The sequence below is a fragment of the Pezoporus flaviventris genome, unplaced genomic scaffold (assembly GCF_033815535.1).
Source record: "Pezoporus flaviventris isolate CSIRO_AGI_PZ_B2104156 unplaced genomic scaffold, CSIRO_AGI_Pfla_v1 ptg000015l, whole genome shotgun sequence".
Classification (NCBI taxonomy): Eukaryota; Metazoa; Chordata; class Aves; order Psittaciformes; family Psittacidae; genus Pezoporus; species Pezoporus flaviventris.
The window spans coordinates 9,877,515-10,021,693 of NW_026892563.1; the positions used below are offsets into that span (position 1 = coordinate 9,877,515).

A 144,179-nucleotide genomic window follows, 5' to 3' on the forward strand; every position below is an offset into this window, starting at 1 on the left:
TCTCTCAAATTGGGCACTACAAGATGGAATTACCTCAAATCACATGCTTATGTCAAAAAATGTGAGTCTTTGTCAAAATCAGAATAGCCACACATGCTTCCTGTTGGTTGGATATTTAAATTCTGGTTGATACCACATTTTGTTTCATACTTAATTAAAAACACCTGAAGGGGAGGGGAGGTAAAACCACTGCTACTGAAATAAATAGTTACTGTCCTGTTACTGGCTTGTGGCAGCAGCATTTCTCTTTTCTACAGCTCATATGTGAGGGGCAGGAATGGAAGGCTCTCCTGCTCTTGCCTAGCTATTTTCTGTCAAATTCCTACTGTAACTTTTGTACAATAGATATTTATAACTGCTGTTAGTGCCAACATCATTTTTGCAGTTACTGCACTTATTTACATTTTAATAGCCAAGTCAATAAAGATTTATCCACCTGCCATCTGAATTTTCCACAAAAGTGGTGAATGCTTAAAAAAGCCAGTACCACCTACAGAATACTCTCCCTCCAAGCATCCTTTAAATGCCTTTATCGTTTTGGGAAACAGTGGGCTATCCATTCAAATAACCAATTCTTACAGTTGTAAGTCAAACCCAGCAGAACCTTGCGGCAATCTTCATGACAAAACTTTTGCATATTACAAAAGCACTTGCTCAGGGACCATTTTTTCTCTTTGTGTTATTAAATGCTGTCCCTTGAATGGCAAAGCCTGGTTTATCACTTTGATATGTCTCAGCTGCACAAACTACATTGTTTCTGTAGCTTGAGGAGATAATTGACGTTGTTTCAATTTCAATGAAGTAAAAGGTATAGTTGGGAGCACTGTATTATATAGGGGTGGTGGTGCAGGGAGGGACACGCTGTGCTCCAGTGTTTGTCCCTGTGCACACATACCTTCCTCCAAAACATGAGCTTCAGAAAGCAAACCCTGAGGGTACTCCCTCCATGCCTGCCCGTGGTCTTGGCACAGCAGTTCAGGCTGCCAAGGTACATGTGCACACTCATTCTGGCCATGCTTTCTCTGAAGGCAGCCACCCCACAAGCCTTTTATCCCCACTCTGAGGAGGCTGGTGAGACCCACCACTTGCTGCCAGGGCTCCACAGGATCAGCTCCCTTTCTATTCCAAGACTAATAGTTATTTCCCTGCTGTCCATCCCTCAGTGGATTATGTGGTGGGCTGGTAGATGCAGTGGCGATAACAAGGAGCAGGCTGTCTCTGCAGCTCTGTGCTCTCACCAAGGTGTGCTGCCATCAAGGCCAATCCGGGCCTGGCAGAGATGAGCCAGGTATGTTCCAGATGAAGCTCAGGGGTCTCAAAGTCATATAGAAGTACAAGGTTTCTGATAACTTTAGGCTGGGTTCAGTGCCCAGATTAGTTTTAGGATGGAGCTCAGATCTGAGGCTGAGGTGAAGACAAGGTTAGGAACCAGGCTCCAGCAGCATCCCAGCTTTGTGACCTGCTCCTGTAAGGTAACATCCAAAAATCCTACTGCCTCAACGCAACCAGTAGGGCTGCCAAAGGGAGGCATGGCAGAGATGTGAAGGGGGAGGCCGAGACTCCCAAATGGATTCAGTGCAGAGCTCTGGCTCTTAGACACAGCCTGCCTCACTCGTATGATCTGGCTGCAATCAAAGCACCGTTAAACCTACATTTCTCGCACTTGCCACGGTCTCCACAGCCTTACAGCTTCAACACAAACAGATTTTCACCATGACACTGAATGACGTTTCCTCCCATACTGGCAATTCCCCATCCAGCTCCCACTCGCTGAGCAGGTCAAGGAACGCCTGCGAGCATCTCCACAAGAAAACGGGGCTGCTGGTGGGGGTGTATTTCACTGCATCCCTCAGAACCTCAAGCTTTTCCCCACTCCTTGAACCACTTCAGCAAACCTCGGCCGCCCAACATTCCGCACCCCTCAAGGCTCCCCCCCAAACCCCTCAGCGGCGCCCCGAGGGCAGCGCCCCCTGGCAGCAGGCGCAGCGGGCCGAGCCGATCCCAGCGCTGAGCTCACCGCCCTCCGCCCGCCTCCCCCCGCCCCTCCTCCCTGTTCCCTCCCTCCTCCTCCTCCTCCGGCGCCCAGCCCGCAGCCGGGATCTCAGTATTATGGCATCGAGGAGAATGGAGACCAAACCCGTGATAACGTGTCTGAAAACCCTCCTCATCATCTACTCCTTCGTCTTCTGGGTGAGTGCGGCGCGGCGCGGCGCGGCCACACATCCACCCACCGACCCACCGGCAGGGCCCGGCACCCCCGGGGCGGGCTGCGGGGGCTCCGCCGCGGTGTCACCGGTGTGCTGTACGGGGACGTAGCTCTGATGAGGTCGGAATATGTATGTGTATGCACACACATATGTATATATATGCACATACACGCATATGTATATAAATCAATTTTTCTGCCTCTTCTGGGGACGAGCAAATACTCCCCGCGGGGGAAAGTTGCGGGGGTCTCCCCGGCTGCCGCCGTGGTCGCCCTCCTCTCTGCCGCCTCTCAGGCCGGCTGGACCGGGAGCGCGGGTCCCCCGCATCCCCGTCGCGCCGCGGGGCCTCCCTCCCGGTCCCCCGAGGCTCGGTCCGGTCTCACCTGGGTGCTGGCTGCCGCCCGCTGTGTCCGCCGCGCTGCGTTTCGTAACCCGGCCCAGGCTCCCGTAACCCATGTTTATGACCCAGATGCATTAATTGAGTTGCAGCGCTTGATGGAGGGGGAGCCGGGGGATTTCAGGAGACCCCCGAGGCTGGGGGATTCTGCAACGACCTGGTTACTCAGCAGATCCCGGGCACGAGCAGCGTCTGGTGGCGGCGGTCTGCAGCCTGGGGAGCTTTTCGTGGTACATGGTAACAGCGGCCGATAATGGCCCCACCGTGTACTGATAGAGACCATCATCTGCACATCATCGATAAAACGCGCTGGAGCGGATTTGGCACTTCTAGCAAGCGATGCTGATTGTGCGTTACTGTTTTAATAGCTTGCCGTGAAAAGTGTCAGTGAAAGGAAGTTAACTCACATTTTCATCACTCTGCTTAAAAAAGCATTCTGAACACAGAATTGCTTATTCATGGCAATAATGTTTTACATCTTAACAGCTAACACAGGACTTTAACTGTTTCAACTGTAATTTCCTAAGCTTTTTCTTTTTAAAGCAGCGTAACCAAAAGTCATTTTGCTAATCCAGACTTATGGCAGTACCTTTACGTTATCAACCCTCCCAACATTGAACATATCCCCCCTTCTTTTTTAACGATTTTGATGGTAACTGCAGCAGATGTGTCTGATGACTGAAATGAATATGAAGCCGGAATCATCTGTTGGGGTTTTTTGCTGGCAAGTAGATCATTTATGCTAGTCTCGAGGTAGGCTGCTAGGTTTATACACTTACCACAATTCCAGTATTTACCCTTTCCAGCCCTCTGTTCTCAACAGATCTATAAGAAACCTCTCTTCTTCCTGTGATTGATGAGCAACTGCAGGAGCTCTGGTGAATTCACGCAATCTTTTCAAATGGCGTCTTTTTAGAAAGTGACCGCTGTATCCTCTGCAGCCTGACTAAACAGAGGACTTAAATCAGCATGCCCGTCGAGCTAGCACATTGCACGAACACTAATCTCATTAAAAAAGAGAGAATTGTATGTGGAGCCAAGCAGCTGGCTAAGGGCATCTGCGCTGTAGGTTGTCATGATGCCAGGCCAGGTTGACAGCTGGGACCTCATAGGGTAAATAACACAGCTGAGCTCCAGTCTGGGCGACAGTGATACATCTGCGCTGCCGGGATGCTCTACTGCAAATTCTTTTCCTCTGAACTGTCTGTCAGGCTCCCCTGCATCCCAGTCTTCTCCAAGGGCATGGCCCAGTTAATGTGGCTCTTCCAGTTACTTAACACCTGACAGCAGTTAGGGTGTTTGTCTGTCCTCTTCATTGAGCCTGGAAAAGGAGGAAGAAATAAATATTTGGAGACAGAATCCTGCAACCATGCAAAAGAGAACAAATTTCTTTTAAATCATTCTTGCTGTTGCATCTGGTTTCCCAAGGCCCCAACCTAGGAAAACCTAGGCAGATCTCATTAGGAGAACACAACAGAGAGCTTGGTAAAGGTCCAGAGTAGTGGACAGCAGACCCTACATCTTCATCAGTGGGTCTTCCTTTCAGCATAGAAGAACAGAATCTATTTTCCATTTTCAGTCCCTTTCTGGGCTTTGAATCAACCCATTTCATATAAATTGGAGCAAGCTGCCCTGAGTAGAGTAGAAACATGGTGTGCCCTGGCCGTATCCTCATTTTCGTTATACAGGCAAGTTTGAGAGCTGAGGGATGCACAGAGTTGTCTCTTACTTCCTTTCCCACCTTCCTCCCATTATTTTCTGGGGTACTCTTTGTACCCTTACAAGCTGCTGGCTCTGGAGTCACTGTAATTCAGATTGGGTCCCCATGAATCCGCAGAGCTGAAAATATGGGAAGGATTCAATAGGAGGAACTATTACATGCACCCATCTGAATACCAGGAGGAAACCATGCCAGTGCCACAACTGGCTGGTTTGTAGAATTTTATTCTGATGGCTTCCCATGTGTTTTGGAGAGGTTGTAAGCTGATTTCTGAAGGAGAAAACCCTGCATTGTTCAGCTGCAGTTTGTACGGGTTTTCTTCTAGCTGTGGGGAAGGAGTTACGGTATAACCCAGGGAGGAAAGCCATCCTGTGACAGGGAGGTATGTGGTAGAAATCTTTCAGATATATCTGGCCAGGTGGTTATGGATTGTGATGTGAAGGGACAGGGGGAGAAGACGCTTCTTTGAATCCAGTGGGCTGTTTTGAAACATCCAGAAGGACTTCTCTGTGTTTACTCTGTTTATTAAAGAGATAAAAGAAGACAATACAGACTGATTCTGTCATGTGTGATTATTTGTCAGGGTTAAATATGAATTGCATTTGTGTCAATGAGTGAGATGTATGTAGATGAAGGCTTTTAGTAGAAGCATTAAATGAGACTCCACTGACTACATGGGAGCTGCAGGGCAGTAATGAAGAGACATGGTTCATTCAAATTTGATACTGTGTAGCCTGTTCTTTTCCAAATAGGTTTTGTTTAACGGTATTTGTTATTTTGATAGCTTCCTCTCCTCCCCTTCACCATGCTTCCTGACTTCTTTCCGTAAATGTATCAACACGGTAAAAAAATTCCATAAACTGAGATAACAAGCTTTTTATGTGCTCATATGTATTGTTATTCATAGTACACATTAAATGCCTAGGGTTACCACTTTTGGTCCTTAAGGGACATAGTAATAAAAATTCTACAGCCATTTTTTCCCTAATCAGAATTCTGTACTGAATGCATCTGGTTTGTAACTAGTAGATTAAAAAAGGCAATAAAAAGCACTGCTTGGCTGTTAGGTATTTTTATTTTTTTTTTTTTGGGCATCATAAATTGCTTGCATAGAAAATCAAGATATAATCTGTCTTGCTTTTAAGGGAAGATGAATTTTGGATTAGGATTCAAAGTGAATTTTTTGTAGAGGACTAAAACCTTTAAGCACCCTCAGTATCTTACATTTACCTATTTCTTAAGTGAACTTATGTCTTAAAATGTATGTATACTTAACATTTCACTGTAGGCTTTAAAATATATTTTGTTGTCACATTAACAGCCTATCTCAATGTGTTTTGGAGGAGAGCTTTAAGAATGCATGCAGTGGTCCTTAGAGTTATGGGGCTGCAGAAAGTGTGTTTCAACTTCCATGCGAAGCTTGTTGCCCCAAACAGGCACTGTAGCAAAGTGAGTAGCTTCTGATTTTAGGCGCTGTGGGACACTTGGCTCTCAAATAAATGCTTTGTGTGTGCTGTCCTGCTGGTATGGGTGTTTCTTGCTGTTAATTAATGTAATAAAAGCATATGAGTAGAATTTCCATTCAGATATATTTCAAAGGCAGGTTACTGATCTGAAGAATATCTTCCGACCAAGATCAATGTTTTGGATGCTGAATTAGGTTCTTAGAACTTGGCTTGGTTTTTGCTATGTGATATAAACAGAACTAAGATACCTATTTGCAAGAGTAATAGTTTAGTTTGCCAAGGTTTTATGGCTTGGAAAATGCACCTGTGCATTCTGGTATGACCCCATGGAGGTGAGCAGGTGGCAGGAGAGCCATGGAGTAGAGTGCGGTGGAAGCACCACTTGGTTGTGAGGCCTCAGCCAGCACAGTTCTAAAACAGCTTGAAACTGCATGTTTCCATAGCATTGTTCTTTCAGCTATTTTCTCTGGTGGCTGCATGAATGTGGGTGTGTGGAGGGCAGGGTGGTCAGAAGATGGTCCCATGAAGAACGACGGACTCAGGCCCCCCTCTGGTCAGTAGGCACGGGCAGAGCTGGCGTTCGATTTGGAGGAGCATCTCCCCCATCTCCCTCTTTTCTCAGGCTTCCTCAAGCAGGACGTCACTGGTGGGGGACAGGCAGCTGCATTGCTCAAGCTGCAGCCGTACAGTAGAGGTGGCATTCACCCACCATTTCAGGAGCTCATAAAGCCATTTTCTGGGAAATGCCTGAGACAAAGAGCAGTCACAGTGGTCTGCTCTGTAACAGAAATTTATGGCTGAACTGCTGACCCATCTTCACATGCAGCCGTTTGAGCCGTATATTTTAATACAAGATTCAATTTTCGTGTCCCTTTGAGTTACTGGTGCCATTAGTTATCTTCATTATGGATGTCCAGCTGGGTTGCTGAAATTACTGTTTTTCTCCCCAGAACTTCTTTCCAGTGCTTCTGCACTGGTTTCAGCATGTGTCTGGTCTTTTTAATAACTTTTGCCATGCTTAAGTTCTTTCTTTTATTTTTCTTAAATATCTGATAGCAGATGGTTTTAAAGGAAGTATTTTGGAAATGGTTTAGCTCTCCCATGTGGCTTAGATTGCTTAATATTCTGGTAGTTCCATTGACTGCAAAGTCATCATTGCTATATTTTTAGAAATAAGTTTTACCATTTGCACATAGTTACCTGGAATCCAGAAATATTACACTCTCAAAAATGAACAATATCCTCATTATGCTGGATTTGGAGTGCTCTGTTGTTTAGGCACAAACTTCATGCAGTTGCCTCCTTAAGTCAGTTGTTTTCTGTTCTGTTTTTCATAATGACATACAAGGAAGATTAAAGATAACTGTGTTTTCTTGTGAGCGTAGCCCCAGGTGAATTCTGTTGGGTAATAAATAACTGGATTAAAAGGGGGAAAAAAAAAAAGAAGGCTAGATGATGTTTAAAATCACAGCTCCAGATTAAGCTTTCCCTTTTGGGGTACTTACCCAACTTGGCTTACTTTTGTGGGTTTTTTTATCTCATCTGTGATATAAACCCCCTTAATAATAGTCCTGATAGCAGAGAGCCATGCCACCATGCCAGCTCTGCTAAGTGCAAGTAAAGGAAGAAGGTAAAGCTGTGATTTTCCTATACTGTGAAAATCTTCCCTGTGAGGGTGTTGAGGCACTGGCACAGGTTGCCCAGAGAAGCTGTGGCTGCCCCATCCCTGGCAGTGTTCAAGGCCAGGTTGGGCGGTGCTTTGAGCAACCTGGTCTAGTGGAAGGTGTCCCTGCCCATGGCAGGGGTTGGATCTAGGTGAGCTTGAAGTTCCCTTCCAAACCAAACCATTCTACGATTCTGTGATATAAAGCAGTAATAGACTTTGCTGTTGCTCCTTCTTTTCTTGCTGTTTGTGTAACTATGCTTACATCTTGACAAGGTACCTGCTACACTTTGACCTTGGAATTTGTGTCTGGACAGTTCTCTAGTTTGGGGATGGAATCTTTTTCACCTAACAGATCAGTTTGGACTGGTGAAGAGGGATAGTAGATGACTTGAAGTTATGTTTGGGAAGATGTAGGATGCATTCAGAAACAAGCAATGGCAGAAGTCCTTGCTTTTTCGCGAGTGATGGGATAGGGCTGTGGAGGAGTACTGAGGTGTGCATAGAAAACACTTCGGCTGTTCAGCCTTCACTCCTGCTCTCAGCAACCAGTTGTGTGGCCTAAACAGTGTAGCTACAAATTCTAGGGAAGGGTTAGTACTTTTCCATGGGAAAGGCAGTAAAGCCCTTTTTCTTAGGTGCTGGTTCATGCCAGCCTTGCTTGTCAAGGAAATGGAGGCAATTATTGTAGGTAAACCAAGGGAATTTAAAGTGGCTCCAAGAATCTGATTTCATCTCTGATTATGTGACTATTTATCAATTCCCTGTTCTGTCAGGGTGGTAAATTAGGCTGCCTAAATTAGTTGTCTCCATCTCTGGATTTTTCTCATCATTTCTTTGGTTGTTGCAACTGTCCTACAAATTTATGTGCCAGTGAGTTAATAGATGAATATCCAGAAAGGTTCTTTGTGCATGTGAGCTTGCAGAAACATCCTCAATCTTTCTCATCCTTTTAAAGTGCAGTGATACTTGTTACAGAAATGCTAGCTTTAAACTGCAATACCAAGTCTGTTCTACATCCACCAAATTGTGGATGAAAATCCTTTTGACCTCAATGTCTTCCAAACCTAGGGGACTGAATCTTCAGAATAAAACACAAGACTCCAGAGGTGACTACAAGGAGGAGATGACAGTTACTCTAATGCCAGTTTTATTTACGTGATGTTATTTCTTTAAGCTCATCGTAGTTAATTAGCATTTAATCATTTATTGGAGAATAGATCCTTCACATCAGTAGAGCAGGCCTCTTTCCATCTTAGATCTCTTTCACTATGGTGGGCAGATGGCTTACATGTTCTGTCTTTATAACAGTTCTGGGTTATGAGAGGGAAACATTTAAATTTCTCTCGTACTAGAGGGACTCTGAAGCATGGCATGCTCATGTCTTACAGGATTAACGTTATTTCATAGCTGAGCTGGTTCTTTGAGCTCGGGAGTAGGCCACAGGATTTTTAAGAGTGTAATAAAAGAATGGAAGCGATGCTGTTAATTTTGCTGTAATTTCCATGTGGTGCTTTGCAAGATATTTTCCAGATGTTCTTTTTTCATCTATAAGATTCTGGGGACAGTGCTAAAATCCTTCAAAGAAGGAGGCAGCTCTTATTCCCTCTCAATTTCTCACTTTTCCCATCTCTGGGAATTGCCATGCTGAGTTCAGGTTGTGGCTGGTTACTGTGCAGTGCCCAAGGAGACCCCCGTCTGGAAACTAGGCTGGGTTCACCAGAAGGCAGCAGGACCTGCAGAGCTTCCTGGGCTGGGCAGAAGGCTGAAATTGTGTCTTGTGAACGTTTATTTCTCAGAGTTATTTGCTGTGAACTTTGAGAAAAGGTTGGATTTGGTTTGGGCTGTATGAGGATTTGGATGGATCAGGTTGAAATGTTCTTTTTTAGGTTTTTAGCAGACTTTTAAAGAGTTTATTTGCTAGGATAATGTGATGGTGTTAATAATGATGTAGTGGACTTAATCTGCAAGTCTATGGGCCTTGAGGCTAGACCTAAGGAAAAGGTTGGCATGCTTATATGGTGCAGCAGAGAGGAAGGAGAGAAGAGGAATGGATTAAACCCTGGAAATATCATAGGAAGAAGACCACTTACATTTCCCTAAAACTGGGAAGTGATAGAAGCCCTGCTGTATGGCCCTTGCAACCACTGAGTGCTTTAATGACTTTAGATAGAAATGAGTGGCTCAGGTCTGCAGATACCATATGACTGAAATTATCAATGAAACCAACAAGATCTTCAGTCTTGTTCCTGACCAAGTTACATGTGCTGCTTCAGAGAATACAGTATATGGGAACACAAATTACACTGACCACCACCAGCAAAGTACATTTACAACTCACCCACAAGAAATTTCTAGCCCACAAGGAATTATTCGTTTTACGAGGACCTAAGCATATTCCCTGCAACTGAAGTTTCAGCTAGACCAGCGTGATTTCATCCTTTGGTAAGTTTTAAAAACATTTATCTTTAGAATGGAGTTTCCAATGGGTTGGCCTCCATCTGGCAACAACTTCAAAGTGCTTAGAATAAATTACTTAGCATTTTTGGCAACAGAATGTGAAAAAGTGCTCATTTTGTATGTTTCTAAAAATAAATAGGAGCTATATCAAAATCTGAAGTTTTGGTAGTTTTCTTAGGGATGGAAACTGTTAGTGATTTGGGAAATCCTAAAAAAATGAAGTTTTCGAAGAAACAAGGATTTCCTGATTATGCCAGGTAATGACTTTTTTGTAGGTAGACTTGAAACTTAGGCGAGTTTATGCCATCATGGGTTGTGTCATGGCATATGTTGAATCAGTCCAATTAGGCGGAACCAAGGCTTGCCCTTCTGGAGATCTACGAAGTGTGTTGGCTTCAAAGTCATATCTGGGGCTTGTGGCCCACACAGAGTCGAAAGCCTGTAACAGAGGTAGGGAACCTTGGGTCTGGGGCTCATGCAGTCTGCAAGGATGTATGCCTGGGCTGGTCTTTTTATCCATGTTATAAGATAATGCAAAGGTGAGTGACTGCCTGGGGCTCTCCAAATGCTCTGCTCTGACCTCACCAAAGAAAACGTGAAGGACATTGTATACAGTTTATAGAAATGCATGCAGATTAATTCCAAAAGCTATCTGAGGTGGAAGGATTGCTGCAAATTTCCTCCGGTGAAGGGAAGAGGGCAAGATAACATTATTTCTATTGTGCTCCTTAATAGTCTGCTGGCCAAAGAATTTTCATTACAACTTGCAATTGCCACCACTGTGTCAAAAGACAATCAAAACACCAGAAATCTATCAGGAAAGCTGTGGCTTTTATTCTTGTAAGAGTAGGTTAAGATAAAGGAGAAGACACTTTCCAGGTATGTATTAAGAGAAGAAAGGATGGAAACTCAATCCTCCGCTATACGGTACACTTCAATAGTGCTTAACATCTGACTGGCTTTAATAAGGCTTGTAATGATAACATAATTAAGTGCATGTCACTTCTGTTTCTCCTTGAAAACAAAGAGGAAACAAAAATACAGATAGGTTGTTTACCCGCAGTGCTTCAATACTGATGGCTGCATCTCATCATTGGGATCATTTTTACTGCTGCAGCTCCCCTGTGCTGGATGTAGGATGTGCGCACTGATTGCATATAGAGCGTGATTCAAATTGCCTGCAAAATAATGTTTTATAGGAAACCAGAAGCGGATACTATTGCATGTTTAGAGACTTCTTTTTTTTTTTTAACTTCCTCTTGGTTTCCAGGTCATTGATACTATGTTAGAAATTATTTTTTGTGCAGCTGCATCTTTGTGTCAGTTGAAGCAGGCCCAGATTGCAGTTGCTAGTTAATACTGAGATCAGTGTATGCATTATCTGGGACTGAGTTTCTCTTTCCGGTAGACTGCTGAGTTAAATTATGCAGGTCAAATGACCTAGAGGCTTAAATTAATTTCTCTTGTCCCAGAGCAACTTGCAGGCCATCTATGCATCACCTGTGGACTTTAGGGGTCTTTTTGTATTCAAGCACAGTTTAAAAGGTCCTGAAGAAAGAACCAGGATCTCAAGATGTCAGGGAGCTGGCTGTCAGGAGTATTTCAATGTTCCTTCCTGGAACACAGAAGTCATGCCCTAGTGTATTCCTTGCCGTCTGTTCTCATAAAACAGGGGATGGTGCGAAGGGATGGAGTCAGGACTTACTAATGGAAAGTCACACCTTTAAGACATCAAAGAAGAAGTAGTTTATGAGGATGGCATTATGGGTTTATTTTTGTCATGGCAGTAGGATTGGGGAAGCATACAGCCTTTCTAGGAGGCAGCAAGACCTTGCTGTATCTACTATGTGCAGGATCTTTCTGCAGCTTTCAGAGTGCTGGTGCAGAACTCTCACTGTCAGGATGGGGCAGCTTTTCTCTTTGCCCATGGCCTTGTAGACAACTACCTTCTTTCTTAATTTATGGAAAATTACTCCATTTTTTTTATTTTTCCCCTTTGGTCTCCCTGCTTCAAAGCAGTGTTTTTTGCTGAGCATCGTTCCAGCATGGAGAAATTGGATGAGGCTTTGAGCTACCTCGTCTAATGGAAGGTGTTCCTGCCCATGGGAGGAGGGTTTGAACTAGATGACCTTTAAGCTTCCTTCCAACCCAACCCATTGTATGGTTCTATGAAAGGACCACCCAGTGCCTTCTGTTCACTCACAGTCCTGAGCTCACCTACTCTTGGCCATGTTTACCAGCACACTCACTGGAAAGGCATGCCAGACAGGACCACTGGTCCTTGCTCCATCCAAGGTGGACCCTGCCATAGCCAGGGACCAGCCCTGGGGCAGCTGTGGGGTGGGAAGTCCCATGGAGCTCACCAGCCCACGAAATTACAAGCTGCAGGAGATGTGCTGGACCAAGCAGTGCGGTAAATAAACCAAGTGTTTCACCCAGCAATTGCATTATTTTCAACTGAAACCAGAAACAAAAATAAACCCTCCCACTTCCAGGAGGGCTGTGTTTTGTAAGCAATGGCTAGTTGCTTTCTGATGTGAAAGATGGCTGTACTTAAAATAGGTACCTCTGTGGGAGAGAGAATTTTCATCTAGTGAAATTGTGCAGAACAATATGGAAAAGTTGCCTCAGTTTCTGTGAGCTGGCAAGACACACATGGGATACTTATGCAGAGAAACAGAGAAATACAAAACAAACCCGGTCCCTGTAGGGAAACCTGAGCATGCTGCACCATAGCTATTTTTTAACAGAAGTATCAGATTTAAAGTGTTCCCTCCCCCCTCACTTGCTGGCCTCAGAGGGCCAGGGGACCAGACAGGATTAATCCGTGTACCCTGAAGAATATCCAGTATTAAAAGCAAGGAGCTGGGCTGTTTTGTACAACAGAGCAATCTCTTCAAGATGAAGGATATAACCAAGCCCCAACCACTTAGTTGATTTATTCTTTTAATTTCATGAGGTGCTTGGCTTTGCAGTTTCATGTTGGTGTTAAACCAAAATGACTTCCTATTTTTTCCAGCACCATCAAATATGTAAAGTACATAAGATGGCAGACCTCTAAATCTGAAGGACATCAAGAAGAATTTCATGCTAAGTCTTTGCTCTTAGGCAATCTATCATATATAATGATATAAAAATGAGAGCCACCTCATTAGTGAGAAACATTTAACCAGTTTTTCTTCTAGTACCATTCACCAGTTGATCAGTTGTGCACCCAAGTCCAAGTCTACGTGGCAGTAACATTAGCCTTTGGAAAGCATATTTTCTCTATATTGTATGTTAGTGCTACACTGGTGAGAAAAATGATATGATATAAAAAAGACATTTTAAGATTAATTAAATCAGCTGAGGTTGATGAGTATATATGGGTGGACTGAGTTTGCTCTGCTTAAAATCAGTGAGAATCATAGATGACCAGACTGTTTTATGCAGTCAGCTCATTGTTTTTTAAACTCACCTGTGCTTAATATTCAGGTTCAGTGAAACAGAAGGTTGTTCTGGTTTGGAGCCCACAGAATTCCCATAGAGTTGTGATTGAGAAGGTCTGTCACTCATTCTTGTGCTGGCTATCTCGGAAGAATAAACTTTTTTTCCCTTTCTCTGTCAAGACAAATAACTTGTTAAGTTCTGCCTCCTATCTCTGTACTTGCTTTGGTTGCCCTTCTGATTTTGCAGCGCAACATCATTTCACAAGAAGATGGCTGCTCCTCCATGGTGGTGGTTCCATTACTCCAAAAGAGGTAGAATTACCTTTAAAATTTTGCAGCTGCTATAGACACAAAGCCTAAACTAAAGAACATGAGAGCAAAAGACCCACTATGTAGATGTGATTATGAGGTAGTGTGCTGTGGGATCACACGTGAGTCAGCTGGTGGATGAATGAATGCTGAGTATTATGGCCAGAATCAGAAGGCATGTCAGAGTGCACGTTGTTTGGATTAAATTCTGGAAAAAAATGGGGCCTGGCTGTTTCCTGTATGTTAATATGGTGAGGTTTTTACATCGACAGTTGTGTATTGTGTTTTTTCTGTTCTTTAAATGCTGTTGTCCTTAAGAAGCATTGTGTAAATACTCATGGGGAAAAAAAGATGTTTGGATTTATTTAACAGTGATAGTCCTTCAAAAGTAATAGTTGTCATGCCCATTTTATCGACAGGCACTGTTGTAAGTCAAGCAATATGTCTAAGGAACAGCTGTGTCAAATTTGGCACAGCTGTCAATCAGTTATTTTAAGTCCCTGACTGTAATAACTACTACATTGTAGCACTCACATAGACATCTTACTTCAATTGCAGAAACAGCAAGCTGAAATAAAAATTGCATTTTACCTGCTGTTAAGGTAGCTTGTAGAGTATGGGAGTATTTCTGTGAAGTCTAATGAATACTGCTGTTGGAAGGAGCAGCTGGCTTTATCTGAACCATGAAATTAGTAGACCATCATGTTCTTTATTCTGGAGTTGCATGCAGAATGCACTGGGAAAAGCATTTCAGGTTGCCCAATATGTTGCAAGAGGGATCAGAGCTACCAGTGCATGACAGCTGGCCCCCAGGTGAGTGGGCTTTCACAGCTGGGAATGATCCAGGCAACTTTCCTGACTTCATAGATCAGGCAAGCCCTTTTGTGGGGGAAAAAATAACCCAAATCCCCTCATGCAGAGTATAAGAGGGCATAGGTTTCCTTCAAGGAAGTAGGTGCACATTTCTGTAGGTGGATATCCACCTCTGTTTTGAAAGATCATTTGGCTTGGGAGCAAGCATGTTGGCCTCAAAGGAGGGAAACTCAATGTGCCTGCTTAAGAATGTCTTCCTCATCCTCTTTGTGCTGTCAGTGATTTGTTATCTCCATAGTATATACCAAATGTGGCAGGCAAGACCGAGTTTAAATGCTGACCTCTAGAACAAGCTAGTTTTCTTACTTTTACTGTGCTTTGTGGTATGGAGACGGATGTTGGTAACATGGAGCTCTGGTTAAACACTAGTATGCAGAATTTTGTGATTAGTGGATTCTGCCACATTTTCTAACTGAGGTTGTCAAGTGATCCTAGCAATTAGACTGACCTCTTAGCTAAAGAAGGATTTCTCTCTAATTTATTCGTGCAGTGGATTCTGTGACAGCTGCAAAGAATTATTAGCAGTTTTCTTTGCTAAATTTTAATTGGACAGCTACAAAGTACAGTCTATGTGGGGATGGCAGCTCTCAGAAGTCTCTTTTAGCACAGGAAAAGTACACTAACATCTACCAGGGTGAGGCTGAGTTGTGCTGGAAAGAACAGAGTGGGCTTCCCAAGCTGCCATTTAAGGCTAGAATAAGTTGTGAGGATTTCAAGTCACTTAATAGAGGAAGCATCTAGTCTGGGGACTTCTTCAAGAAGAAGGGGCTTTGTTCATGCTGACAGCCTACGCTGTAGCCCATAGTGTAGGTCTTTGCTCTCTATACACAGCCCAGTGAGGCCCTTCTGGAAGAAGTTAATGCTGCCTACCCTTGGCTTTGTGTCAGTTAAATTAAGGGTTTTTACTAGCCATAGATTAAGCTGGTGTTGTTTGGTGGGTGTAGGTGGGGACAGCTCACGGGGAAAGAAGTGACCATTCACCAGCATCTTGAGTCTGAGTGGCTTTAAGTGAATGACAGACTGGTTTTCTTCTGATGGTCCCTGTGCAGTTTTATCCTAACTCTTGCAATGGCTATTACTCAGCTGATCAGGCTGCGAGCAGAGCAGAGGAATTTAGAGCAGTCACTGTTTTGTTCTTATCCTCTTGCATGATCTGATGAACAAGAGGGGAAAGGGCTCATCAGGGACTCAGCAAAATGTCATTAATTTCTCTGCCATTCCTGGACATTGCTACCTCAATAAAAGAGAATTTTCAGGTAAGCTACAGCATGATTTCTGTTTCCCACTTCTTCTCCATATGTGGTATCATGCAGAGACAGAGACTGGCCTGTGTGGCTCAGCTCATGTTTTGGTATCTTTTATCACCTTATATGGCGCCGTTTAAATTACACTTTTCAAATGGTAAATTACAAGTTCCTTAGGAAAGACTCCTTAATGCAATTTTGCTGGCAGTTCATTTCATCCTTTTAGTGTAAGTAGTATCAGTCTAGTAGCTAGTGGGGCTGCCTGCTAAGTAGTAACAGATGGCCCATGCTAGCTAGGACAGGAAAGATCATAGGGGTGGGAGCCAGTGTTATCTACGTATGTATTTTGGATTGCATTGTGAGTATTTCCCAGGAGGGAGCACAGCTGGCACTGGAATTGTGGAAACCCGATTTTTGGCATTCTTTATTCCAAGTCTTGGCATACTTGAAAATCAACATATGTGGTTCATGTTGGGATATATCAATGATATTGAAATTATACATCTTCTTGGATAAAATTGCTGCGCTTGCTGGTTTTCTGCCCTTTTTTGACTTATCCTCTAATCAAAAGCACTGTGTGAGAAAGTACACAGAAGACAACAGCCCATTTCATGATGTAATCTTTCTTCGTTTACACTTTAACACAGAATAGCTTTAAAATGTAGTAACTAATGCAAAACTGAAGAAAGAAAACCAGAATTAGTTGTAGACATTTCAGACCTGCTAGCTTTGCTCCTGCACTAAAATGTTTAGGTACCTTGATGGGCAGAAGGCTGAAGAGAAGAGTATACGTCAGAAAATGGCTGCTTTGCAGAGTTCCTCTTCTAGAGCCATCTCTTATTAATGCTGGGCTGGCAGCATCCTCTGTACTCTGCCTTGGTGTTCATTTGTAGTAGTAGGCACATCTCTAAGAGGGAGGGAAAAAGCATGGATGAAGAAAGCTGTGATCTTAAACATAGTCTGTGGAGGTAAATCTTTGATTCTGGTAAGGTGGTTAAGGCTTAGGCACAACCACTGAAGTTAGAATTTGCTTTGTGTACTGCATTATGTTGTTTGTTTGTCAAGGTGGCAGCAGGCAAAGGCCAAGAGATCCTAGATGCAGCTGTGTGATTGTGATTTGGTAGATCGGGCCTTTCAGAGGGCTCTTAATATATAGATTATGATCTGTCCCCTCTTCGCACTAAGAAAACACATATCTGGGAGGCAGGAAACTGTCCCTTTTCACATTAATAAAAATGTGAAAAACTTCAAATTCCCTGTCAGACATGGGAAAATCTTTGTTTTGTGGTTTGTTGGGTTGTTTTGTTTATTTGTTTGGGGTTGGTTTGGGTTTTGTTGTGGTTTGGTTTTTTTATTATTTTGTTTTGTTGTGGGGTTTTTTTGTATTTTTTGTATATGTTTTGTTTGTTTGTTTGTTTTTCTGTTGTTGTCCTAGGAGCGTGCAGTTTAGAAGATAACATTTCATTCAGTTCTCCCCCTGGCACAGTTTGAACTTAAATCCTTTACCTTCCCCCTGGATGGACAGACACTAAGCTGTCTTTGCTTCATGTAAGGTAACTAGAGCTTATGTGAACCATGGGACAATGTAAAATGTTTTGACTTCTTTTCTCAACAGTAGGGTGATAACCTGTAGTAGATAAAACACATTACAAGTGCCCAGAGAATGATGTGGAAGATTAACTAAGGTGATCTTGTCGGGCTGAGACTTTATCCTTGGGCATCTGAGCAAGGAGAAAACACTTCTCCTCAGCCTGACCTGGAAGCATTTGTCTCACAACTTGGCTTATTAAAGTTGCACTTTCCTAGGGCTGCATCACTGCAGTGACAGTAGTTTCTGCCGTCTTAACATCTGTCTTTTGAGCATAAGCAGAAAAAGTGGCAATGCGTTATGAAAAGATCCATGAGGCTGCCTCTGAATTGCTCTGGGAGAGAAGAGGAAATCAAGTAAGGCAGTGGAAACTGCTCCTCTCCCCTTGCTCCACATACACAGACACTTGAATCTAGAGTAAAGCCAAATTCTGCATGGGCTTACTTAGAAGCTTTTCTGGTCATACAAGAAATAGGGATAAATATCTCTTGCCAAATTAACATGGGACTTCTTATTTTGGAAACTGCCTTCCCTACATTTAAAGCATCTATTGCCTCATTTGGTATTAAAGTAAAATCATTGTTCCATTATGTGTTTGTGAACTCATTTTCTTCTGTAGAAAGTAATCTTCCTTAAAGCAGTCACTTCAGCTTAGAGAACTGAATAGCTTTCATGACTCTAGTGACCATACTGTCTTCTGCTGAGTTTCCAAGGAATGCTGAGATACTTCAGAAATTTCTCTTCCTTCTGTATCTCCCCTCTTTCAGTTTAAAGTCATTACCTTGTCCTCTCACTACCTCCCGTTTTAAAGAAGTCCCTCTTCAGTTTTTTTGTAGGCCCCCTTTAGGTACAGGAAGGCAGCTATAACATGTCCCCAGGGCCTTCTCTTCTCCAGGCTGAACAAGTCCAAGTTTCTCAGCCTGAATTCGTAGGAGAGATGCTCCAGCACTATATATATATCTACTGATATACCTATTTTTCATCCTCAGGAGCAAATTATTCTATAATTTAACTAATAAATCAGAGGATTTTAAAAGCTTGTATGAGTTTTTGGTTTGCTTTGAGGTTTTTTTCCAGTTTGTTCAGAATCCCTCAACTGGTGTTTGACTGCAGAGTTCTTACTGGGAGTTCGATTTTCCTTTTCAATTGACCAGGTTTAGAACTCATATGAGTTTGTCCCTCCTGTAGGAGCTAGAATTGATGCAGGATATTTTCAGAGCATTGAACTTAGGTGATCGCTCCAGTCCTATGCCCTGCTTTTTACCAGTGATCTCATTTGTGGAGACACGACTAGAAATGCATTTTTGGTCTTTCAGGGGAAGAAAAGTTTGACTTTATCCCCTCTTTCACCAGAGGCCACAGAATACATGGCTGTGCAAAATGTTCAAATGCACTTAAACGGACATGCTGTCCATCTGGCTCTCCTGTTCTCTGTTAGCTCTGTGATGGAGTGCTGTGGCATACTTTATGGAGAATGACAAAGGACGTACTCTCTGCTTTTGTACCTAAGCTGTTGAAGGGATCAAAATATTTAATGTTAACTCTCCCTTGCATTTCCCTCCTTAAGCTCTGCTCTTAAGAAATAGCTCATTAATTTGTTAGAGGCCTGGTGGGAAGGAGGGGGTGGAAAGCCACCAGCAAATGAATTTGTTCTGGGTCGGGTCTTCTCACAGCAGTCAGAAGCCTGTTCTGAGCCTGCTCTTTCCCTCCTTGTTCTGTTGGGGAGATTAGGAGCTGGATGATAAGGAAGTTGTTATTACACAACAAGTTACTGTTGTGTAATATACTAGCTTGGGGGCTGCTCACACGCTGGCTGCTATATATAAAATCTCATCTTGATAGACATGAGAAGTTACCGAAGAAATTATGGTAAGGGCTGCATAGCTTACATAGATTCCAAATTTAACGACCTCCTTCTTCCCAAAACAAGAGTTTAAATGTAGTTCCTTTCTTTCCTTTTCAAAGATCTGTGGATAGATCACAAGTTGACAGACAAAAAAAAATATTATTCTTTGACCTCATAATTCAGCCTTGCTGCTAGATAGTAATTGGCAGGTTCCCTTTGTGCGGGCTTGGCAAGCACTGCTAGAGGAAAAGACATTTCATTACCTGCTTAGGAAGGAGAATATTGGTGTCATAACACTATCCATTGCTGGCCTTTTCTCTGGCTCACTTGTGAGGGCTCTTACAATGAACCATGAACATTTTATGACTTTGAAACTGGCAAGAGAATCACAGGATGACTGTGAAGTGTAAAGGTTTGCATTTGGTTCCTGCGGTAAGAAGGGACTGTGGATTTTTACATTACCGATACATATTTCAAATTGGCAGAGGAAGTGAGGATGAGCCTTTGAGGCTTCCAGCTTCAGGAATAGAAAGATAAATGGTAAACAGTTTGTCCTGAAATGCCTAATGATAAAATGGTATTTGTATGGAAACCTAACCTAAGTAGTAGTAATAATAATAATAATAATAATAATAATAAACATCCTGGAAGTAATCCTGAAGTTCAAACTTTCCTCTGCTTCTGATGGTTTTAGCTTATGTTCTAGTAGAATAAGGAAGCAAAACATATATCCCATTCTTAATACTTCTTTATGGCTAACTAGAAGGTTCTCTCTGTCCCATCAGGTAGTCCCTTCCCAAACAGCTGCCACGAAGCTTCGCCAGGACTCAGCCCTGGTGTCAGCGGGGCACAAGAGATGGACCTGTAGCATTTGTCTTTTGATGTAAGGATAGCCACAAAGGTTCATACGTCAGACTGCTCCTTCATTGTGACAGCTTACTTTGGGTTTTTCTGATGCCTCCTCTGGCAGTTACTATTTGCCTTGCACTTCTAGATGTGTATGTTTAAACAATCTTGCCACATCCCACAAATGTATCACCTTTGCAGCTGCTTGTTCTCTTTAGTTTTCTTTCATACTGGCTCCCATGATTTGGGATCCTTATGGAGAATGGCAGTGGATTTCTTTGGCTTTTATAATGACTATTTCTACTTTTGGTCATCACATGGCTAAGGCAGTGCTATTTCCCCACTTATATAATCCAGTTTCTCTTTCCTAGGTAATACATAGCTTGTTTTTAAAGAATCCCCATTACTACCTCCCTTTAACCAAGTTCCTGATGTGGGTAGTGTGTTGGCATCTTCATTTAAAACCAAACACTTCATCCTCCCCCGGTTTAGTCTTCATCATGCATTTTAGACTTCCACCATCTTATGTACGAGTATATATATTTGTTCTAGTTCCCTATTTTCCCTTGTCTTTTTTAAATGGGGCAATTCATTCAGACTTTATCCCCTCTGCATTTTGCCAGCACCTGTACTGTCCCCAGCTTGAGGCTGCAGAGATTTTATGACCTGGTCCACAGGGAATACATCATCCGTGCTTTTGCACTTCCCTGTTGCCTTTCATTTAAAAACTCCTGGTGAAATCATATTCCTCTCTCTCATTTTATTATTTCTCCCCCCACCCAGTTTAAAGGTTTAACATATGTTTTTGGTTTGGTTTAGATGAACCTGCCTTCCCCTTTCTGGGCTCCCTCTATCTGAAACTCTACCCAGCTTGTCAGTAGCCCAAATGCTGCTGGGGCTTTTGGACTGTGGTACAGTTTGGAAGTCCCAGCACTCACTGCAGGCTGTTTTCCCTGTGATTTTACCCTTGTTCATCAGTTTTGGAGAGTAATGTGTTTGGAGGGGATCTGCCTCTTTGGCGCTGCTAACACATGGAGGGGGCAACTGCACTACAGTGCCAGCGGTTGCAGCCATGGGGCAAGAGGGAGTTTATGCCAGTGCTGAATAGTATAACCACACTAAATCCGTCCTGTGCCAGCTGTATCTTGGATTTGCAATGCAGTGAGGCTGTGGTTATTTAGTGTGCATGCTCAGTACAGCCGCCTGCCCTGCCCTTGGCACCTGCGCCCTGAGTGGCATTGCTTGCGCTCTCACTCAGGTCCTCTTCTGCCCTTGAGATGCATTGGTTTGGGTATTTTTCCTACATTCAGCAGCATACAGGGGGAACAAAAAAAGGCTGCACTGCATTAAAAAAAGGAGGGGAGGAGTGAGGTGAGGTGAAAAAATGGAAAATAAAGGTGTGAAGGGGACTGCAAAAGCATAAGCTTTGGTGCAGTGTGTGCTGACGCACTGCATAGCATCAGATGAGGCACCGGCATGCGCAGAGGTGTCAGGAGTGCAAACTGGGCTGTGAGTCCTACAGAGGTTTCTTGCCATCTCATTCACAGCTAACCCTCCTGGACAGTATGGTCTCTCCAAACAAATGGGTGAATCCTTACCTGCTGTGTGGCTATCGGCAGCACCATCCAGGTATTCCCCAGAGGTGGTGTTGCAGGCAGGCTGCCTGTGGTGTTTGCAGTGATCAAGTGTTTCCCCCCATGCCTAGGCAAGGCAAAGCTCGTTTTGAAAACAAATAAGTCAAGCCCAGTGCTGCATTGTGTTGTGCTCATGCATTATCCTCCAGTGGCAGGCAGGAATGCTGCAGGTCTCAGGGTGTCAGGCGGCTGCCAGGAAGCAGCAGCTTACCCTTCCCTATGGGGTGGGAGCAAGGAGACTGGCTGCACTGGGCGTCCCTGCCCTTCACTCTTTAAGACCGTGATAGCATGCCTTTGGGGCAGGGGCTGTTCTTTCTTTCCTCTGGGCTTTTCTTCCTTCACACAGCTTCCTCCACCCACCAGGAATGAGTGTGGTTGTTAGTGCTGCTGGCTGCCTGTTTCTAGCTGTGTGAAATGTAGACACCAACAACTGACAGAATTTGGTGTGCAGGCAAAGATATAAAAGCAGAAATAGTGGGCTGATGGAAAGAGAGGAGGGGACATATGGAGGAGGAAGGTAAAAGTTAATGGAGAAGAGAAGAGCAAAGGGAAACTGATGCTTGAGGCAACCAACCAGTCAATTGATGGCTGGTAATATAAGTGAATGGCTAGGTAGAATAAATCAGGCAGATGGAAGAGGAGATGAGGCTGGCAGGGCATGTTGTTTTATTGCTCTCTGCATTTGCTTTCTGGTACATTTCACTTTTGCTAAAGATGCCTATGTCAGTAGCAGTGTGCCTATGTGGGTGCAATGATGGGCGGTATGTTGGCATGACGGGAGTAGAGCTGTTCTGCATGTATGAAACACCAGATAACTCTAAAAGGCTGTAGGATTTGGTTTGTAGCCTTCATTGTGGAGCCAATTTCATACCTCTCTCTGCTCCCCCTTCAGTTCCCCATCCCTTGGGATGAGAAGATTCTGCCCAGCTGCCGCGGCTAATTTTTTGGGGGAGGGGGGCGTTGGTGAGGAGAGATATGGGATTGGGGACAGGCTGGTCTGTGGGATCAGTGGGTCTCAGAGGGATGCGTTGGGATAGAAGCAGCCCTGGGAATAAGTAGGGGAAGACATCCCTGTGCTGCCTTACATCATGCCATCATGGTATAAAACCCCTTTGTCTGCAGGTCAGTCTGTGCAGCAGAATCATAGAATCATACAATAATTAGGGTTGGAAAGGACCTTAAGATCATCTAGTTCCCACCCCCTGCCATGGGCAAGGACACCTCCCACTAAACTGTGTCACCCAAGGCTCAATCCAACCTGGCCTTGAGCACTGCCAGAGATGGAGCATTCACAGCTTCATTGGGCAACCCATTCCAGGGCCTTACCACCCTTACAGTAAAGAATTTCTTCCTTATGTCTAATCTAAACTTCCCCTGTTTAAGTTTAAACCTTGTCCTATCACTACAGTCCCTAATGAAGAGTCCATCTCCAGCATCCTTATAGGCCCCCTTCAGATACTGGAAGGCTGCTATGAGGTCTCCACGCAGCCTTCTCTTCTCCAGGCTGAACAGCCCCAACTTTCTCAGCCTGTCTTCATACAGGAGGTGCTCCAGTCCCCTGATCATCCTCGTGGCCTCCTCTGGACTTGTTCCATCAGTTCCATGTCCTTTTTATGTTGAGGACACCAGAACTGCACACAATACTCCAAGTGAGGTCTCACGAGAGCAGAGTAGAGGGGCAGGATCACCTCCTTCGACCTGCTGGTCACACTCCTTTTGATGCAGCCTAGGATACAGTTGGCTTTCTGGGCTGCAAGCACACACTGAAGCCGGCTCATGTTCATTTTCTCATCGACCAACACCCCCAAGTCCTTCTCCCTAGGGCTGCTCTGAATCTCTTCTCTGCCCAACCTGTAGCTGTGCCTGGGATTGCTCCGACCCAGATGTAGGACCTTGCACTTGGCATGGTTAAACTTGATGAGGTTGGCATCAGCCCCCCTCACAAGCGTGTCAAGGTCCCTCTGGATGGCATTCCTTCCCTCCAGCGTATCAACCGAACCACACAGCTCGGTGTCATCGGCAAACTTGCTGAGGGCACACTCAATCCCACTGTCCATGTCAGCGACAAAGATGTTGAACAAGACCGGTCCCAGCACTGATCCCTGAGGGACACAACTCGTTACTGGTCTCCAGCTGGACATTGAGCCGTTGACCACAACTCTTTGTGTGCGGCCGTCCAGCCAGTTCTTTATCCACCGAGTGGTCCATCCATCAAATTGATGTCTCTCCATTTTAGAGACAAGGATGTCGTGTGGGACAGTGTCAAATGCTTTACACAAGTCCAAGTAGATGATGTCAGCTGTTCTACCCCTGTCCATCAGTTCCATAGCCCCATCATAGAAGGCCAGCAAATTGGTCAGGCAGGATTTCCCCTTAGTGAAGCCATGCTGGCTGTCACCAAGCACCTTGTTGTTTTTCATGTGCCTTAGCATGCCTTCCAGGAGCATCTGCTCCAAGATTTTGCCAGGCACAGAGGTGAGACTGACTGGTCTGTAGTTCCCTGGGTCTTCCATTTTCCCCTTCTTGAAAATGGGGGTTTTGTTTCCCTTCTTCCAGTCATCAGGAAAAATCAGGGAAGAATCAGGGAGCTGATGGGGAGGGAGGGAAGCAGCAGGCTGTGGAGGGTGGGGGAGGGAAACCTCTGGTCAGGGTGTTACAAAACTCCAGTCAGCCCCTTTCCTAAATAGCTTTGTAATGTTGTGGCTCTTGGAGGCATCGAGATTCATGGTGCTACAACCAAAAGCTATGGTGCCAATAGCATTGGCCAGTAGCAGTGTAAATGTGCAGGCAGAGCCCACTACAATGGCACCTGTGCCTGGAATCAAGCCCTGCACCTTTGGACTGTATTTTAAAGCTGCATTTTGTATCTTGGCTGTTAGGAAAAGGGAGCACATATCAAGGATACTGAGAAAACATCTCTGGCTGCAAAGACTTGTGTCACCTTCTGGGGGACTTGTCACAACGCCAGCTACAGCAACATCTTTGTCCGTCAGTCATGTTTCTGTTAGTAAGTCTAAACACTGAAACCCCAAGTGTGCCAGGAGGCACATTTAATATGCTTCTGGGCAGGGGGACACACACGACAGTGTCTCTTGTTTACAGGAGCAAATGATTAGATCTTTGCCAGACCATGCCCATTGCAGAGTTGCTTAAACAGATGTTTCTGGTGACAGTAAGGGACAGAATATGTTGAGGACGCCCAATAATAGTGAAGCTGGGCTTATGGTGGGCCAGCCTGTACTGACAGCAGAGGACTGCTTCAGAACATTTGTACTAATAAACTTTCTTTGTGCTATGCTTGTCTATCTGCTTTGTTCCCTTAAATGATGGCACATTTGTGGATAATTTCCTCTGCTGGTAAGCTACCCCCATCAAGTTGAAAGTTGTCTATTTTTAAAATGCCAGCTGCCTCTCACATAAAAAAGCCACTTCTGATGTACCGTTGCTTGCAATGCATTATTCAAAGTCCTTTTTAGACTCTCTCAGATAAAGAGCTTCATTAATATTTCAGCAGTCGCTGTGATTCTCTCCAAGGGGGCTCCATTCCTTTTCTCACTTGACACCCCTGTATTTTTGGTTGTAGCCAAGATGCTTGGATTTTGAGTTACCTTTGGTAGAGTGAGCTCATCATTTTCTGGAGGAAGTGAATCTTAAGAGAAAATTTGACCTTGAAATTGGTGCTAAGCAGATACCTGGAATACCCAGCCTCTTACACAGCCCTGGGAAACTGGAGCGGTTTGGGCTGGAGGGGCTACTTTTGTACAGTGAATGTCAACTGTTGTGCTCTGTCCATCACAGGGACTGATCTTTCTAGCTGGCTCTGCTAGCTTAGAGGGGAAACAAGAAAGGAGATTGGAAAAGGAGAATCAGAACAGGTTGGATTTTTTTGCTATAAGTAAAGATTTACTTAATAAGGTTTTCTTATTTAAATATTAGCTGCATTTGCATTGATTTCCAAACCATGCTGAGGGCTGTTTTCTTCCTTCTGTTAGGTACAAAATCTGTGATAAGGCTGGGTTTGTGCAAATGTGTATAGTGATTTCCTCACTTGGGGTGGTGGTGGAAAATCAGTACCAGGCAGGTCTGGAAAAATTGCTTTTGGTTCTAAAGAAGAAAGGCTGAGACAAGAAGCACCAACCATTCTGCACTTGCTGCATAACAGCGGTTTTCTCAATTCATAGGGATTCTACTCCTTTCCATGCGATGCCACGATAAAAGATTCCATTGGCTTGATTGTGCGTGACAGGTTTTGATGCTGGGAGATGGAGATCTAGTGATAGAGAGCTACATAATAATTTTAAAAGGTAGTTTCTTAATACATCAAGCAATTAAGTGTTTGAAGGGAAGACAAGCGTTCAAAGCTGTTGCTCAGCCATGAAACCAGAGCAAGAGTGATGATGCTTGCTAAAAATCAGTGCTGCAGTCCCCTGGGTGCACCAGAGCCATGGGCTGGAGTCTCCCCTGCAAATGGAGGCAGCACAGGGAGGGATGATGAAGAGATTGATCTAAGTAGAGTAGGGACCAGCAGCTGGTAAATAAAGCAACCACAAGCATCAAGGGGATTCAGGCAGTGGGTAACTGGACACTGTGTTGCCTGCCCATGGAGTGCCTGGTTTGCATGTGGGGCACTTCTTGCCCTGTAAGGCCTCCTGTCGGGACAGAGTGTAAGTGGAAGTCTGTGGCTTTGCTTGCAAAATGCTGGACGTGCTGTGAGCTGCAGTGGTTGAGCACCCAGAAACATGAATTCTTCTTTGCTGTTGAAGAAAATGATTCTGACCAGACTTGTTAAGGATAGTTTAATATTTCTCTTCTAAGTCAGCAGTAAAGTGATATTCTGGGCAAGAAATAAGTTTTAGGTTTTGAGGGTTTTGGTGTTTTTTTTTCTGTCGCTGCTGCTGTGCTTAAACCATAGTTCATATTTGGTTATTCTATTGAGGGTGAAATTAAATTAACTTTTAGTTTTGTGAAGTAAATAATAATTTTAAAAAGTCCTGAACCTGCTCTCCAAAAATGTGCGGGGGGGGGGGCGCGGAGTGAGTGTTATTCCCTCAGGAGGGAAATAACAGCTGCTGCTCTCAGGAAACAAAGATTTCCCCCTCACCACCACCTTCACTGTAATCATTCATGACTTTCCCAGTGTAATTTGTTTAACATTTGGAAAAGGAGCCTAGCTTACAAGCTGTTCAGAAGGTACAGGAGAGAATGCTGCATGGTGCTGGGGAGATGGATGGGATACCAAAGCAACTCTGACCATAATACCGTGTCTTGGTGGGAAAGGTGGTGGGGTTGGCAGCAGACAATTCCATCAGCCTGTGTAGGTCATGCAGACCCTGTGGGCTTGTGCTGCACAGTTGAGCATCTGAGCTGCAGGATGCTGGGTGGAGGGGTGCAAGCTTCAGTATTGATGTGTTGTTAATGGCACACAGGGTGCACCCCTGCAGGCAGCTCCTGAAGAGCGACCCCAGCATGTGGTAGCTGCACAGAGGCTGGCTGGCACAGCAGCTATCTGTGGGTACAGAGCTGGAGAAGGATGTGTGCCGCCTCTCCATCACAGCCCCTTTGGCGCCTGCAGGAGATTATCATGTCACGCGCTTACAGGCTGACCTTAATCTTCCTAATACGAGATCGCCCTCCCTGAGAGGGACAATGAACAGCCCAGATTTTCCTGCTGATGATAATGCAGTGAGCAAACCCATAGCTTCAGGGAGGAAGTGTTCACAGGGTGCTGAGATGGTACTGAGATGTGGAGGATGGAAAGAGTGCCCTGGGGAAAACAGAGGAGAGGCGGGACTGTTTCCTACTTTCCTTGATGAGTGTCCACCAGGGCATTTGGGGTTAGCATTGTCTGATGAGAAGTTCCACCTTCTCAGGTTGATTTTCCTGGCCAAGAAACCTTTTCCCTATTACACTAGGACTCCCCAAGGCACTTCAGCTGGCTGCAGCTTGCTTTTTCAAATCACTGGAGTTCTCTGCTTTTTGTTCCATGTCCCAGGAGAGAGAGGAAGTGTCTCCTTCCTTTGTGTTCTGGCCTTGCTGCTGCTGCCTTTCCTTCAGCAAACTGGTAATTACAATTAAATGTCTGTTACCAGTTCCTGCTGTAAGTGTGTAATAAGTGGCTTGCTTTTGCAATGGCTACAGAAGGGTCCCGGCCCAAGGGATCTGTCTGACCAGTGTTTGGAGCTGTTGCTCTCATCTGAAGTTAACACTCATTATTTTACCTGACTAGTGGCTGCTGGAGAAATTGGGGCCATTGTTTCTGAGGACCAGCAGGTGTAAGAGCAGATGCTCAAACAAAATAGATGGGTGCTTGGGTCCATCCGATCTTGCAAATGGCTTAGCTTGGAAAACATGAGTGAAACTTGTTGTAAAAGCTCTTAAAATTTGCTATTAGTAAGTCTTTTTTTCAACATAGGAGGCGAGAGCTGTGTGCAGGAGAGGGGGGAAAGACAATCACTAAAAAGCAGAACATGAGTTCAAAGCATCTCGAGAGATGTTTGATCTAGTGCCTTAGTGGATCAGGTTAGCACATGAAGAAGCCTTTTCGTAGCTTTAGCCACTTCTTCTCAAAGTTGTGTGTTTTCTGGAAATGTCCTTCAACAGTCAGTATTGGTGCTGGTTAACTCCACACAGATTTGGAAGTTTTAGATTTTTATAAAGGGACAAAGGTGTTAAGACTCTTGTGGTGAGATACATGGATCTCTTATTCCTGTCCATTTTCCTTTCCTTCTTCCAAGTTAGTTCTGAAGAAAGTCTCCAAGATTCTGTTGCTCAGTCCCTCTCCTAATGGGAGGAAGACTTTCTACAAGCCTCCCGACTCTTATTTGCTCAGAAAGGGACCAGGAGATGTACAGAAAAGCTGGTTTGGTTGGTGGACAGCCAACAGACGCTCACACAAATTGGTGCTACTAATAGAGTGAGCCACTGCTAGAAGTGACTCAGAGGAGTTGGCTAATGCATCCTGCAGCCACAAAGAAGCGTACAGAGCAAAATGTTGTTGTCAGCAGAACATCCGATGGTGCAGTAGGTAAACTTGTTTTTAATGGAAACTGGTAAGTGAGGCTTGGAAAAGTGTCAGGCGTAGCCATCTAGGTAGAAATTGAATGCAGTATTCTTGGACTCTTGTAAGACTGTAATGCTTATTTAAGAGAGTAGAAAGTTAATTTGTTAATTAAATGTTCTGTCAGCTTGCTTCTCAGTGCCAGCTTGTCTGAGTCACCACTTATCAGCCCAGCCCTCCTTCCTACAAGTGTCACAAGCTTAAATTTTTACCACAGCCTAATCTACATGTACTGGAAACTGAACTCTGCTCATTTAAACCTATGCAAATGAAACTGTTGCCTGTAGCATACCCAGTGTGGTTAAAATTACCTCTTTTGTGGGAAGCATCTCAGAATTGTTGAGTTTGCTTGGATTTTCTTCTGGGAACAGGCATTGTACTGCTGGTGGTACTGCATAAATGCTGTTGGGTTGTATCAGTGGACAGGCAGATAAGGAGAGTAACGTAGAATCATAGAATAGTTAGGGTTGGAAAGGACCTTAAGATCATCTAGTTCCAACTCCCCTGCCATGGGCAGGGACACCACTAGTGTCCCAAGACACTAGACCATATCTATCCTAAACTTCCCCTGTTTATGTTTTAACCCGTTACCCCTTGTCCTATCACTAAAGTCCCTAATGATGAGTCCCTCTCCAGTACCTTATAGGCCCCCTTCAGATACTGGAAGGCTGCTATGAGGTCTCTACACAGCCTTCTCCAGGATGAACACCATGGTTTGGCGTGTCTGTAGGAGCACTAAGGAACTGAACCACTGCTGTGCAAAGTGGAGAGATAGCACACTGCAAGTGCCTATAGCACAGTGTCTACATTTGCTGCTGGGTTATTGTGTCCTTGCCCTGGAGCTGGGGGTTTTGTCAGACATCAGTGCAGTTCAGTGCAGCTGCAGCCTCTTCACAGCCAAGTGTTTGGTGGAGGTCCCAGCAGGGCAGGCTTAAGGGAGACTCAAGAATGTACTTCAGAGCAATGAGAAAAACCATGAAGCACCTGTTGTGCTGCCTCCTGCCTGGACAAATGTCTGCTCTTAAATCTCGCTCTTTGGGAGGCTGCCACTTTGGATCTGAGCTCTCCCAGCTCCAGGATACCTGTGAGAGGGAGCTTTTGCTCAGAGTGCTGCCATTGCTCCTTGCTTGTGCAGGGGATAAAGAGGGAGGCCTTTTGATTCTGAAGCTGCACAAGGCGAGAGGCTTTTGCAGAAGGATGCTGAGAAGACCCTTCCCTTCTGACGCTCATCCTGGTGGGAACTGGGAGGCTTAGTGCCATCCAGAGGTGTCAGCACTGCTGCAGGCAGGACCTTGTCTACTGCTCTTGCCAGCTCTTGGACTCTTGCAGAAGCGAAGCCCTGCTCATTTGCCTTTTTGATAGCAGGTGAGGTGCTAAGCAAGTATGTGCGCTGCTGATTTACAGCCCTTACAAGAGCATCTGCAAAAAACTGCACATAATTTTGTTAAACTCTTCATAGTTGCCTCGATAAAAGAGTCAACTGTTGCAAGGTTCTTCAAAACAAGAAAGTGAGGCTTTCCGGCTGGCTTTTCAGCAATGCCTTAAAGGGCATATTTCACCAGTGCAGCACAAAATGGCTCTTTCTGGCTAAGTACAGTGACAGTGCTATTACTACATAGTAAATAAGGTCTTGGGCCTGAAATTAGCTATTTGGGCTCTTTAACACTATTAATAGGAGAGATTCAAAGGCTCCTTTCCCCTTTTTCTGCTTTTTATCTCCCTCACTCTCCCTTTCTTGCTTTTAGATCTGAAATGATTTAAAATTGCCCCAGATGGACATTCTGGGCACAATTATCTGAAACTGCCTAAACCTGGGCAGCATAAAGAATATCTCCTTGTGCTTCTGCTCATTTGTCTAGTGGGAGTGAAGAGTGAAATTCTTGGCCAGGCTTTGCCAACGTTGTCCTATGTCTGTTTATTTTGTGTCTTGTGGAATCTTCACCTTCAACATGTGCCTTGTGCTCATCAGGGGACAGCTCACCATCCTGGCTGAGCTGAGGTCTCGTACTGAGATGGGCTGGGAAAGCGAGTTCACCTGTCGCTATACCAAGGACTCTGCAAGCTGGTCGGCTGTGCAGAGATCTTGAATGAACTGCCTTGTACCTTCTCTCAGCAGCACCTCTCAGCCTACAATGGCCAGAAAGAGCTGGCTGTGACACTGTGCAGGGCAAGGATCATTTTCCGTGGCTGTATCAGATGTTGGGTTTTATGGTCTTTTTTTGGCTCCTGCCCTCCTCTGGATGCTCAACTGAGAGCAGTGTTTGCTTGGGGGCGTGTTCTGTATCTGTTTCTCACCTTCTTCTATAACAAGTTTCTTCATTTTGCGAGCGATGTGTTGCTCGTTAGCAATTCCAGTTAACCTAGAGAGCCTCGGACACTGATTGTGCAACTGCTGATGTCTCTGTGTTTTGCTGGTTCTCCGGAGAACCACTAATTGCAGTGGATGATTTTCTCAAGGCATTGAGCTCATCTGTTGGGATGACGGCAGTGCCACTGTACAGGCTCCTGCCTACAGCACTTTGCATCACATGCCTTTTGGAAAATATGGTTCCTTGATTGTGGTGGTAGGGGACTGACTGCCTTCGAAAGCTGCATGAATGTCTAGCTGGAAAGTACAATTTACCCTCAGTGCTCTTTTCTGCAAAACCATACTCCCTAGAATAATTTGTCCTCATATGACTAGTGCCATTAACTTTAATGGCTTGCATAATCAAACTGTCACATTATCCTGTCCCTCACTGTATTTTACTTTGCTTCTTGTTCTCATCCAAGCCTCCAAGGAACAGTTTGTGCTGTTTTGGCTGAGGACAGACCCGTGCTGGTTGACGCTGAAATGCACAGGCACCACTCCTCCTGGCCATTTGGCCACCTTGGAAGCAAAGATAGTGGGTTTATTAATTTGCCCTAAACATGTTTTACATTATAAATAACGTCAGAGTTTGTATTTCTGTTTCAGGCACTGTCAGTGTCAGTAAGAAATAAGGATTGAGACCAGTAAAGGATTTGCAATGCGCACCCAGCACTGGGGAATAACGTGAGCGCTGGCCTTAGTCCAGGAGAAATGTGACCCAGTAAACTTCTTAAGAGACTGTTCAATCGCTCTCTTTATTATGCAGGAGCATGCAGGCTGTATACAGGATGAACAGCATTTTCTCAACTGCTGCCAAAGGAAACATTTTCTATGCTGTGTATAGTCATTTTCTCCACTTTGGTGTCTTGACTGGCAGCAGAAGAGAGCTGCTTCTCACCTTTTCATGGAGGTTATTTGTAATGGTGCAGCTTAACTGAAGTGAGGCACAGAGGACCCCTTCACAAGCGGTTTGCTTCCTTCAAACCTAAGCACAACTCAGTTGGTCCATGTATTTGCTGAGGAATCCACCACCTTGCTATTGCCATAAAGATCAGGAGCAAAATAATACAGGAAAAAGTTATTTTGGAAGAAAAGCACCATAGACAGTGGGTAGCTGGATGGGAACAACAGCATGGTTGCTTGGCTGTGGGTGAAGTGAGATGGCCTGGCACCCGGGGGCTGTGGCCTTCTCTTGTAGCTGTGGGCTGTAGCGTGCAACTCTTGCAGGCTCCCTCACCAATGCTCCTTGGCTCCCGCCACCTCCTGGGTGACAGGGGCAGCACTCAGACACCCCTGATGCATACTTTACCTCCACTTGTGACTTACCCACCCTTACCATCCCCTGCCAGCATGCAACAGCAGGAGGAGGAGGAGACCTTCCTCTGTTTCCCCAGACACTCAGGCTGCTTACAGAAGGATGTGAGGCTTCCTCCTCCACAGCAGCACGGTGGTGACCAAGCACAGGTCTTGAGCCGCTGGACATGAGCAGCCTGCAGCGAGTCAAGCCATTGCACAGGGCTGTAGGATGTGTGGGGTCGTGTTTCCCACTATGCGCTGGCACACTCATTAAGTAATTCCTTTCACTCCCTTTCATTGCAGTTGCTCTACAGCAGATGATCCAGCGTTGGCTGCTATGTGTGAAAAGTGCTGTCTCTGAGAATCAGTGTTACTGCTTGACACCTGCAATGATGAAGCAACCAAACAAAAATCCTCAGTAATGTCAGGAATAGCGCAGTGTCTCCAGGTGTTTTTTTTTAATGCCTCTAGGCTTTTCGCTAGCTTTTGCCCTTCCCAGTGGTTTATTACTTTCCCAAAATAGGTTTCCTAGGAAAAAAAATTTCCATTAGATTCATTCTGAAGCCAGAGTGACAGGCTGTTTATTTATTTAATTGGTTTTATGTTCCAACCAACACATTAATCTTCTCTGTGTTTGATTTTTGAGCAAGCAAAGCTAAGAGAAGGGGGAATGAATACCAGAGATGTGGGGGTTTCTTTTTCATGTTTTATCAGTGCTTTCTTTAAATAACAAGCATAATTAAGCATACCTTTCTCATTGCAGCCTCTATAAATGTGGTGCCTAAAGAGCATGAATTGGGCATGAGCGTAGTTTACTGTCCCTGTGCAGCCCATCATTTGCTTTAGAAAAATAATTCTCACGTTTACTTATTTTTTATCTCAATATATTTATCTTTTGCAACTTAGCACATTGACTCTTAGTGATTTTCCTGGCATTCTGACAGCCTGAGCTTCCCCACTATTTGAACTGTATTTTTCTGCGAAGCTTCTAAAACTGCATTAGAGGTTTTTTCTTACTTTTTAAATCTAAATTTATTTTTTATGCTTCGTAGGCCACAGTGTTCACAGTTGTATGTACACCCCATCTGCACACAAAATGAGAATGAAATATGCAGGGTTCATTAGTCAGATGTGGTGAATGGCTTGAAATGTTTAATTAAAGAGAAAACACAAAAGGCCCAGTGAATCAGATGTTCACAGAGTAATAGAGGTGGGGGGAAAAGCTTTATGAGTAGTAATGCTGTTTGAAATGTGGGCTCCCTTTTTTGCTCACAGTTAGTTCCCACTCACGTCTTTCTGTAAGAATGATCAGCCAATAAAACGTATGACATCCCCAACTTTTTATTTCTCATGGAAATTCTGCTGTGTTGATTCTCTTGCCTTGATGGTAAACTTTTGGTCCTCAGTCTGTTTTTGTAGAGTCCAGGCATTTCTGGACTCTACAATGTACCTTTGTTTAGGAGTGAAATGCCCAAATCTTTCCCAGCAATGGCAAGGCCCTTTTGTTTTAGAACTGAAGCTTTGAAAAGTCTACTCTCCCTTAGGAAAAGTCTATTCCCACTTAGTTTTTATGAACTAGCTTTCATAGCCAAACTTGCGATACCCTTGCTAGTCAGCACTTGCAAGATCAAAACAAGTACAGAGATAGAAAGTGCTTTATTTCTCTTGCTGTTGCTGTAAAATGTTGGTGTATTTTTAAACCTTTCCTGACGATTCATGCTTCTTTGTGAGCTTCTCATCAGTAAAGAAGCTGAACAGAATAGAGGTTATTTCAGCTAATTACAGGGTGACATTATGGCTTGAAATGAAGGATAAGGAATGAACAAGCACTTTTGAGTGCTCTGCCCGTATTCCATTTTGTGCAGGCATGCTAATAGCTGTATCGGTTAGTATATTTTTAAGGCTGTGTTCAGTCTTAATAGGGTGATGTTTGTCTGTGGGCCTCCCTCTTATTCTGTTTGCAGCCAGTGTATTTCTGACAATGCCTGCACTGTCTCTGTGCCGTGAGTCAAATGGACGACTTGTAAAGGGAACTGAGATGTTATACTGGCTTGTCACTGATGCTCTTCATTTGTATGCTACTCAGGGGGCCAAGCCACTGAGGAAGAGACGTGCCAGAATGCTTTCCTTACAGGAGTCTCTGCCCTCTTTAATTTTCCCTTGCACTACTTAACCTCATGATCCATTCTTTTTCAAGGTGTAGCTGTTTCTGCATCACAGAGCTTGGCTTTAGATGATGAAATAGATACGATGCACAGTACCTATAAACCAGTCAGTTGTTTTGAGCTGTTTTATTTTCTGCTGTGAAACACAGCATTAGGAAACAGAAAACTGCATTGAGAACATCTGGCGCCTGCCCTCTTCCTGGCTGCGCAGGGGGATTCATGTGTGCAGAGGAATGAGAAGTATAATGTGGGTGCATATAATGGCCTGTGCAGAGCTGCTTCTGAGCAGCTTCAGCTTTTCAGGGAATGGCACATGCTTTTGGAAACTCATGAATGAAAAGGTCCCAAACTGCTGTTCTTCTAAATTAAAAGAGTTAATTTTGCTCTGAATCCAAGTGGCTGCATATTTGAAACTTGTTTTGCTAGTACAGTATGTTTCTCCTAAAATGATGCAGTGATGCGTTCTCAGTGGTGATGAGGTAATGTGTAGATCAAGTGCGGAGTCCTTGCCTGCTCTGCTGCTTACAATAGTGGCAGCCTACAGGGCAAAGGAAAGACATTTTAACAATATGATGTTATTTTGCTTCTGAATTCTTGAGTACCTGCTTGTGAAAAGTCTTCTGGCTTTGTTCTGTGGTTTCCTGGAAAGTGAAGGGTACTTTTTTACGTGCTGTCATCGTAGCTTTAACTGCAGCAGTTTCAAAGTCTGTTACGTGATGCTCCCGTTTTTGGGACTGCTGGTGCAGTATACAGCCATTGTGGGAGAGACTAGCCACCCTTAGGTAATACCTTTGTGGAGCAGGGGCCAGGCAACCACACTGGCAGGGGCCAGGCAACTGCTGCTGATCTCCCAGCAGCCTGTGATTAGTGTAAAGTTTAATGACACCAACTTTCTGCAATGCAAGTCATCCCCACTGGTGAGAGAAAGGTCTGACTGCTCCAGTCTTACCTCCAGCCTGTGCTGCTGTCCACATGCTGGTGTGATTTTTCTCTCCTCTGTCCTTCCTGCAGCTCCCTTTGTGCCCCCTGCCCTTGAAGACTCCTGTGTAAAAGCCAGATCAAACAGACACCCTGGAAGGAAAATGCAGAGCAGAGGAAAGGCAATTTTGGTGAGGGTTGCAGGTCACACGTCAGGTCAAATCAGTCCCCAGTGGAGACAGCAAAAAAAATGTAACGTTGCAAAAGTGCAGTTTGCTGAGGCAAGGTCCATGGTTGGTTTTGATTGCTTCTGGGTCATCTGCATGGCTACCTGCAAACCCTCTCTGCACTTAAACTCATCTGGTGCCAAACTCTTTCAAGTGAGGAGAATGAAGATTAGGAGCAGGTTGCTGGACATTGGCCAGGGCAGTATCTGAATGTTTGTGTGAGCCACGTTGGGAACAGTACAAAGTTGCTCCTACCTTGGTATCCCAGGGAACGCCATGACGAGAATGAAGATGCCCATTTCTTGTACTGTACTATTAATTTTCTTTGAGGCTCTCGTTGTCTGCCTTCCTGTTCTGGAAGGTGTAGATCTAATTCTAGACTTAGACAATCACAGGTCAAGTCAAGGTCAGTAAAAATTCCTAAGTATATTCCTAAAAAACCCTGTTTTTACAGTCCCACTTCCCTGGTCCTTTCAATGTGTAACTGGGAGCATTCTTCCAGAGTCTCACCAGCTTTTGATATACTGGGTGCTTCAGGGTACTGATTATGTTGCTGCCAGTATTAGGAAGAGAGAAATTTCTTCTTGAAATGCATTTTGGACGAAAACTCTGTAACCAAAATAAAGTTCAAACAAATGCAGCAAACAAATGTATCCCATACCCACACTGAACAGACACGTGTGGAGGCCCATATCTTCCCAGGCTGTGAATGAATATAAGTGGTTCCTAATTTCAAAACAAAGGTGGCTATAAGGGGAAAAATAAATGCTGTTACAATTAGAAAACTATTCATTTATTGTATCCTAGCAGGGATGCAGATCCTATGTGCAAATCTTGAATAATGATGCAATATTCTCACCAACTACTACCCTGTAACTTTCATTGCCTCTTTGCATCATGACAATAAGCGAAATCCTGTTGCTCTTTTCCTTCATCAGTGATGGATGCAGGGAAGGAAACTTAAAGGAAGCCACATCAATGCAGGTGGGCAAGGTAAAAATAGTGGGTGTCTTTGGTCCTGATTCATTTGGAACTGAGTATCAGAAAGAGATGTCACAGCATCCTCAAAACAGAGTAGGGTGATCTGTTGAGGTCCCAAAACACTGTTGTTTACACGCACTATAAATTTATTCTTGTACTGAAAGTCACCGTGTCAGTGGAATTTTCTTACATAGTTAGGAGGAAGATCATCACCTTCAACCCTGAGAGAAGATTAATTTCTTCAGCAGCAATTCCCGTTTTTGTGTGCACTGCATACCAAGGGGATGAGGAATATTCATGGATTTTATGTGCCTAAGCAGAACACAGTCTGCAACTGGAAATGTCACTTCTTGTAAAGTAATTTTATGTGCTGGTGGTTTGATGTTTTTCATTATAAATTTTCATTTGAAATTAAATTCTTCTTGGCCCCTCTGCTTATTGGGATTTGGGTTGATGGGCAATTTCTCGCAAATCTGTGCATCATCTCTGTTATGCGTCTTCCTTTTCTGCTTCTCCCAACATGCAAATTAATGGTGAGAAGAGAGCATGACTCAAATTGTTATTTGTTAGGCCTTCTGGTTTTCTGTCATAGGAATTTTGCTATTTCAAAGCTAAATCTTTCAACCACAACTAAGCATGTGCAAAACTGATAAACAGGTAAAGCAATCACACTGCTTCATGAGTCCCAGTAATAGACCAACAGATGTGGTCTGTGGTAGTGGCTAAGCAAAGTCTGTGAATTAACTACATTTCAGTCCTGTGAATTAACTACATTTCAGTCAAGTGAAGCGTAGCTTGGGGTTGCTCTGAGACAAATGTTTGAGTAAAAGGTCAGCTCTGTTCTGCAACATTTTCAGCAGGCTTGGAAGACATGTTGGAACTAAATAGGCAGCTTTCCCCAGAATGCTCTCCTGAACTGCAAGTTTTCAAGACCCTTAAAGGTGATCTCACCGCTTCTTTCTAGTACTTCGACTTCTGACTAGACTGAGCCTCTGATGCGGATGTCAGCATGTTCATAATTACTATGGCAATGTCCTTGAGTGCAACATCTCCAGTCAGATAAATCTGTACAGTTGAGTATAGCAAAGTGCTGTTTCGACCCTACTATGGGTTTCTTCCAGCTGATTTAACATTTGTTCCCAAAGTCAATTCCAGTACAGTAATTTTTTTCCCTTTTTTTCTTCTTTTTTTTTTCCCTTTCTCTATTCCTCTCTCCTGAAGCCATTTCAGGGAAGAAAAGTCACATAAATTGTATTAGGATCTGAAAGACACAGCTGAATATTCAGTTATTTTCCAGTTGATACTCTGTGTTATTTTTGGCAGAAATCTTTTCCACAGCCTTACCTATGGCAGGAGAAGAGATACCTGAATTCACTTTGTTTGGGATGTTTGCATTTAAAAGTTTGCCTTTCTTCCCCTCTAGAGCTAGCTGAGCTGTCTGCCTGGCTACAGAAATCCTGCTCTAATATATCTGTTGGCGTTATTACACTGAAACCCAGGAAAGTGTCTTTGTGTTTTTGTGATAATGTTCTTCTGTTATGAAGAAATTTTGCCAGAGTCAACCCATCTTCTATTGCCATATGAAGTTTCAGAATAATAACATCTGCTGACTTCCAAATATTTGGACTTCTCTAAGTAGAAGAAATTATCTCTGTGCTCCACAGTAGGGGGATTGTGTATGCCTTCCTCACCCTCCTGGCCCTAAGGGGGCTGGAATGAATGCTGCGGTATAAGAAAGCAACTGCTGATCTCTTGTACCATGTGAAAGACCCATGAGCTGTGGGACTGCACTGCCCTGGCTTTGTAATGTTTTCCAGAGAGGCCATGCCCCACCAGGAGAAAATGCAGTGAAAATGAGCAGACCCCAAACCTGAAACGTAATCTGACACATTATGTTTTTCTTACTTGCAAGAAGCTAGGCCTGATGGTTCAGTGAGGATATAACATGAACTGTAACTCCTTCGCTCGTACCCTAAGTTATGTTTTGGGGGCTGGGGGAAAGGCGCTAGAGCTAGGGCTAAAGGCGTAACTCTAAAAATATGCTGACATCCCATACGAACTAACAGCAGTAATAACTCCGAAGCATATTGGGATGCTGTGCTCCATTATGTAGTAAAAGGTGTAGCCAAAATCTTTTGATAAGGCTAAAATCCATCTAAGACATCAGGTACCAGTGCTGTAGAGCATCTTCTCTTTGTGGCTGGCTGCAGTTATCAGGGAATAACTAGTATAAGCCTGGGTTTCTGGGTAAGGTGCAGTGTACACAAGTAGATATTGTGGTGCATACATACGGTTCTTACTGCACTATTTGTACAATAAATGTGGTGATTCCAGCCAGGCCCTGAGATAACCTTGGGCCCAGCCAGCACAGAGTACATGCCTATCACAGTTTGCCTTATCCCAAAGTAGGCTCTGACCATAAGCATTTCTTTCCGTTGACTCTACTGGGGGATGAGAGTGCTATGTGGCTGAAATTTCTCTTGTTCTGCTAAACGTCTGTCAGTTGAATCCTGTCCTTAGTAAAAGGCATTTCCCTCTCATGATGTTGACTAGATAGCACAGACCATTTGGGTTTTTTTCCTTAAATTTTGGTATTCATGAGGTACTAGATGCATGTAAACTTCACTGGGGTTTGTTGTAGCTCTTACAGTTATAGTGTTATTGTAGCTCCTAGTGCTTACAGTTGTAAAGCTAAGATTCATGGAAAACTAGGAAAAAAATGGGTTGGAGGGGGAATGCCAGGAGGTTATCAAGTTCTTATCCCTGCTCCTGGCTATGATCAGCAATACTTCAGTCATTCATCACTGGCATTAATCTACCCTGTGTTTGGAGAACTCTGCACAAAAGCTATTACTGTGCTTTATTGTCTTTATATTTAGTTTTTATAATGTTTGAACTGAGTCATTCTTGCTCCAGTTTCAGCCCATTATTCCTTATCTGCCGTGGTTATGGAGAACAGATTATTCTATTTACTTTAGTAGCATGTTTCTATGTACATAGAAATCCATTATCACCGTGCCCATAGCATTTTCTTCTCTAGATGAAAACAACACAGTTTTCTTTAACCTCTCCTGACAAGTTGTATTTTCTAGATATCATTCTTGTTCTTTGACCTCTCTTCGTCTGGTCCCCATATGGTTTTTTTTTTAAATCACTTGATGCAGGAGATAGTAGTGGGGCACTATGAAGCAGAGCAGGGCAGAAGGATGACCTACATTGTAGGTGATGTATGCTCCTGTTTATACATCCCAGTGTGTTCAGTTTTTGTAACAGTATGACTTCACTGAGTCACTCACCTTACACTCTGCTCTGTTCCAAATCTTCCTCTGAAGAGCTGTTGTCAGAACACTTTTCCCCAACCTCTATTTGTACAGTTGGTTGTTTCTGGGTATGTGAAATAATGGTACTCTTAGCCATGTTGAATTTCAAAGCATGTCTTCAAATGATGAAATAATCTCATATAATCTTGTCTTCAGACATAATTGCTTTCCCTCCAGACTTGTGTGCTGCAAATTTTAATAAGCATGTCCTTTACTTATTCCTCTCCTTTACTAATGTCAGTGTGGACTAGAACCAAGAGCAAGAGAAAAAGGGGTAACTTGACATGTCTTTTTGATTTTACAGTAGCCCATTAATGACACTTGTATGAGTCCTCCATTTGTTGCGTTAAGACTGTTCTTCCTTGATTGCTTACAAGAACGTCTGTGGATTCAGCATCCAAAGAAGTGTGGCTTTAGGGGTAAAAAAAAAAAAAAAAGGCAAAAATATTTTTGTACAGAGGGATTTGGAGCTTTCCTGTGGAAGTGAAAACTCATGGGATGCTGATGTACTAGCTTTCTCTTCAGTCTGACTACAGTCAAGTTGCAGCAGCGAATGGCTGTGCAAAATGATGTTGACGTAAGTACAGGCTCCTCACTTGAAAATCTTAATTTCACATAAAAATCGTGCAGTGAAACATAAATTAATCATAAATGTAAGCATTTTGGAAGCTGCTAAATAGCAAATGCTGGTATGGTTACAATCCTGGCTCTGAATGTTCACGAACATGCAACTAGATGCTGACATTTGGGAACATTTTTCAGCCAGGTTGGATGGAGCTTTGAGCAACCTGGTCTAGTGGAAGGTGGGGGCCCCCCATGGCAGGGAGCTGGAACTAGATGATCTTTAAGGTCCCTTCCAACCATAACCATTCTGCAATTGTATCGTTCAATGAACATTGGCATTGCAAGTGCCCATATTAAATGTCCCCATAGACTTGAAAGCTGATACATTTCATAGACTGAAGGTAAATGTAGGTTCAAATACTATATATCCCCAAATCCCTTGCCAATGCGTGGGGTTTACAGGAAGTACTTTTCGTAGTGGTTTTGCACTTCTTTATGCATGTCTTAGATGCGACAGCTGGTGAGAATGGAGATAGCGTGTATGGCACTGACAAATGCTCAAGCTGAAATAATCCTGAAAAAGAGAGTCCTTGTGCCACTTTGTCTTTGGGTTTCTGATGATAATAGCAGATGTCTGCAGGGATGGAAGATGCAGGCTCCTGCTGTGAAAGACTGTAATAATGAGAAGCATTTGATGAGCTCACTCTGTTTCATTCATACTAATGAGTTGATACTTTAAGGATACAAGTAATTACAGCAACTTTGATCAGATTTAGTTTAGGTGCAACTGGAACTGATTCCAAGAGAGGCAGCTTGTGTGGACTGAAAAGTAACTAAGATGTGATACAGCTGGGAGCATAATCTTCCTGTCTTTATTTCTCATTCCTTCTCCATCTCTGTTTCCCCATCTACTTAGCACTGATTTTATGTGAAGTATCTCCTTAGAATTTACTTGCTCTGCAGTCTTTAAATTTTAAGGTTGTATGGCATCATTTTGGCTGCATGATTATCCGAAGTATAGGGAAAGCAGTTCGGTTGTCATGGATGAGTCTCACACTGTTGTTCTGGCAGAGTTGAACTGAAAAACCACCTGCTTATTGCTTCAAACTGTGTGTGCCTGATTGCCTGTTTCTGGCTGCTCTGGAAGAAACATGGGTGTCCTGTACAGGATGAGAAATGCAGTGGCTGGGGCTATTGCTGTGTTCACAACAGTTGTTTGGGGCTGGTGGACTGGAACACTTCCAGGGAAAGGGTACTGATACCAAAGTATCTTCACACATTGCTGCTAATCATGGGAAGGAAAGTGCCTGAGGGAAGGACAAAACTGTGTAAACAACTCTGAGATGGAAAGACATACAGCAGCCCTTTTGGTTGCTTTGACCAAGGGTAGACCAGCAGGAGGTCTGTAGCCGTTGCTTCCTCCAGGTCAAGGAAAATATTTTAGGAGCGAACTCCCCTTGCTTTATTTTGCTTTTCATTCTTGTGAAACATTGGGGATTGAAGAATAAAATGGGCAGCAGTTATTGTTTTATGGCCAGTGCCCCTAGGAAGTGGGTGCAGCCTGGTAGCTGTGCTTGTTGCCGTCCTATGGAAACTGCAGGCAAGGGAACGCTGCAGGCAGAAGGTGCCCTGCCATCTCCGAACTCTGGCTCCACTTTCTGTGAATGATCCCCCACATCTGTAGTGAGTTGACATAAACATCCCTTTCCCCTGCTGTAAGATCTTGCCATGAGTTTTCTTCATCAAGGACTGGGTATCACTGTGCTACCTGCTGTCAGCCAAGCATGACTGCTGGGACAGGAGGCTGGAGGAGCAGAAATGGGCCACTGCTTGGGTAGGGCAGACCGGTCCTTGCATGCCAGTCAGCAATTAAATGGTCGCTGTGAAATGGAGGCGGGCAGGAGTAGGTCATTTTTGGAGAGCTGCTGGTGAATGTGTCAGGGAGCTGTGTACCTTCACACTGCCCTGGCAGCAGCGGCAGCCCTGGCGTGAGAACCGTGCTATAATTAGCTGGTGGCAATCAGCAGCAGCTTGCTTCTGTCACAGGGGTTCAGACCATCTGAAGCAGTAAATAGGCAGAGCTGTGGGGATTTTCCTTTAATGACTGTAAGTATTTTCCCAGTGCCAAAACCAGCTGGCTTTATTTACCTGGATTTCAGACTAGTTTGTGGCTTTATTTTTGTAATTCAGCAGTAGATTGGTCTTTGCTTTCCCTGCGTAAATTGCAGGAGATGTGTTGAAGCATTAAGAGGCCTTATTGACGTTTCAGTGCAGCCCCTTCAATTTATGGTAATCTTTCAGCTAATTAAAAGACTTCACTGATTGGAATATATGCAGATCCATTTCTGAAGATGGTCTCAGTGCATTCCTTTAACCCATGCCTTACCGTGTTAGTCTGCTCTGCTTGAACCACTTGGGAATCATAGAATGGTTTGGTTGGAAGGGACCTTCAAGCTCACCTAGTTCCAACTGCCCTGCCATGGGCAGGGACACCTTCCACTAGACCAGGTTGCTCAAAGCCCTGTCCAGCCTGGCCTTGAACACTTCCAGGGATGGGGCAGCCACAGCTTCTCTGGGCAACCTGTGCCAGTGCCTTAACACCCTCACAGGGAAGAATTTTTTCCTAGTATAGGAACCCGTACGAGGCTGGAAGCTCCTTTTTCACTGAAGGCATTTTCTTTATGTAATAAGATCCTGAGTCATTTTGAGCTAAGATTTTTTTCAGCACTGGTGGATGGGCAAAACTGTGTACCCACCAACTCTTTGACTTGCACCATTTACCTGAGCCCGTTTTCTGGAGAAGAGATCATGACAGTGTACGCCACCAAATGTTTTTGCAGGAGCTAAAGCTAGGGGAGGAGTATACTGCATCCTGTTCACTCTTTATTTACAACATGACAGTCCAGCACATCAGAATTTGTACCCCAAAGGCATGGGTCTTTGTGGGTGCAGTTAACTTGGATGGTTTGGTACCTGCCTGTCATGGTTTAAGCCCAGCCAGCAGCTATGTACCACACAGCCAGTCTCTCACTCCTTCCTGGAGGAGAATCAGAAAAAAAGTAAAATTCAGAGGTTGAGATAAGAACAGTTTAATTAAATTATGACAATAATGATGAAAAGAAAAAAAGAACAATAAAGCCCAATAAACACAAGTGACACACAATACAATTGCTCATCACCCACTGACTGATGCCCATCCCATCCCTGGGCAGCTGCCTGACAAGTCCCCCCAGTTTCTATACTGCATGTGACATTCTATGGTACAGAGTATCCCTTTGGCCAGTTTGGGTCAGCTGTCCTGGCTGTGCATCCTCCCAGCTTCTTGTGCCCCTCCTCACTGGCAGAGCATGGGACAGTAAGAAGTCCTTGATTTAGAGTAAGAACTACTTAGCAACACCTAAGACATTAGTGTGTTATCAACATTATTCTCAGACTAAATCTGTAACCAGTTACTAGGAAGAAAATTAACTCTATCCCAGCTGAAACTAGGACATTGCCTCATCTGACAGGTTTTCCATTTCCACTATTTTGTCCTGCGGTGGTAGGAAATCTGCTTCCCCTCCCTGGAAATGTTCATCACACTTAACGGTTGTGGGTTTTTTGTTGCTGGCATGTCATCCATGTCATCCTACAGCTCTAGCACTTCTCTGGCAGTTTTAAACAACATGACTCTGGGAAAGAAAATGAGGTCTCACATCTTCTTGGTGAGCAGGGTAGGATCCAGAAGTCTGCATCATATCAGATGGAGCAAGACTGATTTCGACCCAATTCTATCAAACTCAAATGCTGACAGCAAGAGCCTGAAACATGAACTCCTTTTGCAGTCTGCAGTTGCAGGGTGCGATTGGCTTGCCCTGCATTTGGTTATAGAGCTGGACAAAGAGCATCTGGAGGTTTACGGGGTACTACTGAACTCTGGGGGCTTTTATTTCAGGGTAAATTTTTTCAGTCTGTCAAAGTGCTCAGGTTTGCTTTTCACCAAATTTGGGTTGTTCCCGATGGCCCTCCTTTGTGGCTGTCACCAGCCCTTAGTGCACAGCTGTCCAGGCTTTGCCTTTAATTCCAGTTATTGGTCTGCATGGAGTTTCATCTAATGGCTGCGTGTTTCGTACAGCCTCCAACATTCTTACACAAGGGTAAGGCCATTTATATGAAAAAGCACAGAGAGGGCTCAGCAGGCCGGTGCCTGGATCTCTGTGGTGGGACTCTGAACCATTAATCTCTCCTGTGCTTGCTGATGTGTGTCTGGAAGCCTGAAATGGCATCATGAGGCTTCAAAGCCGATGATGTCAGATAACTTACCAGTCTTATCTTTCGAAGTCAAATGTTTTTTCTTCAAATCCTTACATATGTTATAATCCTGAACACCCTGTTTGTTCCCATCTCTTCCCTTTGTCTGCTCTCTTTCATGAATTATTCCCAGTTCATAAATAAATAAGGGCACAAGTACATTTTGGGAGATTTTGCAAGTGCCGTTTAGAGAATAAATTTGTTCAGTACAAAAAATAGCTCTAAAAAACATTTGCCATCAGATAACAACACTGTAATCCTAAGCACCTGCATCATACCCAGGTTGCTGTAACCCAAAGGAATTTTTAGGAGGAAGTACTGCTTGCAGTGTATGATACTAGAAGTGTCTGCTGCCTGGCATATTGTGGAACTAAACGTACAACCTTAGTGGCTGTATTTATAGCATTCAACAGCCAGATACACCACAGCAAGCAGAACTGCTCTTTAGTGTCGTGGGAATTCCCTAGTGTTATGGCTCAACAGAAGGATGGAGCCTTCTTCTCACTGAGACATTCGGTACTCAGACTCTCTGAAGCAATTTTCATTAGACTGTACCATGTGCCTCGTGTAAGGAGTGTTTTATGCTGAGGCTGGCACAAACCAATTTGTTGATGCTCTGTTTATCATGTACTCCATACCACGCTGTGTTCAGATAGCAAAGGAAAGCATTGCTGCTCTCATCACCTGGGAGGGGGATTAGGAGGGGAAGGAGAGCATCCACTGTAGCTGGAACTGTTGCCCATGTATCTGCTGCTCCCATAACCAATAATCTCCTATGTTCAGCGGGAAGCATCTGGAACAAAGTGTTATCCACACGGTTCCCCTGCTGACATCCAGTGTTCCAGTTTCCATCTGCTCACAGGTTTCTAGGGCATTAGCTGTGTACCCAGCTGCTGGTCCTCTCACATATGTTTCAGGTCCAGGGTTGGGCTTCATAAGGAGTTGCCCAGTATCTCCATCCTAAGGGCTGGCAAATGACCCTTTCAAAATGCAGCTTCTTAGATTTTTGCACTTGGATGCAGATGTGTATTCATAGTAGGTTCATCTTGTGCAATGTATAAAATGATACATGTGGAATTTCTAGAAAAATAATTATTTTGCTTTTCCAGGCTTCTGTCTCCTCAGCTGATGTGCATTCCCAGCCCTGTTTCAGTCCTTGAATGTCTTCAAGTGTTAGACATGTTTTTCAGTCATTCAACCTGCCATAGAATTTTTTTCTCTTCTGGACTTCCAAATTTCTCTGCTTGAAGCCAGTCAAAGGTGCCATATAAACAGCCACAGCTTTAATCACATCCTTAGGCTGCTCCTGAACAAGGTTTGCAGTGCAAGAGAAGAGGGAATTTTCCTTTCCCCTGGGACTTGTAGCACTTCCAGCTTAACTTGGAAAGGACACAAGATAGACATTTTTAACATTCTTACTCTCTCTTTACAAGAAAGTGCAAGTATTTTACATCCTGTATGAGACTTCAGCATCCCCCAAGCCTTGTAACCATCATATTGAAATGATAAAAAAAAAGTTGTAGTAGGACTTGGAAAGCCACCTGATGTGTTTCTAGCAAGGTGACATATGGAGTATGCAGGGCAGTGGAGTGTAAGGTAGCTTATTTTTAGCATTTCTGCCTTGCCAATCAAACCCAATTGCGGCTTTACCACCTGTCTACAATCCATGGTTTCAGACTCATACTGCAATTACCTTGTATGCCCTCCTTCCCCATCACATATTGCAATTCATATCCTCAGACTCTGCTGCAGAGTGACTTAAAGGCAAACTTCAAATTTGGCAGGAAGAATGTGACTTCTATAAGAGTCTCTAATGCATCCTTCTGTATTATATTCATCACTGACAGGGGATTGGAGAGGGTGGGGATCTGAATAAATTGTGTAAAATTTGCTGCCAACAGCATCATAATTAAAAAAGAGGAGATAACAGTATATGTAATAATATTGTTACATGTGCACAAAGCAGGGCTGATCTTAATGTTCGAAGTTGGATATTTCTAAACCGTGTGCCTTTAAGACCTACATAAAGCTGTTACATTACCTTAGGGTTTTTCTTTTGAATTTCCAGCTTCAGAAAACCCAAGCTTGCTTTATTTTTTTTTTTTTTCCTTCCCTTCCTTCCAGACAGCACTCTCAAAACCTGGGGGTGTTTATTGGAAAGAAGACTCAGTGCATATAAGATATGACTGTGTGATAAGACATGCTGCAGTAAATAGGGGCAGATTCATGTGGACATCACTGTCACAGAGGTGGCACGGTTGAGCTGACTTTGTTACCTCCTCTTTGTGGTGCCAGGTTTTTTATTTTAGGACAGTTACAGCTACTTTTTCTCTATTGGTCTCTGACATCTGGTGGCAGCACCAGGTAATGCAGTTAATTTGCTTAAAATCCTGCCAAGAGGGTAGCTCAGACGTTAGCTTTTGAAGCTTCAGTAACTTTGCTGGAAAAAAAAACTAACTTAGCTCTTGGTAATGTATTTTGGTGTGCTTTTAACCTGGGTAGGAATTGCTTAAGTCTAGGGATGGGCTTCATGAGGAGCTGTCCAGTAGAAGCAGTCTTCTGAAGGATGGGATTTGAGCAGTCCAGACACTCCCAATAAATTGTGTTAATATGTCAATTATAGAATAGTTTGGGTTGGAAGGGATCTTAAAGGTCACCTAGTTCCAACCTCTGCCACGGGCAGAGATGCCTTCCATTAAATCAGGTTGCTCAAAGCCCTGCTGAACCTGGCCTTGACCACTGCCAGCGATGGGGCAGCCACAGTTTCTCCGGGCAACCTGTGCCATTGTCTCACCACCCTCACAATTAAGAATTTATTCCTAATATCTAATCTAAATCTACCCTCTTTCAGCTTAAAGCCCTTCCCCCTTGTCCTGTCACTACCTGCCTTTGTAAAAAGTCCCTCTCCATCTTTCTTGTAGGCCCCTTCAGGTACCCTTCAGGTACAACATCTCTCCTGAGCCTTCTTTTCCAGGCTGAGCTAACCCCAACTTTCTCAGCCTGTCTTCATAGGAGAAGTTCTCCATATACATATATATAATTTTAAACTAAATGGTAAGCTTCCATTAACATGGTGCATTTTGATTAAAATGTTACCAGTAAAATTCCACTAAGAACTGTTTTGATACTTGAGAGCATAAGGTTGATGATGGCAGTACTGCAAAAGGGGTGAAAGGCACTGGCTGGCTCTTTGGTATTTTCTTGCTCCAACAATTAATTCCCCAAATGAGTTTGAGTTTGCTGGTTAGCTCCAAGAAAATAGCCAAGTCTAGAAACAAGATTACACTGTCATTCTTAGCTAGAAAGTAACATATTTTTGCTTTTGCTAGAAATGACTGAGTGCTCCCCTTCTTTCCCTTTCCCTCTACTCTCCTCTACCCCTTCCTTCTTTCCCCTTTTGCCCCTTTCCCCTTTCTCCTTTTCCCCCTTTGTCTTTCTTTTTCCTTTTCTCTTTTCCTTTCCTCCCCTTCTTAAGTGCTGAGTAGAGACAAAAATGAGGATAAAACCAGCAAAATGGGCAGTAGATGCACATACGTGTGTGGCAGGTTCTGCAATATACAATCTCACTGCAGTTCCAGCACAGGGACTTGAGGTTTGTGTCTGGCTGCCAAGAGGGTGTCAGTGAACCTCCCCCTGATACTTGCACGCTGTGTCACTAACAAATAATGTGGTTTCAGTGTGAAGAATAGCTGCCGGTATAGGTGGGTAAAAAGTTGTTAATAGGAAGGGCAGCTTCCTTGGTAATGCTTTGTTTTCTGTTAACAGGTTCCCCTTTTAATACTTGTTTCTTCCTTCTTGCCGGGTGAGAATAGTGTGACCTCTCAGTGGGGATGGTGCCCCTAGACTAAGCATCTCATCTTGAATGGCAGCTGCATGTTGCCTCTCTTGCTCTGGCTGGTGGAGCCAGGCTGTGACCAAAAGGACTCAGAGCTCCAGAGAAAGATGTCAGGGTATAAAAAGCAAGTAATATCAAGATACCTTGAGCTTATCGTCCCCATCCTTTGTGGTTAGCTTTGAAAAGTTTTAACAGGACTTACACCACAGAAAGGGGCCCAAATTAGTACTTCCTGCTTTGTCCTATCACTGGTAAGACCATGAATTTAATCCATTATTTTAGAAGTATTTCACACAGGAACTTTGGTGATAACATCCATAGAGCCTTTTTCTAGCTAGATTGTTACAGAGGTATTTCATCCTTGTTCATAGTTTCAGTATGCCGTCTCATGTTGTAGGAAAAAAAGCCCCTAAAAATTAAAACCTGCGTTTTAGAAGCATGCTTAGTAGAGTTATACCCAAGTCCATTATAACTTAATTGGTAAATTATCTACCATATGTGTTTTCCCATTGTGAAAGACAGCTAGACCTGATTAGATGTTTAAATGCTCGGATGTTTTGAATGAGGAATCGAGAAGAAGCTCCTGGTTGGCAGCCGAGGCAGCAAAAAGGATAATATGAGCCTGTGAACTGCCGCTAAATCTCCCCAGCAGTAAACTGCAGGCTGCAATCTCTTGCATTCAAGGTGACTTAAACTTAACCTACATAGCAGTAATTTTCTGCTCACCAGTGAATAAGTGATCATATGAAAGTCTTTGTGGGGAAGGAGCAAGTGCATAGATTTTGGGGTTTCACTGACCCCAAAGGAGTCTTGGCGTACCTCCTGCCTTGAAGAGTGGTGTCCCCTTCATATCAACTACTATCTCCTCTGTGTAGCAAAGAGTAGTTTCTGATCTCCTTCCTGTCAGCTGGAATTTGTGTGATTGTGAAATAAACTTGGTGCGCTGAAATGTTGGGTTTCATGTAGTGCATGGTCTCAAAATTCTTCTGCAGTGAAGCCCGCACCTGATCAAAGGGGTTGTTCCAGGGAACTTCAGTGTTGTGTAGTGCCCCTGGAGTGTTTTCACCTCTCGTTTCTATACAAAAATGCTGGTTTCTTGTACTTTAGCTACATTTGCTGCAGTTTAGCAATTGGGTCGAAGTAGTGACAGGACAGCTTTAGGCTGTCATACACAGCTTATGAGTTGGGAGCCAGTAGCATGACCTATTTGTAAAAACGTTCCAGCTTGCTTTTAGCATCTCTCTGGGGAAAATGAGCTCAGGAGCCTGCCACCACTGAGCCAGGAGGGGTTTGCAGTTGCTTCCTTTTGTAGAGAAAATTTCTCTTCATTGAAAGATAAAATTTTGATTTAAAACCTTCATTTAACATTTGGGAAAGATTTCCTCCTGTCGAGTTATAATTGTTCAAACAGGTCAAGGTTGAGATCCAGATGATCGTGAATCACTTCCCCTTTAAAGGCAAATATTTTCCTCCGTGGCCTGAGGGTCTGAAATCAAGTCTGACAAGGCAGGCAGACCAGCATTTGGCTCTTCCACACTGCCTCCGTCACACTTTTCTCCACCTGGAGAGCAGTGCTTACCTTGCACTGCAGTTGTGGGGTTAATTAATCCCTCTATTTGCACAGTGTTCTGAACATGCCCCAACAAAATGCTGTTACTTTTATTGCCTGGAGGCTCTGTGCAGCCTTCTGTGACAACAGGGCCTGGGAGCCCAATGGATGGGCAGAGAGAGGCCCCTCTACCTGACAAGCAGTCAGGGCCACCCGACATGGTGCCTCCTGAGGTCTGCCTTCCTCACCTCCCAGCCACCCCAAAGGGAGGGAAGCACCATCCCTGCCACAGGAGGTACCCGATCAGTGAGTTGGACACAGGCTTACCAGGGCTTATGGTACTTCTGGGCTGTTTTCTGTGCCCCGTGGCTGGAGCAGACTGATGGAGGAGCAGCCTGCTCTGGTGATGAGGCTGCCATGGGAAAGTCTTCAACAAGACTGGCTTGCAGGTTGCTGTGCATCTAGCACTGACTGCTAGAAATTTGGACCTTAATGTAAGAGCCAAATGGTTGTATTATCTCTTGGTGTTTGGAACACAAGAGGGGATTTGGCCTTTGCTTAGAAAATGTCAGACCACCACAGGATGATATCCTACATCATATGCAAATGTCTGAGGACAGAATGGTCACTTAGCCATCTTAAAGGTGGATTATTAACTTTATCTGTAATCCCCTAGGCATTTAAGGTCATAAACCAAATGACTGGTGTTGTCTTTAGAGGGCAACAGGGTTTCTGTACCTTTTTGGCGAAGGGCTGTCTCATGTACTTGACATACAGCCAAGCTCACCAAGACTATGGGCCACTGGCTTTGAGCAGCATTGTCTAGTGGAAGGTGTCCATGTCCATATCCAACCCAAGGGGACTGGAACTGGATGATCTTACAACACAAACCTTGAATTTTCTTTGTTAAATAGATGACTGTATTGTTTTAGAGGGTAGTGTTGGTTCACAGTAGAACAGGGGCCAGTTAAAGGTGCAACAAGGATATTGACCAGTTGTAGTTACAGAAATAAGCATTTGCATACAGTGATTGATTTTCTTTATCTCTCTTCTTCCAAAATAGATGCACTAGTAAACCATATAGGGTTTCACAGATGGGCTGCAAAATATCAATAGAAACATTGTGGTGGTGTTGCTGTTTCATTTCCTTCCGTCTCTTAATTTGCTGCCTTACTTTATTGCTCCTCTTTTTTTTGTCTTCTCAGTTTCTTATTTCCTCTATTCCTTGTTGGCAAAGTTATTTCCAAGTGGAACTGGCTGCCAGCATGGTGATGCATATGCAGTATAGAATCATAGAATGCTTTGGGTTGTAAGGGGCCTTAAAGATCATCTAGTTCCAACCCCCTTGGGATGGACATGGACATGGGCACCTTACACTAGAAGATTGTTCAAAGCCAGTGGCCCATAGTCTTGGTGAGCTTGGCTATATGGAAGCTGCAGAAAATGCAGTCCACCCAATAGACAAGGGATAAGGTAAGGGATAAGGGATAAGGTAAGGGATAAGGGATAAGGACAAGGTAAGACAGAAGACAGATTTTAGTGTGCTGTCATCATGGCAGTGGATCCTTTTCCAGAGATATATTCAGGACACTTGGATGCCAGTGGGAGGAAGCAGAGTATAAGAGAACACAGAGAGGAAAAGGCCTCCAGAAAAACATTTGAGTTACTAATCATGTGTCAGGAAAGGATGACAATGCTGCATGGACAGTGGTGGCTGTGGTGACCTGCTGGAGGCTTTTCCTTGCAAGGAGGAGGAGGACTATGAAAAGGGCACCTTTCTTAAGTTATCTAAGCTGAAAAGCTGTTGCAGAGGTGTAGCTTTGAGAAAATTCAGCTCAGGCATGAGAAAGGAGCTGCGGGAAAGGTTTGAATTACTCCTAAGAAGAAGAAAAGCAGCACATGATCAGAGCTATAATAATCCGTCCAGGAATACCACATTGCACTGGCATGTTTCTGGTGTGAATGCCAGTCTGCTCTCGAATACGCTTACTACACATTTTCTGAAAAGATGTATTTCGAGCCTATCAGAACTGCATCTCACCCATCTTTATTTTGTCAAGTCTATGCTGTATTAAGTATTGCTGGTAAATGGAGGATTTATTGGTGACTTACAGCCATGGGAACTGTGGTGTGAGACCAGTATGTTTACTGGAAAATCAGTGCTTGGAGCTGACAGGCTCGGCCCAAATCTCACATTGAAGAGATGTCAGTATGGTGTGAAGTACAGATCACTGTCATTTCCATCTTTCTCCACGGGCTTTGTCATAATGTAAAAGGCTTATAGATGGCATTTGATATAAAGCAGCATATGTAAGAGGGTGAAGGATAATGACTGATTACCAGCACAACTAACTGCCTATGTATGTGTCACTTCAACATATACCGACCTGCCTCCTTAATTTAAAGCTTTTTGCCCTTTGCTTTCCTCCTGCCATGGGCTACGTTACACAGAATAACCCAAAGCTTTCCTGAGGGCACTCCCTTAGTCATCAGGTTCCTCTTGGCCACCCCTGGAGTTATATTATACCTTCTTGACAGTATCCCTCCTGCTAGTTACTCTGGCATGAGCTCCTCCTCCATAAAAAATGAACACAATTACCTTGGGTCATGTTCATTCTGCTAATGTGCTTTGCTGCAATACGAAGAATGATTGTCACTTGAGATAGCTGGAGAAGGAAATGAGGAATTTATTCATTTATTCAGCACAGTAGAAATCATATTGCTTTCTCTTCCAGGGAGCCAGCAGGTACTAGTTGTTGGTGTGAGGCTAAGGAGTGCATGGTATCGGAGACATGCCTGTGATCCACATGCATGCTGTGCCCTCATCATTCATTGCATGCTCCTGCCTCCCTCTTTCTCCCAAAAGTGAGAAAATAGAGGCCGTTGTTTCTTGTTCTCTGGCTGATGGAAGAACAACCTTAACACTCCTCTTCCTATGCATTGTGTCCTCACTGGTAAAAACTGATGTAGGGCCTTTCTTCTTCCCTAATCCTCTAATCCTCTGTGGACAGTGGGTTACCTTTCCCCTGGCTTTCTCTTTAACATGCTGCTTTTCCTTGGCTTCTTTGGCATATCTGCCCATGCAGTTTGTGTTGTGGGAGCAATACTCAGCCAAGCGGTGGTGGCACTGAATCCTTGCCATGGAACACTAGCCCTCCGTGACCCAAGCAAGGCTGCAACCCCAGCTTCCTACCGTCAGCCATCCAGTGTAGTTCCATACCTACAGAGTTTATCATGTGCTCGCTGGACCCACCAAGGCCTGATTTAAGTCCCTGGTTTCCAGGATGCGAGGCCTTGATCAGATCTGTTCGGCCTGGGGACTGTATATGACCTGAAGAAGGCAACTCCTTGCAAGAGAAGCAGCCCAACTGCAGCTCCACAGTGTCCAGCATGGTGGCCCTGGTCGTTTTGGCCCTCACCTGGGTCTCATCTGTCTGTGCTTTGTTTTGTTTCTGGTGGCCATCAGTGTTGGAGATAACGAGATGTACTGGAGTAGTAGGTACACACTCTTGTAGGTGTTGCCTGGCATAGCTGCAACCTCTCTCCTGCTGCCCTATTTCTGCCTGCCTCCTCGTCAAACAAGACAGACTGTCAAGAAACAAGGCTTGTGCGGTTAGCAAATGTGCTGCTTTTGTCTTGTTTTCTTCTTCCCAGGAGGGCAGGGGGGAGAGGAGAGGGAAGAGGCAGAGAGTGGAGAAAGCAAACTGATAGGCTATCTGTGGTGCTACCAGCAGGATGGGCAATTTTTGGTGGGAACATTTTCTCCCACTACCCCTGTGCCACCCAGAGGTGCTTGTGGGGAAAAATCACAATTCCCTTAGAAGCTGGCCTGGGAACAGAGGATGGGAAACATACCTTAGTTTACAGATCAGGGTCCAGAACCAAGGCAGGAGCTTAAGCCACTTGAAGACTCATCTGGGGTTTCACAGGATACAAAGCGTTTCAGCGAAATGTACGAGGTTTAGTATGGGGTGAAGGGAGCATCTTTGTGTTTAGTTTTGATCAGATTATTTTTAGAAGCAGGTGCTCAATTACATAGAGTATCCCTGAGTGTTAATTGCCCTGCTACATGAAGCCAGTCATTAGAAATGTTTGGGTTTTGTTGTCTTTCACCTCTAAATCAAAATAAAAAGAATAAATTTCATCAGAACTTCCACTCAACATTTACTGCTCTCTCTCAGGACCTCTCAAACTCTTAAAGTTGATTCAGAACTGAGTATTAATAATTGCATTGTATTAATTTATTTTTAACTTGACTCTAAGCCTGAAAGCAACCAAGCATAAAAAGTATTTAATAGCTGAGAAACTTAGAGGAGCAGAACACAGAGCCCAGTGCTGTCAACGTCCTTTAGCAAAAAAGATTAAGTGCTGCTGTCGTCATTTAAGCTTGAGGTGGGGGAGAGAGTAGGAGGGAACAGGAGAAGGGAGAGGGGACATGTCTGATCCACTTAATGTAAAGTAGAAATTGATGTCATTTTAATATTCTTCTCATAAGATTTACCACTTCACATGTAAATACCAGGCAGCAATGTGGCTATGTTGGATTTTCTATTCATATGAAGAATGTGTTCATCTACTGGAACTTAACTGATCACACTGAGTTAAAGGGAGGATAATAAAAAGCTATGGAGTGAATAATGGAAGGATTTAAAAATGAGGCATGGGGGGCAGAAGATAGAATACATCATAATTTTGGAAGTAAAAATACAGTTGAGATTAACAGTGTATTTTCTGGACATCTGGCTGATCTAAAGTCTGTCTGACAATTATCTTGTAATTGTTAAACCTGCCGCCTTTATGTATGGGGTTAGGTCTGTTAAAATATGTATGTAAAAAGCAGAATGGTTATTGATTCTGTGCAGCATAATTTGTGTGGGTCTCTGTTCAGAGTCAAATGGGTTATATTTCTACCTTAGTTCATGTGCTTTTGGTTCTTGGTCTGCTTTTTCTCAAAAATAATGTCAAAAGAGAGCATCTGTGAGAAGCTTGGTGATAGGAAAGAGTTTAATATTAAAAAGTTACCATTTTTAGAGGAACCGATTTAGAAGGGAAAAATGGATGACTTATTAGTTACTAAAAATGCATCTTCTGAGCAATTGTATGAAAATTAGCATCTAATAATGCTGCATCTGTATTTAGTCCTTTTTACTATTACAGATTTTTAATTACAGACTCTTTTGTCTTCACGCCAATTAATTTGCAATCCTAATCTCTGTTCTTAAAAATGGTTTGCAGGAGCATTGCTGACATCCTCACTACTATTTGTAAAGAAAGAAAACTACCAGGGAAAACACAATATCAGCTCCCATAGAAACACTCAAGCATTTCATTAGCAGTTGTAAGCTGGAGAGACAATAAGGAAGGCTTTATTAGGCAAGAGGTGGTAAATGGAAAATTGGCAGCAGAAAATTAAAGGTTAATCATGAATAGCCCCTCACAACTGCGACATCATCGTGTTGTTCATGTGTTTGCATTTCCATCATGCCCTGATCACAAGTGTAGAATGCCACATAATAAATAAATAAATAAATAAATAAATAACCCAACCTTCAGGAGCAAGAACAAACAATACAATGGCTCCACACCAACAAAAACTGTTTGGAAGCCATCTGCTCAGCATCAGCCCAGCACCAGCCAGTGCACTGTGAGCAGGAAGTACAGTTCATTCCTCAAGGCTTGATGGTCAAAATGTCACTGATTTTATGTTCTTTGCAGACTGTACTTAATGTGATCTTTTCCTTACAGGAACTGTCTCTGCTGGTGTTTCTAGTTACACATCTATATTAAAAATCCACTCTATATATATTGTGTCTATATGAAAATGCTGATGGTAGGGAACTGAGATACCAAATATTTTTGCATGTTATTCTAAGATGGAGTAAATGAAAAAAAGGAACATATGTCAAGGGATGTAGGAAAAGAGACAATGCAGGCAAGAGAGTGTTCAGAAAATGTGATGTTTGCATAAAGACAAGTTTCTAACGGTGTTTAGTTTCATAAAGGTGCAGATGAGTTCTGGGATTTTCAGATGGTCTGGTTGGTGGGCTGCTGTGCAGTCTGGAAATTGGGTGCCTATTTTCTACTGCATTATCCCTTGTAAATATCTTGGTGTGTATGAAAATGTCCCTATTTACATGCTGGGCTTCTTACAACTTCTGGTAATCTGGTTTATAGTACTTGCAAAAGCTGCTCTCTCTCTATTTTATCCTTTGTCCTGTGATGATGCCCATTCTTAGGCTCGGTCTTCGTGGTTTAGCAGTGTTGACAGCCAAGTGTCAACGCTGGGGTTTGGACTGAGAGATTGATGAAGGCAATAGAGGATGTGGGAGCTCATGTTCTATGATAGCTCTGGTTTAGTGCGTAGTTACTTAAAATCTGTTAAAGTAAGCGGCCTGTAGTCTACCAAGTGCCTCTGTGGATGGAGACTTCTGAGCCTTTATTTTAGTGTTTCTGCAGTGTCAGCCAGGCATTATTTTGTAGGTGTGGGTGTACTTGTGCTTGGAGCAGCTAAACACTTGCTTAGATGTAAAAAAGGAAAAGTGAGATCTGAAAACTCTGTTAAAGTATCATAGAATCATAGAATGCTCTGGATTGGAAAGGACCTTAAAAATCAGAGTTCCAACCTCACTGCCACAGAGAGGGACAGCTTCCACTAGGCCAGGTTGCCCCATCCAACTTGGCACTGAACACTTCAAGGGACGGAAGTAATGCTGGGTGGATTTAGACAGAACCCAGATGCTTGATGTTTCAGAGCAGGGGGCTGAAATTTTAGCAAGCTTTGTTAAGTTGGAAGATAAAATGTATAAACCAGAGTGAGATCTTTCCCACAAAAACACCCATGCTTTTCATTCCAGCCAGCTCTAATGTAAACTGGCTGTTTAGCCAGTTTTATGCATGATCCACATAGTCACATGGGTCATGCATTTGAAGAGTTAAGAGCATGACTGGAAACTCTCTTGTACTTTCACTGTTGTGTGACTCACGCTGCTGCTGGAGGAACCCATGGGGCAGCTGGGGAAACTGTGGTTTTCTGCAGCAGTCATGATGTTTGTGGAGGCTCCCTGCAGGCACCAGTGATGCTGGTGTGGAGTCACACACTGGGGTTTGAGAAGCTTCAGTATCCTGATGAAGATGTTAAAGAAGAAATATGAAGACCTTGCTTTTTCACACCACCTTTGTTCCCTTTCTAGGTTTTGCTGCCAGGAAATGCAAATGTTAGACTTATTGTCCAAGTAGTGTTGTGGGCATTCGCTGCTGTCCGTCTTGAAAACAGGATTACCAGGGGCTCCTAGGCAGCACGGACCACTTCAAGCTTCAGACCACTTCTCAGCTGAGGTTCTTCTTTGTGCTGAGTGCAGGTCAGCCAGAGCAGAAGTCTCTTGCAGAGAGATGGGATCTGGGGGCAGCTGGCCAGGTTAAAAGACTCATTATTGGTATGTTTGAACACTGAAAAAGATCTGACATGAATATGGATTCTGTGGTACGTAGGTATTTTTGTAACTGTAGAAATGTGGGATGGAAAGCACCTCCTGGAGGAAAGAACCTGACTCTGCTACCAGTAGATGCTACATTGTCTGATGCCTTCGTGTATTGACCAAACTCTCTCTCAGAGCTAGCTGGCTGCTGTCTCCAAAAGTCCTGTTGAAAGGTTATTCAGAAACTCATTTTTAGGAAGGGTTAAGCCACCTCATTTTATCCTTAGACAATATGGACGTGCTTTCGTAACCATGCAGTTGCTGGGAGAAAAAGGGAAGCAAGCTGAGCCAAAAGACAGTTGGACTTGTTCTCAGGTATTGGTGTGTTCAGCAGAGCAAATCACATTCTTCTGTTCTTTCATCATGCAGTAGGCTTATCAGAGGTGGAAAAACTGAGCATTTATTCTCTAGATCTTCCATGTTATCATTATGCCATACTTGAACAGGGAAAGCCAGAAACACACTCTACTCCAGAGGAGATTTCATCAATACTGGAATACCCTATTTCCATGCGCCTACTGGAAGTACCTCATTTGCACAACCATTTTTCACACCTGCATTGCATTGGCTTCTGAGCAGTTGGTGCAGGTCTGTCATCTGTAATTCCCAATGACTCAGACCAGCATATGGCAGAGAGCCCTATTCATATGCTGAGGATATTACAAATGGAATCGTGTTCCTTCTGGTTTTGTGTGAAACGCCTTCATTTCCTCCAGTGTCCTCTGTGTGACAGTGTTGGCCAGTTTCATCACCAATAAACTTTCCTTAGGATATCCCTAATTTTTTGTGACACTTAAGTCAGCTCCAATGCTTCCAGAATTCCTCTAATAACTCCTATTGGCAAAGGTTATGGCAGCTTCCCCTTTGTTTCCATCTCCTTTATCATCAGACTGTTTCTGTACAGCTTTTTTTTATGTTTTCTGCATTGATGCTCTGTCAGCAGGTTTGCTGAAGGGAACTTAGATGGTTCCAGCAGTATGGTTGTATAAAAAGTGAGTCAGCTTTTCAGAAGGAGTTATTTGGGTTAATTTACAATAATTAAAGTTACTGTAACATCAGTAACTTCAGTGAGACATACTGCATGGCTTTATCCCACTTCCCACTTACCTCTGTGCCTTCATTTGATAGAGCAAGTGAGGCAAGATAGGAAAAAAAAAAAAAAAGTTAAAAAAGGACATCTGTTAAATTAATAAACCATTTTTTTTCCTCATTTAGCAGCAGTAGAGCAGGGAGTGCTGCTGAAGATGTGCACTACTGATCTTGATTTGAAAATTAATGCTGGTTTTAAGTTTTGAAAGCAACATTTTTGTAATGTTCTTGCATTTTAATGGGGCATTAGGAGTCAAGACAACACCTTGCTGATAGCTTGCTACCCAGTGCCAGCCATTTCCAAAGGAGGAGGCAATGGCTCACACCCAGTGGTGTGTCTGATCATAGATGCTTCAAGAATTTGGTTCTTTTCAGCAGGTGAGGCTTGGGTTTCCATATCTGTAGGCACTTGGATGGTGAAAACAATAATCAGCATTTTCGAATAGATTTTATTTCTTCTTACATTTCCTTTCTTAAACAGTGCAATTCCTGTAATGATGCAGCAGGGGCATATTGTGTTGAAGTTAAAATATCCATTTGAATGAGAAAATGTTTTCTTCAATGTATCTTCACTGTCTAAATGTGTTCGATGTGTAAATATCTGTAAATGTATTTCAGAAGCCATTTAAAGATCTGACTTTATCAGCAAATTTGATCCAAGTATGTTTTGCTTATTTTGTCAGTTTAGCAGGAAGGGGAATTTGGCTGTGTTTGAGTAGTCCCATTGGGGGAGAGGATAAAGTAAGGCCATTTTTTCATCGTAGTTTGAGCATTGCTTTGCTTTGAGGAATACTTTTAAGTATTCTTTATATGGTCTAAGAGAGTAAGTAACAGAGTGCAGTGGAAAAGAGCCATTCTGTTCTACTGTTCTGTACCCAGGAGATCATCAGTGCCGTTTGAATGACACTGCATGGAGGGAGGGGATCCAGAGGCACTAAAAGTTCTGGCAGCTTCCGCCTGTTTTTTGTTGGCTTCTCTTTGTGTTGGGCTGGCTTTTGGAAGAGAGCAAGCCTACTTCTGGGCTGCGAAGCCCAAGCGCCTGGCAGCCATGCCTAGAAGGGGATGTCCAAGCACCTATGAGGAGTATGAAACACATAGAGCAAAATAGCAGACAAAGCTGGAAAAGGATGAGCGAAAGATGGCAGATCCTCCTTAAAACAGTTTTGCTTATTTTTCACTGGTAGATGAAGATATGTACCAAAGCTGCTCCTGCTTGTCATCCTAGATAAAGAGTGAGCATCAGCTACAGCCACACAGGATGGCAAATTCAGGACCTACATCCTTGCCTGCAGCCAGTCACAGTACAGTGCTAGTGACAGCTGCTGGCAGGGTGTAGTAAGAGCTGGTGATGTAAAATAGGAGAGCTTGGTAAATACATGTAAGAGAGCAATCAACAAGGAATTTGTATGGCTCATGCTCAGCCTTTTAATGCCTTCTGTTTTCTCTCATTAGTAGGTGGCTTCCCAGATTGGAACCTTTAAAGATCATAGATGAGGCTTGAACAAGACTGACTGGCGACAATGCAAACATGAATTTCACAACAACCAGTCAAATGAAATAAAACAGAACTATGTGTGTAATGATGGCAGCATTAGCTTGCCTTACTGCTATTATGAATGCTAGTAAGATAAATATTGAATATCTGTAAATAAACTATTATTATGCTAGCATGAAACCTCCATTCAAACTGTAATTCTTTTTGAGGAAGAGGCGATGGTTTTCTTTAATCTTTTCACATGCGCTCTACACTGAACCATTTCCTTTAATTGCTGTTCTAAAATATATAACAGGGTTTTTTATGCCAACTTTTTATATTTATCTTTTTACTTTCCATTAATTGCAGTACTTCCATTCAAGCTTGAAAATTAAATTGCTTTCTCAACATATTTCTTCTCTGCTGTATGTAAACATGGGCTTTTTTTATTAGCCTTGTTTCCAGTGAAGCTGAAAGTGCACAAGCACTCAATGCATGGAGAGGCTTTTGCCAGTCTTAGTTACAGATGCTTTTAAGGAAACTCAGAGGAGCTGCCACACAGAACAAAGCTCATGTCTTTCTCATACTGCAGGGAATTTATCTCATGTTTGGGGAACTGAGGAGCAGCACCAAGAGCCAGTGGGGTGCCTGCTCACCTCTGCCTTTCCAGTGGCTGCTCTGAGCAGCACAGCAAGGCTTGGCAAGTCAGAGTCTGAAACTGTGTGTGCCAGCACTAGAGATCATGATAAAGTTCTGTCGTTTAAACAACCCATCTACTCCATTTATCTGCTTTGATTGCAGATTCAGTTAGTAAGCACGTTAATGGTATATCAAAACCTGATTAGAGCTGATGAGATAAGAACAAAGAAGTGTTAAAGTATTTAAAAATTAATCATCTTTCATGACAATAAGATATGCAAAGTCCCGTACAGTCTGTCCCGTCTGTCCCATCTGTCATATAAGACATCTCTGTAGTTGTTCCAAGAAAAGAAAACTGGAAGGAGAAAGGGGCAAGTGAGCCACGTGTATTATATGTAGAAATCTGTTTGATTAAATAAATAAGAAGAATCCATACCTTCTGCAAATCTCACACTGCATCTCAAATAGTAGGAGCTATTTTGGATATTTGTATCAGAAGCTTTTAGGTATTTTACTGCTTTCAACAAAGGCATTTTACAGGCCAGATGGAGGTATGTCAGTTGGTGCGTGGTCTGCAGATGGACTCTGCAGTGATTGCCTCCTGAGGTTCTTCTGAAGGGCCTCACTTCAGCTTAGCCACCGGTCACAAGGGCGCTAGTCCCTGAGCTCCCATAGGAGCTGTGGTGAAGCTTCAGGGTGGAATGAGGGAATCCTGCACGTGCCTTACGACTTCTGGATCCACACCAGAACGTAGGATGAGTTTAAGTGGTGGGAGACCTATGGTTAAAAAGCTTTCCTGTTGGCCTGACTATCCTTGTCCTGTTGGAGAATAGAGTTGCAGCTTAGTTTGTGTCTCAAAGGACCGTTAAAGTACCAGCAGCATAGTCACATGTGTGTTATCAGCAATCGGTGTCACTTGGTATTACGATTATCTGGTATTTTCTACAATCTTTTGAAAAATAAAAATTTAAAAAAAAAAAAGAAAAAAGAACACCACAGAACTTCACAACTTCAAACATCTGGGTTTAAATTTTTAAAGTTTTGTTCCTGCCCTTGCTGACTTCTTTTGGTTTTGTTTCAGCTGGAATTTAGCAGTTTGAGTGCAAGGCTAGATAAAACCACGTTTTTTACATGAAAACGCATACAGTCATACACACACTCCATAAGTGTCAGTATTTTCATCAAGCAACTCTAAAGTGTAGCAAAAAGCAACTTACATGTGAGGAGATATGCTTCCATTTTCAGACACGTATGCAAGTGCAATACCCACAAACAGGCACTCCTGTATCACGACCATTGAAACAACAGTATGTATGTATGTGTAGAAGTATAGACCACAATTCAGTTGTTTCTTCTAATGTAACCCAGGGACATTTGATGAAGGGTTACAGGTCATAAACTATTTTGAAATAATATTTATAAGCTCTGGTGTGTCGGATGTGAGTGGTGATAGTATTGAGTTTTGATTCTTGAAAATATATTTATCTTTTTAAGATGGTGTACTACAAAGCCAGCTCACTGATGCCTTGTGCTAAATGGTAGGAGCATGGTAGGGAATTGTAGCCTCTCTTCTGCTGACCATCAAAGCTGCCCTGTGGTCACTTGCTCCTTTCTACCAGTCTGGCTTGCGGAGCGGTCATCTTTTTTTACGCTGAGGGTAAGCATACTCTGATCATATAGCTTCACACACACAGTGGGGCATCACCTCCTTGAACATCCAACTTGCTTGTGGATAAAGATGTTGTATCCCTGTTAAAGCTGCAAAGAAGGGAGTCTGTGGTCACTGTAGCTGGCAGTTGGCCTCACACAGAGGGCCCCTGACATCCACATGGTTGTTTCAGGGGTGATTTATCTGTAGGCAGGTGCTGATTCTAAGGATTGTACATTCTAAAAAAGCACACTTAACACGTTTCCAAAACCTTGTAGAAGTTGTGAGCTGGCTGCACATGGTGCCTGTCTGCTGTGTGGGCCCTGGAGGAACTGACAAATCTGAATTTCATCTGCCTCCTTCCTCCTCCTTTTAGCTGTTAGGAAGATAAGACTTGAGAGAACAGCCTTGGTTATTAAATCCATCTCCCAGCAATGTAGGAGAGTGAACAGAGCATCTGCACACCATGGTCCATGGGAATGCCTTCCTGTTGGGATTTAGGGCAGAAATTTCCTTTCTCTCTCTAAAAAAGCATGTGAGTGTTTAAAGTGACTTCTGGCTTTGACTTTGGCTTCTTTAGTAGGAGAAGCACATGAAGAAACAGAGCCATACAGTAATAAGAACCAGAGCAGTATGAAAAACTGTGGTGTAGACACAGAGCCAGAGTGTTGGACCTTGAGTGGCACAAAACTGTGTTATTTCAGGCTGGAACAAACTATACTTTTGCTCTCCTTAGCCTTGTTTTGTTACCTTTTTTTGCTTCCTTGGCTGTGTTGCTACCTGTATTTGTGAGGAGGGGCAGTAGCCAAGGTGTGGGTGAGAGGAAATACAGATGGTTATAGAGAACATCATTGGTTTTGAAGGACTGACTTGGGTATGCTGAAACAAGAACACTTGCTTCCTCATGATGGCCCATGTGAGCTGTACAGCAGCATAGTGAGTATCCGCCATATGTTCACTGGTTGCCGAAGGCAGGCCTGTATATACAGGAGAAGTTCACTGCAACACAGTGCCTGGAAGATCTGGAGAGGAATACGTGGCTCATGCAAAAGGAGAAAAGGAAAGAACCAAAAATCTCAATTATGAAAGAAGCAGCAGTCACACAGTAGAAATAGCAGCTCTCAGCTCATTCCGAGTATCATTAGGAGAATGTAAATAACCAGTGATTTTCCATAAAATGGGCTCAGTACATTAGGGGTTTGGTTGCTGTGATAAAATCCTTTTTAAACTTTAAACAAAGCACTTATCAGATCATTACATGTGCTCCCAAGATGATTTTTTTGCATGGACTGAACTGAAATGAATGCTGCAGCTGATGGCCTTCTTGTCAGCCGTGGCCTGGCATTGCAGCGGTGGAGGCTGCAGCCTCCCCAGCCCCCTGCTTCCCCTTCACAGGTTCCAGCCAGGTAGCGATTGGACCCCCTCCTGATGGTGAAGGGATGAAAGCTGCCCAGCTGTCACCTGTTGCAGGCAGTGGTTGTGCTGCCAGCTTCACCTCCTTCCCTCCAATCTCCCTCTTCCAAGAGGAGGAAGCTGCTCTCAACCTCTTTACTCTCATTTCCACCCCAAACATATTTGTGGCCAGCAAGTGCACACTTGGTTGCCAGTGCAATTGTCCTGTGGCTTAAGTAGCTCTCTCTTGCCCTTGCTGTGTAATCTCCTTACAGGCAGGTTCATATCCCCTTACCCACCTTTATCCACTTCATGCAAGTCTTTGAAAGCCACGCGTCTCACCTCCTGCTAGACAGGCTCTCCATTGCTTTGTTATCCTGGGAGTCTGTCTTTGAACCTGTTGCAGTATCACCTCACCTTTCCTGAACGGGGATAACCAGATTTACACCCGTGGCAGATTGCATTACAGCACTGCAGATGGATCTCGCAGGTGCCTTGTGCAGTGGCAGCCCATGTGTAGCCTCTTCTGAAAGTAATTTGCCTTTGGAGATACATCACTAGGTTGCCCGTGCCTTTTTCTCTGTGTATGTGCCATGAGTGATTCCTCATAGACACTGCGGTCAGCTAGGATTCAGAAATGCTTTTCCTCCACTATTATTTACAACTTTAGGAGCTTGAAACTTCTGGCATTAGTCCCAGCAGCACGACCTTGTATTTGGTACTATTGAATTTCATTGCAGATCTGTTATTGCACATTTCAAAGCTGTATTCTGCTATTTCTGAAGGTTATTTGGTGCATAGACACTTGAATACAAAGTGGTTCTGAGATTGTTTTACACCACTGGTATTATGTGCAGTGACTAATGAGTTTGTAAATAATTTTTTCATTGTTTTCGAGTTTTCTTACTGCTAAATCTTAACTTTGTACTACCAGCAGATAAACAAACTGATAGCTCTGCTTTTCCTCCAATTCCCACAGCCAGCAAAATGAGAAATCGCTCTGGGTCTTGTGCTGCTGTGGATTGAATTACTGCATCTCATTATGTTCAGAAGGAAGCTATGTAAGATCAGCAAAGTCATAATTACAGAAACATAATAGCCATGTGGACAGGGGCATAATGACGCCTAGTTAAGGGTGGGATTGCGCTCATACAGCTCCGCATCTGCCCAAGAGTTTGTGTGTGCCCAACAGGCCTGGTTGCTACCTTTGCCCTCTGGGCACACTGCTGGTGATGGTGCAGTGGAAGATCCTTTTTGTATGTGCTGACTGTGTGTGTCTGTTGGATGTGAAAATTCCCTGGAGGAGCTTCCTCTCCTAAACTGCATTGCGGCAACTGCCCTTTAGAGTTGTTCTGACAACTTTTATGGTGTCTGCTGTCATCCAACACTTGTGCTACTGCAAAAAAAAAGTATTTTTTTTTCTGTACATGTGGCTCAGGATGCACACACTGTACTTTTTTCCTCTCCAGAGATGGATGAATTGCACCACATGGTCCCTGTGTGCTCACTGCATGCTGTTTTGTGTTTTATTCCTGTTGAGAGATGAAGTTCTGATGATACACTTGGGTTTAAGGTGGTGTAGTACAATGCTGTAGTGTGTTGCTACATGTCTGAAGACTGTTACACATGGAGGTAGGAATTCCTGCACTGACTGAGCTGCTGACACTACCAAAACACCTTTGTCAGAGACTCACTCAAAACTGGTTTCTACCCTGGTCAATTCTAAGGTACAAATGCACTGAACTCTGGATTATTCTTGTGCCAGCATGTGCTTTGAATGTAGTGTTAGTCTGATGGCCGTGGATAGCACTAGAGGATGTTTTTCAGGGTGTTTCATTTTCTTCCTTTACTTTCTTCACACAGATATTATAGAAGTTTAGGTTTTGCATGGATTTATTAGGAGGCAAGCAATCAAGAAGAGCATGTAAGAGACAATAAAGGATTTAAATAGGGGATACTCCTGTTTCAAAACATCTAATCTTGATTATCTTGCATTTTTGATTTTTTGAAGTCTTATATCTCAGTAAAATTGGAGAACTGTTTTAAAATTTGAGGCCAAACTATATTATACCATGTAAACAACATTTGTGTCATCTTTGTGTATTGCTACTTCATGGATTTGCAAGTGTGAGAATGAGGGACAGCTGCTGCATTTAAGCTTCCAAAAACTTTCATGTCCCACAGGTAAATATTCTCTGGCTATATCAGTTTGCTGATGATCAGTTAGTTCCTTCTATTCTGCTATATATAGTTATAGAACTGTATATAGTAGACAGTTCCTTCTATTCTGGTGTATATATAGTACTATATATAGTAGCTATATATAGTAGACTTTCAAAACAACCACTATTTCTCTGGTTAGGAGTGTGCTTTCTCATTGATATTGAACTGAATGTACACATGTTTAAAGTTATTCTTGTTGAAGACTTGGCAATTTTCGGTACTATGTTAGTCATTCCAAGATAGATTTTGACATTTTTAAAAGCATGGAAATTCAGTGAGGAAGGAAAGACATCCCTAAAAGAGAGACATCTGGAATAAAATAAGCTTAGCCTGCATTAAGTATTTTTTAAACAAGCAAGTACACAGAAAAAAAGACCACATGGTGGCCACAGATTACAGATGTGAAAAGAGACTCATGACTTTGACAAGGACCTGCTGGTTTGTTTAACCAAGCAAAAGTGAAGGTTTTAATCATCTGAAGGGATAGAGATTGGTCTGTATCCACCTTGACAAGCTGTTGACTTGTGATGCTGCACCACCAGTGCCATCCCATGTGCTCACAAGCAGGGCAGGGCAAGGCCCCATCAGCTCCTAGTCAGAACTTTTGTCATGTACAGGAACACCATCTCTGCTTTCCCATTCATTAGCCTTTTGCTGAAATTCAATTGCAATGTAGTAAACACTCCTTGAACACTGTGAGTTTGGTTGTCATAGAATCATAGAATAGTTTAGGTTAGAAGCGACCTTCAGAGCTCATCTAGAACAACTCCCCTGCCATGAGCAGGGACATCTTGAACTGGATGGATAAGCCATATCCAGACTTTGGGTAACAAAGGTATACCTTCGGCCAAATATCAGACAGACTAGGCCTTCTTCAGGACAAATACATGGTACAGGAAAAAAAGATATTCTGAATAAGAATTGAGGAAAGAGAAGCTAAGCTGCAGATGAGATTTCAGCCATGCAGGTGCAGCATTTGTAGAGCACTTTGGAGGTGTGTTGACCAGATGCCTGCTGCAAAGATGCTGCCTCACTGCTGCATCAGGTCTGTGTGGTTAGCCTCTGTTGTCATCATGTGCCTCTTGGAAGGGGATGGAGACAGGGAATGTGAAATACCCATTGGTGCAATATCAAGCTTGAGCAGTGTTCTCAATCCTGGCTTTGTGCCTTAGACACCTGAGGTTCCTGCTCCATGCCACAGCTCTACAGAGCTCTGGCTGCCGAGCAGGTCAAAGTTGAAGTGGTCCAACCGCTCTCTGTAAACAGCCCATGCCTCTGCAAGCTCTGTCAAAAGTAGACTTGCCCCCAACCCTAGTTTTTGTTCTGGTGGCCAGGGACCACTGTACAATTTCTTCACAAGTGACCTCAACTGACATACATAGGAGCCATGGCACATGCAGATAATCCGTACTGGGGAAGTGTGAATGGCCGTAGGGCTCTAAGACATGCTCCACAAGGTAACAATGGATGCTGAAGGCACCTCTTTTCTCTAATTACATACCTTAGCTTGCAGAGTGGGATGCCGCTTTTGATGTCTCCAAACTGTAAATTCTTTTTCCTTAGACATTCAGTCATGCATATTTAAAGCTACATTTCAAGAAATTAGGTCTGAAAATTCCCAGTAGAGATGCATTTTTACATTCTGGTTTTATCCAAAAATGACCACATTTCTGTCTGCAGCTGACTTGAAAGATACATCAATTAATAGAGCCGCTGGTGACTAAACTGTAAAACCAGAATATTTTCTCTCATTTAATGACATGTCTTACATAAAAATAAGCATAAGCCTCATGACAAAGAATTGAACTGTACTAAGATTTCCAGGTATTTTTCTGTAAGTGCAAGGTGTAATAAAGCCGAGTTTTCACCATAAGAATATAACCTTTTACTATTACCATTCATTATGTGTATGGTCTTCATGTGGACATCAGGCCCCAAACGTAATTATTCTTCCTGAATCTTCCTACAAGAGACATGTAGTTAATTACTCTCTTATAGGAAAAATCTATAAGAATAGGTATTTGCTACTGTATTAGCAAGAAATTATTAGTTTTGAGCCATACTACAAGGGTATTTTCAAGCCCTTGTGTTGTGTCCCCACACACACTGCAGTCTTTGTTAGTGCTTTTAGGACTTCTTGGGCCATATATAATTCTTCATCCTGCAGCAAACAAAATGACTATAATGTTTTCTTCCCTGCTGTTCATTAAATGATCACTGGCCTCTTCTGGTTTCAAGGAGAAGGTTGCAGTCACTTATCTGATTTTTAACCTGGTTTCCCTACAGAATCAGTTACACAGCCCTGCTTGTCATTTCTACCCTAGCCTGCATGGAAAGAGTTATTAAACCTTGCTGTATTAGTGCATGGATGGGTGGGGGTGCTGGGAAAAACCTGGGTTGTATATAAAATGTTTAGTTCCTATCATAGATCATTTAACTGTACTTTCTTGTAGTTGATATAGGCACTCTTAAGGCTAAATGTGCACATTGTTTTCTTCAGAGTTGGTGGTGAGTAGCCAGATTAGCTCCATGATAGCTTCATATTCACCTTAGCATCTATCTGTCAGTATTTTACTTTCTTTCCATAGTTTTCTTCTGCCAACCCTACAGTTTGACCTCTGAAGACATTGATCTGGTGGCAGATTGCTCAGAACAACTGTTCATGTACTTGTAATAGTGTCCCAGAAAGGAAAAGCAATGAACTTTCAAAATAGTTCTGAAAAGAAAATAGGATAATAGTCCACTCAGAAGTAGCTATGCAAGAGCAGGTTGTTAAGCTTGACATCAGTGTGTCTAATCAAAATCTCCTCCACTGTGTTTCAGGGCAAATCTGATGGCTGTCCCCTAACACTGGTGTAGTAGATACTCAGCTCTGACCTGGCGGTGACATGAGAGCAGAGGCAGCATCCCCATTGCGTAGCACATTGCATGTGCTGGTATCCCTGATGACAGTTCCTGCAGGGAGAGCATAGGCCAGTAGTTTTAATACATAGGAATTGCAGTTTCAGATGGAAACAGCAAGCTAGGGTGGATAATCAATCTTGTGACAGCAGCTAGTACTAGATGGATGCTGAGCAGCAGGGATCATAACTCAAATAGATTGCTGGGATGAAGGGATGCAGCAAGGCCAGTGAACATCCTGCACATGCAACAGGAAAAGGCAACCCTGAGCCCAAAGGGTTGCAGCCTACCCAGGTGAGACAGGCAATGATCATAGAGAGGAATGTAATCTAACAAATTAATCATACAGATTTTTTTTCTTTAAATTCTTCTAGCTGGATTTTCTTAGGAAGAAATTATTTAGATGGGAAGCTGTGGCCAGAAAAGAGAGGAAGAGGAAGGGAGGGGCTGAATTAGCATAGCAGGGAGACAATTGTCATGTCAGGTACTAGGGGATGTATTAAGAAATGGTGAAGCCAGGGACTGCAAAGTGCTAGAGCAGTTATGTATCAGAGTGGCCATTGAAGGTGTCTTCTCCTAACACAGTGACCTTTACAGACTGTGTTTCCATTGGCAAATGGTGCAGAAATGGCTATTAGTTGGCTTGCAATTTTTTCTTGAGTAGAGTCTTCACTGACTAGAGTGGATTTAAAAAATAGGGAAGTTTTACCAGAAACATCAGAATTTCTTTTTCAAGCATCTTCATTTTTAATGGAAATGCTGGCAGCACTGTTGGTGACTGCACCTTTGGTGATAGTTTTATGTTCGACTTCTTTCTGTCAATGGCCTTAGTTTTTTCCAAAAGGGAGATAAGGACACGAAAGAGTTGCTGTCTTCCGAAGGTACAGCTCATGGCATCTTCATTTCTCATTAGCTCCAGCAGAGGTCGATCCTGTGCAGAAGGTAACCCAAGCTGGTTTTGAAGTTGTAGTCAGGATCGCTAGATGTGAGCACAGAGAATTCAGCTACCTTGCTGGCTTACATGCATCTCCTTGTTGCATTATATCTTTTCTTATTGCTTTTCTCCTGCCTGTGAAGAACTGGCATGGAAACTCAAAGGAGGATTTATGTTTGATTCAGTCGCCTGCCTGCCTGATGAGAGCCCAGTGGCTGAGGCAGGAGAAGATTCAAAGCCAGCCACTCCCTTTGCTTGGCAGGCTGTAAAGCAAGAACATTTTGAATGTGATCCCTTGCCTATTTTGGGAAAGTTATAAAATTTTCAGAGGTAGGTCAGTTATTTTTAAGCCGCTCTGGACATGCTTTTAACGTAGGAGTCATTCTGGATGCTGTCAAGGTCGACCGTTTTCTTAGTGAGAAAGTTTACCTCCATTTGGAAATGTGTGGTAGATCTACTTAGCTGTGTGCCTTAGTCCTCTCTCATTTCCTCACAGCCTGTTAAACCTATCACTAGACCTGTCAGCTTCAGCCAAGATAGATTGCATTAGTTCTTGTCTGCCCTGCCCTGGCTTCATCCATTTTATGTACAGACTCTTTCTCTAGCTGTTTGAAGAGAAGATTGCAGTAGAGGTGTGCAGAAACAGTGTGCCTTCACCAAAATGCAGAGAGGCTGGCGTTTGAAAAAGGAAGTATTGAAACTGAAAAGCTGAAAATACCAGCAACATGGGCATTTGCTTTGCATCTGACTCTTTGCTGCCACTTCGGATCAATTTTTAAGTTGCACACATTTTACACTCATTTAGCAAGGTTGCAAATACGAAATGGAATAGAAAAGTGACTACTAAAATGAGATCCTGATTAATGAATCTGCCCTCCTGCATCTCAGTACTGTGAATAAAGAACCAGTCCAGGGAAATGCTGAGCTCTTCCCACTGCATTTGGAAGCAGTAGGGATTGCTCTGTGCTCTGTATCAATCAGGACTGGGTTCCAAGTTTTATTTTGTCATAGCTTAGGGATCAAAACAGCGGACATCTGTAATGAAGAGGAGGACTTGAATTATGTAGACATATAAACTAGCAATTACTGCTGCGCATTTATCTTCACCTCTGTAACTGATAAACTTCTAAGTGTTCCATATGGAAGCCCTGTGTATATATGAGTTCCTCTGCATATGAGCCTCTTGAATCTTGAATATAGAAGCTTTCATGTCTCCTCTCTCAGTTTAGGGCAGCAGCAACCTTTTTACCATGCTGTCAGTGCCCTGTGAGATGTGGGGTGTGGAGAAAACAGACTCAATTAGGATGTTGTATGCATTCAGTTTAAAGGAGTACATAGTGATTTTCTGCCTAATTCAAACAGTATTAAAGAGAGTGCACTTTCAAAGTTATTCTTTGAATCCTCTTCTCTTATTTATGTATTTTGCTGCTGTTACCCAGAAGGAGGGGCTGTTCATCATTTAATCTTTGTCATGGCACTATTAAAAGAAGTAATTCTTAGACATTTTTCCATTGCTCTTTATTTCAAAACTGCCTGTGTTTAGCATTAGTTCTGATTTCAGCAATGCCCAATATTATCAGAGTATCACTCTCCCTGCCTCCTATAAAGCTGCAGCACATACCCTTGTATTAACACTGTTGGCCATATCTTTGTCTGTGTGTCTCTTAAAAGCATATGGTTTATTGGACAAGTGAAGTTAGACCTATCATTCAGTTCAGTCGTATTTCTGCCTGCCTGCAGCATGTTAACTTCTTCACCACATCCGATCAGCTCCAGAATAGGGGGCAATACTGGAGATAGGTAAGATCGGAAACATCTGTACTGCTGCTGAAGGAGGGCAAAAGAGGCAGAAAGCCTGTCTTTGACCAAAATCAGTGATTGGTAATGTGATACTATGCTTGAGGAGAGGTAGGAACAAGGCATGGAGAGATGCTTTGTTGGGCCATGCACAGCCTTGCTGTCCTACTGACAAGCCCCAGTTCCTTCAGTTGTGAGAGTAAATGGGTGATTGGGGTGAGATGACCCTGGCTAGGCACCATGTACTCACCAAAAGCTGCTCTATCACTGCCTTCCTTAACTGGACAGGAGAGAGAAAATATAACAAAAGGCTTGTGGGTCAAGGTAATGTCAGGAAGAAGTCACTCAGCAATTACCATCAAGGACAAAACAGTCTAACTTTTGGAAATTAATTTATTATCCACCAAATCAGAGTTTGATGCACAGTGATACACAGAGTAGATGTGAGATACACAGAGATGTTAGCTGGGAAGAAGCAGGGGACCATAACAGTGCTTGGGAGGCCATTGAGGTTTGGGCACGATGCACATGGCCAGGGCAAGGGGTAGAGCTGGTTGCGAGGGGGATGGGGTCCTAGATATATATTTTTTGATGTCCAAATGTGCCAATTCATCCAGATTAAAGCACTGCATGGGAACATGTTGATGGAGTTTTTCTTAGAGAATCACCAGATGGCATACCTGCTTTTTTTCCTGCCATCTCATCGGTCCAGGGTTTCTGGGGTGTGTTTGCTGAGCCCGAGTTCAGACGCAGTGAAATGTGAGACCAGCTAGCACTGTGGAGTCTTTACAATCCTTGCCCTGCTTGGATATCTGCTATGTTGTTTTGGTTTTTTAACCTTTAAAAAGTTTGACCTGAATGAAGGGCAGACCTAATAATGTTTTATTGAATGCTGTATCTTGGGTTTCCTGATTGAGGAAACATGATATGAGGGGCTTCCAGCTCAGAGAATGTTTGTAAGGAAGACATGATCTACCTTTGATGAAATCCAGGATGAAATAGCTTTCTAATAATGTTGAAAGCTGGAGAAAGAGCACAGAAAAAAGAAATGGAAACTGCAGGTGGGTTGGTTGGGTTTTTTTACTTTTCTTGTCCCCAAAAGAAACTGATTCAAGAGTGATGGTCTTGAAAGGTCAGTGCAGTGACAGTGTGTCAAAGGGTGTCTTACTTTGCTCATCTTCCCTCACTTTGGCGTGTCTCAGCCCATGGGCCTGGAGCAGGCACCAGTAACTTGCAAACCTTTGCTCTGCTGAGACTGACTGACTTTTCACACCCAGGGGCAAGCAGAAGATGTCTGTGCTCCCCAGTCTGGTGCATGCTGTGCTGGCAGGGGACAGGAGTAGCCTGGGGGTCTCAGCCTGTGTCCCCCATGTTGGGAAGGGTTGCCCTGGTGTTGGAGCAGCATTTCAGCAATGCTGGCAGTCACCAAAGCAAAGCAAGAACTGCTTTGGTGGTGGCTGGGGTGTGGGGATGGGGAGTGTTTCAGGCAGGGCATGAGACTTTCATGACCAGGATGTTTCCTTGATGGATGGACCCCAAGGCCAGGGACTGTCCCATCAGCAGCCATATGCAAGGCTGAAAGAGGTGAAATGAAGTGTTTTGGCCCAGAAACATGTGCAGAAAGGGAGCATTCATCACAACAGTGTGAGAGGCAGGACAGTCTGCAAGCATTGAAAACAGCTAACAGCCACAATAAATCACTTGCAAGCCTGTTCATGGACACAAACCCCATCTGAGTTTCTGGGGTTCGTATGGCAGTAGGAATTGGCCCTAAGCATGGATAAACCAGGACTGCCCTGGATGCTGTCATGCATCTTTCTCTAATGGTGTTATCTGTTTCAGAATGGATGCATGCTTTGACTGTTTTGTACAGGTGTGGGCTGTTACTACTTAAACCAAGGTTTGTATAAAGTCCAAGGAAAACTTCAGAGCCCTTTTCTGAATCAAAGTATTGGATATGTTTGTGACAGGCCTTAAAACCTGATAGTTTGGGTTTTTTTACTCTTTAGCTTTCCCTTAACCACACTAGAGGACAGGACAGCACAAAAAGCTGGATAACCTCATCGTGATAATCACAGCTTCTGTTTTTCCCTCCATTCTGTGAGTTTTACATCTGTGAGCACTGAGAGTGTGTTTCACCTGCCTGGCTCTAACTGTGTGCAGTATAAGTGGCTCTGTCTTCGGCTCCCCCATCATCTGTGGGATCCAAGGCTGTGATCAAGGCAGTGGTCAGAGGTCTTGCCTGCTTTAAGAGGGCAAGATCTCCCATGTCAGGGGTCCCAGCAATGACAGCAAGTGAAAGAAGCAGAGACAGACCCTTCACTAGCCTCTGGACAAAGGGATGGTGTGGTACAGGGCAGCTGGTAAATACTGGAGAAGGCTGAGCTGTCAGGGCAGCCCTTCCCTGTGCATCCTTCCTTCTGTCAGCTGCCTTTCTGCGTATCAGACTCTGAGCCTGAAATCATTAAAAACACAGCAACCCACAAAGTCAGAGGTGCTTGAGGGAGTGGGCAAAAGCCAGGGTTGGCTTCAGCTCATTGTGGTTGTTGCGGCTGGTGTTGCATAAAATGGAGCCGAGGCTCAGAGAGGCGGTCCTGATGCACCAGCCCCTCAGGAGCTGTGGGGAGAAGAGGGTCCCAGCCCTTCAAAGAGCAGCTACTGTTGGTTCCCCCACAGTTCCTTACATTTGGGCATGATCTCTTCTGCAGTCACTTTTCAGAAGCAAACCTTGTCTTTTTTTTTCCTTTGCTAATGCTTGTTTTTCTGTACCACTCCAGATGTCTCATATGGGGCATCATAGGCTCTGTGGTTGCAAGTTCTTTTCTCCTGGGTCTGCTGAGGATCTTGAGTGAGGCTGTGACTCCCTTTCAGCACAGGCTGTAGTTGTCATACCATTTCCAAGACAAGTCTTCATTTCTGGAGGGGCCACAAGAAGAGCAGACTTTGCTGTAGAAGTCTGCCAATAGAATGGGACTGCTCTCTTGCTCCATGGGTGCTGACTGTTGCAGATAAATAAAGCTGCTCTGAAAGGTGAATCTTGGCTCAGAGGGGCTTTAAAAGTCAAAGGGCTTGTGGTCACTCTCCTCTGACTGCCAGGATTATTTTGTATGTGTCCAGGAGGAGATGTATTGATCATTTCCATCTATCTATCTGCCAGTGTTTATCTTGATGGTTTCCTTATGGAAAATAAGGAAATCCTCATGGTCTGAATGGAAACATTATAGTGGAAAGGCAGCAGGGATGACTGGGGAGAGACTGTGGATTGCAGGAAGTGCCCTGGATTTCCTTAGACCTTTCAGATGCAGATGGACCCACATCACCTAGCTCTTGCACCTATTGGGCCTGACCCACAGGTCATGCTGGACACAGAATTAGGCTGGAGTGATGGTTTTAGGAATTGCTTGATTAATCAGAGATCCATACAGAGCTCATTTCCACAGCCTGTTGGGGCAAGAGATAGAGTAGAAGATGCGTGTAGTGATGGTGAGTGGCAGGAGCAGTACGTGTTCCTGCTGCCTTGTTTTTAGGCCAGCACTATCTCGGTCTGCTGTCTGCCCTTATCCCTCCTGCTTTTAAAGAAAACAAACCTAAACCCCAAACCAAACCAGGGACCAAACAAGATTGTTCCCTTGATTGCGTGAGGGAACAGAGAGAGAGGGAGAAAAAGCGTGTCTCAAAAATAAAGAATCGAGGTTTGCCCTTGGGTGGAGGTGGGCATTATTCATACCACAGCATGCTCTCTGCTAAATAAAGGTCATGGAAAGGTTTGCAGAGGAGTCTTCTGTTTTCTCCTCTTCACGAGCAGAATTCCAGCTGGCGCTGCTGCAACCTGAGGTGCATCTGCAGCGTGTCTTTGTGGGAACGTTCCATCCCCTCTGCACAGTGCCAAGCTTGCTGGGGGTTTAGACCTCCCAACTGAACTGAGGGATTTCCATAAATCCATGTTAAATCAGAGCTCTATTAAGAAGCAGAAGGGGAATAAACTGCCAAGAGGCTTTGTTCCTCTTTTTCAAAGTCTGTGTGCACCATAAATTGGATAGGGCCCCCTGAGATGGGAGGAAACTAAACTCTTAAAACACATAGTAAAGGGTTAGTAATTGTTTCAAACAGCTGACTAAAAATGCTTTTTATTGCCATGCTTGAGTTCTCTTTCAGATGTGAAGCTGCTTGTTCCCTTTGGCAGCGAAGGCTGCTTTTACGCCTCCCTGGGGACAGTGGTAAAACTTTCAGCAGCTCAGGCACAGAAACCAGCCCTTTGTCGAAGTGGAGGCGAGAAACCAGAAGTTGTTCTGTGGGTTTCCGAGTCCCCCACAGCTCACTTTCAGACTTTGCTGGTTAATGTGCGCCCTCTGAAAAAGCTTTTGTCAGGGAGAAGAAGGACAGAGGTGAAGATAGTGTTGTGTGGGGATGGGATCAGACTCAGCGGAGGTGTTTCATGCCTGTGGGTAGGTAAGCTGCTGCTGGTATTTTTCATGTTCAAGAGCAAGGAATCAGCACTTTTCACTCAGTTGCATTGTGAGATGGACATGAGCTGGATTTATTCCTATTGCCACCACAGGCAGGAGAGCAGAAATCTCTACAAATCCTGTCCCAGGGGTGTGACAGAAATGACGATGCCTGCCATGGGTGGTCAGGGGAGGAAGGGAAGGCTTAGGGATGGAGACAGAGGGATATGCTGGGTTTCCCAGGTAGTGCTACGCTCTGGTTTGCTTGGAGTGGGAGCCAGGTGGGGACATGTCTTCCCCATAGCTCTGGGAGGTATGGGAGAAGGAAGGGTGAGAAGGAAGGGAAGAAGGAAGGGAAGTGTTTTTGTCTACCTCGCCTCCTCTCCTCCTGTTTCTCTCTTTATTCTTTCTTTTTTATTGTTTCTTCTTTTCCCTGCATCTCTCTCACTGTATCTTTCTTCAGAGCATCTAGTTTGTACCCTCCCTCTTCCTGGTATTTTTCTTAGGTGTTTCTGATTACTCAGCACCTCTGCTGAATGCAGTAGGAAGGTTTGGGGGAATTCAGGAAGCATTTGCAGAGCTGGCACTCAGGGCTGGCCCTTCATGTCTCACCTTTGGTCACGCCATGGGAATGAGTTATGCGTGTACAGTCTTGAAGCAGGCATGTCAGCATCAGGTGATGATCAGCAGATGGTACAGGCATCACTCACTCCTATTGTGGCCACTGCTCGGTGCCAGTGTACAGTACGCCATGGCTTCCCTCATGTCCCTGCTGCTGTGGAAGCTTGTGTGTCCTATCTGCCTTGTGGCATGGCAGCCTCTGCTTGTGCATCATGGTGCTCCGAGGGCCCACTGGTGTCCTCCCACCCTGTACAGTCAGGGAGGTCACTTGTATAGCTTTGGGAAAGCTCACTTGCCAGAGCAATGCACTGCAAGGGATGCTGGTATTCCTGAAACTTTAGCATGAAGAAGGATGGGATGTCAAGCAGCAGGATTTTGTGGTTCAGGCAGTTTTTGTGGCAAAACCTGGGAGGTGTGAGGTGGCAGCAGTTATTGTTGGCTTTTGTTAAGAGTGATGGAGTTGGTCCCTTTTCTCAGTGTGCTGTAGGAACAGAGATCCTGTTCCTGCAGATGGTACACTGCATCCTCCTTTGGCAGTCGTCAGCTTTGCAGTGATTAGTCCTAGATGTGTCCTCCAGTGGCAGTCTTAATGCATCTTCAGTTGCTGGAAATTAATTTTCTCTGTCCCTCCCTCTGGAGTTAGTAAAAATCCTGAGGCTTCCTTCTGCCAACACAACAGCACTGATAAATCTCTTCAGGATCACTGCACACTGAATTTGAATGCCTTCCCTGTTAGCTCCTGACAGCTTTCTCCTCTTCCTTGCAGATCACAGGTGTTATCCTGCTCGCAGTTGGCGTTTGGGGCAAGCTCACCCTTGGCACATACATCTCTCTCATTGCTGAGAACTCCACCAATGCCCCCTATGTGCTCATTGGAACGGGTACCACCATCATTGTCTTTGGGCTTTTCGGCTGCTTTGCCACTTGTCGTGGCAGCCCATGGATGCTGAAACTGGTAAGTATGCCAAAGTGCCTTAGGCAAGAGGGGAAGAGGTTTTGTTGATGTAGTGGGATTCCCCCCCACCCCCTGCCAAGCTTCAGCAGATGTTAACATGGGTTTTTAGGCACATAAGCTAGATTTTATTGATCTTAATGTTCAACATGTGTGTCATTTGGACAAAGAAGGGAAAAAAATCTTTGCCAAAACCAGTCGTTGATTGAGTATGAACGAATTTCGCTACCACAGGGTGTGCAGGCCCATGCGTTGCTGGGAGCAGGGCAAAATGCTGCTGATGAATTACTCTGTGAGTAATTCTACAATCAGCCTGGTTTTCTGTGAGCAAGATAGGTATATTTATAATCTTAAAAATGGCCAAAGCATCATAAATATGAAGTTCATTTAAAGTATATTTAAAGGGTTCATTTTAATACTCTAGTGTAAAATTACGGAAAAATAGTTGGTATCTTCTGAAAGCATACCAGCCTTTCTTTTTTTCCTAATATTCAGTAGAATAAAAGCCAACCTCATAAAACAAAGCTCTGTATGACATGTTTGTCCTCATCTCAAAAGCAGCATGAATGTTAGGTACACTAAGCACAGGTACAGCAGCTGTCTCTCGGACCAGTTTAACTTCTCTCTAAGTTTCTCTCTTCTGAGTTTTCCAGCCTACATTAAAAGGAAAAATAACTAGAGGTTAAACAAGCCTCTATGGTAAACTGTGTTTCTGAGAATATTCAGGAGCAAAAGCCTACACATGTAATGATTTGAAGAGTGGAAATAGTACTTGTGAAACACTGAGATAGTGGAAAAGGGCTGGACAGTACAATGCAGCTCCTGTTACAGTATTCTGGGACTGATTTTCTAAGAAGATGGAACCATTCTTCTCCAATTTGAACTGGATTTTTAGAAAAGGACATCTTAAATAGAGTTCATTTTTTCAACTGATGGCACAGCACGGGAGAGGTACAGCTGCAGATACATGTTGATGGCCAGTCAGCATGTACCTAACACTGTCGCAGGTACATCGCTGCTTTCTCTTGCTGTCAGGGCACTTGTAGAGGCTTGTCAGAGCTACTGCAGTCCAGATGGGAAAGGGATAAAGGTGAATGATTATATAAATCCATAGGAAATCAGGCTCTGGTAGTTGCTCTCTAAGTGACGTAACTTTTTTCAAGGTAGGACACTAACAGTGGCATGTGCTGTTTCAAGCACATGGTTTTATTTTCATTGTACGCATAAGAAATACTTATATATTTAAAATCTTTCTTTCTCTCCTGAACAGAATGCAGGCAGCAACTTGACAGCTGCCTTAATTTGAGGAAATTATTTTTCTACTTCTGCCTTCACTGTTGTTCTCCTTTCCCCAGTGACCTTCCATTAAAAAATATCCCTTTTCCCACTAAATCCTGCTGGGACTGAATTTCATTCAAAATGTTTCCTTTTAGACTGGCATTTAGCACATGGAGGAAAAAAGGTAATTTTCCTTCCAGAAGATTAAGCCCCAACTTCACATTTTGCCATTCTACCTTGCATTGTTTTCTTTACCTTCTTTATTTCTGCTTAGGTGTATTTTTAATAGTTTGTGAGTGTCTATACTGAAAGTACTTGTTTTCAAGGTTTATTTAGCTCTGAATCCAAATGCTGCTCCTGAAGCCAAACATGGGCCTTGGCTCAGCAAAGTATTTGAGGCATCTGTCTAGTATTATTGTGAGAATATTTCTGGAGAAGTCAGTGGTGCAGTTCATTTATTGGAGAAACTTCAGGAATTGGGCAGCAAATCCCAGTCTAGCAGTGAGACAGATAAACATGAAGCGAAACGCCTGGAGAAGCCTATTTACTTTAGCGGAGTGCCATGCAAACATGAAGGGTCAGCTCGTATTCCTTACTGCACCACCAAAACCTGAGTGACTTGGATCCATATCTGGCATGTGAGTGTGTTTTAATTTACCTGAGAACACTAGTAAATGTGGGAGCAGAAATGTCAGAAAAGCCAGCAATTAAACACTACATGTCATTTGTGAGTTGTATGAACACATATTCAGGCAATAACCTATGTATGGTCTCTAAAAGACCTTTGGTTTGTTAACATTTTTCATGGGTGTCTAGAGCAGAAATGTAAATTTTATGTGATAACTGAGCAGTACAACTGTGCTGAGACAAAAGCCTGTTGTGTTCTGACTTCTCCTGCCTCCTTCCTTTTCAGTATGCCATGTTCTTGTCCCTGGTGTTCCTGGCTGAGCTAGTGGCTGGCATTTCAGGGTTTGTGTTTCGCCATGAGGTAGGTGGAAATGTGCTGAGTTGACACATGGCAGTGTCTCCCTGGGCAGGAGCTGCTGAGAAGTTCTCTGAAGCGTGGAGAATGTGTAGGTCGCTGAGCTCGGCAGCTCCATACTCATCTCTAGGGATGCAGCTGTTGTGCAACAATAACATGTACAGCTCTTAAAAACTGATGCGATTCCAAATGAAGGGATTTAGCCAAAGCTCTTGGCCTCAGCTGCCTGATAATTTACTCTGGAACTATCGTTTTCTGTGTGTCCATCATGTAAGATCTTCTTTACTCCTTTACATATGCTGAGGGCTGCAAAATAGATTAAATACTTTCTTATACAGCTTCTTCAGCCAGGCAAGTACTTGTTTATATAAGGCAGAGAGCACTTCTGCATCAGATCAGACTCAATGTTTTGTAAATCTTCTTCTTTTGTTGAGGGCGGGGAGAGAGTGGGATGGGATTTTGTTTCTATCCTGAGAATAAGGAGAGATTAGAAATAGAGTGAGGTAGGAAACGGGGACAGGAAGAAGCTTTAAAAAAGCATGATGGTCTAGATTTGTAGTACCACTTGTGCTTTATCCACTGTAATCAGGTCTATCGCTGGCTTTAAGTCCATGGGCCTACATGCCATTAGTGCTGAACCAGAACAACCTCAAGAGACCCTCTTTGTCTCTTGTCTTTGTATTATCTGGTTTTCTGGCCTCTTCTCATGAGATTTCTATTGCTATAGGCTTTTCTGATGTCCACCCTTGCGAGTGGTGGATAGATTTTAATTTGGTCCTGAAATACCGGTCCATCTGCTAAGGATTGAAATTTCATCTGGCGTAACCTGTAGCAACCTCAGTGTCAGGCTTTGGAAAAGGCAGTCTCTTGTAAAGCTCATAGACATGTGGGTTGCCCAAATCATCGGATACCCAGCTCCTTATCACCCACTGCCTTTACCAGTGATGTGCCTGACCTTCTCCAGCTGAGAGACCTTTCATTCCTTACCCAAATGTCTGATGCTGGGGACAAGGGCACCCATCTACTTAGGGGATTTGTGTCTTCTTTTGGTGCCATTGGCTTTTGTAACCAAGGCATTTGCAAAGGCTTCGGCTCCTACTAGGCATCCGTGAGCAGAGAGCAGCACACAGTCTCCTTCAGACTTAGTGCTGGAACAAAGTTTTGGGGGAAAAAAAATCAAATGATATCTTTCTTGTAGGTTAAGTAATTTTCTGTATTTTTTTTCTTTAGTTTAAAATAAAAGTACCCCAGCAAGCAGCTACATTAAAAAACAAAAACAAACAAACAAAAAACAAACATAAAATTACTTTATCTATAAGAAACTTAACCTGTAAAAACTATGTCTGATAGACCCCACTTGAAAAATAGCATGAATGACTCCTAAGAGCTAAGAGGGAGCTCTGCCAGCTCTGAAAACACACTTAAAAACAAGTGGGAAGGGTTAGTTTGGGTGCCTTGTTAGGTTTGGAAATGCATTTGCTTCTTGTGAAAACTACTTCAGGTTTCAGCTTTTCATTGCTCAAGTGGACTTTTTTTTCCTCATCCTCATAGATCAAGGATACTTTCCTTAGGACATATACCGAAGCAATCCAGAATTACAACAAGAATGATGAGCGGAGCCATGCAGTGGATAACGTACAGGAAAGTGTAAGTCTAAAGCTGGATATTAAAAATTAATAGAGCAAAGCATACATTCAGATTTGATCACAGAACATGAAGTGTGGGTAGCTCAATCTGCAAGCTGTATACTGCAAGCAAAATTAGAGGCTGGTAAAACTGATCTAAAGAAAGAGTAGTTCAGCTGGTATGTTTGCCTAAGTTTCGATGAACAAGCTATCTAATGAAGGCAGGGCCTGTCCCACTTGCTTGTTGTTGATCCCTGATCTTGAATTATGTTTAGAGGCCAGTTTTATCCCTTAAGAACACACCTTGTTCTTAATGGAATCTGTCAAAAGGATTAAGAAATGTAGATTTGTGCTGGATGAGACAGGATTCTATAATTTAGCATCCTGTATCACTGATAAACTGCAGCAGTTCGCAAGTACAGTAAGAAGCTAGCAAAGGAGACCTAGTAAGCTAAGGGGAGAAAGAGAGTGTATTTTCTCCAGAGGAAAAGGGGGTGGAAAAATGTGCTGCTGAGGTTGGAGATGCCAACCACAAGGAACCAAGCCCATCAACTACAACACAGAGCAAATTCCTATTTAAATTCCTACTGGAAACCATACTATAGCAAGAAGCTCACAATACATTCTATGAGCCAATTTGCTTTTCATGTGATTATAACTTACTGAATGGCTGAAATTGCAGTGTAATTGTATTGATGACTTCTAGATATTCTTTAGAAATTACATCTATAATGTTGGACCCCTCTGCATATTTGAAACTGCCCCTAACCTGTCTTCTCTTAGCAGATTACTGCACTGCTCTAAACGGAGTATATTCTGCTGTCAAATTGCTTGTTTGCCTAATCTTAACATGTATTTTGAACTTCTGATTTCTTGGAGTTGCTTAAACTACACAGTTTTAAATAATTATTCAGTGTTTCTGTCATAGCAAAATGTTCATTTCATTTATTTTTACAGGAACTGCATTTATAAGCCCTTTTCATGCAGAAAATTCAATGCATAGTGCATATCTTTGAGTGACTGTCTTCTAGCTTAGTATCTAGAGCAGAATATCCTTCCCAACTTAGTTGTTTTCAGCTGATTATGAAATCACTCTGTGAACATATGGTCTCCTTCTATTCATGGCTCTGTGAGTTTTCCTAGAAATTATTTTGGTGAGTTAGAGAGGCTTGCTTCACCTTAGCAATTTGTATTAGTTTGTCCCTGCATGTGTTACATGTAGTTCTGCGTAATGCTTTGAAGTTTTTAAGGCCACCTTTCTTGACTGCATTGTGAGGCTCTGTCTTGAATTTCCAGGATCATCTTTAATTAAATAAACAAGCAAAGGAAACAAAACCAAAACCCAACAGACCTTCAAAGAACAGCTCTGCTCATAAAATACCTTTTTTCCTGGGAGGTTTTCTGATCCAATCTTCTGTAAATGACATTTGTGATGCTTTTGTAATAAATGAGGCAGGGGCTTGTATCTTCTTTCCAAAACTGGAGGCAACACATCTTTATTTTGATTATAAGCTTATTAAGTGGACAGTGACAATTCTATCCTAGTTTTAATCCTGGTTTGCTTGTTTGTTTGAATCTGCATCTTATTCCTCTTAGCTGAGCTGCTGTGGCATTCAGAGCTACACCAACTGGAGCACCAGCCCTTACTTCTTCAAGTACGGCATCCCTACAAGCTGTTGCATGAACTCCAGTGACTGTAACACTCAGGATCTGCGCAACATGACCGTGGCTGCCACTAAAGTAAACCAGAAGGTACCAGTAACATTGTGCTAGAAGCAGTTGTTATGAAACTATCCAGTACACGAGTGGAGCATAGGGCTGCTTACAGTTGCATTTGTTTTCAAATAGCTGATTGATAACTTGTGTTTTGGGCTGGAATTATGGTGAGGAGCTTTCAAATTCTTTAAGCTGGCCTTACTCAAATGACCAGGTGAGCAACATTTCTGATGAGAAGGGATTTGTTTCCTTACCACAACACTGCACACAGACGCAGCACTGGCCAGGCACAGGACCAGGAGTGCTTTGTGTGCTCAACTGCCCTTGAGGGTTAGGTTGGTCAGCACTTCTCTGCTCCTCTCTCACTCCTGCTGAATGCTGTGGGGTTTTGCTGAGGACAAAGATGTAGCTGGGTGAAGGGAAGGACAGGGTTTACTCTTGTTTGTGTTCAAACAGTAATTTCAGTGCTAGAGAAAAAACATGGATGACTGACAACAGGCGTGGTGGTTGGGTGGTACATTTACAGTGACTTAAAATCTTTGAACATGTGCTGCTGCAAGCATAGCACAGCCAAAGTGACTTCCCTCATGCGGTCACCAGAAGGAGCATTTGAGAAAAGGACAGAATAGGGTTGGGAAAGCAGGTTTGAGAAAACAGGAAGAAAAAGAATAATTGGAGAATTAAAATACAGAAAACACAAAGAAAGGAAGAATAAAGAGAAAAAAATGCAGCATGTATAGTAGACACTGCACTGCAGAAATACAACTCAAGTTATTGCTTTAAGTGTTAGTGCATCATCAATTATTTCTTTCTCACTTGAGATTTGCAAGAGGCAAGAGTTTCTTGGTAAAGGAATGATACTGTGGCCAAATCACTGTGCTAAGTTGCAGCACAGCTTACTAAGACTTTAGGATTATTTTGTTTTCTGTTTTTGTTTTCAGGCTTGAATTTAAAAAAATAAATAAAAGTCCTAATAGGTAACAGGCAAAGTGTGGAAATGCCTTTCTGCCTTCTGTTTCTGTCTTTTTCACCTCAGTCATCTGTGAGTCAGGAGGTTGGAGTGGTAGCTGAGCACAGCCTGAAACATCTTCCTTTGAAAACAAGTCAAGTGGACAACATTTTCTAGCATGTATTTAAATAAGATGCCAGAGGACTGTTTTCCACTAAGTTTTTCTTTTCTGCAATAGTTTAATCAGAGCCACTTGTTCCAGGCATGTGGAACATTAGTGGTGTCCATCTGTTAACAAACTCACAGTCACCACCAACAAAATAATCTTGCTGGATTGCATGAGCATGGAGGATGAGCCACTCCATTCAGTTGCGCCATGTGAACTTGTAGTAACTTTCTGGTTTTAGAAGTGGGAAGAAGGTGAGAGGCGGAACAGTGTGGATCTAGGGGATGTACAGTACAACTGGCATTCACAGCAGGCAGAGTGCCTCCTGGGCCACCCATCCTCATCCCCTGCTTCTGCCCACCTTCCCAGTAGGAACACTTTCTAGTGGGACTGGTACTTTACCAGCAGGTCCCAGCTTTTCAGTTTGGGATGTCCATGCACTCTGAACCTTTCCTGGCTACATAACTGAGCAGGTGCCATTTGTCCCCCCTCTACACACACAGAAATCCCTGTCCACTTGTGAGTTCCTCTGAGCAAATGATGTCTGCTGAATTGTGAGAAACAGCTGAGGGTTGAATGAGCTTATGCTAGTCCATGGCTGATAGATCACTTTCAACCATGCTTGCTCCTTGCTTCCCTGTCAAATGCACGAGTCACGTGACGGAAAAGGACTGATGATTCCTCAGAAAGCAGTTGACTTAATTACTTGATTAATTACTACTTAGGGGAAGTTTGTATGCCCTGTGATACAGTGTCCCATTTTCTGAAAGAGACAGCCATTTGTAATCAAAGGTTGTAAAGACTTCTGTTCAGCACTTGTGAGATCTCAGAGTTGTCCCAAACATTTAAACAAGGCGGGATGTTTCTGAAAGGGGCATGAGAATAAAAAGGAAGCAGGATGAAATGTTGTGTGACCCTTTGCTTTGACTTCAAGTAGGAAGCAAATATCATTGCCTCTGACACAAGCCCACTGCTCATCTTGGAAACAGGAACTTTGCTCTCTGAGAATAAGGAAAAGATGTATTGCCTGTGTTGTGGAAGACACTTGTTACCATTCCTGTGAATGGGTATATTTGGAATATACATCTCTTTTGGTGAATCTTGCAAAACTGTCAGTAAGGCAAATTCTCTATGAGCTAATCAAATTACTAGCTCTTTATGAAGACCAATGATGAATTATCCAAAGAGGATTATACTGATGATCTAATGCCTGGACTAAAAGACAACATTCTTGGTTTTTCTTTGCCAATTCTGCCACAGACTTGCTTAGTGACCTTGAGTAAATCATTTAGTCTGTTTCTTCATCTCAGATGAGACTAATTCCTAACTTGAAGGGCTGTCATTAGGATTAGCTAATTAACGTTCATATAGTGCTTTTAATCTTCAGAGCCCATTACCAACAAACCTCAAGAATTACTTCTCTCTAAAATCTTAATAAAGGAACAGATGCGTGGAGTCAAGAATTATTGGATACTTGCAAAATTGTTACTTCTGTCCTCTGGATCAGCACCCTGATGTGTGCACATGGTATTTCACATACTTCTGTACTGTATATGCAGCTCTTGGGTGCTTCTTGGGCTCTCACTCTGTGCACAGAAAGAATTGAGCAATTAAGCCATATTTATGCAGTGTAATTCAGGAAAGAGACTATTGTGAGTAGGAAAACAGTCTTCAAATGAGGAGAGTGATCAAAACTCTCGCATGTTTTTTTAACAAGATATTCTGTCTCCCTCCAATTACCATTACACGCTGCATCTCTTGAAGGCTGTTGAACAGAACAGATCTCAGAATTGCTGGGGAAACATTAAGCTGTGTCAGACAGACTGAAAGTGCTCCTTGAGAAACCTAATCTCATTTCATAACGCACACAAGTAGAGTTGCTTGATGTGTTAAATAAGCAGGCTTGAATCTGACATACTGTACACTCTTGTAAGATGCAATAAAGGATAAATATGTATACTTTAAACATTTCAGAAATGAATTACATCTGTGCTGGTCCTCAGCTACTATTAGGTTTACCACTTCATTACTCTCAGGATTAAATAAAATGTCTTCTTATATTATAAAAGAGGTTAAAGAAATGATACAATTTAGTTCACAAATGGCCTGTCTCTAACAAAGGACATTGTCCTTCTCACTGTTATTTCTCACAAGAATTTAATGCTTTGAGGTCATGTAAAGAGTTCCTGCAGTGTTTGCAAAAGTAAAGGGTATATGGATGGAAGAAAACATGGCGGCACTTCTCTTACAGAACAGGAGTCTAGACTGGAAAAAGGAACTCCCTCTTATGTCTGTTCATTCCAGCTTCTGATAAAGTGGATAAAGTTACAGCATTGTATAAAATGCCTTAGGACGGCCCTTAAGATGGGAGTGGTGATGGTCATTTGAGGAAGCATGACAAAAGGGGCTAAGAGATGGCTTTGGACTGAGTGGGCAGATGGGTTAATAATGAAAGAAAAAACAGATGTCATCTTTCTTCTTTTTCTTCAAGTATTGCATCCCTTGTTTAGGTTCATTTAGGCACCACAACCGAGGAAATCTAATTTCAAATGTGTTTTTGAGGGGCCGCAAATTGTCATACTGACGGGAACAGCTCAAAAAGCCTATCCAAGAGAAGGGCAGAAACGTGTATGAATCTGCTGGCCCCAGAGTGGGCTGTGAATTGAGGGACGAGGAATCAAGTCAGCTGATGGAGTCGGTGTCTGAGCTAAAGAGAGAAAATTGGGTTTGGGAAGCAGGACAAGGAATTTATTGTCCAAGGGCAAATGAATGAAGAAACTTCCTACAAACCCCTTGGTAACTTTGTTACATGGTTTAAAGTCATACACTGCTCAACACCTTGCCTGGTGTCCTTTGACAGGTGAAGGCAAGAAGAATGCCTCACTGGATGCCTGAAGCATGCTTGTATTAAATATCTGGAGTATTAAGAAATCTGCATCATTTATTCATTTTTGACACCCTTGCTGTATTATAACATTACCCTATGGTTTGGTTTCAGGTCAAAGCTATTTTAATGTTTTCTTAAAACAGTGTGAACTGACTTTCTTTACTAAGACCTATAAAAATGAGTGTAATCTCACAATTAGCTTTTAAAAGTACTGAAATAACATTTGTTTCTAAAAAGGACCGGTGTTGCCACCACTTTCCATCATTCACTGAGAATTGCTATTAAATAAAAAGGTGACACTGTTGGAAATTACAGCAGAAATACTGTCTAGTCCAAGTCCATTTAAAATGAGATATTTGTAATGTATGAGTTCGTGGCAGGGAAGGTCGATACAAGGAATGATTATGTTTGTTTTCTAGGGCTGTTATGACTTGGTGACCAGTTTTATGGAGACGAATATGGGAATCATAGCTGGAGTGGCTTTTGGGATTGCGTTCTCACAGGTAGGTGCATAAATGCTTCCCTTCCCCCTGTTTTGTCCCCTCTCTTTTTTTCTTTCCCTGGACTTCAAGGAAGGAAGCATTATGGAAAGGGACTGAACTCAGCATGCTCATTAGTCCTGAGGTCATCTGTTCATTGATTTTCTTTTTTTCAACTTAAATGAAGTTTCTCCTTGGGAATATCAGTTACGGTTGAGCTAATGACTAGCTCAAGGAAAACAACTTGTCCCTCCACTGGGTCAAATAGAGGTTAACCCAATAAAACATTGGCTTAAATGGAGCATAAACAGCTAAGAAGACAAATAGCTTATCCATTGTATGGATAGGCTTCTACCTTCTAAGCATTCTTATTTTGTCTTAAAGGAGTCTAGAGTTCAAATAAGAGTGTACCTTCAGCCCCCCCCCCATCCTGGACCTGGAGCCTAGAGGGAGCACTTGGTTTTGATGACCGGTAGTTTTATATTTTTTCCCCTTTTAGCACAGAACACTGAGGTGAGATCTGCCCAAATTAGATTATTCCCTGCCTGGTCCAAAAGGAGTTTGTCATGGGAGGTACAAGAGAAGGCTAAGAAGGTGTTTGCCTCTCCCTGATATTCAAACTGTCTTTTCTTAGACAGGAGCTGGAGAAACCACAGGTCTGGTTAGAACCTTCTGGTCAAGAAGGGGAGGGTAAACACCCTTCAATGAGATGCTCGTTTACTTTAGTTATTTGCATGTGGTGGCAAAGACTCGCCTTTGAAACATGCAAAAAGAGGAGGGAGGGAAACACACCAATGGGCCAATGCAAAAGTGTTTGCAAAACTGTTCAGCAAAACACGTGGCAACATCTATGATGCCTAAATCGCTTCTACCTGAGAGGCAATCTGCCTTCTCTCTGCAGAGAGTACATCGTACATCTGCAAATATTATATTCAAAAACTATCCCGCAACTTTTATTTGTTTCATTCACACAATATTAAAAATTTGGGTCCTGAGGCAACACTGAAAATAGTAATGTGTCTGTGGAATGACTTATGTTTATCCAGTGGTTTGAAAAGATGAGGTGCTAGGAAAAATTATTTGACTTCTTAAACCTCATGAATTCAGTTAGCACACGGTAGGTTTACACTGTGATGTGCTGGAAACAGGCGATTTGCCAGTGTTGTTGCTGGTCATAGGCAAGTCAAGTAATGGGAGGGCTGTCGTTGCCCTTTTGCCCCTGCTGCCCCATGGCATCAGCCTGTGCTTGGCTGTACAGTGTTTTAGTTACATCTCTCTGAGTTTAATTTTCTCAGCAGTTACAGTGGCCTCCAGGATTTTTCAGAAGAACTGGCCCCAAGCCATATGAAAATGGGCACCACATCTTCTCAGTCAGTGTATGCACAACTTGAAAGAGCCCAAAGTTAAAACTTTGGGCTTGGATGAGCTCACTGCCTTGCCTTGGGGGTATCTGGAAACCTGATGCCTTATAGCCTATATGTTAGATGTGAGAAGCCCATGATTTGCCCTGTCAGCCTGTTTCATGTGGGTGTTCATCATACCACCAGCCACCCAGAGCATTGGAGTCAGGACTTCAGGATCCGGAAGCGGTGAAACTACCAGTCTGGAGCTGTTGGTGCATAGATCAGGGGGAATTTGGGGGTTTTGTTTAATAAGCTGTTCTAGTTTTTGTTGAATGGTCATGGCTGCCTTGATACTCTTCTCCACTGTGGTTATGAGTTGAGTACTGCTATAGGACTCTGAGCTGTTACTTCAGTTCAATTTCTAGACAGCCAGAAGGCTATAAAACATCTTTTAAAGTGCCTCGTGTGAAACTATCCAGAAGAAAAATGGGATGAGTAGGATTTTATAGTTCATATGCTGCTGGGGCAAATGCCTCAGTCAGGACCAATACTACCTGAAAGCCTTTAATCAGTGTCTTGTACGTGTGCTAGGCAAAGCATCAATTTATTTGCCGAAACATTGTTTGCAGCTGGGAGGGAGACTGTAGGAAGAGTGCAGCTGAAACTGTTAGTACTTTGGCATGTGTCTGGATGCTTACTCTAGGTCATTGGCTGCTTGTGAGCTCCATGCAGGAAGGTGGGTAAGCAGTATGGGCATAGAGTGACCTGTGCAATGGGAGCCCTTTGCACAAGGCGAGACCAGCATGACGGGCTGCAGGCAGCACACGGGGGAAGGTGCTGTGCTTCTGTGGCTCCAAGTGCAAACTGAGGCATGTTCTGAAGTGGTGTTGGCAGCTTGCGCTGTCTGATGGCAGCGTGCACCCTGCTGCCAGCTGAGGATGTCACTCCCCTGCCTAAGCACAGGGCTCTGGCACTCTGAGTAGACACCCAGCTGCTTGGGGTTTTTGCAAATGTGTAAAAGGGCGAAGAGAGGAGATACAGGGGAGACAAGTGCGGCTCTCCTGGGCTGTGAAGAATAGGAGGTGGCCAGTTATAATTTACTGCTTAATCTGTTTTGCTGGACACAATTAGGGGTGGCGTTTACAGATTGATTTCAGGTTAAAGGTAGCTGGCAGTCATGCCAGGCAGCGCTCCAGCTGTAGGCAAGATTTTGCTGTTCCTACTGAGAATAGATTTAATCTAAATAAAAGACAAATTAGATCATGTTGCTCTTCTACAGTAAAGCATGCTCAAGGGCCTTTCCTTCATGTGATTTGTTAGGTGTTGACTAGCATGGGGAATGTGCTGGTTCCCAGAAATAGGGAAAGTTGATGTACTGGCACTGCACATCTTACAGGCCTGGCACACACCTCCCAGGCAGAGTCAGAGCTTTAAAAACCTGCTGCGTTGCTGACATTGTCTGTGCTGTTCCTCGGGTTTGAAATAGTAATAATAAAATACAATTTGGTTGGTTTTGGACTCAGATGCTAATGCTGACTTCCAGCTGGAATAATTTCAGTTTAGCAGGTGCTCTTCAGAGCAGCAAAATGATCGCTGCCTTGTGCCCAACAGAGAATACAATTATGAAAGCAGCACAGATGATAAAGAGTTTTGCCTAGATAAAACTGTAGCGCAGGCATTGGCTTAAGGGATGCAAGAGACAGAGTCTGAATTGGTTTACAGATTGTGGTTGCGGTAAAGACTCTGAGTACGGGAGTCTCAGTATAATGTTAAGGCCAAATTTTTACCTCTTCTAGAAGGACACAAAGCAAGGTGCTCTCCACATGCTCAAAACAGGTTGTGGGGCATGCAGGGTTCCCATCATTCAAAGATACGTTCTCATGTGGTTGTAGTCCCTCTTTACAGTGCAACATCCAGCTGCCCTCATTACTGTCAGCATTAATGTGAGTAGCTCTGCCTGACAGTGGAAGCAGTTCTGGTGCAGACATCACCCACTGTGTCTGCTGCAACTCCTGAGACTTGGCCCTAGCACAGGATTACACCTTTGTCGCCCCTTGCACCAGGGTTAGGAAGTGGAATCCATATTGAGATCCAATATGTGACCTGAAATCTAGTATAAGACTAGGTAGCTTCTAAATCAGGGCATTCAGCCTGCTTTTAAAGGTGACTCTGTGCCCTTTTGAGATGCCCAGAACAGTTCTGGTGGATGCTGAAACAGGAGAGGGAGCGAATTTCTGGCAAATGAAGTGTGGCCTGAGCAGGAATGTGACATCTTAGAGACAGAAAACAGTTTATCTGGTACCCTTGCTTGGTCTTGCTCTGGGGTGATGCCAACCCAAATCAAGCAATTGGCTGGTAGAGAAGATGTATACTTTGATGATGATCATGTTAACAGGGAGCACTGCTGTTCCTGGGGAAAGGACACACAATTCCAAGCATGAACTAGAAGGAGTCAGTTTGGAGGAGCACCCAGTCGTGCACTATCTATGCATGTTCTGCAGGGTCTGCAGGAGCTCCATTGCTGCCAAACAATTGTGATCCCCCTTCTCAAGCTCTGCTCCCTTGCAATGCACTTTGCCAACAGCAGAACGGGACCGGCAGAGGTGGTGCCTTCTGGGCATGGGCAAGGCAGCTGGAGCCGCTCTGATAACCCTTACTTGGAGCCCTGGCTGTGGAAGGCTGATTGGTTTACAGAAATAGCCCTCTCACCGCACCCCAATTGCCAGGGAAGAGCTGTAACAACCTGGATATGTTCATGAGTTAATTAATTGACCAATCCAAATGAGAAAAGCAAGGATGAATTATTTATAGTACATTAAAGCTGTTGGCATATGCAGGAAAAGCTAACAAACTGCGATAGGCAAAATGTTGAAATGACTGAGTGCTTATTGACGACTGGAAGCCAGGGATCTGTTTTCAATAATCTGAGTGACAGCCAAGGGAATAATGAAAGACCTTTTTTTGATTTATTTTCAGATTGATAGCACTCATTTCTCTGGTGCTGCATCATTTGTAAAGAAAGCATAACCACTCTGGGGCAGTAGGAAGCTTTTTCCCAGCACACTGTTAATAAAGCTAAAGGGGCTGCCAGCTCTTGGTGGTGGCAGGCAACCCAGGTGAAGCCTGCAAGAGAAATGCAGCCAGTAGCATGCTGATACCCTGACAGCTTGTCCATCCACAGGCAGTGACAACGGGATGGAAAAGTAGCAAAAAAGCATGCTGCCTATCAAATAAATATCCTCTGATCAAAGTCAAACGGCACATCTGACAAAAGACGGGAGATTTTAATACTGTTTTTCTTATTAGAGCAGTCCTTGAAACAGGGCATAAATGTGTTGGAGGATCAGCCAGAAAGGGTCCAGTAAAATAGCTCCAGTAATAGCTCCAGAAATCTTTGCTTGCCAGGGCCTCTCTTTGCTCTGCATTCATTTAATTTAACTTATATTCTCTTCTACTTCTGTTCTTGTCTGGCACAGTTGATTGGGATGCTGCTGGCATGCTGTCTGTCCCGGTTTATTACTGCTAACCAGTACGAGATGGTGTAACAAGGTGAGCTTTGCCCACTTTCCATGCAGTACATATGCTTTATACACCCTGGTGTACTAGCCAGGTTGTGCTGCTTCTGTTGAAGATAGGAGGCAGGTTTTAGATGCTCAGCATGTCCATTGAGAATTAAGTCCTCCCATGGGTTTCTTTGCTTTGGGATTTTCACCCCAATAGTCTGTCTGGTGGTGGAAAAAAAAAAAAGGAGGAAATGTAGTGTTGAATGTCTTATCATTTTAGTTTCCTTCTTGAAAAGAGAGGGCGCAATATCTACCATGAACTCTGTTAGCATCCAAAGCAACCTCCTTCTTTATCTTTACTCCCCACCCTGCTCTCTAGTCTTTCAGAAGTGAGAAGTCCAGAGCCTGTCTGAAGACCAGGAGCTGCAGCATTGGAGAAAGACTGAAATGAATGTTATAGCACACACTGTCTCTCGCACGCACGCACACCCACACCCCACGAGCAAGCACGTGCGCGCGCACACTCGCACCCCACCTCCTGAACTCTGTCCCATGCGTAGTGTAACCATTCTGTGAAGTACCGCGGTGCCACCGAGAGCAGCCGGGTCCCCTCGGCCTCCAGACCCAGACACCATCCCTGCGGCTCGGCGTAGGACGGCACCGTATGTCTGTTCTTGGTCACACAGTAGTTGCATCGTAAGTTAACAAAGGTAATTCATTAACAGCAGTGATCGGGCTGTGCATGTAGTGACTGGAGGGCGTAATAAGCCTTTCACCATGGTTAATAAGTGTTGCACACGTTCATATAAACCAATATATGAAATATATATTCTTTTGGTTTTATCTTAATTTCTTGTTTTGTTTATTGCTTTACTAAGGTTTTCATCCTTTCCCTCTTCCCTGCGCCTGCCCCCCCTCCCCCAAAAACAAAGGAATCAGTAACATAACATAAAGATACTTGAAAATGATGTTAAAATGTTGTGCTTGAAGGGAACCGTTATTCCTGATGTTCTTCTACATCTTTGATTCTTACTCAGTGTTGTATGCCTAGTGCGTATCCCGGTAGGCTTTGTCTAGTGCATTTTGCCTCTGAACCTGATCCTGTGTAATACTGTTATTAAGCTGTGTTGTTGCTTACTGTGAAGGCAGGAATTTTGCTCCCTTTATTTTTATTAGGTAGTTATGAACTAATTGAACTGTGCTGTACTGCGGCCTTCAGATTTTTTTCCTGTTCTTTCTTTTTCTTTCTTTTTGCATTGAGGTTGCAGCCACCAAATACATCATTGAATCCAATCGAAATAAAACCACACACATGCAAAAACAAAAAAAAACACAAAAAAAAAACCCAACAGGCATATGAAATATTTTTGGGGGAAAGCAAAAGTTTAAAACCTTTTTAAAAAAATAAGACTTTTTTAATAATGCCTCTGTCTAGCATGCCAACGAGAATGCATTGATATTGTGAGTATTTGTGATATACGTATTAATAAATGGAACCATTACAGATTTCTAGCTGCTTCCTTTTTGTTCTTTAGTCATAACAAAACTCTTTGGAGGGGAGAGTGAACATGAAACGCAAATGCACAGCTTGGAGTGACATGTCTTTATGCATATTTTAACAACTAACTTGCTTGTGACAGGAAAACGTTACTACCCTGGGAAAAAGAAAAAAGAGAAAGAGTTGGAATTGTTTCAGAACTCCTAGAAAAACCTTCTACAGCTGGTTTCACCACGTGGCAAACACATACCCTCTGTATTGCAGGTTTGCTTCTTGTGACTGATAATGATCTGCAGTGTTTAATTATCCCATCCTTAGAGCTGAGTGTGATTTTGGCCTTGAGAATTTCTCTCTGATTTTGGTGAGGGAGAGAAGAGGGATTTGGGGCAGAGGGGGTGGGTAATGGCAAGTCAGGCACTCACCTCTTTCTCATTTGAATACATGAAGTGTTGAAGCTCTCATAGAAAGCCCCTGAAAATTTAAACCTGGAAGTTTTGGACCAACCCCTTACATTTGCAACAAACAAGACTGGAGGAGGGAAGACCTGTAGCCTTCTTGCTGGGGAGCTGCTGCACAGTGCCTGTGTCCACACAGCCCATACAGCTGCCTGAGCCCCAGACCATCCCGCATCCATCTGTTCATCCATCCATCTGTGGCACGCACCTAGTTCCTGCAGCCCTCTGCCCCAGCGATGCTGCCCTGTGTGGTGCCTCCAACATCAGCTCCTAATGAGCCTTTGCGTGGCGCTGGTGCAGTTGGTGTGCTTTCCCCCACAACTACAAAAGGCCTTGCACAGGCAAAAACCTGCTGGCATATGCCAAGGTGGCATGTCTTAAAATCCCTGGTGATATCTTTGGCTTTATTTGGCCATCTTTAAAAACAGGGAATGCCAATACAGGCCCTGCATAAATGCTGGGCAGTTTGTGTGTGCTTTGCTAGGGACAAATCCACTCGGCTCAGGTTGCAGTGCTTACATTTGCAGTCCCTTCTGAGTGGACAGTTGCAGACACTCACTTGGTTGCTGGGCTACACGATGCTGGAACGATGCCCTTCTCCCTCAGGCACAGGAAGTTCACAGGGGATGTTTTTCCACACCAGAAAGAGCTGGTCCACCAGCTGCCCCAGTTTCCCTCCCCTGTTCATCCCCGGGCAGGTCTCACCTACCCCACAGAGGGAAGGGAGAGGGGTGAGGCTGCCACCTACTCCCTCTGGAGCCACCAGCAACCTTCCGGAGTGGAAAAGCTCCAGCCTCTCCTTTGCTTGTGCTTGCTTTCTTTCTTTCTTTTTTTGTCTTTTTCCCGAAAGAAAGCATTGTTTGTGCCAAGACCTCTTTCTTTTGAAGATGCTGATGTTGGGTGACAGGTCAGTAGGCCCCCAAACTGCTCCAGCTCGCCCATCCCCATTCACTAAAGCATGTGCTCAACTTTAAGGCATAAGTGCTGGATTAAGTCCATTCAGCAAAGCCTTTCAGTGCATGCTCAATTGTTTCCCTGAGCCCAGCAGCACTCCAGCTTCTATGAGGTAGGTGTGTTAATTGGGCTCTTGACAGCTTCTGTGGAGAGGATCAGGCTGGTAAGGGCCTGCCAAGGGCTTCCCCAGTGAAATCCCCCTGGCTTAGGCTGGGGGGGGTGTTGCTGCCTGGAGCCATGGCATCCCTTGTGCTCAGCACAGCATTCTCCTGCTTCCTCTCTCCTTGAGGGAGAAGTGAGGCAGTGGAAAGGCAACGAAGCCGGAGCTGTCACATGTGGGTTACTGTCAGCAAGCACAGATATACAGGATTTTCCTTCCAGAGGTAAAGCTGCCACAGGGTACACCAGGGGTGTGTGCCTCAGGGGCTGCGGTCCACTCTCTGGCATGAACTGTATCAGTGGGGACCAGCCCCTGCTGCACTGGGCTGACCCAGGCTGCTGGATCCCTTCCCAAGCAACTTTTGTTCACTGCAATCACTGTAGCAGAGCTGGGCAAAAGAAGGGTGGGCGGGCTTGTGAGTCAAAGCAGGTGATGGGGTGACTGGATAAGTCCCAGGAGGGGTGCGAAGAGGGCACGGTTGAGGAGCAAGGAGAGTGGGAGATGGAGCTGGACTGTGGGAGGAGGAAGTATGGGCTCTGAGACCACCTTCTTTTGGTCCCAGTAAGCTGCTAGCTCAGTTTGGCTGCAAGGTGGATCAGTGACCTTAGCTGGCATGTGCATCCCATCCTGAGCTGCCTCTCAGGTCTTGCTTTAGCTGTGGAGGACAGCCCTAAGCACTGCTGAGAAGATAATGCACTGCTGAGAAGATAATACACTGCTGTGAAGGTGATTGTTCATGGTAGCATCAAAGTGTGGAGCAGGGGGCTATCCTGGAGGGCCTGGCTGGGTGAGCATCACTGGGGAGGAGACTGGCTTCGCAGGACTGCTTCTGGAATTTTGGCCTGTTGCTCCTCAGAGGCCCCAGCGCAGGGGCTAAAATGATCTGTCTTCTGTGTCTCATCCCCTGTACTACACTGGCTCATTACTCTTTAAGATAACTCTAACTAGCAAATCAATTTGCTGCCAGCTGAACCCCCTGCATAAAATACTTGGCATCCTACTGGAGGGGCAGGATTGAGATGTCAGACATCTACCAGGGCTGAGTTAGGACTGCTTCAGTATGAACCTGTACAATAAAGATAGCAATTGCCATGATTTGACATATGAGTGACACTTCTGCTTTTTTGTAAGTGAAAGTATTCTGGTCCCCAAACTTGTGAAATCCAGTCAACTTCTTGCAAGCTGCTTCCACCATCTTGGCCTAATTCTGAAGGAAAAATCTGATGCTTTTGCTTTTTGCCAGTCATTGCACCTGCTCCTTCTGCAGCCAGGGAACGCGTTACTCAAAGGATGTCTCCTTTTTGTCTGGCATGACCAGAGCTATTTGGTACACGTGAGCCTATTACAAGCAAGCTCCTCAAGCTCTAGAGTCTGTTCTGCTCCATTGTAACCACAGTGTGGCTATTTTTGGTCTCTGCTGAAGCTACCTATAGGTGACACCAACTGCTTATTTTAGATCGTGGTCCTTCTGTGTCATCAATAACTGGTGGGTGTATACACACACACGTGGAAGATCCCTGGTGTGCTATAGAACACATTACAGTACAATACATTGTCCTAATGTAACTGTACATTCCCAATGCAACTACCAAATCACCAGAATGCTGTTTTTCATTCACCATGCTCAAATAACACAGTGTTTTGGCCAAGACTTTCAGAAGCAGTAGATGACAGGCACACCTTTGAGGTATTTCCAAAATGTTCTAGTGCCAAGTGATTTGCCTTTTGGGAATCCAGCCTTTTCAAACTTCTCAGGGCACTCAGAATTGAAGTAAATTTTGAAAGCCCTATCTGTTCCTAAAATGGACATTATTAATCTTTTTTAAATTGCAGTTATTTCCAGAGGGGAAGCAAGGACAGCTTTCTGACTTGCATGGCTGAAACCATGGCTTGTGTGCTTTTTCTTCTTGAGTAAAGAATCAGAAAACATGAAGTGAGAGAAGGCTGATGCCCAGAAGAACACTGGGGTGGGATAGGGGGTGAAAAAACAAGCAAAAAAAACATATAAACTTTTCTGGTTTTTCAGTCGAAAAGGTTTGAAATAAGATGTATTTCAACCTGAAATATGTGTTCAACGTGGTGGTGCAGCATCTCCAGCTCCAAGCTAAGCAGGCTCAGTAGCTCAGGCCTGCAGTAGGTGGGTCTGCAGAACAGTCTGGAGGGGACTGCTGCCTGCCAGGACACCTCTTATGTCCTCCTGATGATGAGAGCAGCCTTCTGTGGAAGCCTTTGGGGATCAGACTTATACAAACTACCATGGTGTACATGCAATGAAATTCATGGGCAGCATCAATCAGTGGCATTACCACCTAGCTTTGCTAGAGTGGACTAACACTGGTAGTTTCCTACTCTAGGCTTACTGTGCTCCTGTGGGATTTACTTTGAATGTCGTGTTTGTAAGTTATTGTTTGTTCAAAGGAACTGGTTACTGCTTATTTTGATTATTTGGTTATCTTCAGCCCTGCAGTTGTTTCTAATTAAAAGCAAACAAAAAATTGCTCAGATTTTTCTACATCCTGGAGTTCAGTGTGACCCAGATGAATGAGCCCTTCTCCCAAGTATAGGAACTGGTACATTAAGCCCAAGGGTTATGTGCTGCTCCATTTACCTTCATACCATCCTGTAAGTTACAGGGTCAGGGACTGCCCCCTTCAGTCGAGGTGGAATTCAGCCCTGCAGTGAACCGGCCCTAGCCCTGTCTTCTGCCTCTGCCTCACCGGCACCAACAGCCTGCCAAAATCAATGCTGTGCCTTGGGAGAGTACAGAAAACAGGGCTCCATCTGCTCTGTGGAGGCAGTGTGAAAGATGAGACTCGGAAAACCCTGGCCAGTACCACAGCAAGCTGAACTGAGCTTAGATTGGCATAGTCCACCGCTCTTTGTAATGGTGGGGTTTCCTCCCAGTGCTTATCTGGATAGCCTAGATGTTCCCTCTTGTTTGGATGATGCATTTTAAGTACTACAATGTGGAAGGGAAATCAAAAAGCCAATCAAAATCATTTCTATGAGACCCATTCAATAAAAAAGTTATTGGCAATTAGCACAGGGTTTTTTTTTTATAAAAAGAGTAATTAGCTCTCCTGCCCTGAGAATTAATGAATGCTTTTCATTACACCCCAAGGGGTAGCCAACCCAATAATAATACACTTCAGATGAATGCTGGTCTAAAACAACGTTGTTTGACAATGCAGGCAGCAGGATAGTCACAAACAGGAGACAGTCCTGCTCTGATGAATGCTGGAGCTGGTTGCTTCAAAATGAAAGGCCATTAATAATTTGCTTGGATTAGTGCAATAGACTCGACTTCTTACTCATTAAGGAGAAGAAGCAAAGCCTTCAAAAAGACTAGTGCCTCATTTGTCCCTGGGTGCAAAGCTTAGGATGCTGCTGGAGATGCGCTAGTGCTGGCTACTGCCTTTTGCTGACAGGGTGGAATGTGACTTGGCTGTTGAATGTGTGGCTGTCTGGATGTGGTGATTTCACTGCCTGAGGGGTGTTTGGCAGCTGAGTGGCAGAGGGTTGTGTCCCACTGTTGTCTCCCCTTCACTCCTTTACCCATTGGCACCACAGGGGTGGTGCCAAGTGACAGCGTCCTTTTCCCTATTGCTCTGATTTGATTGTTGGCATTTTCAGCAAGATATGCATTGGTAGAAATACAAAAATCACATTGACTTCTATTTTCAGCGGCTGTTCTGCTCTGACAGCCCACCTGACTGGTTCTTCTCTGGATGGGAAGCACAGCACAAGGCGGTGCTCTCTGTCAGAGGAATACCTTCACAGACTAAGCAGATGATAAGTTCCCTCTGCCCCGGGACAATCCTTGCCAATCCCATCCGGAGAGGGTCCAGAGGAGGGCCACAAAAATGATAAGTGGGCTGGAGCACCTCTCCCATGAGGACAAGGATGAGACACCTGGGCTTGTTCAGCCAGAAGAACAGAAGGCTCCAGGGAGACCTCATTGAGGCCTTTCAGTTCTTGAAAGGGGGGGTTGGACTAGATGGATTTTGAAGGTCCTTTCCAACCCAAACTATTATATGATTCTGTGATTCACTGACCCACATGTGGCCCTTGCTCAGCCTGGGTCTGGTGGGGGTCCCATGCTGCCACTGCTGACTGGTGGGCTGCTGCAATAGCTTCCTGCAGCCAGGCTTTAAAAGCTTCCCCATTACATTTACAGACCCGAGGATTCAAGTGAAAATCTGTATCTTCCCCTTCAAGCTCAACTGTCAAATCAGGATGAGGCTGGGGAGCTTGGCTCCCAGGGCTTTCCCCATGGATAGACAGTATGTAATGGGAAGTCTAATTAAGGAGGCCAGCAGCTAATTTACATGCTGCAAGTAAAAGCTTCTTTGCCTACTTCTCCCTCTGCTATCTCACACTTACTTGACCGGGAGCCATTCCTACACCAAGGCAAAAAGTTGACTCCAGCCTCTCCTCCTTTCCCGCCCTCCCTGCACTCTCCTAGGGAGTAGTGGATCTTCCACCCCATGGTGAGGACAAGGACTGCTGGGAGGCGATGCTGCAGCCAGATGGGGCAACATGGGTTCACTGGGGGCAAGAGTGGCAGCTGGCTATGGAGCCAACACAAACTTTAATAGCCAGCTTTACCTAATGCCTCTGTGGTGGCCATATCTCTGCTGCTGCTCTACACTCGCATGCAGCGAGACAGAACACTCAGATGAGCAGTAAATGCAATGCCTGTTAAAGCTGCATTGTGGTACTGCCTGGAGGCAGTAGTGCGGTATCAGAGCATCATCTCACTGGATATGTCAAAGAAATATGGTCATGCTGTAGAGCTAAGGCTGTAGGTGTAAGAAAAGGAACAAACAGGGGCAGAAAATAAGAAGAGAATTAGGTGTCATGCAAGCTATTGGGATCAGTGTAGTGAGCACAGGGCTGCGTTACAGTTATTTAGGCAATCTCGATTTTGGCATTTCATAGAATATGGATGCCAAATTTCACAGCTGTAAGATGCTTTGAGCACACATTTGTTCTGCTGTAACTACTTAAATTCAGGAAAAAAGTACATGGGGGAAAACAGTTTTTGGATGCGGAACCCTTGCCATCCTCTGAGGTACCCTTAGCCGGGCTGCAAACCATGCATCAGCCCCCTTGCTGAGCACTGATTGCTCACTGCTGGCCTGGGCTGCAGAGAGTGACAGAGTACCCATCCCCCGGGTAGGCTAATTCCTATGCTGCATTATGATTTTAGTACAAAGGGAAAGAAAAGGTCCCTCAGTTTAATACAACATAGAGTTTTATTCCCCCTTTTTTTTTTTGCTGGAATGGTTGGCAGAGCTCTGGGGAAAGTTTTACAAGGGGGGGAAAGAATAAATCCAATCTAGATATTTTCAGAAGTTCAGCTAGCCATGATGAGCTTTGAAATACGAATCACTGAACTGCCACATTTAAAATATCTGTGCTCAAGGATTACATTTTTTGGAAATATAATGGTGGTTTAATGTGCTTGTATTTTCATTTTTTAGAGAGTTGCCCCTTCTTTTGGTTAATTTTTGCTTTTTTCAATAAACAAATGGATGAAGACTTGGTGCGATCATCCTATAGAACCAAGGAAAATCAAGCCTAGGTCTCTTGTGGATTCATACAGCCCACTGGAGTGTGTATTTTCCATCAGTCATTTTCTTTTAATATCAGGAAATTTTTGCAGGAATGGTTGAAGCTTGGAAAAGAAACTATTCTTTAACATCATTATAGCCACAGTGCCATGAAAACACTAGCTGCTAGTATCGGCAGCTAGAACAGGTCAGATTCCGAGACATAAAGGCAGCTACAAGCTCGAAAACAGGTGGAGTTACTGGGTGAGTATATTTTGGTTGGTTTGGAGCTGTGACCCAACACACAGGTGCACTTACTGAAGTGGGAGATGCTCATAAACCCTCCCTATAAACTACCTGCCTTGGAAAACTCCCATTAATACAGCACTTAAGGAACCTATATCCCAGGTAGTCACAGCAAATGTAAAGCCTGAGTGGCTATTACCTACAGGCTGCCCCATCGCAGCCCCATCGCAGCCAGTGGCAGCCTGCAGGGTAGTCACTGTCTTTCCCAGGATGCAACAGGGTAGCACATCCAGCACCTCCTCTTCCCCATGGCATACTGGGTGCTTTCTTTGAGGTTTTGGATGTCAGAGAGGGACTCTTCATCAGGGACTGCAGTGACAGGACAAGGGGCAATGGGTTTAAACTTAAACAGGGGAAGTTCAGGTTAGATATAAGGAAGAAGTTCTTTATTGTGAGAGTGGTGAGACACTGGAATAGGTTGCCCAAATAACTGGTAAATGCTCCATCCTTGGCGGTGTTCAAGGCCAGGCTGGACAGAGCCTTGGGTGACATGGTTTAGTGTGAGGTGCCCCTGCCCTTGGCAGGGGGTTTGGAACTAAATGATCTTAAGGTCCTTTCCAGCCCTAAGTATTCTATGATTCTATGATTTCCAGTAGCAGCCGTCCTCTGCTTGCTCTGGACCGCAAGCCAAGGGGATGCTGAGTTTCGCAAGCTCTGTGCCTGAGCACAGGATTGTTGCATCCTTGGGTGCAAGCACGGAGCCATTGGGCAGCAATATGACATTGCTTCTCCTGCACACCTACACGAGAGATGGGGAGACCTCATTTCAGGCCTGCAAGCTCTGACAGTGTCCCTTTCAGCACTATTGCAGTTGCACCTGTTACACCACCGTTCTTTATCCCCACTTACTGTATTGTGGCACTGGCACTGGTGTTGCAATGACAGCTGACAGATGCCCTGCCTTTGCAGATCCCCTCCTGTCAGGTTGCAGGTGCTTGCTAATCAGATAACGTTGCTGTTTCGGTTGCACTCATGTTTGTCTCTACTAAATGACAAGCAGTAGCTTGTACTCTGCTTTCTGGTGCTTCCCTTTCAAGCTTCACAGTTGTACTTGGCATTTCACCTCTGGAGCATATCAAGGTTGCTCTCAGTGCTTTGTGAGATGGTGGTGGCTCAGTCACAGGGAAGGATGCACAGTGGCACTTCTGGCCACCCCATGGCCCTCATCAGCCTTTCACAAAGGCAGCTCTGAAACCGGCGGGAAACAAAGGGCAGTCACCTGAAACTGGTCCCAGTTTGGTTTCTGCTGAGCAATCTGCCATGTCCACTGCAGGAAAGCAAGTTACATGGGATGCCAAGTATTTGTGGGTCCACTCCCTTCATCCCAGAAGAGCCTTTAGTTAAGAGCCAGGGAGATAAATGCAGGAAGAGAGAAACCCCCACTATCCTGCAGTGGTTGTTTCTGTAAATCTACCTCTTACTAATGAGCCCACGTATAAACGAGGTACTGCTGAAACACAGTTAAGACACTATAGTGATCAAGGGGACTCGACCCAAAGCCAAAACCACAGGTTTCTCATTACACAGTCATGACCACAGGCACAAGACTGCAGTTTAACATATTGCTTCTGTTAAATCAGCTTGTTCACCAGTGTCTGAAGCCCAGAGCAACTCCAGTCTCTCCCAGGAAGAGCTCTGCCCATCACACCGTCCAGCCATGGCTCCTTAAGGGCTCTTGCTGCAGGACCTGAGCTTTCACGCAGCTCAGGTGCTTGGGAGAAGACTGCCTGATCAGGGAAGTGACCAATTAATAGATTGCCCTCATGCCTCAGATCGGAGCAAATAATCTTGCTAATAATACAATTTCCCACTTTGTCACAGGTAAAGGATGTCTCATTTAGTGCAAGCCCGAAGAGTCTGTGTGGTGTGAGGCTCAGTCTCTGCACACAGAGGTAATCTCCAGTGAAGCGTGAAGCCCAGCAGTAAATCTGGATTGACTGTATTCCCCAGTGGATTATTGTATAGCACCAGTTTTCCAGCTGACTTCCACAGAGCCTTGAGCATAGAGCTGGGAAGCAGATCCAGAATACAGCCAGACTAGAGCATGGTGACTTGGAGGGCTACTGGCTGAACAAATTAGCTCGGCTTGCTTTAGAAATCTTACCACAGATCAGCCACCAGATTAAATATAGGGAACTGGAAGGGTACCGCGGCAAACAATTCAGATAAAGGCCCACCTGTTGTTGGGAAAACTGGGAAACAACACAGTCAGTGGTACTTTTTGTTTGATTTTGGTGGTGGTGAGAGCTGCAAAGATGAGAGTGAGGGCAGAAAGGGAAGAACATGACTTGAGAGGTGACACATTTACACAAATAATCTACCAAAGATCAATGTTCTGCGTAAGAACTCAGAAAGAAGAAAAAAGTCCTACATATTTAAGACAGCCGTAAATAATTAGCCCTGTTAATCTGGCATATGTAAACTCCATAACTCCAAACTTGCCAGCTCACAACACATCTTTACTTATCACCCTATGGGCATGCAGAATGTCTCCTTGTTGGACTATAAGAATAGAGATACTTGTCATGTGCACAAAGATCATACTGAGCAAAAGCCACGCACCCACAACAGAAATGAACAAAGGCAACCGTAACATGATGTCGAGAAAGTGTTAAAAAGCGTGTGGCTGAGGCAAGTACATACAAAATCCAAGGAAAAGGAGGAAAAGACAGATTGGATGCATACTTGGAAGAGCTTCCAACTAGAAACAATTACAAAAAGGCTCCCTTGTGCCTCTGTTCCCAAGCCGAAAGTCAAAAAACACTGCACTTCACCAACTACCAAGGAGGAGAAAAATGACTGCTACTGCTGAACCCAGGACACCATGGGAAAACCTGGAAGGTGATGGTAGAATGTGAAGCGTCTTTACAGGAAAGATAGGAGCAAATTCAAGTGCAGTGAGAAGACAATCTGCTAGCTTTTAAGGTAAAAACTTATGGTGGACATTTCCAGATTGGGTACCTGTCACTAAATCCACTAAAGTCAATGAACTTGACAAAGAGAAGTGGTAGGTCATGAGACTGCATGCACCTGAGCAGTTAGGCCTGAGATCAAAAGGGTGCACATCACCAAAACCTACAACAGTAACCAGCAAAAAGCCTTCCCAGGAGCAAGGGGACTAACTGTATCTTTACAAAAGGCATAGGGCTGACACCCAGGGACATACATGTATGTAATGGAAAAGACGAGCCCTGTTCTCGTCACCACCTGCAATGTTTCACAAACCTGAAATTAAGGGATTACATGAAGCATTGCAGAAGAGTAGTGAGATAGCATAGCTTGTAGCATATGAACCAAGGCTCTGTAACAGTGGAGGAGAGGAAGCGGCACAGGACAGGTACCAGGTCTTACCTTGACCCTTAGGCAAGATCATGGACTGTAGGAAGACACCCAATTCTTCTCAAATCAGCTATTCGGCAGGGTAACTATCAGGATACTCTAAACCAGAGCTCTGTCTGGTTGTGAAGGTCACAGAACCATAGAATCATAGAATGGTTTGGGTAGAAGGGACCTTAAAGATCATCTAGTTCCAACCCTCTGCCATGGGGGGTGGGCAGGTGAAGAGGTCAGCCGTGGAGAGCCTGTGGCCCTCCTACCAAGGGACAGGGACCCCTGTGAATTGATGTAGCTTGATGCAGTACTCCTGAAGATCCAGCATGCACAACAGGCACCACAGCTGTTGAAATAACCTTCCGGAGTGCTTTGAGAGCCAGAAACACTTCACAGAGTTATTGTAGGCACAAGGGAGCTGCAGGAATGAAAGCACCCATTGATATGTGCCATGCAGGGGCAGGCAGTGCTCAGAATCCCAAATCAAGGAGGGTGTTGAGGCAGCCAAGAAGATACAACCCAAATCTCAGCAGAGCCAGGTGTCAATCCTGGACAATTTAATTATGTCTGGAGAACCCAACCTCAAAGGCGGTAAAGCCTGCCGAGTATAAGCAACAGTGATCAAGCTGACAATGAAAGGGTAAACAGGGAAATTTAGAAATTGCAAAGGAGGCTGAAGTAGGTCAGTGTTCACACCCAGCAGTGCAGCTCAAGCCACTTACTAAAGAAACTGCATTGCTTAGGTACAGAATGACAAATAGAGTGGTAGATACAGAGCAAGGGTGAGAGCAAGGACCTGGAGCATTTACCAGCATTGCCATTCAGTATTTCCTTCTCCTTTACCCACTACAATAAGGCTTATGCTACAGGCCAAAATGCAGCTGTAAATAAATAATAGGACTCTCCCAAGCAATGGCAATGGCTGTAAAATATTCCATGGTCTCTGCTTTCCTTCACAATAGGCACGAGTGTCTATTTCACTAGGATGGCCATGTTTTTACTCTTAAACTATATTCCATCAAACAGTGTGACATTTGTTGATGTGCAGCACAGACTCTAACATGCTTAGTGAAGCTGAGATGATGATCAAGTGTCTCTGCTTTTGGAAAGCTGCTAAACTGAAAAAAAGAGTCATTGAAAGAGAATATGATGTTCACAGGGAGAGCACAAGAAAGGGGAGGCAGCGTGTCACCCCAGAAATACAGGCTTGAGTAGCTGTAACCTGTAGTGAGTTTCGCAGGAGGCACAGCAAAGATGGGGAACCAGTTTGGAAAGACATGCAAGGCCATGTAGGTTACTGCTGGGTTTTGATGGTCGTCCCCTCACTTTGTAGCATCCTAGTAGAAATTGCTCCTAAACTACTGTATTGCCACAGAAAAGGAGAAGGCAGGGAGTAGCACCCTGGAAAATAACTGTGTCTTTGGAAGTAGGTTGAAAGTTTGGAAGAAGAATAACGTCAATTCAAAATAGCAGCCAGTGTGCCACCCGGTAATTGTCAGTGTGCTCAGCTTGACGAGACACAGTCAAATGATTTGTAGAAAGCAGAAGCCTCCCACCTGAGCACGATAAAGCCTGATGTGATGTATCTCCATCAAAAACAAGAGAGTGGGAAAAGAAACTCAGCCAGAGGAAATACTGTAATCAGCAACAAACCCTTAAAGTAAAAGACGGTGTAGTCAATCCCTCTGAATATTCCCAACATGAACATTCAGTCATTTAGGAAGTATTCATGGAAAGCATGGGCACAGTATTTCCCACGATGCTGCAAAGGGAAGTGTGCGAAAGCACTTTGCAATGACTCCACTCACTGAAATGGAAAGAAAACAGCCTGAAGTCCCAGGATGGGCAGTGAGAAGGACCTCTGTGTCTATCCTGAAAGGCAGTCAAGTGGGGGCTCTTCCCCATGAGGCAGATGATTGAGGAGGTCAGATCAGTGGTGTCAAATCCCTGCTGCTCCTCATGGCATCCCAAGTACTCAAGCAACACTCATGCCCAAGTATCCCAGTAATGCTCCCAAGTAAATAACTCATATCTCAAGCATAGGAGAGCTGTGTTGTTAACTAAACTATTTACAGACTTTCAATGTAAGGCTGTGACTCCTGGATACCCACAGCATTTTTAGGTCCAATCTGCTCCCAGTGATCAGTAGCTGGGATTTTATCACAGGCTGAGAATCATTGTCCGTCCTAACTACCAAAATCTGACTTCTGAAAGGGCCTCCATCTGTTTCCCATATTTCTTTAATTTACTAAGTTGTGCCATATCCCCATCTGGCAATTGGCTGGAGTTTGTTATGTTTTGTTTTGTTTTGTTTTGTTTTCTCCCCTTGAGTTATTCAAGGAGACGCAGAGCTGGCTGAGTATATTAGATCATTATATGTCTCTTACTTTAAGAGTTGCTGGCTTTATTTGAATAGGGATTAGCAAGATTAAGAATGTTTTCTTTAAATGACTGTAGTAGCCTACAATTTTCAAATGGTAATTTTTCCCATTATATTGATTTGTAGCTGAAGGAGTTTGATGAGTTTCACCACAGTATGCAGAAAGCAGTTAAACATTGTTTCTGTGAAAACCAACAGTTTTAGAATTTTGTTCAAGACTGTGAAACAACAGCTGCACAAATCCCATTGAAATTCAATGAAAATTGACCTCTTACCCCTGTAAGTTGCTTGAAAAGCTCATTTATAGAACTTCCAGAAGTAGCTTTACACACAATTAGTATTTCCTACCAAACATTCTTCATACAACTTCACATACTGCTATTTTGGGAGAAAAAAAAAAGAAAAGAACAGAAAAGAAAAGAAAAGGAAGAACATTGCTAACACAGTGTTACTGATGTGGAAAAGTGTTTCAGGCCTTCTGAAAACTGCTTCAGCCCTTTTCTTATCTGTATTTGTCTCCCTGACGTCCTACACCTCAGTTCAGCTATCTCTGGTGCTTGCATCAACAAAGAATGAAACCTCAGTCTAGTTTATCCTTCTACCATCTCAATTCCACCTCCAGCCTCATCCCTTATTTTACCTTATGCTCTTCCAAAAAGTAACTGAGCTTCTGCAGTTCTTAGGAGCATTAAAGAAGCCATACAAGTTTCCTTTATCAGAGGGGAATGTTTGGATGGAGAGCTGGCTAGTCAGGATCCCACTCACATTGCTCCACATCAGCTTCATGCTCAGCACTTCGCAGCTGGCATAACACCAGCAGCTGGATATGAGGTTGCCCCAGCATCTCCAAGATGTCCTTGTGTCTAACTCAGGAAGATGGGCATGGATTATATCATTAACATGCTTTGATATAAACCAAAGGAAAGTTGTGCCACTCCTTTCTCCCTCTAATGCTTGTCAAGCTCATCCAGATGTGGACTCCTATACAAGCCAACTACACTTCGCTGTTGATGCCCATCCGTCAGGCTTTAGCAGTGCTTGGCATTGACCGTCTGACAGAGACCAGGTCAGTGAGCAAGCATTGACTGCATATAGCCCCTTTCCCACTTGCTGGCATACCAGTAAGGTAACACAGCCTTTAACACCCTGTTTCTGCAGTGGCATTATCTGTGTGTTTCCAGACAAGGCCTAAGCTGGGCTGTCAGAAAGAAAAAATTATTTGCTGCCTGTCTCCTGCACAAGGTTCTGCATGAAAACCATGGGGTTTTATTCTTCTTGCTGGAGGGAACGGGATGGGGGGAAATTAAGTGCTCAGAAACCCTTTTCTTTCCCAATCATGCTGTGTCTGTCCAATTTAGTCATTCTCTGTGTACACTCACTGTGAGAAAAATAGTAACAATAACAACAACAATAATAATAATACCTTAATGAAATACTGTAAAGGGAAATTAATTAGTAATCATTACAGTACCCTTTCTGTGTGTTCACTAAACTGCAGAGGAAGCACTCATGTCTGTGTGCTCATGGCAGGTGAGTAATGGGAGCTCAGCCTCCTCTCAATATATAACTACCACAAACTTCAGAATTTGTAAGGAGAAAAACATAAAGCATTCAGTAGGGGTTTTTTTCTCTCTGTCTCTTTGTATATATATCCTCATATATGTGGAGACTCCATAGCTAATATTTCTGTAATATTTGTAATACAAACATAACCCATCCTGCCCCAAAAGATAAATTGAATTGCAGCTCAGCAGCAATGCTTTCAAAGGCTCTCTTCTCTGCCTTTGAATACACCTTTGGCACTCAAGTCCTTGAAAGAGGGGCACTCACAAGTTTGGGTCTGAGGCTTTATCTGGTGTGTGCTCTGTCTTTTAGGATCAGTATGATCGCGTGTCACGGCACTCATAAAATCAGCTCTGCTGTGTTTATGCCTTTATTGCACAACTCTGATTCCAACTCAGCTCCTTTTATTGACAGGAGATTGGCATTGTTGGCATTGGGGTGACTTATCTACAATAATGCTCACAGTTTGCCTAGTCTAGCCAAGAAAACACTGAATAAGACATCTACTGTTTTGAGTCCTGGCTTCCTTGCTTTAGTATGAAGAAACTCTGACATTTTATGTTGGAGCAAGAATCTATCCTAATGTCTTTGTCTAAAATTCCCTCTCCCTCCACTGACGTGCAATGTGTTTCAATCCATGTGATTGCCTTTGTCCTATTCGAGGAGGGACTGGATTTCAGCAACACTGCAAAAACGTAATGCATTTTGAGAGAATTACACTAAAAGCAGAAGAAATAAGCTTGAAAAGCACTTTGAGATGTAAGCAATTACATAAAAGGTCGGCCATTATTGTTACTGCTTTATTAGCCATTATTGTTGATAATGATGCAAATGCTTGCCTGGCTTCAAAAAGGTCATCCTTTCTGCTGCGATTCAATCCCATTTTGAGGACTAAACTTTTTATCCCTCCAACTCTGTGTTGATTAACTTTGAGTCTGCTCAGGAAGCAAGACTAATTAATTCCACCGGATTTTCAGTCCAGGTAAACTCAACAGTTTTTAAACTCATAGACCAATTTAACCAAATGTGACAGAGCGCCAAAGATGTCCAAGGCAGAAATTTCCTGTGGGCAGGAAGGTGGATGGAAGAGACCTTATTAATGTTCCCAGCTGAGGGAAAAGGTACAGTGTGAGCATAACTGCTATTATGCAATAGAAAGTCCTTTTAGGTGCTCAGCCTTAAGCCATGAATCTGTAGAAAACCAGGTCTCACTGGATCTTGTCTTCAAACACTTCTTTGTTATTCTCTCTTGATAGCAAACCCAATAACCTCCTAAGTAAAGATTTGAATTGTAGATGACAATATAGCCTGTGCTAGCATGTAAAATTAAACCTTGGTATTATTCATAGCTCACCAAGCCTACAGGGTGTGGTATGGCTTTACTTGAAAGCTGCCAAGTTTTCCGTGTGGTGGTACATCTGCTGCCCTGTTTTCTTGAGTAGCGATAGAGGTGTTCTGAATACAGATGGTTAGTTTATTAATGTTCTCTTCACTCTTTCTGAATATCTCCCAGTCCTCAGCTCAAATCAGTTTCTTTCTGCTTTGCCCCATCATCATCTACTGTTTAACATGCTTGGCACATGGTTTATGTTCTTGCCTGTTACCCAAACAATGCTAACTACCCCCTATGACAAGTTCTTCTGCCTGTGAAGACATATGTGTTGGATTCAACTGCAGAAGGAAGTTTTACATAACAAAACCAGAAATAATTTCTTAAACTCCTCTGGAAATTGGTTACCAACAAAGAGATTTTTTTTTTCTCTAAAGGTGTAGTATTCAAAGTCCAGATCAGTCCCTTACCCCCATATCCCTCCCCTCCCTGCTGACTTCAGTTCATGAAGCGTGAGACATTTTAGTTCTGTGTGCTGGGAACTGATTGTGGAGCAGCCAAACTCACTTGTCTCTGCCCTCTCCATTTCAGAGGTGACTAAAATTTGCTGAAATTAACACCTAAAAGTAAAAGGTTCAGCAAATATTAATTTGTATTTTATAGGAAACTAGGTTGGACTGCATTTTTTCGTACCTAGTTATAGTCTTAAAAATGTCACAGCCCTGAAGTTTGTAGACAGAGCACACTAAACATAGAGGGGAGAATGATTTCAGAAAGTAATTTCACACATGTGTGTAACCCCTGTGTGTCTACTCCGAAAGACTTAGGAAAGTGTTTCTGTGCTTCCAGTCAACCAGCTAAAATCCCTTTAACTCCAGGACTCCCACAATAAACTGCTTGTACATCCTTTAAGGACACCCTACGTTCACTGCAATTATTCACCAGACAGTTTAGAAGAATGAATAAATGTGAGAAAATCATGACCTCCTCACGGACGATTACCAGGGGAGGGGGAGGGCCTGCAGAATTGATCAAACTCATTACTCACTGTCACTGAAAGCAATTCACCTGGCTCTGCTCCCAAGCCTGCCCGTGTAAATCACATCCCTCACAACCCAAAGGAGCCTCATTTGCCAAACAAGTTGAGCTGCGGCAGCAGCGCTTGGATAATGGCTTCGGCTCTGTCACAGTTTCAGCTCTAAATCAGGACATCCAAATGACACTAAATGTCTACTTTTAGGGGACAGCTAATTTGCAAGGGAAGGGTTTCCCAGACATCCATAGTGTGGTCACTGGCAATTTATCCCCTACACGTTGCCATCAGCAACATGAGATACCACCTCTTTGAGCCCAGGGTTATTCAGCCATTGTTGCACATAAACTAATGATGAAAATTAATATACATTAAAAAAAAAATAAGAAAAAAGGCTGAAGTTCCTGTAATTCTAACGGGGCCGTAGCACTGGGTTTCCTTGAGAGCCTGGCCACGCAGCGATGGGCTTTTGCAATCTGGACCCGCGGCACTAGATGGCAAAACAGCGCCAGTTTTGGCAGCGCAGCCCGGGCTGGTGCTTCCCTGTCCGCACGAGCCCCCAAAACCAGGCCCTTGTGGGTGCAGCCCGCCCTTTGGCATCCCGCAGAAAGTGGCTGGGCATCCCTCTGTCCAGTCTCCTGACCTCCTCCCGCCTTCAAACCACAGCAGTATCCTGCGACCACAGAGATCGTGCCTAAGAGCTTGGGTGCAGCTCTTGAATGCCATCAGAGAGGAGACCATGAAGTCTGGTATGGATGTATAGGTCACTATTTTTCTTCCTGCTGCTGGTGTTAGTGGTTTGCTCTGCAGTTGCCCTCAGACAAGGGGTAATGGGTTCAAACTTAAACAGGGGAAGTTTAGATTGGATATGAGGAGGAAATTCTTTCCTGTTAGGGTGGTGAGGCACTGGAATGGGTTGTCCAGGGACGTTGTGAATGTTCCATCCCTGGCAGTGTTCAAGACCAGGATGAAGCCTTGGGTGATATGGTTTAGTGTGAGGTGTCCCTGCCCACGGCAGGGGGGTTGGACCTAGATGATCTTAGGGTCCTTTCCAACCCTAATGATTCTATGATTCTATGATCCTGTGCAAGATGAGCAGTCCTCACTCTGAAAGAGATTACCCAGCAACTGGGTGTAAAACTTTCCTCATCTACTTACTGAACAAAAAGAGATTTACATTTAATAGTTCCACGAGGAAACGTATCTCCTTTCAATTTTATGTCAGTCTATGCATTGTCTGGTTTACTATGTGAGGGAAGCTACCACCTATGCAGTCCAGCAGCAAGATATATTTATTAGGAGTCTGTTCTCCCATGTCCTTGTGTACAGACGGTATCTATTTATGCTAAAAGATGTTACATAGGGAAAGGTGAAGTCTCCAGGATCCAGTTTTGGATCAAATAACTAAAATCTTTGAGGTCTAAGTCAAAAACACTGATCTCTGGGCAGGCTAGTAAGTTACCTTTATATTTTTTGTAAGGCAGTTAAGGTTATGGTCATGTCAATAAACTCACCCTCACGACTTCAACACTATAGCTTATCCCATTTTAGGGATAACCTCTGTTCCCACACCATATCTACTGTTGGACCCAAAGAGTCAATATAAGTTGGAGACTGTAGCTTTTACAGCTTCATCTGAAGGTGGTACCCAAACTGCTCTGCTCTTTGAACGCTTGAGAATGCAAAGAGCTGACAGCAGAATGCTGCTCCTCTACCCTACGAAAGCAGGTCACTGTGCCTTGCTTTTATATGCCGAAAGAGAGTGTATAAGGCTCTGGATTCTAATGGTCATGATGTGACCCCCTTGGAGATGTCTAATGTGTGGTCCCCTTCCTTGGGAATGGGTGAGCCCATATTGCTGAAGCGTGACTTCCAAAACAGAGTTTTCACTCAGAAGGTTTAGCAAAAGCTTTGAGCGATATCCCTCCCTTTAATTTTTCTTCTCCATTCTTGCAATATTCAATCCCTCTTCCCTGCCTACCAGTCTCAAAATGACCTTCCCCTAGGAAGCTCAGCGTAACTGTTCAGCAAATGACAGGGCCCTACTGAGTCCTAAACTTTGCACAAGGGGATAAAAAGGCAGCAATAAGCCTGAGAGGGCAGTGCACACACACTAACTGAAAGGTGTTTTCAGAGCTGAAAGAAGCTGTTGCCAAGTCTAGATTATTTCTACCTCTGGGACAGGACAGAGCTAACATGACTAACATAACTCTTGCTTTTTGCTGGTGTAGTCTTTTAGCAAGTAAGATGTATTATGCTTATCCTTGGCTATTTAAATAACACTGTCTCGCACTGTATGAACCAACATATAATATGAATGAAGAAAAAACAAAAAGAATCTATGGATCATGAAGCAAGTGGAAATGAATAATCAATTTTTATCACTAATATTGTGGGTAAGACCAATAACTCTGAATGAGTTATGAAAATCTCTTCTCTGAGCAGATGTGTCTTTCCTTTCCAGTCTCATTTCAGTCCAGAAATAACAGAAAATAGTGTTGAATTAAACAGATTAAAACAAAACAAAGATGTGTTTTCATTGTCTATCACATTTACCTTTAAATGTAGGAATGTAAAATTCCCACAGGTGGCCTGGCTGAAGGAGGCACAATAACGATGGACGAGAAAAGCCTTACAGCTTTACAAACATGGGTTCAAATCAACCTTAAGTAAGTGACAAGCTACAGCAAAAACTCTCCACAACAGCATCTTGGTGCTTAAAGGGACCCTATCAGCTGAAAATGTTTCTGCTGGAGAGAATTTGCAGCGTTATTTATAACAATTCTGATTACCGAGCCAGTTGAGATTACTTGTGCTGAAAGACATCAGGGAGTAAATTTACCTCTCCCCATTTTGGGAGATATGTTTATTTTGTACTTTTGGCAGTGCTTTCCGACAGACCTCTGCCCCAAATCTCCTTTCCAGTTACATGGACATGATGATTGTGTGCAGGTCAGCCTGTGGGGGAAGAGATGATCTTTTTCTGCCTCGCTGTGCATGTGAGTAATTTTGTGTCATTCGGATCTCACCTTTGGTTAAGGTCTGGTACATGCAGAAGTGAAAAACCTGGTCTTTGGTTCATAACGGTCAAGGATAGATTGCACGAGGCACTGAGAAAGAGAGAAGAGCTTAATGCAAAATAAAATACAATTGTTGGGCTGTAAAATCTCCCGAGAGGCCTCACAGTCACGGGTACTCCCTGGAACTCTTCATAACTTCATTTTGAAAAACACAAGATATAAAATGGAGAGAGAACACATAAACAGTGTGGGATACATCATGGTGCAGAGGTCCCTGATCTAGTCCCAGGCAAGCTGGCACCCCTGTACAATGTAGTGCAGTGCCATGCCAAGACAAGAGCTAGCACCCCAAAAGCAGTCAAGCCCTCCTACCGCAGTGGCTTGCACCATAACATCAAGGGTGAAGCTCCAGGCTGATTCAGCTGTGTTGCTCCCCATTGCAGAGTCTAACCAAGGAGGAGGGTCCTTGCGATCTGCTCCTGCAAGAAGGCCCCAACAGGTTCTTGATGCAAATGCGGTGGCCAAGGTATGTGTTATCTTGCAGCTGAGAGTAAATAAGGAGTCAGGGTGTGCCTTGCCTGAGGGGTAGCATGAGTACAGCTGTAAGTGAGGCATGCTCACAACTCCACCATGAGCTTGCAAGATCAGACCTTAAGGACCCTATTTCAAAACACCTCAGTGTCTACCATCATGTCATAAGTCATGTCCAAGGGTCTTGGGAACAAGCACAGGGCGCTCTATTTAAAGCCTGACCTTCACTGCAACTGCCTAATGCCTGAATCTCTGGCACAAGGTGACTGGCTCCGGACCGCAACAGGAGTCAATAAGCCAGTGTTAAAATGCAAGAGTAGAGTTTGTTGCTCCCACATTGCTATTTCATCTTTCCTACCCTGGCTCCCTGTGAACCTCTCCTCCTACCATTTAAAGACACAACAGGACTCAGTGGAATGGGGGACTAGTGTCAGAAATTCAGAATCACTAAATGTGAATTTGAATGATTTTGTGGTTCTAGGTTAATAAACTGCTTACCATCACAGAACTTAATGATGCATTACTCTGGTTGCTATAGTGGACCTGTTTTTGTAGCCATCTATGTAAAATGTGCAGTTCAGAACGATTCTCATTAGCCCGACATTTCCAGATCCACATTTTTAATTAAACAGTATTTTCTTTTCTTTTGTTTCTTAAATGGGCATGCAGTGTTGTTTAAATCTCAAGGACCTCCATGACTGGAACATCTCGAGACTTCACAGCTGCAAAGCTCCACTCATGCTGCAGAGAGGAAAATAAGAGAATATTGAAAGAGCATAACTTAAACCAGGCAAGCTCTCTGCACAATTACATGGAAAAAAACATCCATTTGAAGTCTCTCCATAGCGACCCGGCTTCAACATTATCTGAAGATTATGTTCGTCCCTAATTTAGTGAGGCTATTTATCAGTTTAGGGGAGGAACGGAGCAAAACCCTGTCCATTGATCCTGGGAGAACTAAGATGAGTATAAAAAAAATGCTGCTGGTACGTTCTCCAGCATAGGATGGAGTAGTAGTATGTGGTACGTACCTTCTTATGCATGCAAGGACATTGGATTCCTAATGCTGTTATGAAAATGACCTTAAGGCACATGCAATAATATATTTTATAGATATATATATTCTGGTAGTTTCCTTGATGCTGTGGAAATACAATACCTAGTGATGGAAAAGACCCCTTTAGGTGCCTCAGGCTGCTGAACGCTGTATGTGTCTCCTCTGAACCTACCATTTACCCTAGTTTGAGGCAAGGAACGTAGTTCAGGGTTTTTTACTACCTTTCCTAGGTGCAACGCAGGCACAATGAGTACACGGAGACTGCTGAGCTACCTTTCAGTAGTATCCTTCTGCTTGGAAGCTGAAGAGGATCTGGCTTTTGTTCTGAACCCCACCCAGCCCTTCACCACACAGGAGTGATGGGGGAGCATGGCGGCTTGTCTGTCCGCTCCCATTTCTTCCTGCAGGCACCACACTATATATCCCACATGAGCCTGACCACAGCTTTCAGAAACATCCAATAAATCAACAGTTAAAAGGGAAGAGTAGACATGGGGAGCAGGTGCTTATTATCTGTGCATCTCTGGAGAAGAATAACGCACAGTGTATTTCCATGCCCATTTGAAATGGAATACGACCATGACCCTGCAAGTGGCTCTGCTTGAATTGTTCCTGGCATCATGTTTTACTCCTAATATTTTCATTGTCTGCCTCCATCAGTTTTACCTCCCACTGTAGCATTAATTTTGTATGTGAATATGGAGGCTGTGCTTTAAATAATACAGCATATGCTTTCTATTTGTCACGTAGAATAATATTTTTTTGGCTGATTTATGTTCCACCTGGACAAAATTATTTTTTATGATGGGTTTATTTCATTTGCTCCCACATCCCCAAATGGGAGGAAAAAAATGAGGAATCTTGTAAACCACCAATAATGACGGACACAGAAATCTGCTTTGAAACACAATTTTAATGCAAAAACAGATTCTCTCCAGCCATCTAAATGAAAAAATGCTGTTGTAATAATTTCAAGCTTGCAAACGCATGGTACTACTGGAGAGAGTAATCTTCAGGTGCTTGTATCATCCCTTACACAATGCTGGGAGTATGGAGAAATTCACTGACAGCTATACGCTATTGCAGTAGAACAAAATTACACATATGGCTGGAGCATGGATTTAATTTAGCTCTTTTCAGAACTTCAACAAGAAACAAAGCCAGGACAAAACCCAGTGGTCTTTCGATTTGCAGATTTGCCACAGAACATCATAGTCTAAGCTGCCAAATCTACCTCATTTCCAGTTCTCACAAGGCCTGCGGAAGAAGATGTTACTTGCCATTGGAACAAGTTAGTACCAAACAGATAATTCGAGTTTCAATATCTATAATAAAAAAGTATGATGTACCTTGTTTCGTGTTTTACAGCCCTGGAAAAGACTGGCAGTATTTTAATGTCAATCTTTCACCTACAGAAATTCTCATTATGAACAGATTTATTATTAAAACAAAACAGCCGTACGCAATCCTCAGCACAACTTTCTTCTAATTTTGACTTCCAGCTTTTGGTGCTTCAGTAAAGCAACTAAATATTAACCATACAAATCCATAATAGTCATAGCAGTCAGAAAGCTCTCGCTCTATTTTTGGTTGTTATAGTTCATCTTTAACCATGCAACATCTGCCAGCCAAACCCACATTCTAATAGGAGTGCATATAATAAGGACACATAACGCCTCCATGTCAACTCTAAACTGCAGAGCTGGGGAAAGTGGGATTTCTTTCAGAGCAGCTCCTGTTTTAATACTGAATATAACAAGAAGAGGTAGGACTTGCACAGGAAAACCCTGCTGCTTCTAGTCCCACCCCATAACTCCCCAACAGATGGTAGAAATCACATCTAATGTCTCCCCCTTGGCACCTTCTGGCAGCAACCAGAAGATTTGTACCCATGCAGGCCCTCTCCTCCCCACAAAAAGCTCTGCTCCAGCCCCTCATCCTACCAAGTCCCCAGTTCCTGCTCCACCAGCTAGCATGGAAAGCTCCAGTGAAGGTGGGCCACCTTTGTTCTGCTCCTTCTTTTCTTTCTGAGCGCTGAGAGCTCAACAGCAAGCTAGGCACTGAAAATCAGGTCACTGGTTTAACAAGAGGAAATATAATCTATAGGATGAACATGTACAGTATTTGTTTCACCATCATGCAAGACCCAGGCCTTTCAGACAAAACCAGAGCTCCCGTTCTTCCACAAACTCTTCTGGATGAAGGCAGCTCCTGAAGGAATTGTAAGCCTGCACATCGGGAAGGAAAACAGTATAAAAAAGCTACAGTAGATGGTGCTAGACAGGTGCAGAAGACACGAGCTAGTCATCTGAGGATACCTTCAAGATTTACCCCTAAGCTAAGCGGTTTAGAAAATGCGCAATTTAGATTTATCAGTTCAGAAGGGAGATTCAGATAAAAACAGTGGACCTGGTGAGATTAGTAAATGCAGAACCCCATGCTGAGATGATGCTCACCTTACTACATGCGCTGACGAAGGGGAAATAGGGCATGGGCACCACCCCAGCTGCACCCCAACAGTCACATGGAAGCAAGGTGCAGTGGGGCAATGGGAAGAGAAGAAGCGAGTCACAGACAGAGACCTTCCTTCACCCAGGAACTTCTCCCAGGAGGCTTAGGTGGCACCCTTCCCACATGTTGGGATATGGAGCAGAGAAGCTGCAGGTTTTGGTCAGAGTGGGCAGAGCAGGTCAGTATTTCTTGATGTCAGCCCCGGCGTATCAAACCAGTAATGTCACAGAAAGGTGGTCCTGTGTATTTAATTTTATCAGGCGGAAGAACTCTGATATATGCTGCGTTCAGCTCACCGCTCCTGTGCAGATTTACTCAGCGTTTTAGCATGCATGCTGCCTCGCTGACAGAGATTAAAGGCTCTCCTCAGAGCCCCAGGTATTATGCTCAAATATATAAATCAGGGCTTAATATATAATATTTATCCATAAAAATATATCATGGTGGCATTCATTTGGCTATCTGCATATTAAATACAGTTACAGAAAGTCACGAGTTTACTGAGGATTATTTTGCTATGCCAGTGAAGTCTCCTGCCATCCTAACAGCTATTATTTTCTGCCCCAAAGAGGAAGGGGCAGATTCTGCTAAGGCTGTTCATGACCCCACATGTGCCCCAGCCACGTAGTGCTGCGCCAGGAACCTGCTCCCAGACCAGCCCGCAGCTCCGGCTCACCAGCACCGGCCAGGCAGGACAGGGATCACAGTGGAGATGATACAGCGAGCTTCTAAAGGAGAAAATTGCATGATGTATCACTACTCAGGAGCACCCACCAGAGAGCTGTTTAGAGTGAGATTACAGTCTCGGAGGAGACACTCATGCCTCTCGGTCACAGGGTTACTACGATGATGCAGTTGCAAGCTTGTATGCGGGAAGAAGGAGGGATTTAAATGATGGCCAGAAAGACAAGCTGGATCAAACCTCCACAAACTCTGTGCAGATTAACCCAGATTCCTGAGTTTCATGCTCTGAGGTACTTGAAATTGGCCAAATTGATTCTTTTCCCTTGAACAAAAGACGGAAAATTCGAGAGGATGAAGTTTAAACTTTGGCTGCAAGTTTACAAGCAGCATTTTAGACTGAAGCAATACAAAGCTCCCCAAAATAAAAGAGTTTTTGCAGTCCAAAGGTCTTGATTCTACTCACACCAGTTCTATACTAACATGGCTATATGGATTTCTCTGCAACAGCTGCTGACTTACAGAGACGCAAGGGAGAGAAAGTCGGGCTCAGTCACAGTCTTTCCCCTTCATCCTCTTCATATTCAAAGTCTTTTTTTTTTTCCCCTTGTAAATTCCTATTACTAACACAGGAGGAAAAAAAATCCCTGGGATCCCTGGCGCATCCTCGGAGTGGCTGCAGCCTCATCGTAGATGACTAGACAACCACCACTGTGCCACATAATGAGGAGCACACATGCTGCACTGGGAGATACTAATGAGGGAGCTACAGCCCCCTTAGCCCTCTCCAGTAAATCCGTGTCTGCAAGCCATGTTTTATTTATCAGGCTTATTATGGCAGCACTAAGGAGTCATTTGAAAAGGGCCGCTGTTGTCCCAGGCACTGCATAGTGCCTGCTCCGACCAGCTTCCAGGGGAGATGGATGAGGCTGGCAAAAGGTAGGGGAGAGGGATGCTACACACATAACATGTGAACAATGTTGTGGCAGCATTTATCCCATCGGCCCCTATTTGGGTGGGGGGTCAGCCTGTTTTGAGCTCCTCGTGTTAGCTGAGCACTTCTTGGGAGGGATCCCAGGTCCTGGCGAACAGATTGAAGCTGAACTTGCAATGATTTCCAGGAATGCTGCTAAGGAAGTGAGGGCTTTGCAGGCCTGGAGAGACTTGAGTGCAACCTGCAGAGCCCAGAGACTCAGAGAGGCTTCACAGGAGCCTCTTGAGACGGTCACCTCCCTGTCCAGCACTCCTCTCTGCTCCTGCTTCCAGCAAAGATCCTGTAGGACTCCCATGCTTTCACCATGCACACGAAACACTGCTGCTCTGCACCAAGGCATGCCGCTGCAGCGCCCTGGTTGTGCTGCTGCTGGCAGTGTGCGGTCTCGCTCAGATCTGCATGTGTGCCAGAGGGAAAGGGGATTTACGATCCCTGCCCCCTTCTCCGAACATCTTCCTGACCCCTCTGCACACCTTCCCAGGGGATTCTCTCCACTTTGGAGAATCACCCCTCTCACAGAGGACCAATATAAAGAGGAGTAAAAGGTGGCTAAACGAAAGATAGAAGAGAGATGAATAAATCTTTGTAAAACATATACTGCAGGTCTCAGCAGGACTCTGACAAATTGGTCTGCATTCCTTTAACATATTAGATTTCCACTTAGCCTGCTCATTAGCAAGTTAAGCTACAAGGGCTGATTACATGAAACTTATGAAGAGGCATCAATTAAGACGATAAATTCACATAACATTCCTTCTGGATGAGAAATGACGGGTTTCCTTGGTTCAGTGTTTGGTACAACTGGACTCAGTTTCAGAAAGAGAAAGAAGAAGAGAGAAGTGTTAAATGCATGCATCTGTACTGCCACCCAAAATGATGGAAGCAGTTCACAAGTTTGAAGAAAAATGTATGTCAGATAGGAATAGAAGGAAAGAACTCTCAGTTTCCAAGGCTGAACTCTAATCTGCCATGTCACATCGACAACAAATTAAAAGAGGAAGTGAAATTCCCAAGAGATGTTGCTCTTACAAGGCCGGCCCAAATGGTGCTCCCAGGCTGCGGAATGCAACACTAAATATTTGCACATATTTATCACTTTTCGCCCACACAATATCTCATCTTATTTTGCAAACACTGTGCAGCAGAACAACTTTCTAACCGCCAAAGTGTAGCCATCGCTGGTCTGCAATGTGCCGGTGGCACCTATTTTGCGCCAGCATGCGTCCTGGGAAAACTGTTAACAAAGGCGGTTTGTTATCCTGTTGCCACCAAAGAGAGAATTTAGATAGGCCTTGCAGATGGTATGCAAACCCACACGAGCTGACAGAATCATCTGTCTTTTCTTGGAAAATACTGAGCAGCTGCTGATGTCGCAGGAGGAGACGGGCCACCAGCAGTATTGTTTCTGCAGTGAGCCTTTGTAGAACCAGCCTTAGTGATACTGCAACTTAATACTGACGTATATCTAAGTTAACTAGCTAATACTAGTAATAGCTCTGTAAAGGTAGCAGATAAATAGTAATAGCGATAGTTCACCCCTGATACTCTTCAGGAGTCAGCCACAGAAAGAAGGCCCTCATCCAGAAAGTGCTGAACACCACCAGCCCTCATTCATTTCAGGGAAAATGAAAGGGGTTTAGCTAATATAGTAACATAAATGTGACTCCTCCTTTCCTGAGTAGCAGCACCAAATCTATTCAAGTGGAAAGTCATTTTTACCCCCACACTGCTGGGTTCATAGTCAGTAGCACTCCATCCGTTGAGATGCTAGATGAGGACTTCCGTCATTTTGGTTTCCTTACCCAGGATCATGTGCTAGGTGAAGGTGAACGGTTACCCCTTCCTGGCCTGGCAGATAGCAAATATGCATGCTTCCTTATTGCTCAGGACACGAGATAAGGGGTTTCCAGCTGATTCCACTTCCAGGCACTGCAAGGCCACGATAACCTGATCATTCTGAAGAGGAAATATTCTAAACAAATGCTGCTTGCACGTAAAAGTTTGTGCCTCAATTAGGATCATCTTAAGAGGAGGGGGAGAAGGGAAAGTGCTGTTCCTTTTGTGAGCACAGCCATTGCAATTCCACACCATCCGAGTTTGAAATACATGCTCCTTTATTTCGTTCCAACCAAAGAGCAATCAAACCTACTCAGGCTTGTGTTAATGATATACATTATACATACCAGAGACATTTACACTGCATATCAAAATCGATCAGAACATAAGGAAGTTAAAAAAAAAAAAAAAAAAAAAAAGACGATTGCCTTATGCTGTGAAGTTTGATTCGAGCATGATCTCTCCCGGCCTAATGGCTCAGACACATGCCAGCACAGGCTCCCGTGCTGCATTAGCGCTGCACTGGAATGAGGTAACATTCACAGTCAGAGGTGGGAGCAGACCGTACGAAAGGACATTTTGGGAAGAGGGCAGGAGGGGGTGAAATTACTTTATGCTCAGGTCGTAACTTGCGTAGTATCATCACATTGAAGACACAACGCTTCCTCGTCCAGTGCTTTTGCTACAGCCACATGCTTCCCATGACTTCAGGCTGCAGCTCCAGGCTGCTTTATTTCTGCCACATTCTTCTCCTCCCCCAGGAGTATGTTGTAACCACAGGTAAAGTCTTCAGGTTTCATTTGTTCATTTGTTTGTTTTTTGTTTTTTTTTAATCTGGACAGGAGAATTGGATAATGAACTAATTCTTCTTGTTCCTCAAGATTTATGTCATTTTCCAATTTATTGAATGTTCTGCACACACTGTATTTCAATTAAAGGCAGCAAAATTGTTAATGGTGTATTAATGACACACTACGTCTATATAAAGACACAAATATGTGTTGTGGCCAATTTTCTGGCCTCGTGAGATGACTGTTTTTTTCCCCCATAGTTAATTATCTGCGAACAGATGATAACTTTTTACCAGCCGGTATCTCTTGCTACTGCTTCACCACAAGCACTAGCAGCGCCCGCGCTGCTCACGGAGGGCGCTCGGCCGCGATCCCCCCGCTCACGCAGCCGGTTTGTATCCCAGCGCTCAGAGAACAGGCCTGCTCCTCCCTTCGCGCTGCGGTCTGACCCCAGGAGGCTGAAGCAGCCGGGGAGCGGATAGACAGGCGGCGGAAGCGCACCGTCAGCCAGCCCGGGAGGGACGGCAGGCCAAACCGCGGGCATGCATTGGAGAAGCGCAGGCGGAGCAGGCTCCGTGCCTCGCTGCAGCGCTAACACGGCGGCCCGGCGCCTCCCAGCGCCCCACAGGCCGCGACCGCGGGCTCCCCCCCCGGCGCCGCGCAGACCCCGGCCACCCGCCTCCGCCTGTTGGTTGATCCGTTGCCACGGCAACACGCTCACTCCCCCCCCCCCCCCCCCCCAGTCTTCCCTAGCCGTTCTGCCCCACGTGACCCACGGCGGCTCTCCCCGCCAGCTCGCCTGTTACCAGGGCCGCGCGAGCCGGCGGGCTGGGCTGCGTGGGAAGTGGCTTGTTCTTTCCGATTGGCTGCTACCCAAGCTCGCTGATTGGTAGGGGGCGGCGGAGCCCGGCCCGTCGATTGGTTGGGCCCGGAGGTGAGGCTGTGGGGTGATGCTGGCCGCCCGGGGGCCTGTGCCAGGCGACCCTCCGCAGCCCTGGCCCGCGCACAAAGGCCGCCCGAGGAGGGCTGGCACGGCAGGACAGGGCATAGCACGGCAGGCAGGGCCGCGGAGGAGCCCCCCGACGCAGCTGCCGCCGCCGCTCGGTGTGCTGCTGGCCGAGCAGCACCAGGCACCCGCTCAACTGCCGCTGGGTGCACGCGGAGCGGGGAGTGTGGGCGGTGCGGCCGTCACGCTCGCCGTGCGCCCAGCGGCCAATGGGAGGCCTGGGCGAACGCGAGCAGCACGCGGGGCCCGCGTGTCCCCGCCGCCTGCCCTGTCAATCATTCCCCTCCCTGTCTCCCCCTCCGCTCCCGCCCTCCCTGCCCGGTTCGCCGTGGCCCCGCCTCCCGCCCGGCCGTGGAAGGGATAACGGGGGGGGGGGGGGGAACATGGGGCGGTGATGAAGCATTTGTCGGTCTCGGCACCGTGCCCCTCGCTGCTGGCGCCCTGTAATGAGGGAGATTACCGGTCTCCGCTCTTGTGGTGGGGACGGGGGGGCTGCCGTCGCAGCACGGGAACGGGAGCCCGGCTGCCCCTGGGACTCACTGCGAACGCCAGACCCGCCCGGGGAGCGGGATGCCGGCGGGTAGGGTTGGTATGGGATAGGTTATGTAGCGCCGTGCTGACAGCCCGGCCAGGCCCGGCCCCCTCCCTCCCCCGCTGCGGGGCGAGGGGCGGAGACGGCGCGGCCGCCGCCTTTATCTGTGGTGGCGGCACGGGGGGTGGCCCTGGGGAACACCTTGTTTTAAGATGGGCGTTATAAATACGGCGCTGGGGATGGGAGCGCAGCCACGGGCGGCAGCGAACTGACGGCGCGGCCGAGAGCGGCTCCTTACCACGGTGGGTGCCCCCGCCCTTTTTCCCTGTTCCCGCCGCGAATCGGTACCTTTTCCCCCGGGGCCCACTCGAGTTCTGTTTACCGGCGTGGTGCCGGTGTGCTTTCCCCTTAGCCGGTCCCAGCACGCGGCACGCGTGGCTCCGGCAGGAGCTGTGGATTTGGGGGTGGGTTTTGCGTTTTCACTTTTTCTGCACAGCGAAAGCGGCAGCAGCGAGCGCCGCGGCTGCACCGGGCGCACCGGGAGGCTGTCGGGGTTTGGGAGGGCGAGGATAAGGGATGGGGAGGGGAAGCCTGGAAAGGGAGAGAGGGCCGGGGAGGGAGGCGGAGAGGGCACTGACGGGAGGAGACAGGCCGGGAGAGGGAGGGAAGAAGGGAGGAAAAGCAGCCCCTAACCCTGTCGCCGCCGCCTCCCAGCAGATCTCTGCTCGCCAGCAGCCGCCGAGCCAACCCTAGCCAGCGGAGGAGGGCGGACAGTGCCGGTAGCGAGGAGGTCGCCGCTGGAGGAGCCTTGAGGTCCGAGCTGCCTGGCCTGGCCTCGTGTCGCTCGTCCTCCGGCTCGACCACCGTCATGATGCAGATTTGCGACTCGTACAGTCAGAAGTACTCCCTCTTCAACGCCATGAACCGCTTCATCGGTGCCGTCAACAACATGGACCAGACGGTGATGGTGCCCAGCCTGCTGCGCGACGTGCCGCTGCTGCTGGAGGAGTTGGACGCGGCGGGCGCCGTCTGCCCGCCGCGGGAGGCCGCCCTGCCCACCGGGGACCCCGGCGCCTATTTCTCCCGCAGGGACATGTACAGCCATTACATGCTGCTCAAATCCATCCGCAACGACATCGAGTGGGGCGTGGTGCAGCCGCCGGCCGGCGAGGAGGCGGCCCGCAAGAAGGACAAGCTGGGCGGCGGCGGGCCCGCCGAGGAGGGTGAGGGGGAGGAGGACCTGGAGCAGCAGTTCCATTACCACCTCAGCGGACTCCACTCTGTCCTCTCCAAGCTCACCCGCAAGGCCAACGTCCTCACCAACAGATACAAGCAGGAGATCGGCTTCAGCAGCTGGGGACAGTGAGTGCCGGCGGGGAGCGGGGGAAGGCGGCGACCGGACCACCGGCACCGGGTACGTCGCTATCCGGCGCCGCTGCTGCCGCCGCCGGCGCCGTAGCGGGTGGTGCCCCGGGGCTGACGCTTCCCAGGACTGCAGCCGGTTTTCTATCAACGCACAAGCCAGAGAGAGAGATGTAAATTAATCAGTACTAGTTTATTAATTACCCCCCACCCCCCCCGTCCTTGTTTTTTATTGTACGGTCTGGGGCGAGCGGGTGCCGCTCCTCTCCGGGAGGGGTGGCTGCACCCGTACATGTACGAGGCAGTGGCGTAGCTGGCGGATAGGAGGCTCGGATGCAAGCCGATGAATATGACAAAACTGGCATAAAATTGCTTCTGCTATCCGGGAGGGAACCAGGTGGGCTGAGGAGCATCCCTCTGTAGCGGGATGGATGGCGGGTCACACGGTTGTACATGTGCTGGAGCTTATTTAATACTTTTTTACTCAGATGTAGAGTATATTCTAAAATAAATGCAAATGTATTAACTGAAAGTGACTTAAACTTTTTGGTATGATTTATGTTTGCTTCATTAAATGATATTTTTAACGTCTGGAATTCTTCTTTTTCTGAATTACTTCCAGAGCTGCCTTACGAGACACAGAAATATGTGCATGTGCAAGAGAGAGGGTTTTGTGGCTTTTTTTTGTTTCCCAAAGGGAGTGATTACGTAGTGATGGTAACTCCACATATCTAAAATGGATGAATGACCATATGAGCTGCACCGTACATGGCCTGAGTTCTGGTAAGCTGTTCCCAGCTGGACTGTCCAGTTGCTCTGCATTAATGCTGGCATGAAGGTCAGTGCCCCTTTAACAAAATCCGAGAAGATCAAGTATGGTTGTTCTGCGGGCAGCGATTCATGGAGGTTGGAGCAAAGCCGAGGAATGACTCTTGCTTTTTTCAGGAAGTATCTTAATGTGTCGTGGGGAGGTCTTTTATCTCCTTCTGAATAGGTCTAGGATACTTGCCTCCCCCACCTCTTGAATGTCTTTCCTCTTATAATCCTCCATGGATACTAGAGATTAATAGGGTTTATATTACCCAAATTTTATTCAGTTCTTTTTCTCTGCTTTTTTTTTATTTGCTGAAGTAATGTGCCTCAAAATTGGGTGTTTCTATCATGTTGAAATACTAAATGTGTACTTGCTGATGACAACAGAATGTGTGCATATCACAGAGCATAACCATTTAATAAACATATATGGCCTTCCATAACATACGATGTTTTCTTCTTGGGCTCTGAATTGCCAGGTTTGTAGACATACTGAAATTTTACTTTGTATTGCCATCAAATTTAGGGCTTGTTTGGTTGTTTTGGTTTGTTGAGGGTTTGGGGTTTTTTTTGGTGGCTTTTTCCTTTTAAAAATAGAATTATTCTTTCACCTTTAAGGATATTTTGGTTAATTTCCTTTTCAACCTAATTTAAAACAGTAAAGCATGAACTCTCCAGTCATGGTACTAGTTGGCAGAGGCTTGTATAATTAAAGTTGTATGTTTAAAAGTGTGAATTTTTGGAGGTTTTGCCTTCTAAGGTAAAGAAGTTTGTAAGGCTGGAAGATTTTTAGTTTGGAGATGCCTCTTCTCTTTGTAATGTTGTTAACTCACTTACCCCTCCCCTCCTGGGGCGATGCCAGGAAAAAAGTCAGGAACAAGGAAGGGATTACCCTGGTTTCCTAACATGTCTGCTCACCAGTCTTGCTGTAGTCTAATGTAATGTGAAAGATGCGGTGCCTCATGGTGGATAGTAAAGTTTTCTTCTTCAGAAGGGTAGAAAGAGAGAACATGTTCTGCTGCATGGATCCCTTCTGCCTTGCACTCAGCCCCCTGGAAACCACATTACAGGCTCTGCTCAGCAGTGCTGGTGAAACCTCAGAGGAAAGCAGCTAACACAGTTTCAACAGCGATCCTTTTGAACTTGCAGTTACATCTCCTGGTATGGATTTAAACAATGCTGGTTTAAATATTGCATGAGGGGCAATGTGGTGCTGGTTTAGGTTATTGAGTAACGTCAGAAAAAGAGTATTACATTAGTGCAGTATCACCATGAACGACACATCCATTATTGTTTCATCTTAAAAACAAGAGAGAAGTTTAGCATTATTTGGCAGCAGAGGTGTAATTTCCTTACAAGTAAAGCTGTGGGTAACAGAGGAGGTAGGGTGATACCATGACTCAAGGGTTTGTCTTGCCTGAGTGACTAATGTGCAGTTGCTGAACTGCACATGGCTCCCATGTGGGGGCACGGCCGCGTGGCTGGTGCAGTCCGGGTAATCCCAGTTCAGCCATGGCAAAAAGTGCTGAGACTCACAGGAGCAAAGAGACACAGACGCCTCCCACTTGGGAGCAGCCTTAGAATTCCCCTTTTTCAAGGTCAAGGGAGAGGATTGAGGCTCTTGGGAGCAAGAAAGAAATCTTGATGCCATGGAGGGAGGGGGAGAACAACCAATAAATACAGGAATGAATTTCCCATGCAAAGGATGTGGAAAAACAACTTAGCTTAAAAGTGGCAATTAAATAAATGCTAGTTCCTGATGCAGCAAGCAAGGATGAGATTGTGGAGTCTTATGCACTGATTTTTATATGTTAGATGCTGAAATAGGAAAAATCTCCATAATACAATTAGGTTTATTATTAGCAGTTATGTTTTTTTTTGAAGGACTGGATTGTATTAAGTGCTCCTGATTGGGCACAGAGTTCAGCAAACCTTTAGTCTGCTCTGGGGCAGTGATTCTGACACTTGATAGTGACAAATGGCATCAGTCTAAAGTAAAAGTATCTTTATGATGTCAAACACTTTGATAGGTGGTCTTCTTTCCAAGGCATGCGTGAACAAAAAGACAACTTCCTAAACTGCCATAACCATGCACAAAACGAAGGAATATATATGTGCACTGTGAGAAGCAGTTGTCATTTTTAGCTCACCTAAATAAAATAGACTCAGTAGACAGTAAGGCAGACATTAGAAGAGTAATAAATGAGATTCAGAACAGTGCGCTTACAAATTGATTACAGCAGAAGGGTATATTACAGCCAAGGAGCCTCAAGGACGTCGTTGCTCATGAGATGCATCAGTTAATATACAAAAGTGCCCACTACGTATCATTACACTTTATGAGTCAACTCTTATTTTGTGTATACAAAAGGAGAGCAGCGGTGGAAAGAGCCAAGCTTTTGTCTCAGGGCCTGTCTGTATGGATATATATGTACAAAAATAAGGACACTGGGGGTGGCCGTGAGTTCTCTGGGAAGAACAGCCTTTCAAAGCCTGCTTTGACCTGGATGGATGGCAGGTCTCTGCTGGATTAGGTGTGCATTTCAGGAATCCTCTCTGCTTCTGGCACTATAAGGTTTTCTCCATTACCCTCCAGAAGTGGGCTGCTGTATCCGCTTCTGCCCAGGAGCAGATTAAAAGTCTGAAATCAGTATCTTGACACCCACTGGGACTAGACCCACCTGCTGCAGTCCCATGTGTTTCTCCTCTGCCTCCTCAGCATACAAACCCCTTCTGCTGCTGCAAAGGGCACAGCGTGGTCAGTGCTTGGTGGAAAGCAGCAGGTAAGTGAGTGAGGCTAGGCTGCCAACTTCCTACTTTCCCTCTGAAAGCTTTTTCTTGCAGAAGGTTTTAAACAGATCAAGATATCTGTGTTTTGTGGTTTATTTCCCTGCCCCCCCCAGGCTCTTGCACCAAGACACATGAGTCATCAGTAGATTGGCTTCGCTGAAAGATGTGCTTCTGTTAGTGCCAGATGGAAGGTTACATTAGGATGTCATTACTATGGAGTTAAGCTCTGCACCCTGTTCTACAAGGGGAGGAAAAAAGAAAGGGATAGTAATCTTCTCTTCATGCCTGTGGGTTCTGTGGAAAAGTCTGCAGTGATTTTCTCACACAGACTTACTTCACAGAAGCACTGGGGGGGAGGGGAGAGAGAGTGTCTGGAAATACTGCTTTTTCTGATTTATATCTTTAAACATATCTTTTTATTTTTATTATTTATATCTAGCTAACAGTGTGCTAGGCAGTACATTCCGACAAGCTCAACTATCTCAGGTGATAATACACATGGGGAAAAAGAGGAGTCTGGTGGGTTATAACCTGCCATAAAGTCTGACGGGATTGCAAGCAAGGTGAGCGTTGCAAAAGCAGTTCCAGCTTCACATGTGTTTTTCTCTTATTTATTATTGTCTGCTAAACAAGCAGAAATACCTGATGCATTGGTTCTAAATGTTGCAAAATAGTTTTCCTTCCAGGCCACAGATTTGCACGACAAGTTTGGGTCAAAATCAGTTTTAAGTTATAAACTCCTTTCCAAAAGGAAATTTGCACGCAGGAGTGCAGTAATTGTATATCTTTTTGTTGGTAGCCAGCTACCAGAGTCGACACGCTTTATAAAAAGTAATATTCCTTCTCTGTTCAGACACACTCCTACTTATTTGACCTGGAGTCAGGATGAGGAAAACATCTTCTAGTTTTTGTGTTCTTGAATTTCGTTCTGGAAGAGATGTCACAGAAAAAGCTTGGAAAGTTTAGAGAGAAAATAGGTGCCTCTGGATTAAATCACAAAACAGTGAATGAGCTTGCCTTATAATGTTTGTGAGGTTCGTCATAGCATCAATTAAAGCATTGTATCTTTTTATCATGTTTATCTACATACATCTGATTCTGATATAATTCTTTCATTTTGTTCAAGCCTGTTATCAACTTTCAGTTACAGACAACAGGGTTGATGACCCACAGGCACAGACACACCCCTTAAGACTAGCTGAACCTTTTCAAGTGCATCTCCCTTTTCATCTGCGTTTGAACTGAGAAGATGGGCAGAGTGCCTAAAGCTGTGACTCAGGGTATATCGCAGAAGCATGGCAACCATCTTGCTGTGGGATTGCTGTCTGGCCATTGACTTATGTGCTGGAGCAGGGAGAGGATGCAAGGTGAAGCTTTTCTTCAGGGATTTCCTCCAGATTGTGCTGTGGTGGAGAGGGAGAAAGTCAATAACCAACATGGTTTTTCTGTGTGTGCAAAGAAAGGGAAATGATGGAGCATCCTTTCACCCCTCCTGAGCTGGAGGGCTGGTGCCCATACACAAAAGCTTTCCACCACACTCAAGGCAGAAAAGATTTATTTGAGGTCTAAGTTAACAGCTTTCATGGTTTATCAAAACACATGGGAGTTGACAGATTAAAGACTTGCCGAGTCAGCAGTAGTCTGCCAACAAGCAGATGTTGCATGGATGGACGCTGTTTCAGTGCGGAGATTAGATATGTTGGATAGACTACACCCTTCCTGCTTTTTTATGGGTCTGTAGGAAGCTTGACCAGTCAGCTGGTTTCACTTATACCACAACTGGAGGAGATTTCACTGGAATCCAAGAATGGTCTTCTTTTTGTGTGCAAAGAAATAGTTCACAAGTATTTCAGTGCAAAATTCTTCTCCCCTTGTTTCTCTTGCAGGTAGGCTGTCTTGCCTTTCTCTTGCAGGTAGGAGACACAAGACCTCAATTAGACATACCTCAACAAAAGCGGTTTTCCAAGGTTTAATATCTGTGCTTCTGCAATATTATATTTCACCTTACATTTGAAATGGCTTCCTCAGACTTGTCATCATAAAGAGGGGAATGAGCATCCTCCCCTCAAAGTCTGGAACTGAAATCTGGTTTTCTTCTGTTTTCAGGCGGATTAAGCAACCTACAGAACTTCTTGCACTCTGGATGTCCTGGTTTCGGCTGGGATGGAGGACACTAGACAAGTTAGTTTGCATTGTATTCTTATTATCAGAGTATTTTGAAATGGGAATGCATATACTTCTCATAGCGCATACTTCTTGAGCCTGATGTATGCTGTTAACTGAAGAGCTGGGCAGACATGCACTAACTAGTTAGAGTACACTGACAGGTACAGTGGAATCTGTCTTTTTTGCAGGGCTAGTTACTTGCTTATTTAGAGCACTGAAGGGAGAAGCCAACAAAGCCACCACCAACTCAAAGCAGTTACCAAGTTAACAGCTACAGAGGAACCTGCTCCTGCAGCTGTGAACAGCCCACACGAGGACAGTGGGCACAGCCTTTCTTTGAGACAAAACTCTTTGTCTTTTAGCTCAAAGTATGAAGTCCGTCTATGGACAGATTTTCTTATCTGACTACCCAGCAGTGGGTAATAAGATGTCTCAAGACACCTACTTCTTGCTTTCCCACGTGTGCTGTCCATCACCTTCTTCTTATGTACTCTTCTTTGTTCCCCGGAGGCCATTTCTAGTATGGACTTGTCCCTGTGTCTTTCCATTTTCGCTGTCCCATCTTTCTGAGACTTTTCCTTCCTGAAACTAAACTCATTTCCTCACCCAGCTAAGTCTCAGTTTTGAACTGAACTGTAATTGGTAATAGCTGCGTATGAGGTGATTTCATGATAAATCCTTGTTTGAATCATGTAATTAAACCTGGCTTCTTTTATTAATCTGTTATTTTCATGCAGAGGCACTGCTTTTTTGAAACTGTTTTATATTGATGGCAATCACCAATCCATACTTTGAGAAATATCAGAGTGCCTAAATAGCTATGCTGAAAGCAGAGTCAACAACGCAGAAGGCTGGTTTCTGTTGTTAATGTGTACTATGCTCATCTTTTGATGTGCCCTAATAATTGCCATTAGTATTAATTGTAGCATCACACTCACACTGAGAGGAAAATACACCCTGTAGTGAGCCTGTATAGCAACAAGGAAAAGCAAGGGAGCTGGCAGATCATGGCCTTTGCATTTATGATGCTGGCTTTTGTATTCAAGTAATGTAAAATTCAGGGTAATGCAAAAAATGCCTCATTTAAAGAAGCTGAGAAATCTGGTTTCAATAAAACAGACAATGTGTTTCAGCTTTGACTGATATTGTTTGCACAGGATTTAGCAAAGACTAAAATAATTCCTCATTTAGGTGAATGCAGACATGTAAGTCTGATTTTTAAAACCGAACTAAGAACACATGCACCATTTTCAAAGGGCTATGTATTTTAAAACCTGGAGGTGGTTATTTCATAGTATCACAGAATGGTTCCAGTTGGAAGGGACCTCAAAGATTATCCAGTTCCAGCCCCCTGCCACAGGCAGGGACACCTCACCCTAGACCAGGCTGCTCAAAGCCCCATCCAGCCTGGCCTTGAACACTGCCAGGGATGGGACATCCACAGTTTCTCTGAGCAACCTGTTCACAGCACCAAGAGGGCTGGTCCCATCCTCTCCGCTGACCCTCACCCCTGGCCCTGTGAAATCCCTGTTTACATTGTGCTGGCATCAGTGCTCATACAGCAATGGAGTTACCAAACCAGGGAGCTGCTCCAGCTGAAAATTAGCAGAGGAAAAAAGCTTTCAGCTGTACTAATTCCCTCATTCTGCAAAAGGTGTAGCTATATAGGCTGCAGGGTCAGTGTGGAGGAAGGGTTGGGAGCACACTGCCAGGAGGCAGAGTGGGAGCTCTCCACTTAGCAGGTGCTTTCATGTAGATCGGATTAAGCGGGTTGTGAAAGTGTCTCTGAGTCCCATCTTCAAAAGAGAGTGGTATGCTGATGAGTTTGAGTATCACTGAAACCAGTGGCTGATGGGGCGAGATCCCGAGTACAGCTTGGGCACAGCAACATGCACTGATTGGTGTGTCACCTCATTCCCAGGCACTCGCTTGAAGAGGGGATTGAGTGCACCCTCAGTAAATTTGCCAAAGACACCTAGTTGGCTGGGAGTGTTGATCTGCCAAAGGATAGGAAGGCGCTGCAGAGGGATCCAGACAGGCTGGATCGATAGGCTGTGGCCAATGGTATGATGCTCAGTAAGGCAAAGTCCCAGGTCTCACAGTTGAGCCACAACAGCGCCCTGCAATGCTACAGGCCTGGGAAAGAGTGTCTGTAAACTTGCTTGGTGGAAAAGGAGCTGGGGGTGCTGATTGACACCATTGAACATGAGCCAGCTTGTGCCCAGGAGGCCAACAAGGCTGATGGCATCCTGGGCTGTATCAGCAATAGTGCAGCCAGCAGGACCAGGGCAGTGATCATCCCCCTGTACTGGTGAAGCTGCATCTCAAATACTGTGTTCAGTTCTGGGCCCCTCACTGCAAGAGAGATATTGAGGTGCTGGAGTGGGTCCAGAACTCGAGTTGTTTAGTGTGGAGAAGACTCAAGGGGGACCTTTTTGCTCTCTACAACTACCTGAAAAGAGGATGGAGAGAGGAAGCAGCTGGTCTCTTTTCCCAAGTAACAAGTGATAGGACAAGAATTAACAGCCTCAAGATGCACCAGGTGAGTGTTAGATTGGATATTAGGAAAAATTTCTTCACCAGAAGGGTTGTTAAGCATTGGAACAGGCTGTCCAGGGAAGTGATAGAATCACCATCCCTGGGAGTACTCACAAACCATGTAGATGAGGCCCTCAGTGACCTGGTTTAGTCCTGGGGTAAAGACTGGACTTGACAATCTTAAAGGTCTTTTCCAACCTAGTTAATTCTATGAGTCTATTCTGTGCTTCTCACGCCAGAGCCTGCAGTCCCTATGCTCCCTGTGCCATCCGCCTGTGCAGCTGAAAGTGGGACCCAGTGACGTGGCATGAACCACTTGGTGCAAGCACTGGGAAGACAGGGCTGGTTGCACCTTGAACCTCCAGTGCTTGGATGCCTCCATCCCCTCGTGGTGGCCATCACCAAGAGGAGGTGCTTCCACATGGTCTTTAAGAGCCAGGTATTCTTTTCCTTTGGAGTACAGATGACAGCAATGCTGCCCCAGCTGCCAGGCGGCTTCCCAGCAAGGGGAGGCCGCTGTGAATAGCTTCCCGAAGAGCACCTGGAGTGTGTTACAGAACAGTGCTGCCAAGTACGCCATGGCAGCATTTTTTGCTTGATAGGGAAGGCTTTAATATTTATGTAGTGTGTGGGAGGGGAAGAGGAAAGAGCAACAGGAATGCTGCATTCATCTTGTGCAGGCACCAACGCGTGCCAAGGCCCAGGCCTTGATGCAGGGATGAGAGCCCAGAACTTGCCCACCCTGAAAGTGCCCTGAGCACGAAGTCTGTCTTGTTCTCTAATTAAAGGATGCCATGCAAAATAGGCTGTGACTGGAGGGCTGAGAGCCAGGAGAGCAGGTTGCTCCTGAAGCGCCAGGAGCCACTCTACAAGGAGCCTTGAGAGGTGAATACTCAAGAGGATTGAAAATAAGGTCTCTTCTAGCCCTCAAAGGTGCTACTGGGCTAAAGGCAGAGTATTTTGTGTGGAGCCCTTACCAGCAGACATGCTCTGAGACCACTGACGAGGCTAAAACCATTTCTCTTGGGGGTTGTGATTTAGAGGAGCACAGATTTCAGTATGGCTCCCTTCTTTGGCTCAGCTCCCCTTCTGCGGGAGGTAGGATCTGTCTGTGCTACAGGAACAACCACACTTCTTCTCTTTTTAACGCATCACTGTGTAAAGCAAAGTTTTCTGTTGCTGCTGCTGCAACCAATGTGGGTAAATTGCTGAGGGAGGCAGCCTCTCCCACCCAGTTTTGCCCTGTTCTCTCTGTTGGGTAGGCAGCACTGCTTGGTGATGGTTTTCCCAGCTAGCCTGCCTCTTATCCCCTCCCTGTGGCACTGGAGTCTTGCCATGCCCCACTCCATCTCTCCTCTTCTTTTCCCTCCCTACTCTTCGAGCAGCTGTCTGGAAAACACAGGAGGATGTAGGCAGAAGCCCGTACCACCGGGAATGCAGGGGATCCTGCCTTCATGGGAAGGGGGAGCAGAAAGGAAGCCTCTGTTGTGGGAACAAGGGTGCTAATCTGTTCCAACCTGATTTATCTCCTCCAGGTCCTGAAGCCAGCCTTGCCTAGTATGTGAACTCGTTCTGAAAGAGATGCCAAGCAGTTCAGTGCTTGCAGGAATAAGGTGCTTTTGTCGGGCTGTAAAGAACATTTTAGAGAGCTGAGAGGTTTGGTGTGAAAGCACTGATAATTAGGTTCTTTTGCACTGTCGCTGCTTGGTGGATGAAGAGAATGGCACAGAAAGCTTTATATCTTGAAATTAAAATTTTTTGTTCTCCCTTTGCATCCTTTACCAGATCTCAGACCTGGAGCAGTGCCTAGATGGATGCTGTGAGCCCTGATGTGCCTGGCAGCTCTCAGGAGCTGTTGCACAGGCCTATGTGACCCTGGCCAGCCTTCCTGCCCAGCTTCCCTTCACATGGAAAGTGGGAGGCAGGGGAGGATGTTGTTCACTAGGCCCCCATCTGACAAGGAGTCAGAACCTAGGATAAGGAAGATGCCTTGACATCCACAGTGCCCTTTTGGTCTGCTTGTACGTAATGGCTTACCGAGAAAATCCTGGGGAAGAATTCCCATCAGAAACACGGCTAAGGGCCCTGACCCATTGGCTGAGCCAAGCTGTCGCAGAGTGAGGATGTTGAGGATGTTGATGGCAGTGGAAGCCTGCCCTCTGCAGCAAGACCTGGGCTTCAGGGGCTGCCATAACAGCTCCCTCCTTCTCCTCTTTCTCCTTTTGCTCCTCCTTCTCCTCTTCCTTCGTTTCCAGGTGCAATGCCTTTCTCCATGAAAACTAGGTTCGGTAGAGACTAGCTGTCAGACTCTGAAGCACTTGCTGCTTTTGAGTGTGTATTTTGGACAGGATCCCCTTCCATCTGCATTGATGCAACTATTGTTTGTATACACAATTTTAAGACGGGATTTCCTTTTTTTGCTTCCTACTCCTTTTAATATCATGTAGCAGCTAGAAGCAGGGAATAAAGACTGGCACCATATGACCAACCAGCTGTCTGTGGACTTTCAGAACATATTGTGGGGAATACAATGTGACTACCTTTGATGCTTCATCATTCAGTCTGTGTTGGCTAAGCTATATGCTGTCTTCTTTCCATTCAGTTCCCCTGAATGTCATGTGCTGGGTCAGTGCATGGTTTATGTGGCAGTATTTTGGGTAAAAATAAAAGGTAATGTGGTCCATCTCCAGTGCATGGTAAGAGCCTCTTCTGGGAAAAGCAGCATGACTCATGCTCTCTGAGCATTTACTCCAAAGTCATCCTTTCTGTTGTAGAGCAATGTCATCAGTTTTCTCTGTTTCCCTTTTCTAAATTGTTTTTAAAAGAATGAGAGCAGGCCACCTTTGCCCCAGCCCCAAGGTAGCAAACATAAGTGGTTAGGAGTGAGAACACAAAAGGATGTGGAGCAAAGCTAAGTATAGATGCCACGTGTTGACTAATGCCAGAGTGATGGTGAGTTGGCTTTAACCTCATTCTTTTCAGTTTTCTCTGAAGAGGAAACACAAATGCATTTTAAAGGTCTTTTCCATTATTTGTGGGTAGTAAGGATATATGAAGATACGTAAGTATTCTTCAGTTCCCACTAGGAAATCAAGATGCTCTTACAAAGGGAAAAAAAAGCACCCAGAGGTGTGCCTAGAACATAGTGCATGATCTGTCACTTCTGCTTGGGTCTCTTCTGTTCACTGCAGCAGGAAAAGGCACTTAGTGGGCACTGGGGCAAGGCTATTCTCTGTGCCACTGAAGGCATTTATCAGAGAAGGGCTTTTCTGAGGATGTCTCCTAAACTCTGCTTTCTGGTGCAGCCGGTCTCTAGAACCATTAGGCATAAGCTCTTCAGGATGAAATTTGATGTGTGGAGGTCCCCAAGAAACTGACCCCAAAAGCGGGGACATTCTTTCAGGAAAGAGGTAAAAGTCCTTTCATTACTAATCAGATGAAATTACTCATTTCTAGGAAGCCACACTTTCTCTGAGTTGGCAGATCTGAGTTCCTCCAGTATACAGATGACAGTATTATACACTGCTACTTTGCCAGCAGAAATACTGCCTTAGTTACACAGAAATATGTAGTGTTTTATTTGACAAGTGGTAAAAACATGGTCTGCTTTACTTCTCTTTAACATTCTGATTTTTTTAAGCGGCTACTGAGGTGCACTCCTATGCATTCACCTATTCAAGGAGGATAGGTTCTCATAAAAACTGTATGATGATTGTTATTGATTTTTACCAATAATGTTCTTTTTTGTGTGTCCCTTCTTCCTTTCCTCTTACATTATTTATACTGTAATCCCTTTTCTTCTTGAGCACATCAACATGATCTTTCTTCGCAAACCACACACTGCTGGTTATAAAGTCTACTGATTTTTGCAAGCAAATTTCCAGCTATTATTTTGGGGTTGTAATTCATTTGAATAGACATAGAATTATTGTCTTTTCCTTCCTGCAAATATTTCTCTAAATTTATGGAAGCTTGTGGAAAAATACACTGTATTACTTCAGCCTTATGGACTGAGATTAGGACACGCAGTGGGTGTCATGCTGTACCTGCTGCAAAGGCTCAACACAGCAGAAAGAGCTGCTAACTACATTGCCTGGAGTAGAAGGTTTGAGTAATCAAGAGAGGGGAAATTGTGAGTAGCGCATGAGTTAGAGTTGTTCGTATTTCCATCTTGGCTCCTGCCAAGGAGAAATGAAACCTGCAGAAACCTAATTCTAATTGCTAGAACATCGTGATGGCAAATACACTAATTTGCTGCTGATGCATGTAAAAAGCTGTGGTGGCTAGATAAGGCAAGTCAAGGCAGTCCTAACTTACCAGCACAATTTATTTAACAGAATATAGCTGATTTGAATATTGGTGAATTAAGAGGTTTTTGAATTAAATTTTCTATGACCCTGTGGGTTGGTTTGTTGGGTTTTTTGTTTTTTTTTTGTTGTTGTTTGTTTGTGTCTTTTTTTCCCTTCTTTCTCCTTCTCTTCCTCTCTCTTTCCTTTACCTTCTTAAATAAGCTGGTTGGCAACTTGGGGTGGTTTTTCTTTCTGAATTTAGCACCTGTGTTTTGGGGAAGTGCTTGCCTACAGCAGCCTAGCCAGGCTTCCAGGGCTGGAAGCCTGCTTTCTAAAGCACATGTGTAGATTTACTTCACCTCTGTCCCTCTTCCGCTTTGGAACTGAAGAACTCTCTGGGCCATAGGGCTATATTCAGTCCTCTGCTCCCCATGTCATCCCCAGCACCCTTCCCTGAATGTTACTGCTTTACCCAAATGGTTGCCTTGCAGCCCATGGAGAGACCAAGAAAAGGCTTTCATCCTCACTTCCCATCTCCTCTCTGCGTCCAGGAAGAGGATAGGATACATTTGTATGTCTCCACCCTTGTTGATTTCTGTGTTTTTTCCATTCCCTCCTGGCCTCACAGAAAGACTGAGGACTTCAGTAAGGGTCTTTCTTCATCTTCTTGCAGTTTTTGGGGACAGAGAGGAGCAGGATCCACTCCTCTTTGCTTTTGTCAGGGCTACTGAATCCCTTCCAGACCTGATCGTACCTCTCCTGTGATCCAGTTTGGGTGAAGCACAAAGTTGCCTTTTCATCCTTACTTTCCGGAATAACACAGATGTCTGGGAGAAGCAGTGGCTGTGGGAAGATGACTTTTTAATGAACTATGAGAAAGAAATAGCTGAGGTCATAATGGGTGTATCCTTCTTTACCCTACTCTCTAGGTCAGAATAACCCCCCTGGGGAGTGCTGAGTTGTTGTAGTGAAACACAGATTTCCATGGAGATCCTGATTACAAGGGAGCGGATCATGTTTCAGGTAACATGGGCTTCCTCTAATGTCCCTTTTTATCCACCTATCCTCTACAGTCCTTATTCACATCCATTTTCTTTTTTTTTTCTTTTGTGCATCCCCTGTCAATCTCTCTTCTCTCATGGGTCTGTTCCTGCTCCTGGGGAATTTAATCTCAGTCTTTCCATTGACTTGGATGACGTCAGGCTTCATGTCCTCTTTTAGGGCAAAGAGAGAGAGACAGTAAAGCTCTTCTATTTAACTGTGTAAGCGCTAATGACAGTTTTCTCTAACCCGCATCTCTGGCCCTCTGTTTCCCTAGCAGACATAGGGAGGGGCATGGAGGGAAGAGGTGAACTACTGGATAAAACCACCACACACCAGCCTTTTCAACATAGTTTGGAAAGGAAGAGGGAGGGAATAAGAAAGATCCTAATCTTAATATACAATATATATTAGGTGCTCACATACAACAGTGGTGGGTGTGGACTGGAAAGCTCAGCAGCTGCCTAGATGGTAGATTAGGCAGATTGTTTGCCGTGAGAGATAGATGAGAAAGAGCAGGAAAGACACAAGTAGGAGCTGGAGCAGAAGGGTGTGAGGTGGGCAAAGGGAAGAAAAGTTTAAAAAGTTCATGTAGAGAAGACAGGCATGGAGACAGGAACTGGGAAGGGGAGGACAGTCAGAGGATGCAGGGAAAAAATGATGGGAAGATGAAAGCTGTGGGAGTCAATCCAGCTCCCATTAAAGTTGACAGCATTACTCTTTAGAGACAGTAGGTTTGGCTCATAGGGAGATTTTGAAACAGGACAGAAGGAGGAAAGGACAACTGGTAGACAAAGGACAGGCAAAAAGAAAGAGCTGGAGGAAGAATAAGCTAAAATGGAAATAGAGAAGAAAGAGCATTAAAAATGAATAGTGTGAAGCATGCTTCGTATATTGGAAATATGCTGGGAAAGGGAAGAGAGATTGAAACCAGAGCAAAGAAAAATGCATGAGATCATTTTGTGATTTCAGATTTCCATCCTAGGGGATATGAGAGTCCTGGCTGTGGGTTGAATCCTTGAGAAAAAGCTGTGGCACATGTGAAGATGTGCAGGGGAGAAGATAATTACAAACTATAAAATGTGCTATTTTATACAGATTAGATGTGGCTTCACTTTCCTCTTAAGCTTTATACCCCAGAAGTGGAGTGAGCTGGTGACAACATGATGGGGAACTAGGTAGGGAAGATGAGGAGTAGTAAGTAAAAGGACTAATGACCAGATGCTTTGCTACAGATCTGTGTCTTGGTGTTGATAGACTCTGACGTCTAAGGAAATGAAAGCTTCAGGTGAAGCTCTTCTTGAAGCTGGGGCATTATGAGTGCGTCTCCATTGTGTTTTCTCTGGCATGTGAGTTCTCTGCCGACAAAGCATGACCTCATGCTTCGGTCTTTGCCCCAGGAAGCACATGGATACCCAGATGCCTGTTCCTACAAAACCTGCAGAAGTTTGGTGTCTCTGGCTGCATCTGGACTGTGAAACCCCATGAACCTCTGCATTCCTGGGTCACATGCCCTCACTCTCACCCTGTGTGTGGGCAAAACACAGCCAAATGTCAGTGCCCCTGTCACTTTCAAGAGGGAAACGTGTACAGGGAGCATGTGGCTTCCTCCAACAGGTACTGCAGCATGTTTCACCTCCAAGTTTGCTTAGCCCAGCAGGTAAGTGCTGTTAGAAATACCAACTCCTCCATCCAACCTGGGTGAAGTGGGCTGATGTTTCAAGACTTGTTAAGGGAGATCTGGGCATTCATGCATGCACAGAGCAAAATCACATGGCTTTTTTTTTCCTGGAAACCAGGCTTAAAGAAAGGGTCTTGATCAGGCATCTTTTCCAGAGAGAGAAGATGGCAACGGGCTGCTTGTTGAGGGACAATGGGCTGCATGGGCTGTTGTGGAGTGCTGGTCCCATGCCTACACTTGGGAACAAGCAGGTCCCAAACCTTGGAGAGGTTCATGGTGCACAAGGGTCAACTGTCTGAATACCTCTGGGGTAGACACTGAGACCTGCCTGGTGCGAGCTTGATAAGGTCCCTGCAGGGAGTTGAGGTGAAAGAAAACTCAGTCCAAAGTTTAAGCAAAACCTGTGCCTGGGGACACTGGTTTAGCTCCTGTGCTTCTCCTCTCCTCCAGGACTACACCAATACGCTTCACATCATGGTGGCACTAGCTTCCACTCACTGAAGTCCTACACAGAGTCCCATGGGGGAAGCCAATGCTAGAGTGGGCCAGACCTGCTCTAACAGCCACAGCTGGGCTGTTAATGTGAGAAATATTACCTCTCACCCTTCATTGACCAGCAATGCAGCTGATATCCATGTGGAAGGAAACCTGCCATAATGAGGGGGATGTTTGTGCTGAGATGAGGTGCTTTTCCATGTGCTCTGTCTTCTTGTCTATGCATTTTCATGCCATAAGCAGGGTCTGGTGAGATTACCTTGCTTTTCTGCTCAGCATCATAGCAGGCATCGATGGCAGTGGTGTATAGCTTCACTGCCTGAGCTCCCTGTGCTCAGCCCAGAGCTTAATGCACAGCCCCGAGAGGAAAAGAGGGTCTTACAGAAACAGGATCCCAAGCTTTAAGAATCCCAGGAAGTTTATGGCAACACACTTTGAAGAAAGACAGACAAGCAGATAAATATATTCCATTGCAAACACTTCTTAAAAACCTTGTGAGGTGCTGAGAGCATTCAGTACATACAAATCACAGCTGCAAACTTCCCAAAGCAAATTTCTGAGCCTCCTTCTCTAGTAGTGTCCTTTTCTACCCCAGCAAGCAGGTATAGCCCCTGAGAGTGGCAGAAAGCAGTTTCCTCGACTCCTTAAGGTTTGATCCCAGTCCTGGAGAGTTTGCCATAAAGTAGGATATGTGTCACAAACTCTCAGGTCCTTTTTACAGTTGGAAAATAAAGATGTGTGGGGTTTTGGCCACAGCCATTTACAGTTTAAGATCCCTCGATTTTTGTTTTCCTGAGCCACTGCAGCTGTATACGCAGCACAAATTCCCCAAGGCTAGAGGGGTTTTTGTTTCGTTTTGAATCGTGATGCATTTTGTTCACTGTTCTTCAGTCTGTTTATTGATTCTCAGCTTTTTTCATGGCTTTAAGTGCCTCTTGCTTTGTACTCCTCCCTTTCCTCCCTCTCTCTCCCCCCAAAACATACCAGCCTGCATTCTTGTAGGCTGAATCTCAATTTATGTGCTGCCTTTTTAGGAGCATGGTTTTTTTCCCTAAGGCTTGCTGAAAAAGAGCTGTCCATTAAGGGCTTTTTTTTTTTTTCCCACTGCAGAGTAGGCCTTGCCCTATTTTCTCATGGTGAAACTGTTGAAGACAAAATGTACTTTTTTCCATCAGCGTGGTTTTGAGTTGTTCAGGATGAAGCACATGAGAGCAGGTGGGTGGAGGAAGGGTCCCAGTGTTTGGGTACTTTTTCAGCTCCAGGACAGGGCATATTTAGCAAATTGTTGCTAGTGCCTGTTTCTGCATGGGTCTGTTCTCTAGCCCCGAATAATCCCCTCTGAGTGCCAGGACTGGCTGTGCTGTTTGGCTGCTGATCCGTCACTTCCCAGCACTTGAATAACTGCTACAAAGCAGCTATTCCAGAAACAACATTGCTGTGAGATGAATGGGTTTATTTAAGCTTTGTGCATTATTGTTGAAAAAATACAGGGCTAATGCATGAAATTTGCTCTGTGTTGATGCTCATGATAAGGAGTAAGAGAAACCTTTGCCAATATTTTACTCTCTTATCAAAAAGAAAAATCAATAGAAGTGCTTCCTGGCAAATAGTTTGTTTGACATGTGGTCTGTCGGTCGGGGTATTCCAAAGGCTAACAAATACCCAGTATCCAGAGTAACAAATACCCGGTATCCATAATACTGTGTCTCCCTGGAAGACAAACAGCCGGGGGGACAGAAGGGGTTGTGTAGCATTGCAGCATGACCTGTCTTTGTCCTCAGCATCCACTAAGACACTGCCAGTCTGAACACACCCATCTGTTCCTCCCCCTGTGCCTTCTTTTTTTACCACTTTTTAGTTCAGTAAGGGAAACAGTGCACAGTTCCAGCCATGCTCAACATGGTACTAACCCATCAAGGACTTTTCTGGAGTCTAGTGCAGACTGTTAGTGCTGGACTAATAAATCATGATTTGTTCATGATCCTAAATGTGCTTTCAAATCCAGGTAACACTTTTCAACCAGGATCTTTCAACCCCCTCCTCACCCTTAACAAACACCCACAAACCCATTTCCTACAACCCATGTGTTACTTGCCCTGGAGGCACAGCTCTGATAGAGGAGTACCCTACACTGTCCTCATGCTCGCCTATAAAGCTCCAGGTATTTTCAACTCATAATGCTCTGCAATGTGTCTCCTTCATTGCTGCTTTTGATTAAGGTATGCTGAAAAAAAGTAGAAATGATTGGCTTGCTATCCCCTGATTATGCTCCTGCTAACATAATTCATTGTCATTTAGAACATATTTTGCTGCTGGGAATGTGATTAGTTTGGATTAAGACACCATTAAATAAACAAGGCTAGATAAGAGTAAGATGGCTGCAAAAAAAGGCAGTGTCTGTGCATCTTGTAATTAGCCAGGACAGGAAAAGACACACCCAAACCTTAAGGGTGGAGAGAAGTCCAGAAGCAATGTATCCACCATTTTAGAGTTAGTTTGAGTGTGATCAGTGGTCTTAAAATCAGTGAGTATATAATGATTGGCTGGGGAGTGCCTGTATACCACCCACACAATCTTCTCGATGGTTTCCTCACCTTCCTAACCTAGTGAGTGCTGGTGTAGTGCTCACTGAATGCAAATGTCCAAATGTCTAGTTAAAGCCATGGATCTCAAGCTCTGTATTGCATGTCCCATAATGTGGGAGAGTTTAGGGAAATTAAAGTCTCATCC

General features: G+C 44.4%; 2 protein-coding genes across 3 annotated transcripts; both read left to right on the plus strand.

The window, feature by feature from the left end:
- Positions 1-2,041: 2,041 nt before the first annotated feature.
- TSPAN7 (tetraspanin 7) lies at positions 2,042-94,257 on the plus strand. The gene is made up of 8 exons (XM_061453382.1): positions 2,042-2,190; positions 77,638-77,826; positions 80,015-80,089; positions 81,635-81,730; positions 83,305-83,460; positions 87,846-87,929; positions 92,725-92,797; positions 93,131-94,257. The coding sequence occupies exons 1-7, from the start codon at positions 2,110-2,112 to the stop codon at positions 92,791-92,793; spliced, it is 750 nt and encodes a 249-aa protein (XP_061309366.1). The 5' UTR covers positions 2,042-2,109; the 3' UTR covers positions 92,794-92,797; positions 93,131-94,257.
- Positions 94,258-124,398: 30,141 nt separating this feature from the next.
- Positions 124,399-126,892, plus strand: MID1IP1 (MID1 interacting protein 1). 2 transcript variants are annotated; one of them, XM_061453385.1, is made up of 2 exons: positions 124,399-124,576; positions 124,989-126,892. In XM_061453385.1, the coding sequence occupies exon 2, from the start codon at positions 125,143-125,145 to the stop codon at positions 125,638-125,640; it is 498 nt and encodes a 165-aa protein (XP_061309369.1). In that variant the 5' UTR covers positions 124,399-124,576; positions 124,989-125,142; the 3' UTR covers positions 125,641-126,892. The 2 variants fall into 2 exon arrangements, with proteins under 2 accessions (XP_061309369.1, XP_061309367.1); XM_061453383.1 differs by having other exon boundaries at positions 124,992-126,892.
- The last annotated feature ends 17,287 nt before the right edge of the window (positions 126,893-144,179 follow it).

What these genes read in the sequence shown, in the direction of transcription:
- TSPAN7 (XM_061453382.1), top strand. Translation starts at nt 2,110, where the DNA reads ATGGCATCGAGGAGAATGGAGACCAAACCCGTGATAACGTGTCTGAAA. An exon ending in GGTTTGTGTTTCGCCATGAG is followed by an intron (nt 80,090 to 81,634) that starts GTAGGTGGAAAT and finishes TCATCCTCATAG; the next exon opens with ATCAAGGATACTTTCCTTAG. An exon ending in TGGATAACGTACAGGAAAGT is followed by an intron (nt 81,731 to 83,304) that starts GTAAGTCTAAAG and finishes TATTCCTCTTAG; the next exon opens with CTGAGCTGCTGTGGCATTCA.
- MID1IP1 (XM_061453385.1), top strand. Translation starts at nt 125,143, where the DNA reads ATGATGCAGATTTGCGACTCGTACAGTCAGAAGTACTCCCTCTTCAAC.